Source organism: Centrocercus urophasianus, unplaced genomic scaffold (genome assembly GCF_019232065.1).
Source record: "Centrocercus urophasianus isolate 14NV4802_14NV808 unplaced genomic scaffold, USGS_Curo_1.0 seq_16, whole genome shotgun sequence".
NCBI lineage: Eukaryota > Metazoa > Chordata > Aves > Galliformes > Phasianidae > Centrocercus > Centrocercus urophasianus.
Genome location: NW_024884711.1, coordinates 4,418,016 through 4,562,194, shown reverse-complemented (window position 1 = coordinate 4,562,194; position 144,179 = coordinate 4,418,016). Strand labels below are relative to the sequence as shown.

At 40.6% G+C, this 144,179-nt stretch overlaps 5 protein-coding genes and 1 non-coding gene across 7 annotated transcripts; 2 read left to right on the top strand and 4 right to left on the bottom strand.

The window, feature by feature from the left end:
• Positions 1 to 4,385: 4,385 nt before the first annotated feature.
• CCR4 (C-C motif chemokine receptor 4) lies at positions 4,386 to 10,328 on the top strand. Its single transcript, XM_042816582.1, has 3 exons — positions 4,386 to 4,450; positions 7,112 to 7,344; positions 8,534 to 10,328. The coding sequence occupies exon 3, from the start codon at positions 8,552 to 8,554 to the stop codon at positions 9,626 to 9,628; it is 1,077 nt and encodes a 358-aa protein (XP_042672516.1). The 5' UTR covers positions 4,386 to 4,450; positions 7,112 to 7,344; positions 8,534 to 8,551; the 3' UTR covers positions 9,629 to 10,328.
• Positions 10,329 to 23,529: 13,201 nt separating this feature from the next.
• Positions 23,530 to 67,432, bottom strand: GLB1 (galactosidase beta 1). Its single transcript, XM_042816580.1, has 16 exons — positions 67,336 to 67,432; positions 55,244 to 55,413; positions 47,164 to 47,314; positions 46,821 to 46,881; positions 45,645 to 45,739; positions 44,700 to 44,880; positions 43,830 to 43,888; positions 42,863 to 42,984; positions 42,713 to 42,753; positions 41,351 to 41,463; positions 38,748 to 38,822; positions 33,878 to 33,967; positions 32,135 to 32,248; positions 31,175 to 31,306; positions 28,488 to 28,727; positions 23,530 to 24,969 (listed from the first exon to the last, which is right to left on the bottom strand). Exons 1-16 carry the CDS (start codon positions 67,387 to 67,389, stop codon positions 24,709 to 24,711), a joined length of 1,959 nt encoding a protein of 652 aa, XP_042672514.1. The 5' UTR covers positions 67,390 to 67,432; the 3' UTR covers positions 23,530 to 24,708.
• TMPPE (transmembrane protein with metallophosphoesterase domain) lies at positions 60,141 to 67,421 on the bottom strand. Its single transcript, XM_042816581.1, has 2 exons — positions 67,336 to 67,421; positions 60,141 to 64,636 (listed from the first exon to the last, which is right to left on the bottom strand). Exon 2 carries the CDS (start codon positions 64,550 to 64,552, stop codon positions 63,233 to 63,235), a length of 1,320 nt encoding a protein of 439 aa, XP_042672515.1. The 5' UTR covers positions 64,553 to 64,636; positions 67,336 to 67,421; the 3' UTR covers positions 60,141 to 63,232.
• Positions 67,433 to 67,677: 245 nt separating the features above from the next.
• On the bottom strand, positions 67,678 to 67,796 carry LOC122159789. The gene has a single exon (XR_006168629.1). It is a non-coding gene; the product is annotated as a 5S ribosomal RNA (ribosomal RNA).
• A 1,832-nt stretch (positions 67,797 to 69,628) lies between these two features.
• LOC122159777 (cartilage associated protein) lies at positions 69,629 to 92,518 on the top strand. Of its 2 annotated transcripts, none has more exons than XM_042817633.1 (7): positions 69,629 to 70,076; positions 73,551 to 73,700; positions 74,321 to 74,492; positions 77,171 to 77,299; positions 79,303 to 79,448; positions 81,041 to 81,124; positions 91,791 to 92,518. In XM_042817633.1, the coding sequence occupies exons 1-7, from the start codon at positions 69,636 to 69,638 to the stop codon at positions 91,848 to 91,850; spliced, it is 1,182 nt and encodes a 393-aa protein (XP_042673567.1). In that variant the 5' UTR covers positions 69,629 to 69,635; the 3' UTR covers positions 91,851 to 92,518. The 2 variants fall into 2 exon arrangements, with proteins under 2 accessions (XP_042673567.1, XP_042673568.1); XM_042817634.1 differs by lacking the exon at positions 91,791 to 92,518 and adding an exon at positions 82,742 to 82,809.
• An 8,825-nt stretch (positions 92,519 to 101,343) lies between these two features.
• Positions 101,344 to 143,571, bottom strand: SUSD5 (sushi domain containing 5). The gene is made up of 5 exons (XM_042817373.1): positions 143,478 to 143,571; positions 134,723 to 134,900; positions 122,072 to 122,190; positions 114,161 to 114,349; positions 101,344 to 102,626 (listed from the first exon to the last, which is right to left on the bottom strand). The coding sequence occupies exons 1-5, from the start codon at positions 143,569 to 143,571 to the stop codon at positions 101,344 to 101,346; spliced, it is 1,863 nt and encodes a 620-aa protein (XP_042673307.1).
• Positions 143,572 to 144,179: the final 608 nt, after the last annotated feature.

Sequence of the window (144,179 nt, the reverse complement as noted above, 5' to 3'; positions counted from 1 at the left end):
AGCATTAGGACTACAGATCCACTTGCTGAGATACCTGGGCAACTGAGAGAAGCTAATAAAATAAAATAAAATTTTTAAAAAGGTAATTTAATTTAGCCCACAAATGCTACATAAAAATTAAAATTAGCAGCACAAAGAAAAAGTCTGTGATGGCCACGATTGGCAGGGCTAGAGGATAATGATGAAGCCAATGAAAGAGAACAGTAGATGGCTCCATGCCTCTGATGGTGAGTCAGTTCTCCTGAGTGACAGAGACGAGCTGCTATTTCTACGGGCAATTTCCTCTGCCAGTGACTTTACCATTACAGCTCATTACAAATAATAATTGCTTGAAGCCCTGATCATAGAATCATTGGATTGCAGAATTGTTTGGTTTGGAAGGCACCTGAAAGCCCACCCAGTTCCAACTCCTGCTGTGGGCAGGGCTGCCACCCACCAGAGCAGGCTGCCATCCAACCTGGCTTTGAGAACCTCCAGGGATGGGGCACCACAGCTTCTCTGTACCAGGGCCTCACCGCCCTCTGAGTAAAGAAATTATTCTTAACATACAACCTAAACCTCTCCTCTTTTAGTTTAAAGCCATTCCCCCTTGTGCTATCATTATTAGACCTTGTAAAAAGTCAGTCTTCTTCCTGTTTATAAGCTCCTTTCAAGCACTGAAAGACTGCAGTAAGTTCTCCCCAGTCTTCTCCAGGCTGAACAAGCCCAGCTCCTTCAGTCTTTCTTCACAGGAGAGTGCTTGTGACTCATGACACATGGCTCGTGGTAGGTGGCACATGCCATGCAGCTCCCTTGTAGCTTATGGCTCAGAAGTACATCCCCTTACCCCATCAAATCTAGTTTAAAGCTCTACTCATCATTCCAACTAGATTACTTCTCAGAACATTCTTGCCTTTCCTGGTCAGCTGTCATCCAATGTCAATATGGCCACTCTTTCAAGGGTGTCTCCCAGATCATTGTACCCAAAATCCTGAGTGTGACACTATCCATGCAGCCATCCACTCAACTGATACCTTCTCCTTCCTAGGTCCCAGTTTCCAACCAGGATAGAGGAGAACAAGAACTGCGCTCCCAATCCTGTCACTGTCTTTTCAAGAGACATGAAGTCTCTTGATATTTTATTACCTTTTTTTATTGCAGCCTCATATGAATTGACTTGAAAGAGCAGGAATGGCTAGCAGTCCTGCTTTACCAGGGACAGTAGTCTCTTCGTGATACCATGAATGTGGGCTCCTGGTAGGTAGCAAATCTCTCTTAGAGAGATTGTCTTTATGTCAAACGTGCATGAGTGCCTCTCAGCAAGTAGTCCCCAGTTACTACCATTCTCCAACTTTTTTTTGGTGGCACTGGTTCTAACGTTACAGGTGCTTAGCTGGACCAGCTTAATGTGGTTTTCCTTTGCTGGATCTTGGCTGCTACCCACACATTCATTTTCTCTGTCCCCAGAGCCTTGTACGTGTTGCACAGGAGCACTCTGGGGGCAGACTCCCTGGTCTTTCATGTTACTGCAGGCTGTCTTCACAGGGTTGACATCTCAGTAGGCCTCCTGGTACAGACCAAGGACCTCTACCAAGATATTTGCTACGAGGGAAGTTGTCTGAGGAGGCTCAGGGCTGCATTTGCCTATTCAGTGGCAGGGCAGCATTACAGCCAACTAAAATTTGGCAGGGATATGCCCCCCACCAGCACCAGAGCTCCTCTCCAGTGAGTCTTTGCATTATTCCAGCCCCTTTTCTCCTCAGGGTCCTTTGTTAGGGAACAGGTTTCCTCAGATTGCAGTCAGATCATTTTTCAAAGGGAGCCCTCATTTGAATCATTAAAGATCACTACCTCTTGGTCTCTTTTTCGGTTCCTTCTTGGTCTTACTGATGACCCCTGCTCCCTAGAGCCTCCTGGAAGCTTGGGTTTAAGGATGTCATAATGCAAGGGAAGGAAAAAATACAGGCTACAACAAAGACAACACTCAACACACAAGTCAGAGTTTACAGACCAAGACAGACTCAAACAAGGCAACTGGAAGCAGTGGCATGCATCTTTTTTATACAAGACTAAAGGCCTTCTCCACAGTCACCATAGTCTCTTGCTATCCTTGTGATCACTCTCGCTTGCCTTGTAAGGCTCTCTGCCCTGAGCTTGCTTCATCATTTCTTCTGCCCATCTCAAGTGGCAAGGCAGTCTTTTCACATCACCCTCAAGGTGGCACTGTGCAATTTCACGTACTTCAAAATCATTCATGATCGAGCAGGACACCACAATCTAGCAACTAGAGTCACTGATGAACAAGCACAAAGCAGGAAAAATATGTTTGAGAGAAGTAAGAACAAAAATAGCTATGAAACCTTGCTGCAGGAAGAAACAGCAATTTCTCCCAGTTCTCTAATGTGCACATTGCTACCGAGCAAATGAAAGCTTGTGGATGTTAAATTAACCACAAAGCACACCAGAATATCTTCTAAATCACGAAGACTTAAGATAAACTCAAGTGAAAACTGATAACAGCCATCCAGACCATTTTTTTTGCTCCCATCAGTTTTATTTCTGCAGCCTGATTGGTTCCACTTCTATGAAAAGTGAAATGAGTGTTGCATAACCTGTTGATACAGCTCTCCAGTGAAGCTTTCCTCTTGTGACGTCAGAACGCCTGGATCTTACAAACATAGAAAGGTGAATATTGTAGCAACTGACAAAAGCAAGTTTTGGTTCTTAGTCTTGATCCGCTGTGAATACTTTCTTTTCTAACTAAATTAATGTTACAACTGCCATTCTGTGTCAAGCGATCAGTTGTGTAAATCTTTAGGGTAGCCTTTTGGCAAGCTTTTGAAGACTACCAAGAACTACAGTATTTGAGACTTGGAAGCAAACAAAACACAGCCTTTAATCCAGAACATCACTTTTATTTATTTATTTTTTATGTAAACTCATTACAATAAATGCTAGGCAAACTGGCCTGAGGAGATCTCTGCTGCTCCCTGCTGCCTTGGCCTTTTTTCCCTTGGAAAGACCACCTTGTAGCCAGGACATCACAGCGGCGGTTGACGGCTGAGAAATGTATGAAAAAAATTGTCTCAGGTATCAACTGCTCCTCAGACTTGGAAATGGCATAAATTTGTCATCTTCCTGTAGAAAGAGCTTGGGAACATTTGCTAGATCACTGAACAAGACAAAGAAAGCTCCTTGTAGCGTCATTTCACTTTTAACAAGAAAACAACTCATGGTTTTTTGCATCAGTGATTTTTATTTTAAGAAGAATTCAGTATACACAATGACTGTTTTGTCATGCTTAAGGTTTAAAGTTTCAGTTCTTTTTTTTTTTTTTTTTTAATGAGGAGTTCTGAAAATAGCAATGGATACAAACAGCAGAATGCAAAGGACCAGACCAGTGAAAGGAAAAGAATGATGTAGGGAATTGGAACCTTCACCTTGTTGAGCAGCCTGGTTGAGAGGGAGGTGTCCCTGCCTATAGCAGAGGGATTGGAACTAGATAATATTGAAGGTCCCTTCCAACACAAACCACTCTATGATTCTATGACTGGTAAGCACAGAAAACAGTCATGATTCTTTAAGACCTAAAATCTTTTGCATGCCAGCACAAGCAGCTGTCTTAGCTAAAAGGAATTCTTGCATTCAAAGCATTCAAGATAAACTATGAATGAAGTACCTGGGAAAAGTGTAGACGGTGGCTATTTCTAAAACTATGAAAAGAATTCACTTTCCGCTTCTAGTTCACTTGTCAGATTGCTTCAGCTTTAGTCAGGGGCATTAAGGTTGGACTATAGTGAAAATTGGCAGGCAGACACTTGCACAGCAAACAGATGACACAGGCACTCTGCTAAGGAGAAAGGCTTGGCACTACAGATAAGCAAACTGTGACTCCAATTCACTTGAACTGCAAGAGAGTGACCGGGAGAATAGGCTTTGTGAGGGGGATATCTGGTTACCAAAAAAGGTCTCTTGCTGCCTGCGTGGTGTTGCTCTGGTAGTTTGGATGAAAAGAGTGGTTTAACTTCAGTTTATCTTTAGTCACTGTCACCTGCCTCTCTCCTAAGGCCCTTCTGTACAAGGACTTCTCTGGTTTGCCTGTGTCTAATGCTGAATCACTGGTGCAGAAAAGCACCTCTCAGTGACAGCATCTAGCTCTTGGGTCAGACAGACATCTATCTCCAGTCCTTCCTCTGGTGAGATGTGCACACAGCCTGCAAGGCGGCAAGTCAAAGATGAGGCTTTCCATAAAAGGGGGGGTGGAGCTGAAATCTCTTGGCAAGAGGCAAGGTCTTCTTGGCTCGTGTTGTTCTGCTTTTAGTTTTTAATAAGTTCCGTTCTGTTGGCTTTAATGCACGCTCATATAAAGGGTTGGTTCCTCCCACTCAGACTGATCAGGTTTGGACCCCTTCTCTGTGCTGCTATGATTTATTTGGCTGGCACCACAGACCTCATACCATCTAGCAAAGAGGTAAGACCTCTTCTTTCTTTCCTCCTGCCCCTGCCAACCTCTTAGTTTTACAGCAGCATCCTCACAGAGATCCCTTCTCCCTTTCCTCCTAGCCTCGTGGCCTCCTGACACTCCCTGCCAGGTTCTCTGAAGAGGAGCAGAAAAAAAGACACCCTGACACATTATCCAGGACCTCAGAGTTCCCCTGCTATGCATTATCTCTTGCTCTCCAAGTCACGGCAGACCCTCCAATGGCAATAACTTTCATTTATTTTCTGCATCATCTCACTTGATCAGAGATTTCATGCATTTCTCCACCTTCTCTGCAGTTTTCCTTTCAGGTTCCCATAGGGATTCTTTTCATCAACAGACTAACAGGTGTCTCAGAGTTCATTTTTATCCTTTCCATTATCATGAACTGGCAGCTATTTTTTAGCTTCTTTTTCTGGAGTTCACACATCCTAAGCAGCCACAATTTCTCTGCTCTTCCTGTAGCTCCGCATTCCTGTTCCTGGAGACACGCTCTTTCTCAAAGTCTCCTCGCCAACAGCCCTTGCCATCTGCTAATATAACATGAAAAATACTGATATAGTAGGCTCCTGCAGTGCAGCTGCTGCATTACAAGATGCTGTAGTACAACCAGCCCTCCCCGCAGCCACAGAAATGTACTCTGACAAGGAGCCTGTGCTGCCCTCCTCCTGAATTGACAGACAATTCCTCCTTCCCTCCTGCCTTTACCTGAGAGACTGAGCAGAAGTATGAAAAATGCAGATAGCTAGGAAGCATTTGCTATTTTAAAGTTTTTTTTCTAAGGGAGGACTGGGCAAAAGATAATTTGCCCAACAGGCTCTTTCTTCAAGCCAGTGCCATGCTAAACTTGCAATCTGAAGGCTGCAAGCTTGATTCCTGCTGATGTGATTGAAAGATCAAAAACATATTTGAAGTGTGACGCGGTACTAATGAGAGCTGGACAGTCCTCAGAAGGTTACTGGTGATGGGAAATCAACCCTTAGCCAAGGTGGGCTGTAGGAGGTTAGAAAGGAGATTAAATTCAGTTCTGTTCACTGCTTCATCTGGAAATCCAGAAAAGTCACTACTGAAGAAATCCAAAGGCAGCAACCAGTTTGTTGGAATGGAAAATAATCACAGGGCAAGGTAGATATGCAGGCGCTCGGTGGTTTATTGAGGCTAAAGCACTGCAGCCAAAGCTAATGAATAATAACTCTGAACCTACAGAGTAAGGAGATGCACTTTTTTTTTCTTTTCCTTAAAAACAGATGCTTATATCACTGAAAAACTGAGGCTTTATGTCAGTGTTACCATGGGAAACAACACATGAAAGACTCATGCTCCCTTTCAGGGAGCAAGAGGAACAGCCTCTACTTTCTGAGAACAGGGCTGATGAAACTGGTACCACAGTGCTGCCTGCTCATCTGATAGCCACATCTTTAAAAGGCTGTTAGCACACCGAAGAGAAGACATACATGAACCTGCACCGGTGATCTCCCAGCGATAAATTTAATACTCCACAGATGCAGTTTGTGAAAGATGACTGAGCAGCTACTTTCTGTATGAGTGTTTTATTCTGGAGAACAGTAAAGCAGTAAAGCTTGTATGGAGGAAACACTTCACCCAAATGTAAGTTATTGGGCAGAGTAACAATGTCATAGGCAGATATGATGGCAGCAGATAGAATAATTGAATGTAAAGCTATGTCCAGAATAAAAACAATGTGGCATCGAAGACATCAGCTCTGCTGGGATCTATGAGTCTTTTTCCCTTCCCAGACAACTTCTGCAGCTTTCTTGTTTCTGCTTCCAACTCTGACTCTCCAGTTTCTCTTATCCAGCATCTCTTATCTTATCCAGCAAGCAGCCTTCCCTGTTGAGAAATTGCTTTTACCTTTGCTCAGTTGGCCTTTTGTGGGACACGGAGAGCAGCATTTGCAGGCTGCAAGCACAGCTGCTCTGCCAGAGGGACTCAGAACCATCCTATTTAGCCAGCACATGTCCTGTGCATTCTTCTCCTTCCCAAGACTCCCCAAAATAGAGCTGGGGGATTTATAGTGAAATTAGTTGCAATAGCTGGGCTTCCTGCCGCAATAAGAACCATAGGAAACCTCAGCTCCCCCTGCCCTTACACCGCACACACACCCTACTTCTCATTTGTATTTTGACCATTATCAGCATTTGTGTAAGATCAGCAGTAGCTTTGCTGTATATAAAACCTGCTGTGGGAGACATCAAGCAAAAAGGCACGAACTGGCATGCCTTCTTTTTTTTCCCTAGCAGAAACAAAGCAGACATTAGGAAGACCAGAGAACAATGAATAAAAAGAGATTCCCTTACACTAAGTCTAGACAGCTCTTTTCTTCTGCAGCTACATGGTATAACTTTGAGAACTGGTTATCCTACTAGAAACACCTCCACACAACCACTGAGTGCCCACCTCCTCACTGCTCACTACTCACTGCACTACAAACTCATTACTTGAGTTTGAGGTACACTTCTACAACCCATAAAAAAGAACGAAAGTTCTGCTGAACAAGAGCTCCTCAGTGGCACCTACTTTTATTAATCATTAAGATGACGCGGCTTCAACTCAGTAATCAGGCTCTCACTGGAAACTTTGTGTGGCCTTACACACTGTAAAATGCATTTTATTTCTGTTCTGCATTTAAAGGACTATCTCTCGTGAGGATCGACGAGAGAACCACTTGTGATACAATCTGCAAGGAAATACAGAGTTTCCGCCGACAGACGCAGCTACCTATTGACATCTGCTTTTTGCAGCTGCTGGCTATCACAGCGTAGGCAGCACGTCGCTGGCAGAGATACCTGGCCAGAAGCAAGCAATTCTGCTCTACCAGAACTGAGGAGCTTCTTTGCATCATTTGAAAAGAAAGAGGAGAAAAGGTAATGTTTACAAAATGTAGTGGCAGAAGCAGTTGTCTGTCATACCTGCTTACAATGTATATGACTGTAGATGCTTCTACCTTTAGTTGCTGCTTAGTCATTTTAAAAGCAATTTTCAGAAATCCTGCATAATTAGAATGATGTGTTTGTGCATTATGTGAGCATATGTTTTCAGTTTAAAATACTTGAGTAGCCATTCTGAAGGTGTATTAGAGTCAGGTATGTTTAGCTGCTGTTGTTGCATCTTTAGGCCACAGGTGCCAAATAGTTTTGTAGCCATGATTTGTAATTCAGATTATATTTGTGTACAACAGAACGGATCTGTAGCCTGGAAAGGTGTCACGACAGTGACTACGCGTGGAAGGGGACAGGTTAACGACAGTCTATGTTTGCTGCTAATCAGCAACAGTATACAGCGTGAAGACAAATAAGAGATGATATTCACTTTTCCTCTGATTCCCATTCATAAAATAAAGACAAAAGGGAAAGCCGTAACCCCAGCTTGCAAAAATTCTGATGCGTTAGGCTAAGAAATGAAGTTTGCTGTGCTGTGATAACTCACACTGACAACATATTTGCACTGCGCCCACTATGTGATCTAGTCAACTTCAAAGTAACATCACTTAAAACTCTCAGTCTATCAGAAAAGAACATACATATGAAAATGACAAATTCCTGTTATTCACTTTGCTACTACAGACAGCACTTACTGAGAACTGCTGTCACCTTTCAGTGAGCTTCATTTTATTAGGATGGTGAGATGCATTCTGTTTCTGTCTGCCTTCAGTAATGTTTGTCTGATTGGAAAGATGGGTAGCATCTCAAACTTCTATGAACAGTGGCTTCGCTTTTTACTTTACTCCACACAGAATTTCTCTCTCTCTGATTTGATATCTCTGGTCTGTATCTTTCGTTCCTGTTTGTTTTCTTCTTTGCAGCTTCAGTGGCATTCAGCATTCTTGACATGTCTGTTTGCAGTTTTGGAAGGACATGCATGCTAAGGACAGTACTTTTGCAAGCATTGCATAAGAATCCTTAATTGCATAAGAATACTTAAATACTGTTTGAGAATCTGCAAGTTAGTCATTGAGTGTTGCAGACTTCCCAACACGATTCAGGCTTGCTGAGTAACCACATGATCATCATCATGCAGAGAGTGACTGACCTTTTTATATTCTTTCATTCTCAGGAACTGGGGGAAAAAACCATGACTTTATCAAGTACGGAGTCCCTTGAAGCTGACACCTCAACCTTTTATGACTTTTATGATAATTATAATGATGCTCCACAACCTTGCAGTAAGGAAACCGTCAAGAGGTTTGCAGCCTCTTTCCTCCCTGTTCTATATACCCTGGTGTTCCTGGTTGGGCTAATAGGAAACACTCTGGTCATTGTGGTCCTCTTTAAATACAAGAGACTGAAGAGTATGACTGATGTGTACCTGTTAAACCTCGCCATCTCAGATTTGCTCTTTGTTTTATCCCTGCCGTTCTGGTCTTATTTCATGATAGACCAATGGGTTTTTGGAACTCCCTCATGTAAAATTATTTCGTGGCTCTATCTGGTTGGGTTCTACAGTGGGATATTTTTTATTATGCTTATGAGCATAGACAGATACCTGGCAATTGTTCGTGCAGTGTTTTCCTTGAAAGCAAGAACTGCCTTCCATGGCCTGATTGCCAGTCTTATTGTATGGCTGGTAGCTCTTTTAGCCTCAGCTCCAGAACTTGTATTTAGAGAATCTTTCGTTGAACAAAATTATACTACTTGCAAGCTGAGATATCCAAGTAACTACATGACATGGAAACTCTTTTACACTTTGGAAATCAATATTCTTGGGCTCCTACTCCCTTTTATAGTTATGGCATTTTGTTACTCCATGATTATTAAAACTTTACTACACTGCAGAAATGAGAAAAAGAATAAGGCCGTGAGGATGATCTTCGCTGTCATGATTGTGTTTTTCTTCTTCTGGACCCCCTACAATATCGTAATTTTACTACAACTGCTGGAAGCTACTGGAGTCATTAGAAACTGTCAAACAAGTAAGAACCTGGACTATGCATTTCAAGTAACTGAAACCCTTGGCCTTTTTCACTGTTGCCTCAATCCAGTCATCTATTTCTTCATGGGGGAAAAATTTAAGAAGTACCTGAAGATGCTCTTTAAGAACTGGCAGTTACCTGGAGTTATTTGTAAGTGGTGTGGACTCCATATCACTTACCACACCGAGTCTACAGGATCGTTCCACACACAGTCAACCGGGGACCAAGAAGCTCTGTAACGTGTTCCACACCGACTGACAAAAATAAAATGACAAAAGCAGGAACTTCAAAAAGCTCAGAAGATGCACAAGCATTTAAGCCAGCTAGTCTTTGATAATAACTTCATCTTTGATTTCTGCCTTTTAGATTTTCTGAATACTATGACAGAAGCTGTCCTAGATGTGAGATCTGGCAGTCGGACCCGTACGCTGTATCGGCTGCAATTAGAAATCACTGCTCAGATTAACAGCAGCCTTAACTCACGAGTGCTACGCTCGTTGCGTGTTTTTCACCAGCATCAAGAAATGACTGGACTCAACGGAGGGCAGAGGAGAAACAACTTGCTATCTCAAAGTGCATTTGAAAAGTATCTTTGTTTATTCAAGGAGTAGGTGGTTATTACAATATTTTTTATCCTCAGCTGATCTGTGCAGCTTTTGTTTGCTCATACATGTAGCAATCTATTAACAACAGCAGCTGCTGTTAGAAGTTTAATCTCAGGGAAGGCTACATCTTCTGCCATTAAGAAAAAAAAGGACACAGAACACACACTGTGTACAAAGATGCAAAGCCAGTGCATTATCCTGTGCTATAATCTAGCTTTGTTTTCTTTCAGGTATCCAAACTGTCTACGCATACGTATATATAGGCATTTTTGAATGATTTAATTACCATAATTCAGGATGGCAATTTTTTTTTTTTAATTAACATTGATAATGTGGTGGGTTTTTTTTGTTTTTTTTTGTTGTTGTTTTTAAATAAATCTTTTAAAAGATAATTTTTTTCCAGTATGCATTAACACATTTGAAGCATCTTTTAAAAGTATCTTTTAAAATGAGTGTTCTTTGTTCGAAAAATGCCTAACTCTGAGGCTGAATTTGTGTTTATGATATAAACATCTGGCAAGGTAAAAGAAAGCAAAGACAGATTGTATAGGGAAGGTCTGTCATAATTTAGAAACCACACAAAGAATAGTTGCATTTGATTGCAGAGCAGAAGGCAAAGAAAGATGCCACAGTAGCTGCTTGTAGATTTACACATTGTTAGTCGGGTCTGGAACAGGAAGAAAAGTCTCAAAACAACATCTAGATTTTAGCACAAAAATAATTTTTTAAAAGGCAAAAATCAGTGATGTAGTAGCAGCCAAAATAGGAGTTGGGAAATCTGCATGGAAAATATTCCTGATGGCTCTTTTTTTGCTAAATGACAACTACTCAGCAGACTGTCATCTTTCTTAGGCCATTGGTAATGAAACAACCACCCAGCATTCAAACGTGGCTACAAATAGCAGACAAAACTTAAAAATAGCAATGGGCAGGCAGTGAGAAGAAGTATTAAGGTACATATATAGTATTAAAGCATATATATATAGTAGCTCTGTTGTCATGATCACTCCAAATTAGAAATGTAAGTGGAAGCTCACCTCCACATCACATCCCTCATGATATAACAAACAGACAAAGTAAAAACCAGCACTCTTAAATGCTCAAGCACACATATATCCTCCACAACTCATTGTGGGGAATGCATTGCCATCAGCACTTTGCTGATGCAACTTTAGGCAAGGAACTGCAATAATGCAGACAATGAGAATAGCTGTGGAAGGCATTACTGCACTAAGAAGATATCTTCCTTGCTACAAAAAGTGTGTAATTCTTACTACTCGGTACAAGTCACTAAATATACGAGATATGAAAAACTGCCTCAAGGAGTGGGTTAGTCCATCTATTACCCATTTTTATAAGGAAGAGCAAGACAAATTGTAAGTATCAGGTCTAGGAAAGTCTCACGGATGCCACTGAACATAATGATATCACTGGTGAGCTGGCATGACATGTCAACCTCACAGATGTGACACAGTGGCATTGTGATCTGCTGAGCTAAACATCAGTCAAGCACCTACACTAATTTGGAAGCAATACGGTGCAATACAGTAGTTTGTTCTCCTTGGTCCCATTCTGTGACCTTCTAGTCAGTAAGATCAAGCAGGTCCTTTAGATAAACCTGAGATCTTGCTTTCCAGAATAGGGCAAAGGCTCCCTGTGCTGGACTGGCAGAAGTGAAGGTCAGCAAGCAAAAAGCAACCCATAAGAGGTTCTTGGTGATGGCAAGATACGAAAGGTCTGGAGCTCAGAGGATGCTGAGGAACAGCAGCAAGATGGCAGCAGCCCTGGGCACACACCCTGCAGTGAGGGAGGCTGTGAGCCCATTCATGTGTGGAATTATAGGGTGCACCCAGCAGCTGCCCAACGCCTCTCTAAATTGAGACAGCAAGGAGGCCTTTTTCTCACAAAACTCAGAGGTGCTCCTAGTCACTGCGAGGCTTTCTGCCCTATACCCTGTGCACGTCTGTGCTTCAGGCAGTGCCTGCTGCAGGCCAAGCTCCCCCCCAGTGAACACTGACCTCTCTTCCCACTGAGCCTTTCCCAACCCTCCCAGTAATACTCACAGCTACCTCAAAGGATGAGCCACCAGGATGGAAGCTGTGCTCTGAGTGGGCTTCCTGAATCAGCTGCTCATTATTAGCGGCAGGCTCAGGAATCCACAGCTCACCAAAGCTGGATGGTTTCCTCTTCTCTGCCACCTGGAACAAACCCTGCTCCCCCAGGCACCAAGCTGCTGTGGATAACACCACTCCTCTTTTGAAAGAGGGCTTTGAAATCCGCTGATGAGAAAGGATGAGATAATACTATTAACACAGACGAAAATAAAGCAGGGATTTTCATAATGTCAGATGATCAAAGGTATAATTTTAGCTGAAGAAGAGTTTCCCAGTGATGAATGAGGTACAGACAGACCTATTGAACTATGAAAAACAATAAATAGGTATTTGAGTGAAGCAAAGCTGACTCATTCTTAAACCCACATTTTTTACATTGAGGTTCCTTGGAAGGCCATTCAGAGCAACTGAGAGGACCCAAAGCTGCCACAGAAGTGCAGACCAGGAAAAAAAAAAAAGGCATAATGACATTAACTATAAATAATGATGAAAAGGTTTAAAAAAGTTGATAGTCCTGTTTTCACACAACACGTCAGTGCAGTCATTCCCTAAGCATAAGAATTACACACTTATCTTGGAGTGACAGACTAGTTGACCTTTAAGGGTCTCTTTCAAGTCAAATAATTCTACAATCAGCTACTCTGGAGCATGGCGTTATCCCCTTCATGCAGAGAAGGCATCATGATAGGCCACCTTCTCCCAAAGTACTCCTCTTGTTATTAGAATCAGCCTTGGAAAGAAACAGGATTCGTCTTTCTTCTTCTTCCTATTGCTGTTTGCCACTGTTCCAGCAACAGGTCTGGACACCTGGTGTGAAGGACAGTGCAATTCAAAAGGTCCTGTTGTGCTGCTCTGCTACCAGGATGCTTCCAGTGGTCAACACTCACACACTTTACTCCAGGAGCTCACAATGATTTCCTGTTTTATCTAGCATTTTAACATGACTCTAGCTCTTAACATGACTAGAGACCAGTTTCATCAGCTCCCAGCTCTTACACAAATATGTTCATTTGACTTTATTTACAATTATAAATCAAGAGTTGTTCAGTAATGTCAATCAAAATGACCATTAAAATACTCTTGAAGGTACTGCCTGCAGGGAACTCAACAAGACTCCATTACTCCAGCCATTAATAAAGTGTTTAAGTAGAAGGCTGAAAATTAATAGAAAATAGAGTTGTAGTGAGAATTCTAGCATTCGCATGGCTGACAAAAGCATTCAAAGGTGATGCAGTACTGGTCAAGTAAACTTACCGTAACACAGCAAAGATGTATGCCAGTACCACTGGCAGTCACAAAGAAGTCACTCCAGATAAAGCAGGCAGTACAAAGCGAGATGACATGAATTTGGATGCCTTCAGGAAGATTTTTTTCATGATCATTTCGCAGCAATAACCATCAGGAAAAAAAAAAAAGCAGCAAACAAAAATCTGATCTTATAGAATGTCAGAGACACCTCCTGCAGAAACGAAGCTCACAAATGGTAGTCGTCCATCTGTTGCAGACTAGCAAAATCCAAGTCTTCTTCAAACAGCTTGGTAGAGACAGGCACAGCTGCTAAATGCTGCAAATACTCTTTCCTTTGGATGTAAATATCCCTCCACATATCCCTCACATGATCAGTGCCAAAGAGAACTCTTCGCAGGCCATTGCTCAGTGTCCCAGGTCAAAGGCTTCTCATTCATTTCTGATCCTCTTTTGAACTCCCAGCAATAGCAGCATGCATGTAATACCTCTTCAGAAAACAGTAAATATCTTCTCTTATGCATCACTGGCCCCTTTACCATTATTTGTTGTTTGGTTTAAGAAAAATGAAGCAGCCTTCAGATTAGAGCTGTACCATACTTCTTCTGGTAGTCCAACCTCAGATGCCCCCACCAAGAAACTCCAAGTCAGGGTCCAGGCTGCATGAGAAAGAGCACAGGTGAAAATGAAGGACATGAAGGGTATCTGGGTGTAAATGGATGAAGAAAATGAGCTAATGCCACAGGGTTCAAGTTAGATGTTAGGAAGAGTTTCTTCTCCAAAAGAGTGTGAGGTACTGGAACAGGCTGCCCAGGGAAGCAGTGGAGTCACTGTCCCTGGAGGCATTCAAGCAACGTGTAGATGTAGCACTGAAGGACGTGGTTAGTGGGCACGGTGAGGATAGATTGGCAGCTGGACTAGATCGTTTTAGAGGTCTTTTCCAACCTTAATGATTCTATGTTCTTAACTGGATTCTATGATTCCAAGTTCTTAATTGATGTAGAAGCTGTTATCTGTCTTAAAATAGGTGAGAACAAGGGTTAATGTTTGCAAACGACTTGAAAGGAAAAAAAATAAATCGTATCCTCTGTGTAAACACAAGCCAAGTACATGACTGATCAGAGTATCATGCTGCTTTAGTTTTTCTGCTGGTGTTTTTGTTTCAGGTCATTGTGGAAGGGCTGAAGTTTCTCTGGGTTTGAGGCTGCTTCTGAGCTACAGCGTGCAGTCAGTATACAGAGCTCAGTAACAGCATGCTGCAAGCTTCTCACAGTTTCAAGTGTTGCAAAACAAACAAAAAAACCTTTTTCCTTGCTTTTGCAAGGAAAGTAAGTAATCAAGAATCTGATATGTTTCCGCAGATAAGAAACTCTCATAAAAGACACTTTCAATGCTACTAGCATCCTGTAAGACAACAAAGACGTTACCAGATTCAATTTTTCTCAAAGAGGTCAGCAGCATTTGATCGGCATTTTACAAGAAGCTCTGAGCAGCCAAATTCAGGATGAGATTTATGTACCTGGGACAGGTGACGGGAACAGCAGCTGCACAACCCTGTGTGAAAAGCATATTTGTCTCTTCTGCACTGGGGCACTCCCCCTAAGCTCCCCAGAGAAGTATCCTGGTTTGGGACAGGTAGGGGAGGAGATCCACCTCTCACTTTAGCCAGTTTCCATCACACACAAATAGAAAGTGTAGTACCACCTAGCTGTAGCACGAAAGCATCTTAATCAAAGAAAGACCACAACAGATCTTTGTGTTTACTCATAACTGGTAAACTGAAATTTGACCACAAGTAAGACCATGACCGCAGACAGAGTGACTTGTCTTTTCCGCTCCTAAAGTATGTGGGGAAGGTGCAAAGAACATGAAGAGAACAAAGAGAGAAGGATGGCTTCTCTTGCTGCTTATGCACTCCAGTTCCCTGATGCACACTTAGAAGGACTGAAGTGGAAAGAAAACAAGGCTTCAAGGACTAGTTGTGCTGTCTGTAGGTCCTGAAGATGAGCAGCACTGAGAAGTTGCACAGCAGAAGTCTACCCGTGCTTTCGGAAACCTTGTTTGCGCTTCTAGGGATCTGAAATTCAGCGCAAAGCGTGAGACAAACTTGCCATGCTACTACAGAGATGGGCCTGAAGAGCTTACAAAAGGAAAGAATAAAGAAGTTCGGATGTTGGATGTTTCTTTCTTAGCTTTGCTTCGTTGACTTACTCATACATCATTCAGGTCAGTACCTGATTCTTTGCATCAGAAATACTAGGGAACCATCAAAATCCCCCATGGGGAAGCTGGTTCCTACTTGCTCATGCTCTTGCTTTTCACATGAACGCATGTGCCACAGCCCTCCTCACCGCAGTCACACACAGGTCACAGTAAATCCATTCACCTCCTCGCCAGCTAACGCTCAAGTTCTCCCTGTGCAGTGCTCACAGAGGCAGGATGTTTGTGTTGTGACTGCACTACCTGCACGTTTTGCATACCAATGGCAGTTTCGTAAACATCTGAGCACTGGGGAGAATGGATCTGCAGTAAATGGATCTGCACTGGTGAAAGACCACCACTTTTTAATCCTACTATGCTGTCTTGATTTTGTTTCATCAAACTATTTTAGAAGAAGTGCAGCTAATTTTTCAGCATATTTGCTCCCAATTCCTATCTTCTGATGGAGGGAAACAATTTCAAAGTTCCTTATGAAACTCACGTAAAAAAAAAAACCTACAGAGCCTTGCGTGCCCTATCACAACAGGTATGCGTGAATAAAATTAAACTGATCAAACCTCAAGTTAACGTTTCTTTTTTAAAGTTGACTGTCAAATAATAAATATTTAATAAATTGTGTCGGCATCTGAGAAAGCAAGCTTAGCACGAGTTACCTACGCTTCCGAAAATTTTTTGGGGTGGGAGCTTTTTCTCCTTTTTTTTTTTTTTTTTTTTTTTTTCTTTTTCTTTTTTGAAACACAAGGAATGGTTTTGTACAGATTCAGGACAACTATCAATTGTGTCAACAACTTTTCTGTAAGGCGATTCATAAAAAGAAGCTGATTCATATTTGGTATGACTGAAGCCGTTTTCACCACAATATAACATTAAATCATATTATATGATATGAGTAAATGTAGCCTGGATTTTCTGAAGGGTACATGCCCTTACCTATGCCCAATTCATTAACAGCCATGCTAATATAAAATGCTGGCTTCCCAGATCCTGGGGAAAAAAAAAAAAGGTAAAAAGAGCTCCAGAAATGTCAAGTATTTGTACATAATTAGCTGTAGAAAAGTTGATAGCCAACAGTAATGGAATAAATAAGAAGCTTGTTACAATGTCTATGTCAGTGGTGCCTCCTAGCAAAATCTGTCATGTTTTCTAGACCTGCAGCTGCACGATCCCATAATTACTGCTTTGGCAAAAACAAAACAGTTTAAAAAAGCAGTCTGAGAAATCCCTCACAGCAAGAGTCACATCCCCCTAGTGGAGCGCAAGACAAGCTAGATGTACTTGCTCCAAAAAGAGCAGCTGCCAAGGCACCAATAGGTAGGGTAGCGGGAAGTGCTGCTTACTGGACAGCTTTCATTGTCTCCATTGTCTTAGTGTATTGAGCTGCAGAATTAAACCAGTAGCCTAACCAGGTCTGTTGCTACCTGCCAGAGTCAATATGACCAAAACAGACTACAGCACCCTTATCCTTTCCATCTCTCTGAAAAAAAAAAAAAAGAAAGAAAAAAGAAGAAAAAAAGAGCTTTTAAGGTTCTGTTTTCAGCCTTGCCATGGATGTCAGACAATTTAGATCTTATGACTGCTATACAGAAATAAAGACTGTGCCCCCTTTGTAAAACAAAGGCATTTTGCAGACGAATGCTATAGTGAAACTATTTATTACTGCAGAGACAAAAATTTGTGTGTTCACTGCTATCTGTCTTGCCTTGCACCAAGACATCAAGAACTACACACAAAATTTCACCTCCTTCCACAGAAGATAAAAACAACTTCATAAGGGATGGTTCTAAAAAAAGCATTTGGTTTTGAGCAATTTCTTCCTTAAATTTCTCTGTCAGTAGGTGGTTGCTGGCCTGAATCACTGAGGTTTGCACACAAAAACCCTACCCCTTCTTGACTTGCTTGCCCAATTTACTTCACATTTTGACATTCGCAATCCTAAGGGGGTTTCAGCAATTTGCATGAATGCACTAAAACAGGTAGCAGAATAGGAACGTTCTTTCCATGTAAAAGCAGCATCAGATTTTCACACCAAAGGACATCCAGGCTGACAACAAACAAGCCCCAAAACCAAAATATACAACAGAGCACAGACTAAAGCACTTACAAGAGGTAATACTCTTAAGTAATCTTGAATCTACTCAATGCCAGTATGTGCCACACAGTGTGAGCTTTAGGGCTTGGGGGACTTTTTGCAAACTGAGTCAAGGCAACTGAGTGAAACAGCTAAATCAGCAGTCAAAGCTGTGTCCCTTCCACTGAAAAGAGTATAAAAGTACTCAAATGCCACCTCAACTTCATAAGAAAAGAAAAAAGAGACATTACCTGAAAGTTTCAGGTGCATAAGCTTAGAGAGAAATTACTTGCTAAGCTCACCTTCAAAGAAAGTTCAGAGATAGAAATTCATCATGCTAAGTACCATTATTCCTTTATGAAAAAACACACTGCTGTTAAATCAGAAAAAAGAAGACGACAACAAGTGATGTGGGCTGAGCAATGCACACTTAATTTATGACAGAAATCCTCAGCTTCTAAGACAAAAGCATTTTTATATGCTACACGGATGGGGCAAGCCCTTGAACTGATGACACAGAGAGAGCAGAAATGGTGGGAACCCCTGAATATTCTTTCATCCACCTTGCAGGACAGATACAACATGGTTGTATTTGTGCAGACAATAATTGCTCACCAGAAAATGGAGTGAAACCAATCTAGGCACCATCGAGCCTTACTATTTTGAGATAACTGAAAATAGGTGATACGTACTGAGAATTGCATGAAAAAGCATGTTTTTTGTCTTGAATTCCCAGGGTAAAACATAAGAAAAGGTAGCAACAAGCCCCTGGGCAGTAAGCACTGTCAGAACTGAATGTTCACCACCTTAACGTTTCAGCAATTTTTTTAAATAAGGATTGGATATTTTCCCCATTCTGTACATCCAGCCAGGAGGGTTGAATCTTCACTCCAGCTCTTGTAAAATTTCCCCCTTGCAGCTTATGTAAATCTGAAAACTACAGAGCTCAGCATCACAGCCCTTCTCCGTTTCAGCAAGATGCAAGGCCACAGCCTTTGGTTGGAGGCACCAGAAAAGATGTTTTTTTCCTTTCCCCTCACAACCTGCTTGGGTTTGGAAAAAAAAAAAAAACACAAAACAAAGTAAAAACCACTACTGTCTACGTGCCATACTATCATGGTTTCCCTCTGTCTACACCAGGCTTCTTATACGCACCGTGTTTCGAAATTCTGACTATTCTTCTTTGCATCTCTGTAGTGTTTAAACATCCCTCCAAATCCTCTAGTACTGTTTGCATAGGTACAGTATAAACTGGAAACAAACTGCAATTAAGTCGGGTATGCTAGTACAATAATCTCATTTTGGTATCTTTGCACAGAATGTGTTTTTCAGAATTAAAAATAACTGCCTTTTGGGTGATTTCAGCATAGATAGATTCTACACATCTGCATTTCAATTACTAGCACTTTCTATCCGAGTTCTCTTTACTTCATAGGTGGATGATCAAGCTTACTTTTTTCCTTAGCTGCTTTTCTTTTTTTTTTTTCTTCTTCCCTTCAATAAAAGCAGTCCAAAATGTGGCTAATAAAGCATCTTCTTTTGATGTCAGCTGAAATAAGGATCTGCAGAGGCTTTCTTCAATGCCTTTGATACATTTGAGTCACGCCAAACAGATCAGAGAGGTTAGAAGTGGATAAATGAAAGAACTTCTGCAGCAGGTATCAACCAACAGCACTTCCTTTCTACTTCAACATGAGCTAATGGGCTCAGTGCTTTAAATAACGCAGTGCCCGCACATACCTATGTTTGGCTGTAGTCAAAAGACTCACACTGCTTTCAGCTTTTGAGGTAGATATTGCTCTGAATCAAAGGACAAAAAAGCAACATAGGAATGCAATGTGGCTGAAGTCACCGCTTAAACAAAATCATGCAGGAAATCATGCAAAGCTGGTATGAGTTCAATGCTAGGTTCTCAGGTTTTTCAGAGTACCGGATCTACCTGTTCATGATTAATGCAAACCACATCCTAAAACTGAGCAGAAATAAAAAAAAAAAGCTTGAAGAAAGGTATGTACAGTACACAAAGGAACTATCTGCCAAAGCCTAAAGTCTTCCAGAAAAACCAGAGAAGAAACCAGCAGTTTCTTTTTCCTCTTCTCAACAATTCTGCCAACACTTGACCTGCAGTGCTGAATGATGTGTAGCTCCCTCTACAGTCTCCACACACAACACAGCCACTCACTGTCTCCCAGGGAAAGGGCTTTGGAGAGTGCTATTTCAGAACTTCCAGTTTTTGGATAAATCTTGACCAGAGATCCAGACAGCATTCATCATGTGCATCTAAACAACATTTGTGGACCTTGGAAAATGGAACCTCTGAATGGGATTTGGACAAAAGGCATAACCAAACCAGAAGCAAAGGCATTTTTGTCCAACTTGCAAACTTATGATTGATAGGTGGTGGGATCACACTTCAGACATCTGAAGACACACTGAAGGAAATTCTTGGGATTCCTCTGAAGAAAAGACTTCCTCAGTACAAAGGGAAGAAGCAGTAAGATGCAAGGAAGAACGAAACAGGAAACATACAGCAATCATTTCTTATGAAGCACTGGAGAGATGGCCCCTACACTCTACACTAGGCATTTCTCCACATGAGGCTCAGAACTGAACTCTGGCCCGCAGCCACAGACAATACTGAAAACACTCAGCCAACAGAAATGTAAAAGCGTGAGCACTAAAGAAACCTAACTCTAAACAGACATAAAAATATACAGATAGTGCATACACTTCAATGACTATAAGGAAACCTGACAAAAAATTATTATAAATGACAAAAATGGACTGCTTCTTCCTACGTTATCTGCACCAGTATTCAAGAGATCCACTCTATTTAATGACCCCTTCTGTTGGAGAGTTTCAAACTCAATTCACAACCCCACTTCAGAGTTAACTTGCCTACTCCCCCCAAGTTTAAAAAGGCTAAGTTACAGGCATGCAGACTGTAAACACATTACCACAGTGCAATACAGTAATCTCAGCAGACTCTCTCTGCAAGTGCCTTGATATGAAGGTGTGATGAGGAGCTTTATGAGCAAGACGATGCTTCCCATTCTGACACACCATCATTACAAGTGAGCCCTACCCAAGACCCTGACTTTTTAGTGCTGCATAGGCCTGAACTTCAGGAGAGGAATCTAGTGCCTCCTCACATCCTTATTCAATCTTCTCTATGCGGCTCTGCACTTCTTTATATTTTTGTTCATCCAGTCCATCCTGGTGGCAACACAGATGAGATGACACAGAACAGCCCTCAAACCAAGCTGAAGTTAGGTTAGGATTTGTCAGCACTCTAAGATATTTGATCAGATATGGATGGATTTCCACAAAAAGTGTCAGAACACCAGTCTTAGACATTCAGCTGCTGTTCTCAGTGATTTCAGTATGTCCAAAATTACAATACAAGGAGACTTCATAGTTTGCCTTCATAGTCATCTATTTACAGAAAACTGACCAATCTCACCCAAAGAGTGTAGATTCCTTCCCCTAGTAGTCAATACTCACTGTTTTGCTTATAGGGCACCTTCTCAAACTGGATAATGCTCACCACTTCTTTCAAATTACACTGCTAAGGACAGGGTTCTTCTTCTGCAATAGCCATTTCTGAACACCTGATGCATATTTGTCAGGATGGTGGTGTTTGCTGTCCAGTAAGGTGAATTTTCTAGACTCATACTCCAGTTACCATTAAAATTGTCCAAAAATCATCCAAAGACCACAAAGGGAAGCTGAGAGGCTGTAGAAAAAATAGATCTGTCTGCAAAGGAGAACTACAAAGGGTGTGGAGGGGCTGAAGGGATGCGGACAAAGCCAAGACTCAACCCTGTGACTGTGAAATTCTGGTTAACTTCTATGTATATCGTAACTGTTATCAACATAAGGGGAAGAGTAGTCTACTCCACGTGTTATCAAAGAACACAACCATGTTGTGCACGCTGTTGACCAGTTTACATTTACCTGCTCATTCATTCATGCACAGGCAGCACCACAGTTTAAGCTTAGAAATCTCAATCCATGTCTGGCAAAATTCCTGTGCTGAGTCCTTACAGCTAAACTTTGCAGGCAGATTTCTGATAGCATAGGAATTCTGGCACATAGTCCCAGGAATCACAGAAATACTTGAGTTAGAAGGGACTTTCAAATGTCATCTAGTTCAATTCTCCTGCAATGAACAGGGACATCTGCAGCTAGATCAGGTTACTCATAGCCCCAACCAGCCTGTCCTTGAATGTTTCCAAGGATGGGGCATTCACCACATCTCTGGGCAATCTGTTCCAGTGCTACACTACTCTTACCGTAAAAAACTTTTGTGTCATATCCAATCTAAATCTTCCCGCTTTTAATTTGAAACCGTTTCCCCTTGTCCTATCACAGCAAACCCTGCTGAAGGTTCTGTCCCCTTCTTTCTTACAGCCCCTTTTTAGATACTGAAAGGCCATATAAGGCTTCCCTAGAGCCTTCTCCAGGCTGAACAGCTCCTGCTCTCTCAGCCTGTCCTCATAGAGAAGCTATTCCATCCCTTGGATAATTTTTGTGACCCTCCTCTGAAGGCACTTCAAGATTGCACACTAAAGCTAGGAAGTCTAGGATAGACCCCAGCCATGCAGTAGAAGTGGAGGCATAGGGCCCATTGCATGATATGGTTTGAGGAGAACACAAACTCATGGCATCCACAGGCACAGCTACAAATGAAGAAATAGCAAGTGGCAGAAGGCTCTACATGGTAGATATTTACTCTGAATGCCATAGAGAACTCCCTTCATGTTCTCACACAAACACCACACCATGAAGCAACCTGTTTTTTTTTTTTTGTTTTGTTTTTGTTTTTTTATAGGCAGAGCAGGATCAGGAATCAAGGCCCCAGCTTTCAGTTCCTTTCTGTAGACAACAAATCACTCCCCAGAAAGCAATTAACAGGCAGGTGCATTACTGAAGCTGTCTAGAGACCTAGTTGAAAAACACTGAGTTTATCATTTTGTTCTTGACTGCCTTATATTCAGCCAGATGAATGCTTGCAATCCTTAATGCCAATAAATAAATAAATAGTGTTTGTAATATTACACTGAGTTTTGACAAAAAGAAAAATATGAAGGATTATACTGTACTACATTTTCATGAATGCAATGGAAAAATGAAGTGATAACAAGAGCTACAGGATGAACAACTTTTCCGGTCTCTTCACAGCACTAATTGGCAGAAAAATGAAAATACTCCTTCCTTTTAAAGCACTGAACTGTTGTAGGAATTGTATCTAAGTAATACCATTAATCTGCACTCTGCACACCACAAAACCCACAACCGGTATGAAACTAATTCTGTTCCATTCCTTACTTTCAAAGCCTAGCTTCATAATAAATGGCTTGGAGAGCGTGTTCCAAGGTCTGCACGTGAATGATGCAAAGAACAAAAAATTCTGGAGTCAGCACGGAGAATGAAGTGTTTTGAGCACTGCACACAAAGCCCACAGCCATAAAACCTTACATTTGTGTAAGAATTTAAGACTCAAAGTTCTCTGGTTCTAATGAACTGGTCTGAAAGCACCTACAGCAGTCAGCCCATCGAACACATACCAGGAGTTGATAATGGAGTGGCATTCCTTTTCATTCTCTTCTCAGGCAAGGGTAGCAGTCTGCATTAGCTGCAAAGAAATAGTCATGTTTTTGCACTGACAGTCTCAGAAGACAGTAGCACCTTGGGAGATCTCACAGCTCATTACAACCACTTTCATTTGCTTTACTTTGCACAAATTTTCATGATGAAAAAAAAAACCAGACATCAACAACAACTTTTTGTTCACAGTGACTTTACAACTTCATTTCTTACACAACACTTTAAAAATCAATCTTCCACCTCCCCCCTTTTTCACTCCCAAGCAATCACAGGAAGGATTTCATCTTTAAAGAACAATTTTAATGATGTCAGACAAAAAACTAAAAGGGAACAACCTCAGGTTATGAAAATTTCAATATTTTTATCTTAATCTTCTGTTATTTAAATCTCACAAGAAGTTTTCATGATTGATAACAAAACCCTAAGAATTAAAGAGATGATTCAATCTGCTGTAGAATGTCAGCTTTTCTGACATCAACTGTATATCTTTGCAAATAACAGGCACTTACAAAGATTATCAGTTTACTGGAACAAAACAGAAGGCACGAATTAATGAATACAAGAGTTCAAATTCTCTAACTTAAAACCCTCTACTTCCAAGGTTCCAGCTTATGAAAAAGAATTGTTCCATGTCAGAAAAAAAACACAATTTCACAACTACATTCTGCAGATAAGTTAACTAGAGACTATGGTCCAACCAAAACAACCTAAATTTCACGTAAGTCCTAGTATTTGTCAACTTAATTAGAGTCTTTAGAGAGCAGAAGGGAAGCAGTCAATCAGCTTTACAGAAGGGACAGAAACACAATACGAGGTCTCTCTCCACAGTCTGCATTGCTGCTATACGGATCAGCTTGCACGAGTGCTCTCTTCCACAGTTGTTCTCACTGCTCCCATAACAAACCAATTTGCATGGAGATAAAAAAAAAAAAAAAAGGAGGCCCACTCAATGCTGGCTGTCAGCGTAGACTAAAATGATTCTGATACTAAACAGATAATTGGAAAAAAAAAAAAAAAAAAAAAAGAGTTGCAAGTATCTAGTCCATTGGCAGCACTGACTTGCCAGGCCACATGAGCAAGCAGCAGGCTTGTATGACTGTAACAGCCCTTTTGTAGGCTTCTCTCCAGTTGCAAAAGACAGTAAAAAGAAAATCATAAAAGGGTTTCTGTAATGCGAACAGCCTACAGGAGCACATTTTTAGTAGACTTTGATGCTACAGTTATCTTCTAGCTGAGCTCAGTTTCACAGTCCAAGGCAAACTGTGAAGTTACAACTTTCCTTTTTCAAGAGAATTTGTGTATTTAACTCTGACCAGCTTAAAAAAAGAGTCTTTGAAGAATTTAAAAAGCTGCCTCAGCTAGACAATGTACTGATTAACATTGACTTCAAAAAGGGGAACTGTGTTTGAAGGAAACGGGAAGCAAAGTAGGGGGAACGTAAGGAACTACTCAAATCATTATAGATGGCTCAGCCACGTGTCTCTAACAAACAGGGGGGGTGCATCAATTTCATACTGTGTGGTTGCATTAATAATAGGTTTATCTACAAATTCTATCTCACACAGCTGGATGCTGCATGGAGAATGCTCCAGCTCCAACACTGTTATGTTGTTTGGCACCGATGAAACAAGTATATTCCTTGGAACAAAAAGGGTCAACTGAGGGCCACGGGCTGGCCAGTAGCGACCGAGATTAAAGCCGTTGATCCAAATTTGCCCCTGTTCAAAGAGAAAGAAAACATGATGAAGTTTTAATAGTTTGACAATGATCAAATGACTACACTTTTTAAAACATAACATGCTTTGCATTGTAAGTGAGTTTTCTTGATCTGTCAGTTTGATAGGACACCAGGATAGAAAATCTATTCAAGAAAATGCTAGAAATAACCAAAAGAATCTAAATTCCCTGATGCTTTGCTGCTGTTTTAAAATGAAGTGGTCAGATACTGTGGTCTTTCCAGATATGACAGTCCTTAGTTGCAGATTTCTAACAACGAATTTTATAACCAGCCTCAGACCAAAGCAAGCCCTGAAAACTTCATTTGTTTGAAGCTGATTGCTGAAGAGAGAGAAAACTTGCAAAAAAATAAATCAGATTCTAATTCTTCTGTTGTCGTCCGCAAAACATAATACTACATCATCTTTGTACTCCTTTCCTTTGCATGATTTTACAAAATAAGATGTACAGCTTGCCCCAGCATGTTAAATTGCAATGTTTATTATACTTCTAATAGTTTAGCTAACTAAGGAAATTATAAAATTACAGTACAAAGGTACTGTATTTTACACTGGTTGAAACAAAATTTTTTAGGTTTTGCTAGCATTAATGTAAATTCAATGACATTGTGGTTAATTCAGCATACAAACTCTTCAAATTACTTTTTATAATAGAAGTGACCCCTAACAGTTTAAAATACTGTTCTAACATCATAAACATCCCAAACAAAAAAAAGGAAAACAAGAAAATAATGTAAAAATGAAAACAGTCTTTTATGCACCAGAAAGTGCACACACTGCAGTGAAACAAACACAGGTTTTTCCAGACGTTTTGAAACTGAAGAGATGCTAAATGTTCAGCAAAACTGCAAATGGATTCTGGAGGTGAATTGCACTGTTCATTAGAAAAGATATAAGCTGATCTGGACAAACCATCTGCTTTTATTCTTAAGTGTCCTTTTCATCATGTGTCAGACAATTCACAAAGGGTTCAGCAGCCAAGGAAGAGGATGGGAACAGATAATTTAATCTGTGTTTTCCTTTTTGCTTTAGACTGTAGAAATCTGAATGCAGATTTCTGAAATGCAGTCATGGCACTGATGTACATTGATAAAAACTACAAAATAACCTGAATCTAGGATTGCTAAAATTCAGATAATAAAAAATTACAGAAGCACTAATGTAGAATACTGAATCTTACTGTTCCAGGTGTTTTGGAGGCACTGTTCTTCTGCTTTCTTTTTTCTATTTACTAAAACAGCTTTTATGGAACTTGCAAGATACATTTTCATGGAGCTGGTATATTTGTCAATGCTGACAAATTATTTTATCTCTGTATCCATTACCACATGCCAAGAGGTTAATAAATTTTGACCTCAAACTTTTTTCCATATTTAAATCAAGTTTATCTTCGTTCATTGCTTGCTTTTGAGGTATTTTAATCTTGTCCTTTAGGATAAGGGAAGCTTTTTAAATCAAGCTTATTACTTTACTTCTACACTAGTTTCATGGTAAAATGTGACGTTAACACAAGCTACGCACCCAACGCAAAAAATGAATTTGCAAATGCACTTACTACACAGTAGTCTAACTAATAGACAGGGTGACTGTAACCCTCTTTTGGAAGGAGGAGTTTAGCATAGGAATCAGCTGCATTGGAGTTCTATGCAGCAGGTGTGCTCATACAGGTCTTGGTTTCTGATCTTAATCTTGTTTTTCCAGTAAAACCACGAACTTCGTTTCTCATTTCCAAAGTGACATTTAAAACAAGAACAGCACAGGCAAGGAGTGGCTGTCTATCTTCAGAAACAAGATTTCCTCTATCAGGGTCACCAATCACAACCCATGATACCACAGAAATGAAGAACAGTCATGACTGCAAATCCTCTTTTTTATTCAGATAAAAAAACTAATAATCATCTGACAAATCTAACCATATATCCAGTAACATGCCCCATTAGGAACACCATGCTTCCTGAAGTGAGAATTGAGGAAGTTTTGTTAAGAGAAAGGTTTTAAAAAACACCAAAGGCGAGTGAGCAACAACACAGGTCGTGACTGTTAATGCTGCATCCTTCTGGGTTACCCAGCATGTCATATTCCTTGTCTTAATATGCAAAGGTAACATACTACTAAGAACTGCATGTTTTCTTAACAAGCACTGTTTGTGTGGATTTTGAAGTACAAACACCTGTTTTTTTTTTATCCTATTAAGTGTTCCTCTCCATACCTTGCCATCAGCAATTTATGCAATGCCACTCAAGGAATTAAGACCTCCAGCAGGACTTGAGTGGAATTTAATCTCTTACAGCCTTAAGCCTTAATAGGCATTTGCTCATTGTAGAGTTATCTGCAAGTCCCCAAGATTCTGTCTTTCTTCTCCCCAAACTCAACCTTTCACCTCAATCTTATTACTCCTGGGTACCTTACTCAAAATTTTAGTCTAATCCATACAAAGCTTGAAGGATCCATCCAATAACCATATTTACATTTTGTCTGGCATCTCTTCTCTTTGACCTCTTCAGAGGGTATACCAACCACACAAAGCAGAAGTTTATGTTCAATAGATCAGATGAAAAGATTCCCACTAACACCTAAGAATTCCTGGACACATTTGCCTTTTCAAAGATAGGAAGATGGCTTGTGATTCTGTGATTACGTCACAGAATTTACTACAAAAGTTCCAGATTCCAGCTCCTGTGCAAATAACTACTTCTATTTTCTTCTGTGATTGTGCAAGATATGTACATGTACAGAAACAGGGACTGTGAGACTTCCTCATCCAAGCTCAGTGCAGGCAGCACAAAAAGCCTGCAATGAATCAGTCTTCTGCATACTGGAAAGTTTGTTAACCACTAAAATGCTGTACAGAGATCACCAGCAACTTCTCCTACTCTCCTTTAATAGCTATAAGTATGCTATACTACAAGCTATATGCTATACTATATGCTATATAGTATGCTATATAGCATACTATATGCTATACTACTAGCAATACTATAAGCTATAACATGAATGGTCTTCACCCATTTTGCATGCTGTCTCAAACATGGCACCCTGAAAACATACTCTTTTCTGTTCTAGCTATACTATATAGCTATATATAGTATATATAGTATAGCTAGCTATACTCCAACCCTGTCAGAAGTTCCTATTAATGGACACCTGCTCACAAGCTTCTTGTGGCATTGCTTTCTGACCCTTTCAGTCCAGCCACAGGTAAGCACCAGAAGACAGTGTTACTGCCTGTCTGAGTCCATACTGACAGACACTCTACCAGCAGTGCCCAATTCTCTCTACACTATGTTACTATGTACCTTTTGAGTATGTTTCCCTCCTCTTAGTGGTTTACTTACAGATTCACTCGAACCAAGGAATCCACTTCCTAGTCATTCAAATATATTTGACATATCTCACTATAACATACTCCTACCAAGCCACAGAAAGGTGGACTTTGACCTTCCATAGAAGTTTTAGTAGCTGCCTGAGTAGACTTCAAGTTTTAACAGCAAAAGTTGTACCTTTGTCCAGCCAGGAAATTTAACATAGGTGTCTTGAGGCAAGTCTGGAATCCCTCCAGGAATTGAAAGTGTACCAGTGTAGAAGGCAGGTGCTTGGTAACTCTGTGGATTGCTATCAGATCTCTTTGGGTGGCCAGGGTAGCCATGAATGAAATGGTCCACTGCTCCGTCTATATTTAGGGGATACATTTCCCATTCAACAAGAATATCTTGACCGAGAGTTAAATTTGAAACTAGACCCTAGGAGGAGAAAAAAAGAAAAAAATCAAAGACAACATAATTAGCTTCATGTTACTGAAGTTATCCAGATGCAATTATAAACAAGGAATAAAAACTTTTCTGAGTCAAAGATGGAAAGACAAATATCTGGGCTTCAACAAGTTTTAAGTTCTACTTAAGAATAAAGGGTTTAATTTATTCTCTGAGACAGTGCTGTTCCTTTTACAAAGTTTTGAGCTTTCTCTGATGCCTAGGTCTCTTTTTCAATCTTTTTTTTTTTCCCCATTAACTGAAAATATCTACTTTTCTTCAATATGAACATGATTCAATAGCACAGGACTTAATAAAAAGCAGAAAAGGGGTCATGTAGCTTAAGTATTGAGATAGCATCTAAAGATTTGGTAACATTGAGTCACTAACTCAAGATATTAACCCGCACAATGGCAGAGAAAGCAGTATTTACTTCCTACAAGCATTTTACAGCGAGCATACAGTATCACAAAATCAATGCACATGCTTCGTGACCCCGATTCAGTGAAATACTTTACGTTTACAGTCAGCTTCAAGCCCACATAGAACCTGTTTTCGTTTCCATGGAACTCTGTGCACTCTTGAAGCAGACCAGGGTAGTCACAGAATGAATGCAAAAGGCAAGGCAAAGTCACAATTTAAGAGGAGTGAAAGGAATGTGAACACACTTCTTAGTTGTGTTACATTAATGATCTCTAAAGCTGAGTTTCACTGCCAAATGAGGAATTAATTTTAAGCCAATTCTGCTACATCCATATAATCTCCTGAACAGACCCTGTATAGAAGCTGTTTTTCAGTACAACTGAAGTTCTGTTGCAAGCACTGCAAGATGAAGAGGAACAAAAAGTTTTATGAATAAAGCCACGAGTGAAAACACATTTTTTGTTGTCATGGAGGGCTGACAATATACAGCGTGTCTGTTCTGATGTCTAATACACACTGCACTGACATTACAAGCCTAGTGATCAGTATAAGCAGAGCAGGAACTTCCTTTTCTTACCTGAATAAAGTATCTGCACAGAGTTAAGTGGCAGAACTCTTCTCTACAACCCAGACTTTATCTGGCAATCGCTTGGAGTAATGCAACAAAGTTTTAGTCAAAACTTTCTAACCTGTCTCTCATCTACTTCTAGGTGTAAAGAATGGTGTGGTTTTCAAATGAGTTGAGGTGCCTAAAGGCACTCTTTCTTTGGTCAGCATAAGAATGCACACACAAGAGATCAGATAGGGACATGAATTTTCCAAGTAAAATAAAGATGTAAGTGGCAGTGAGTGTGAAAAACAAACAAACAAACAAACCCAGAAACCCCACTCTTTCTTCCTATGTTTCCTTTAACAACAAGGCCTCAACCAGCAGGACGTTTTAAAACCAGTATCTGCTTAAGATTCTTTCCCAAAAGATAGATGCCAGGTTCCACTTCAAACTCAAAAAACTGAGAAAAAGCAGCTGAACAAAATTCAGAAAAGCTACCCTATTGTCTTGAAAGTAGTCCAAGGCTTAACAAGATGGAAACCTCTTCCCCTAATGTTATTTTTGAAGCCATAGAATATCTAAAAAGGCAAAATCATTCCCCATTTTCAAAAATCAACACAATGAATACCTGCCTTAAGGTATTCTTTGCGAAGGAATCTATAGGAATAAGCAACACACATTTTCCAAAGCTACACGGACAACGTCTCCTCCTTCTGTGTGAAAGGACTGTGCTTGTAGAGGTTTATTCCCACAGTGGACATCTACTATATTCGCTTTCACTTCATCTCTGGAAAGCTGAAACCCTGGTATAAGTGTGAATTTCAGCTTAACCACAGCAGCACTGAGCACCTCCCTACTCCAGTTTCTAACACTTGATTATATTACTGTAGGTTAGCAAGGAGTACATCAATTTCCTTATCACCTGGTCCGTTACTAAATAAATCAAGACAACATTTCTGCTGCCTCTAGATGACAGCAGAACACCGGGGAAATAGCTACTCTCTTGCCACTCAGAAAAAGAGCACGGAGCCTTGAAATGACAGTCTAATTAAGCACTAATTCTCCACTCTGAAATTGCATGTCACAAGCAAAGAAAACACTCAGATACTGATAATTTAATTCAGAGATTTTTATACATCCTGAAATCTAAGTTGCTTTGCCTTGACTAGAATCTTAGAATAACGGGAGATAGACCTAGAAATTCACATCACAACACACTTGATAAGATAACCAGTCAACTAGTCACCTTTAAATCAAACCTTCTGTGCTGCTTAACCATAAACAACAGATACTTCTTTATCAATGCAAAGATGCCCATCCTCTTCACGGCAGCAAAACACAAGTGTGAGAATAGGTGATTCTGCCTGCTGGTGATCTCACAAGACTCTTCCCAATCTATGTTTTACTGTTCAACTGGAATTTGTAACAGGCCCAAAGTTTTGCACATCTTAAAATTTCTCCCTACCTTGAAGTCATTATTGAATCTTCCAAAGTTGACTCGGCCCATATTCTCTACTAAGATGTCCAGATTTGCTCCAGCATTTCCAGTTATATTTATCATTAGTGACTTGTCTCTTTCAAGGACTCCTTGCTGAACCTATATGAATTACACCAAAAAGAAGAAAACAAAAATAATTGAACAAAAAACCTCTACCATCTCTTTCTTAAATTTACATGAATAAAAGAAAGGGATGAAGGTAAGAAACAAATGAATGTTAAAATATATATATCTTTTCCTTTCCTCCTTTTACACACCAGCACACACACCCACAAACCTGGTATGTCAATATTCACATTTCAGTACATCAAATAGATGTACAAGTCGCACTGGTCACATTCATCCAACTGAAGTCATCTCTTTCAGAAGTTTAATTCAACTAAATCAATTTTCAAATTCTAGTGGCTTTTGTTGCACTCCCAAAACATTAATCCAGTAATTGAAAAAATGTTGTAAGTGTCAGAGATTAAGAGATGATTCACATCCCAGTTAAGCTTACATCAATATTTAGCTTTACTTATTCCCATTCTCACATCAGGAAAGAAGAGCTTGACATGGCAACATCAGTGAGCACACTGCAGCCAGCCATCAAATGTAAGTCTGCGTATACGTACCTGCGTGTATGTATGTATGTATACCAAAAAACTTCAAGTAAGCAGCAATTTTTCCTACTTATTTTTCACTGATGTCATGAATGTGTATCAACATTCAAGTACCTCAAAAACTGAAATAACATTTTGTAATTTCTGAAACATTACTACGAATGTTTACTACAAATCAACTATATACTTTCTTCATCTTATTAAATGATATTATTTGATAAAGTTGTTTTGGCAAGCTGAAGAAAGGAGATAAAAAGCAGATTGTGTTCATATCTTTCATGAAGGCCACTCATAATGGTAATGGAGAACAGCAAACAACGCTTACCCCATCCACAGAGACATAGGCACGATCGTGGACTCCATTTAAAGGTGAACTCAGTTGTGTTGGCTCTGTGCAGTTTTTGGGAAGCTTCGTTCTGTACAGTACAAATCCAAAATACTAAGAAAAGTAAAGGAAAGAAAAAAATCCCCAGATTAATCAGCTACACTATTCTCTAACTTCAATTGTGGTCATGCAGTAAAATATACTCTCACTGAAACAAAACAAAACATTAGCTTCAGAAAGTATTTACCAGAGATACCAGCTTCAGATTAGAGTTCACTTTGACTTTTAAGCAATGTGTGTAAATTCCAGTTTCCATTTTGAATTGTTCATCGTAAATTTACATAACTGTAAAAGATAAAAGTCTTGGCTACAAATCTATTTCCCCAATAAAACCAAACCATTAATGACTAACAGTATGATTTCTTCATTATGATCAATTAACAATAGATGAAAAATCTTTTCATAACTGACTTCATATAACAAAGAGCACTTTGTCAACCAACACATTCATCAGGTCAGTATTACCTATTTTACAAACTATCGGGAACATTTTAGAATATTTTTCACTAAGTTCTCCAGCAGTAAATAAACAAAGTCATTTGACTTTGACAACATAGTCATTTGATCTTTTTTCTCATCACAAAGTGAAACACAAATTAAAACCAGTAAAAAAGGTGTATTGTCAGCAGCCACAAAACCATTTATCTTCAAGATTTGGATTAGAAGGGAGAGTAAACATTTCCAGTTTGCTACTATTATGACATTTACCTTACATTTGTAATGGTGCCCAGAAAAATGAAAAGAAAATGTGGGAAAATATTATGCAGCTCGACTGAATGGCCTCTCAGAAGCTTTCCTAAACAGACTTCAAAGGCAGGAAGAACAGAGGATGAAATAAAGACCAACTAGATAATGCATTCTACTACTATGTACTACTTAATGAAGCTTCTCTAGCACCTCTCTAGAGTCTTGGAAAGGAAAAATTTGAACTCTCAATCCTTACTTGATTAATGCCTTAGAAAATATCCCAGGCACCTGCTGAAATGCATCTGACAGGCAATTAGCACCCATGTTCCAGTCTCTGTTAAATTCAGCACAGAAGGGAGCCATATACTGTTAATGGAAATACATCGTCACTCAGCAGCAAGGGAAAGATCTTCCACTGTGGGGGAAGATACGGAAGTCACCACAATTGATGGGGACATTGATGCAGAGACAGAGAAAAATAACAGAGGGGAGAGTGGCAGTCAGCAGAAGCTATAGCAAAACACAGTTATGTATTTTTCTTATCAGTCAGTGAGAATGCCCTGGGCAGCGAGTTGTAACACATTTCTCCTTCACCTCTTCTTCTCTTGAACAAGCATTTGGTAAAGGAAAGGACAAAAAAAATAGGTAGAAGGCTCAGAAAGAGTGTCAAATGGATTGCATTCCCCAACTCCATGGTCCCTGACCTTCATGAAAAACCAATGTTTCATCCAGCGCTCTCACTTTGACAGCAGGTGAGGAAACAAATATATATAGCATATATCTACACTCATGAAAAGAGAAAATCTTGAATGCAAAACAGTAGGACTACTGTCAAATATGGAAAGGTCTCATATCCAAGAAATCCTTTCCAACATTATTACTTCCTGTGCTGAAATAAGGTGCAATACACTGGATGTAAGAGCAGTCATACAATGGAGGGATGTTCAAATAAACTTGGCAAAATAACTGCAAAATGCCTAACAGAGGAATCCTTACCTGCTTGAGCTGAACAAAGGTTAATGGGTAAGTGCTTTTCACTGGTCCAGAAGGTGACAGCCTATCAAGAACCTCCACCACAGTGCCCACCTGCAGCAGAAAAAGAAGTAAAATTCAGCCTAAATGTAACTTGGTTTTAGAAACTTTCAGGCTGTAACTTAGTGTCACATATAAATAGGTGGACTCATTTTAATAAGCAAAAAAGTACAGGCTAGTCATGCGCTTAACTACCTTGCTGAATAAGGAAGGTACATAAGTACAATTAAATTGCCTTTTGTTCCCATCTGCAACATAAATTTGTGCTTATACAAGTTTTCTGCTCATCCACAATCCTATCTGAAAATCAACTATGAATGTGATGTTACTCAATATGTACCAGTATGCTTAATCCTTAACAAGCTCAAAAAGTCAAAAGCATTTATATGGTTCATGTAAGATCTCTGTTTCACAAGAAGTACCATCTCTGTTACAATAATTATACACAAGGCATCCCAGTACTTCCCAAATGCAGATTTGCTTTCAAATACTCAACAAAAAGAACAGTTAAAAAGAAAAATTAAAGAAGCATTTACAATAAAGAAAAAACTATCTCTACGTGCATTCACAGCAATACAAATTTCTTAAGCTAACGAAATAATGGAGATATTAAATTTTTGCACAGTATATATAAAGAAAACTGCTGAAATAATAAAATACATAGCAATATACACTGTTTGGTTTAAAATCCTTCTATACGTGACAGAAGTAATCAGGAATCATCTATGCATCCGCAAGTATTTCTTCAGTATGTAGACATAGATCTAAATGAACTTAGCTCTAACTAGGAACAAGAGAGCAAGAGGAGACCATAAGCACACAAAGGGCAACACCTTCACTACCTGAAGGTTGGGTCTTCCTCAGTAGTCCACACCTAAACACCTTTATCGAGGCAAAAGGCTGTCTGTCAAATGATGGCTTCCAAATTTCCCGTGGAAGTAGCTTTCTCCTACATTTTCACCTTAAGCACTTCACTTCAGATGACAATCAGCTTTCAAAGAGTAAAATTCCCCAAATTGTAATGCACGATCCAGTAGGCCACAGCAGATTGAACCACTGGATCTTGTACAACAGCTTTGAAGCAAGGAATGAGCATCTCTGCATAGATACTAAAAGATCATGGAATTAATGAACAAATTTACAAGCGTTAGCAGCCTAGACTACTAACAATAAAACTAAGAATGGACATAAGTGGTATTAAGTCATATGTGGTCACTTATATAGCCTACTAACAGGCAATGAGTGCTGCTTTGGACCTTCATGAACTGAGAATTAGCCTGCAGACGTGCATGTCTGATGTTCTTCTAAGCTTACACTATCAAGGCGGCTTCTGTTCCACACGTGAGTTATATGTTTGACCCATGCACTAGGTTGGTAGAAACTAACTTCTTTGCAATCTTTTATTAAGCTTATCACTCTTAAATGATGTGCACAGAACAAAAATCAAGATCTGCTTTTGCTACAGGTTCCTACTGATTACTACTTAGCTGACAATTGCTATCATAACAGAAACAGTAAATTTAAAAAAGTACCAACTTTGAACTTGGTCAAGAATTTCTAAAAGTAATGTGCACAGAAACAAACAAACAGAAAAAAACCAACCAACAGATGACTAACAAATAACAGCAACACTTTTTGATCCTCCAGAGCAAATTTTCAAAACCAAAGTGAAAGATCAAACATGAAAGAAAGAACACAGCTGCAACAGGAGTGGTATCACCTACTGGCAGCATCCTGTCTGCTGAAACTATTTGTACCCCAAATTTTGTCCCCGACTCAAACCTCTCAGATTGCCTGCTACCATATTCATAACTATTACTTAAGCTTTTCACAGCCTAAGAAGCAAGCAGAACTACAAGATCTACAAGTCTGCAGGCCACAATACTGGGGCAGGCATTTCATTGTGACCAAGCACTCCTCAGGGCCCCCTGAGTGGTGACCAGAAACTACCACCTGTTCTCAAGCCTCCAAGGCCACTAGACACACTGTGGACGGGAAGACACCTTCATTTGCATCTGCAAAGAACATTTCCCACATTCTGAGTCCGAAACTCTGCCTTCTTGCTCAAAGTTCTTGAGCCAACCTATTACTATTCTACCTAGAATCATAGAATTGCTCAGGCTGGAAAAGACCCTAAAGATCAAGTCCAACCACAATCTAACCATACTACCCCAACAACCCTCTGCTCAATCATGTCCCTGAGCACCACATCCAAACGGATTTTTAACACATTCAGAGATGGTGACTCAACCAGCTTCCTGGGGAGCCTATTCCAGTGCTTGAACCTCTGCCTGTCCTCATTCCCTACCATGAATACATTTCTCTTTTCTATCACTGCAACAAGCTCTTTCCTCATTGCTTGCTTTTCTGTCCTCTTCCATAGTAGTGGCAGCATCCTTAGGTCTATTTTTCAATAGATCCTCCCTTTCTTTTCCCTCCAGAATAACTCTTTAAAATCATTCAGTAGCTCAAAATGAACACCTGTCTGATAAGGGAACAGCAGAAGGATGGGTGAGGATGTTTTATTGTTTTATTGCTTTACAGTTAGGTTGAGTTCCCGAATGACTTTGAGCTAGCGAAACTTATGTGCAAACATCTAAGAAGTAATAGTAGCACAAGGACCTCTCCAACTAGAGGTAACGAGCTGCTGATCAAGCACTGAATTGTCCCAGAACCTCTTGTGGGAAAATTAGAGGATAACCTGGACTCTAAATTACATGAGCCTCTGTAAAGTACGCCATGCATCCACTGAAAATACTCTGGCGTCTGTTCCCTGTTTCTTTCTGCAGAAAGGTTGCAGCAGTTGGTTCATAGCAGTGGATTTGCTGCTCAGCTAACAACTAACTGCTGAACCCCAACTGCACAGTGAAGTTTTCACATACTACCTGTTCCAGCACTGTTACTGCAAATTGCTACAGCTGGGAAGACCACTATAGAATCATAAAATATCCTGAGTAGGAAGGGACCTCCAAGGATCACCCAAAGCAAAGTTAGATTATTTTCAACAATTCCTATCTGACAAGTCACCTAAATACATTCAGGTTTCTCTAGACAAGAGGCATTGAACCTTGTTACAGTAGGAGTGGACAGCTCTGGCAGGAACAGTACAACCTTCTGTGATTTGTGACTTGTTCTGTGTTGCACTCTAACTAAGCAAAGGAGTAAACAGAAGTTGAAGTAAAACAGTGAGTTTACAGAGGAAAAACAATTTTCTTACCAGAAAACAATTCTAGAGTCTTTCAGTACAGATGACAATATATGTACAGAAAATGACTGGAACCTCACACCTGATAGCTTAGAAATGCCATCTTGCTTTCTAGAACTGCTGGGTTCAGAATAAAACACACCTCCTCAAACAAGCAGGAAGTGTTGGAGGTAGAAGGGAAAAGGAACAGGGTTTCCAGTGTGATGGTCAGGTCAAAGCTGTGATACTTGAGCCAGTTTAGTCATTTGCCCTGACCACGCATCTGTAAGACAGGATTCTGGTCCTGATGCTTTGCAGCTTTCATTTCTTGGAGACAGAAAAGAGAAAATCCATTATTCCCATGAAACTAGACTGTCCTATCTGAAAGGCATAAATCATGATAAAGAGCAGAGGCAAAATCTGATTGCAAGGTTTCTGAGTGCCTGCAACCCACTACAGCAGCAGAAGTGGTGGGTGTACAGATAACAGTATAAAATTAGTCACTACCAAATGTAACCAATTCAGTGAAACCTCATATGGCAACCCTGACCTAAAAGGTCTGAAGGTACACAGAGATTGCTGAAAATGATATAAATCTGTGACAAATTCAAAAGTTGTGTCACTTTTACAAAGAACTGATTCCTGCCCACCACTTGTGTGGGATGACTCAAAAAACATCTGCAAAGCCTTATCACCACCAAATTTTCCAACACTTCAGCTGCAGCGCGTAACAGATCAGATAAACTGTGGATTGAACAGCAGCTGCCAAATTAAGCATACAAAATATACACTGAACTGTTATGAATTACAGTATTTACTACAGCAATCACAGTAATCTTCCACCTCCAAACAATTTGACTGGGAACAGCAGACTGAATAGAGACAAGTTCATACCTCTTTGTCTCTTTACTCTCTTAGACCGTATTTTACACCCAGTGCAGGAAACAAGTTATTAACCACATTTTACAAAACTGTCTCTAACCATGAAGGATGGTGCTATAAATGGAGGATGGATGGTGCCAGCTACTCATGTGCTGATCAGTCACATGTCAGTTACCAAAGAAGATACAGTCAGGTTGAGTTCCATTTGCTTTTCCTTCAGCAAGAAGTTTCTTTCATTAGTTACAGATTTTCACAGTTCTTGCAAGAAACTATACTGACCAGACTTTCTAATTCATTACAAGTGTTCCATTTTTACATTTTACAAGTACTCAAAGTATTTACCTAAAAGATACATACATACCACCTACTCCTTCGCCATCAGAGGCATCACCAACTACAGAAACATATTTCTTATGCTAGCATTTCTCTTGCTACACTACTTATACATCAGTTCTCAGACAACTAAGACTCTACTGTGCTAAGAATGTATTACTTCTAGTTTAGTAAGACTTCATACACAAATGGCATGTAGTAAAAATCATTTTTTATATTGAGATAACACATATTTATCATTTTCCAGCAAGGACATGGTTTCTAATTCCCAAGCTCTGTCCTACCCTTCCTGAAAATTTGCTTTTGAGGTTTTTCCTCCTATTTTGTATGATATCTAGAGACTGTCACGACACTTTCAAACATATTTAAAATAAAAAAAAGAAGTCAACAGCATTACAGAAAGATACACTTAGCATATTACAGATGTCAGTTTACCTTCTGCAAGCGAACCTTCCCATAGGCAAATTTGGATGTTGTTGGAGGGATAAGACCTTCTGGTAACTGGTTATACTAGGAAGAGAAGGAGGGAAAAAAAATACATGAAACTTAAATACAAACATGTCTTAACTGAATTCCTGCTTTTCATTTTACAACTTATGGAAGTAGAGCTTAAGCTGAAAGTAGTTCCACTGTGCTAGTGGATTACACTGGCACCCAGTTTCAGAGGGAGGCTTCACAAAGAAACAGTCTGATTGCAGTAAATATAGGGTTGGGTTTTTTTTTTGCAAATACTGAACTCGAGGTAACAATGTAAAAAATAAAAAAGCAAAACCCTCCAAAATGAAAAAGCAAAGTAAGAAGCTGTCACAGAATCACAGTGTTCTTGGAGCCCTCCTGTGGCTATAGCGTGCATTACCATCTCATTACCTTCTGGGCAGGTTTCTTTCACGAATACTTGTGAAAACCTCACAGCCAGTGGAAAATAACTTTGTTAGCTGCTACTAGGCTGCTGGGCAACCTCTAATCCCTAGTGGCTCACTGAGAAAAGGAGGCTGGAGAAAAACTTAGATTAGCAGGAAGCTAATATAGAAACAAACGTGGAAGTGATGGACACTCCTGAAAAGAGGTAAATCTAGACAACTGAACTAGACTCGGCCACACGCTGTAGCCCCCCCTTCTTTCTCAGCCTACAACCTTCTTACCTTCTTCCCATACCATCTCTCTCTCTTTCTTCCCATTATTTATTCCTTGCTTTATGTCCACTTTTCCTACCTATTCTTTCATTTATTCAAAGGGCATTCTCTGTTGGGATTTTAATTTGGGAGGTTTTGCACAAAATATGATTTGTTGGTCTTAACATGGTACATGCAGCATAAAACTAATGCTCAAAAGCTTTCTCTCACCAAGACAACCTATTGTTTGTTTAGTTGGTCTGACTGCTTTTTAAACAAATAGCAGTATAATTTCTAGTATCTCTATGCCAAACTCAACTAAAAACTAATTAAAACTAATTGATATCACTGTAACTGTTTTGTGTCTTCCTCTTTGTACTTGAAAATAATCAAAACAGTCTTAAAAACAAACAAAAAAATGACATTACACTAAAATCAAACAAAAACTATATTTGCCAAGAAAAGAAGAGTAGAAAATTTTAGCCCAAATGGTAAAAATACAGCCAGCAACTGAAAGAATTTTTTGACTGAAACTCTTCCCCTTTACTGCATTTAATAACTGAAACCAACTGTGTAAGACTCAAGATTAAAATAGGTTAGCCTTGTAGCACAGATAATGTTTTGAAAGCAGTTGTTAGTTATTGTCAATTTCATTTTCTTTCATCAACATCAGCCCAACCTGCACTGAGTAGACATATTATTTCAAGGTGAGAAGGCATAGTAGAGACAGAAAGCCTTCACCAAGATTCTATGGATACAGAAGAGAGAAACAAACTGCACCAAAAAAGCTGTACGATGACCTAACACATCTTAACTTGCACTGATTCGATCAAGACTACCTCACAGCACTGGAACACTACTTACATTTCTCATAGAGATCTTGCCTTGAAGAAAATAACTCAAAAACAAGAAGCTTGGGTACCTTTCTCTTGAGAAAAAGCTGTATCCAGCCTAAGATACAAAGGACTCAAAAGACTATCAAAATTATCCCATCAGTGTAAAGCTGAGCAATAATGAAGAAATGAAAGAAAACATTCCACACCAGGCCTTCTACAGGTGGGGAGATAAAGGCATGCTTTACTCTGAACATAATATAACTTCAGCAGGCCTACTCTCAACCAAAAGTGTCTCCTAAAGAATAGGAATGCTTTGACATGCAATAGGGAGAGATGAGAGTACAAGTTTCAGGATTCCCAGGGACTTTGTCTTTAAGCCTTTCCTGAATGGCCTCCAATGCAAGTCTACTCAAAATCCAGATACAGGTTCCATATTTCACTCCATGCTTCTGTTTGTAGAGATCCTAGTCACTTCAAAACATTTTTATAGCAAAGGCAAAGTTGGTCCCACCCATGATCTACAGTTTGTGGCATCTCTAAAGCAAGATGCATTCTCTTGTGTAATCATGCTCCTACTTACAAGACCCAAAAGAACAACATGAAGTACAGGAGACAGACAGACAAAGCATAGAGCTGCAGTGCTATCAGGCCAACATCAAGTGACCAGCTTGAGCCAACTGAGTGCCTGATCAACACAGCAAGGGAAAACTATTCATCTGTCTTCCATCTCTACTCCCAGACAAATGCTTCTCGTGTCCCTCTGCTCCCTTTCTGCCAGCATCCCTCTGGATCCACTGAGACAATTCAGCTTACTGATCTCAAACTGAAAGAAAACAAACCCAGCAAAAAAGCAGAGGTGCATCATCTCAGTGTCACATCTGCAACTGTAGCTCCTTTGAAAATAAGGAGAGAATCTTTGGAACAGCAGGAAAATAGAGGTGAAACTCCTTTTTCACAAGGGATTGGCCTAGTGACCTTGTTCTAACTCACTGCTTTTTCCTGCAGAAAACAGTAATCAACACAAGAGCAAGAGTATGCAGACCTGTGATATCTCAAAGAACCATTCTAAACATGTACTAGGGATACTCACCATACCAATGACCTCCCTCAAGGCAAAATATTTTTCAGTCAGATCCCCTGCTTCACTTAGTGGAGCATCATAGTCATAACTAGTGGGTTGTGACATATAAGGCATATTAGCACCTAAAAAGAAGTCAGGAAGAAACAATTAATAAAAATGGTGAAAGAGTTGTGTTTTTCTCTCCCAAGGGGATCAACTTTCAGAATTTCTCTCCAAACACAGCCCGTCTGTGTACTTTTTACTTTAGATTCAATGTAGACTTCGGTGTTTGGGATTCAGCACTGAGAATATATCCCTTATGGAGAACAACATCCTTCTGAGCTCACATTGCTGTGATAATGTCTTTAGAAATATCCTGAAGAGAAGCAAATTTATTCATGTTTCAATTGCTTCACAGCATTGAGTAAAGCAAAAGCACCCTTTGCAAAGGTGAAATACCATGTGTTTTGCAGAAAATGCTGGCAATAGCCAGAGAACTGCGAATGCAATCATCTTTTGCCATGTGAAGGCAGGCATAGCTTACATTTTTACAGAACATGTCACTAGAAGTGGGTCCATATGAACCAAATGAGGTTCAACAAGGCCAAATGCAAGATGTTGCACTTGGGCCAGGGCAATCCCAGGTATTTATACAAACTAGGGGAAAAGCTCACTGAGAGCAGCCCTGTGGAGAAGGACTCGGGGTCCTGGTAGACATGAGCCAGCAGCATGCACTTGCAGCCCAGAAGGCCAACTATATCCTGGGCTACATTAAAAAAAGAAGTGGCCAGCAGGGAGAGGGAGGTGATTGTCCCCCTCTACTCAGCTCTTGTGAGGCTCCATCTGGAGTACTGTGTCTAGCGTAAGAAGGACGTGGAGCTCTTGGAGCGGGTCTAGAGAAGGGCTACTAAGATGATCAGAGGGCTGGAGTACCTCTCCTGTGAAAAAAGATTGAGGAAACTGTGCTTGTTTAGCTTGGAGAAGAGAAGGCTCCAGGAAGACCTCATTGTGGCCTTCCAATACTTGAAGGGAGTGTATGAATAGGAGGGGAAATGGCTGCTAACATGGGGTTGATAGCAGTAAGACAAAGGGGAATGGTTTTAAACTGAGATGGTGGGGGTTAGGTTAAATATTATGAGGAAGTTTTCACACAGAGGGCGGTGAGGCATTGAAACAGCTTGCCCAAGGAGGCTGTGGATGCCCCATCCCTGAAGGCATTCAAGGCCAGGCTGGATGTGGCAGCCTAGTCTGGTGGTTGGTGAACCTGCACATAGCAGGGGGGTTGAAACTAGATGATCATAGTGGACGTTTTCAACCCAGGCCATTCTATGATTCTGTTTAACACATAAGCAGCTCCACTCTATCATAAGATTAATTTAAATAATTTCTTACCATTCCAGTAGGCAAAGTTAGTTCCACCTATAAACATGTACCTAAAACAAATCAAAACAAAAAAAAAGCCACCACTTTAATCAGGTTTTGAAGAGATGGGGGAAAAAAGAAAAATCACCCCAAATTACCCTTCACTGAAGGCACACTTACAGGTTAACATTAGCACCACGTGCCAGGATTTCATTAAGTGTTTTAGCTATAGTTTGTGAGGGTACAACAACGTGACGGTGCCCCCAGTGATCCAGCCATCCAGTATAAAACTCAGAATTAACCTGAAAGGAGGAAGGGAAAAATATGAAGAGGGTGCAAGAACAGAATGCAACACGACTTGGGTTACTAGCTGTAAGAGAGAATGAAAAAAGGTACCTTGAACCATTTTAACTATTTTTAAACTTTATAAATACAGCAGAGTATACATTTAAATCAGTCTTTTTTAGTAGGTGACTCAAAGAGACTAAACTATCTTTTCAATAATTTTGTACATGCACTTTGAAAATCATTGCTTAAGTACTAAAGAACACAGATTTCCTTAGAACCTGTCAAACTTAATGTTTCAGATAGTTGGCATAAAAATAAATGATGGAACAAATACATTCTCTGCAGAGTTTGTAGATTATATTAGATGCAATGAAAATAAATCTTCCAAACACTCAAGTAGCATCCCAAATGATTTTACAGCACAGAAGCAGTTCCCTTAAAGGGTCTTCTCTTTTGTCAAAATGGCTTCCAGTAATCTCACATCCCATTATAGGTTGTGTAGAAGCTCTAGAGTAGCTGAAAACAGGAAGCAACATTTAATCTGCCCTTTTAATGTTGCCTTTAACTTCCACCCACCCACATTCATGACTAATGCATCTAATCATACTGTTTCCGCTGCTATGTAAACATTTATCTTTATAAGGAAAAATACTGAAAATTGGTATCTCCTGGGACCAAAAGAATATCTGCAGAACACTTAATGTGGACTTGACAAACACACAGAAGCTCCTCTGTTCAGCTTTTCTGACTGACTTAGAAATGACATCTCTGTAAACATTCCTGAGAAACTGTTGTCAACTCCTCTGTTGTTAACCACTAAGATTAGGAATGATATAAGAATGTAAATTAAAAGACATACCAAAGGGCCTGTAGGTTCACTGCTCCTCTGAGCTAAGAATGCTGCTGTGACGTTTCCACCTATTAAAAGAAGATTGAGTTGCAATATCCTCAACTTATTCCAGTAAAAAAAGAAGTGAAAAAGTGCCATACCTCCTTTCCAACATCTAGTAAAAACATAAACAAGAAACTTTGGAGACTGTAGGAATGAACATGCTTCATTGTAGTGCTTAAGGTGCAGAACTTATTTAAAATGCACACATGAATTCATGCACGTATGCATGCATGCACATCTCTGTTTTTGAGGTACATCCTCTGAAAACCCAGCTCTTCTCAGGAATGACATATTGGCTCCAAAAACCCTGAGATGTGTCAGAATTACTACTCAGTCATTGGAACATATCGGCCTGGGATTGTGGTAGCAATAGGATGGAGAAGAACAGTCTTCCTGTCAGGCAGTTTGTAAAAAGGAGTTTCACTTCTGAGCAATCCTAGTGGCTTAAAACACAGGAAACAGAAATAACTACTCATGAGCAGCTCATTCTCATCATGAAAGATACATGTGAAGGAGTTCTTGATTTCAATCCATTTATAAAAAATGAATTTCTACTAGGAGTGTATGTTTGACTGTAAAGAGAATAACATACATAAAAAGTCACAAATACAAAATAAACTGGAAAGATCCATCTTTGAATTTGTTTCTTGTGCTTTAAGCCTATTTTGCCAAGTCTGTGCAGAATATGAGTGTTCACAGCCTCAACTTCCCTCTTCCATCAAATGGACACTTTCCAAACACACTGTGGTTGCTTGATCATTCTTCAGACCTGTGTCACAGCAAATTGTGGCAGTGTGCACATTTTATTTTAATTTTGGTAACAAACAGCTGTCCAACCTGGGGCAAAGTCTACTGTCGCATAAAGACCCTGAAGAGCTCCACATTTCAAATGAAACTGGCTTGCACCATCAGTTGTGAACAGCACCACCTCATCCCCAAGATGCTGGCGAAAGATCTTCAGAAGGGAACGCAGATAGTCATAGTCACAAGCAAAGTAGCTTCCATACTCATTCTCCACCTGCACAGCAAAAACAAGTCAGCAGAGCAGTAAGTAGCGAATTCCAGGTTGCATCTAAGGCCCAAAATTGGAAGTTTAAATGCAAGACTCTTCTTCCTTTGAAAGAAATGCTGAAAATACCATTTAAAATTCCAGAAACGAAGAATAACAGAAGGGAACGCTAATAGACACTCCTCACCAGCATCTCATGCTGCAGCAATCACTGCAAGGAGATTAAAATAAGCAGCTCAAAGCTTTTGCTACAGTCAAATACTAAGAAAATTGAACAAGCACTCCTACATATTTAGTAATTTAAGAGAAAATACATACCAACAATGCACAGCACTGTACCCTGAAACATTTACAGCTCAAAGCAGGTGATCAAAACAAAAAAGTCTAAATTTTGAAGCTCTTCTGGATAAGTTTGAGGCTTATTTCATACTGCTCTTGCTCCTATCTGCAGCAAATCCTCCCATCAGAAGAGTTTAGGTAACCATAACGTATTTTGGCTTGATGTGAGAATTGGCATAAACCTCAGATCTAAAAAAGCTCCATAAGCTTGCACTATTGTTTTCCATAGTTTTGGGAACAACTGTGATGGAGCACTCTGAATTTTGCAGACAGTACCTTCAGTTCTTTAGAATAAGAGACTCCAATGAATCTTCCAGCTACCTTAAACTGTTAAGAAACTTTTTTGTACCTTACTAGCCAACACTTATGGAGCATCCACAAGAACAATATATGCATCCACACTGCTTGCATTTATTTGTTTTTCTGATAGTTACCTGTACCATGATGATTGGACCTCCATTTTGATAGAGGTGAGGCTTCATCTTTGGCAAGAGGACTCCCATCCATTTCTCCACTGCTGTCAGGTAATCTGTAATGCATAAAGTGTAAATGGTTCACAACTTCTCTGCTTTTCTCTTTTTTGTTTGTTTCTTTGTTTTACTGTACGTGTAGTTTTTACCATGTAAAACAGATAGATGTAAATAAATATAAATTTCTAAATATTAAAGTATATCAGAACGCCACTTAATGAACTGACGTGTCCTTACACTCATTCAAAAAAGTCAGCTTCCACTACTGTTTACTAAATAATAAAACATGAAATACTGATGAACTTTGAAGAACACCAGAGGCTTCAATGTGTCTCACACAAGTTGTCCTAATGCATTTCAACAAGTGTTTCCATCTGTACTATTTTTTTTTTTTTTAAGTAGATAGCTTCTCTCACAACGAGCAGAACTAAAGTCAGGTACGATATGGATCTACATCTTTGTCCCCAGATCCCCTCTCTGATATCCTGTCTCACCTCGTGTCTATACATCCTGTCCAAGACATTAAGAGTGCTGCATTTAGCTCCAGAATTTCATGCACACCGATCAGCTAGGAAGAATTCCCACAATGAGTGGCCAGTTGTAAAATCAAGAGAAAGAAAGTCAAAGCTGAGAGCTACTTGCCATTTCTGTAATGATGACAATAATTTTTTTACTTGGTACCAGTTTGATGAAACTTGTCAACAGCTTTGAAACTTGTAACAGTTTTTAAATTTAACTGCAACTGATGATTGTTTAAGAAGTTCTTAACAAAAGGTTTCTGGAGCAGAGAGACAGTTAGGGTGGTTCCACTGTGACTTTTTTTTTTTTAAATTATTTCAGTCATTTTCTTAGAAAATCAACTTCTGAAAATAAAATAAACTAGCAAAAAAAAAAAAAAAAAAAAACAAAAAAACCCCCCACAAATTCTAGGGCATGCATCCACCTTAAGGACTCAGCCTGTAATTCCTGAAATGACAGAAGGTGCATGATTTTCGATCCCTCCTTGTTTGCTATATATATTTATTGAGTGCATAGTTTTTAACAGAAATATGTGAATATGAATTACCTGGAAATAACCTCAAACAGTAAGCCACCTTGTTGCTGAAGAATATTTTTGCCAGACATTTCTGATGCCCTTACCTGAATCAGAAGATCTCAGAACAATAGATTCCTTCTCCAACAGCCATGCTGGAAGACCACCCTGGGAAAAGAATTGGAACCATTTCAGTGACCACTTTCAGGAAATAAGAGGAAGTTATTCTATTATCAAAACATATACTGAACTTGTAGATTTATTTTCATATAAGCAAAACAACTATTACTTAAGTTTGCACTGTAGAAAGTCAGTCAGAATATGTTGGTTTAAATACAGTGAACCAGAAGTCTTTTTGAGGATACATCAAGTACCCTTGTCTACTCTAAGACAGAAATCCTTGCATTGTATTTACCCTACAAACAAAGTAACTGTTACAAAAGGCTGTACCATGTCCCATTCTGCACAGATGTAAGGTCCAGCTCTTAGGATCACCAGCAAGCCAGTTTCACTAGCAAGCTGCAGGAAATGCTCCAGATCTCTGTCACCAGAAAAATCATACATGCCCATCTGGGTTTCATGGTAGTTCCATGGTACATACCTATCAAGAGAGGAGATAATCTGACATTAGGAAAATAATAGAGCCCTATTTCAATGCAGTAATAAAACTGCCAAACAAGCAGATCAACGTTTGCCACACTTCTCTCCTACTTCCAGAACGTAGGAAACTGCCACCTCATCACAGAATCTCTCCCAGAAGACGAAAGAAAAAAAACAAACAATCTCTTGATTGCAGAGTAAAAAGATATTTGTTACCTACCAACTATTACAAGCACTGTTGTAGCTTACAGCCCATGCAGAACAACCACGAGTTGTCTCTTAGCCCAGCGCTAAGTGGCAGCTGTAGCAGAGGCAGACATTAAAATCAGAGACTGATACAGCCTAGATAAGGATTTGAGAGAACAGGAAAACTCGTTCTCCATGCATTTACTTTTTGCACGTAGGTTTGTGATTCCTCTAATAGAAGTGATGCTGCCGTTCCAGAGTACAAATTTGAGCAAGCGTGTAAAACCGAAACTGTGGTTAGCCAAGCAAAGAGCCTCTCCAGCAACACCTCTGTTGCTTGGGTTTGTTTTCATGTTCAGTGTTAACCTGGTAAGAACTACCCCAACAGGAAAAGAGAATGTAGAAAACATTGCTTTCAATAACAAAGAAAAAACAGGAACCCTCACATGAACACATTTATTTCAATCACCTGTGATCATACTGGAATCGGAAATACATGCAAATGAACAGATTAAAAAAAAAAAAAAGCAATATGATAATGCTTCAGAAATGGTAGTTAGTTTTATTTCCTCACAAATGCCAAACTGCAAATCTCTGTTTGAAAAGCAAAAGCTTAAAATTTGTATGCCAGGATAGAGTCCAAGCAACATATTCAACAGACAGCAAAATGCAGATTTTCCTCCCTCCGCTATATATTTGATTTCTTTGTCAATCTGACGTAACTGCTTCCAAAGTGCTCAGTTAACTCACTTGTTAGAACAAAGCACACACGTATTTGGTGAATATGTAAACCACACTAAAATACATTAATTGTTAATTTGGTTTTGTGTATTTTGCCTGTGTTTCAAGCAGAGAAGCAAGCTGTTCAGAGATGGTTAAAAATCAAAGTAGATAAAGTAAATTACTATTTAAAAAAACCAACATACCTCAAAAAGGCCAATACAGTAGAGTATCATACTGTGCTTGCTTTCCCTTTTCAATATACCTTTATCCTGATTACCACTGCAGAAATAACTTGAGTTTGCTTTAAGCACTAACAGCTGTGTTACTGTCAGAACTATTCTTCTGTATTACATATATGTGGCTCGAGATGATATCTTCCTTACAACAAAAGAAAGGGAATAGCAGGAAAGAATATTATAGAAAATAACATGCCAATTTAACTCCAAGCTTAGGAAAGGTACCAGAAAAGCTACAGCATGATTCGTGTCATGATGTGATTAAAAAAAACAAACACAACAAACTAGATTTGCCAAGAACAGATATATCTAGTTTCATTCTTTCAAAGTAACACTGGCCTAAATAGCTAGGGAAGAGAAAAAAAAAAAAAAAAAAAAGATGATGTCTCTTGACTTAGCAAGGCTTTTGGTAGTGTGATGGATGACATTCCTAGAAGCAAACAAGCAAAAAAAACAAAAACAGGTAAGTTGATATAACATTAAGAAAGAACAAAAATTAACTGAAGCATAAGAACCACGAATTCTTTGGGAAGGCAGCAGGCTATTTTGAGAAATATGTCATGTTTCTTTGTTAAGTCAAGCTATATCCAAAGCTTTTGTTGACATCTGATTGGCAAAGGTGGGGCAGGTGGAAGTCCATCAGCAATCATGTTCAAGTTTCTACATGTTCGTAATTAATCAGCAACATGGCCTGATATCAACATGAAAACTAAGAGTTATCACTTTCTTCTTCTCCCTTGCAAAGGCAAAGATAAAAATTTAGAATGAAAAGGACATATGACATTAACAGAAGAAAAAAAGGTGTGTAGGTTCTACTGTAAATTACCACATGATTACAAATCATCAGCACTGCAAAAGAGACAACTCTATCTGGGTTACATTAACAGGCATGCTTATGCAGCAATCCATTCCCTGAACAAATACCCCTGTTTGAGCTAAATAAAGATGACTTGGTATTAACTTCACTGTAAGTTTCTCATTGTCTGAAAGAGTGCTACAGAAAGACAATAATTGCTTGTAGTCCTTTCTTCTCAAGCTGCCCCATAAGCTATTCCTACTGATAAGGAAATTATAGGCTCATGTAAGAAAAGCATTCTAACTGTAATGTAGCTACACCTTGAAACCTGTTATTTATGAAAATATGCTGCTTGGAGGGTTTTAGGAACTTGTTCTGGTAATAAATCTGAACACCTAACATAGTGAGATGGAGATGAGGGTTTCACAAGATCCCTTACAGTCAGAATGGAAAAAAGTTGAAAAGTTCTTCCAGACACAATTTTATGTCCCATGCTGCCTCACATGGCTAAAAAAAAATATTAGTAAAGTTAAGAGAAAAATGTATTTGAAATGCTTTCTTATTTGAAATTCATTTCTTAAAAAATGAATGATAATATAAAAGCATCTTTGCTTTAAAAATTCTAATACACTCAAATCCATGAATTTATTTTCTACAGCTAGCAATGACTTCAAATCATTTAACTTCAAAATTATTAGCATTAGCAAAGTATGATTTCTATATGCCATTGTATAAATTGATGGTTCTTACTACGGTAAGAATAATAAACATATAAAGAAATGCCACATTCCTTTTTCAAACTTGAAGCTCATTATTTTTTCCATATTTGAATAATGAAATTTAATTTCCACTTACATACAATTTGTAAGCTTTAGCCCATAACCTTCTTTTTCTTTGAAACTTTTTTCTGCTATTTCAGAAATACATCAATAGGCAAAACAACAACAGTTCTGCCACTGCAAAACACAGTATAATTCTCTCCGTAATACTCGTGTTGTGTGTTCCCCTCCCCTCCCCCCTTTATAAAATTAAACAGCTTGTACTGCTTTCATAAGTAACAAAACAGCACTTTACACCATACTAGTTGAATTACATGAGTTTTAGAAAAAGCAAACTGTGGTTTTTTTTTTCATGGAACACTAAGTATTGGAAAAAACTTCTAAGATTATCTAATCTAACAGTCTACCCATCATCACCATGCCCACTACTCACATTGCTCAGGGCCACTTCTACACACTTACTGAACCTCCAGAGCCAATGATTCCACCACCTCCCTGGGAAGCCTATTCCAGTGCCTTACCATTCTTTTGGAGAACAAATGTTTCCTAATATCCAACCTGAGCCTCGCCTGGTGCAACTTGAGGCCATTCTCTCTAGTGATATCAGTTTCACCTGGGAGAAGAGGCTCCCCCCCTCACTCCTCCACCTGCTGCAGCCTCCTTTCAGGTGTTTGTAGAGAGCGATCAGGTCTCTTCCAAACCTCCTTTTCTCCAGACTGAACAATCCCAGCTCCCTTAGCCATTCCTCATAAAACTTGTGCTATAAACCCTTCACAGCTTCAGTGCCCTTCTCTGGACATGCTCCAAGGTCTCAATGTCCTTCTTGTAGTGAGGGGCCCAAAACTGAACACAGTACTTGAGATACAGCCTTACTGGAGCTAAGTACAAAGGGATGATCATTTACCTACTCCTGCTGGCCACACTAGTTCTGATACAAGCCAGGATGCCATTGGCCTTTCAGGACACACTGCTGGCTCATGTTCAGCTGGCTGTCAACTAGCACTCCCAGATCTTTTTCTGGCACGTGCATTTTAGGTCACTCTGCCCAAAGCCTGTAGTGTTGCCTGGGGTTGTTGCGACTGAAGTCCATGACCTGCCTGGCACTTCATCCTGTTGAACCTTTTACAGCAAGCCTCAGCCCATCAATCCAGACAATCCAGTCCTCTCTGTTGAGCCTTCCTACCCTCAAGCAACTCAATACTTCTTCCCAACTTGGTGTTATTGGCCAACATACTGAAGGCTCATTCAATCCCCTTGTCTAGATCATCAATATAGATCCATCTGGTCACCAGCTGGATTTAACTCCATTCACCACCACTCTCTGGGCCCAGCCACTCAGGCAGTTTTTCACACAGCTATGAGTACATCTGTCCAAGCCATGGGCTGCCAGTTTCTCCAAGAGAATAGTGTGGGAAAGAGTCAAAGGCCTTACTAAAATCTAGTACAGTCTAGGATACCCACAGCTTTCCTTCATCCACTAGGTGGGTCACTTGGTCATAGAATGAGATGAGGTTGGTCAAGCAGGACCTGCATTTCACTAAATTATGATGGCTAGGCCTAATCACCTGCCTGTCCCTCACATGCTGTGTGCTCACTCTCAAAACGATCTGCTTCAAGACCCTTCCCAATACTGAGGTCAGGCTGGCAGGTTAGTAGTTCCCTGGATCCTCCTTCTACAAGGATGTCTCTCCAGTTATCTGGGACTAGTCTGACCAGGACTGCCAACAAACAGCAGAAAGCGGCTTAGGAAACACTTCTGCTAGCTCCCTTAGTACCCTCTGGTAGATCCCACCTGGCCCCATAAATCTGTGATAGTCTAGGTGGAGTAGTAGGTTGCTGTTTCCTTCTGAATTACTGGGTTTTATTCTGCTCCCCATCCTAGTCTTCCAGCTCAGAAGGCTGAGAACCCTGCAGATAAGTCATCTGACTGCTAAAGACAGAAGCAAAGAGGGCACTGAGTACCTCAGCCTTTTCCTCCTGCTTGATGGTAATGTTCTGTGCTGCATCCCATGAATGACAGAGAATCTCCTTGGTTCTTCTTTTTTAATGCAAAGATATTCTAAACAGCAGTTCTTTCCTACATGGAATTTCTATAGGTGTTTTCCTTTCCTAATAAATACGTTTCTTTGAACTTTTAAGTAACTGCTAATTCTTCCACGAAATTTCTCAATTTCTACAGTCCTGTAGATGTTTAGCTCCATCTAGTGGTTAATTGTTTGTCTCCTCCATGATAAAACCTACAACTTTCAGTTCTACCCGGATGTTTGTGACTGTACCCATTTCTAGTTCACATATCATAGTTCAGTAACTGAAAACAAGGACAATTACAGTTGGGTGACTAGATGTCTCTGCAAGTAGCATGCAGAGGGGAACAGAGAGGGGGTTCCTAGGCATAATACCTCATCTTCTGGGATGTCACACCACATAATCAAATTTCATTCTGCTATTTGGAAGGGTTAGATGTCAATATTTTCAGCTTTAACATAAGGTCAGGCTTCCTACAATATTCTCAAATTATCTCATATCCTCTCATATTCTGTTACTGCTTAAAATATTCAGGTCTAGAGGAGGGCAACAAAGATGATCAGAGGGTTGAAGCACCTCTCCAATAAGACAGGCTGAAGGAGCTAGCAGGCTAAGAGAGTTGGGTTTGTTCAGACCATAGAAGAGAAGTCTCTGGGGAGACCCGATTGTGGTCTTTCAGTACCTAAATGGGCCTACAGGAGAGTTGGAGAGGCACTCCCTCTGGTGGAGGTAGGTATGGGACAAGAGCTGTTATAAACTAATAGAGGATAGATTTACATTAGATGCTGGAAATAAATTCTTCACAAAGAGGATGGATGATGAGGCAGTGGAACAGGTTGCCCAGAGAAGCTGTGGATGTCCCAGCCCCAGAAGAGTTCAAGACCAGGTAGGATGGAATAACACCAACCAGTGAAAGACTTAAAAGGTAGCTCAAACATAGGGCGCCCTATAGCCACATTCTGCCAGAACAGCTGGCAATGCCGCTGCCTATCCCAGAATGATTTCATGCAACTAGTATCTCAGTCTCTTGCTAATACTTTCACTTATCCCCAGAACAGTAAGCAGGAAAAGAAAAAGACAGAAACACAACTGAATAATAATAATTTTATTCAAAATACACAAAATCGCAGCAGAGCTATTTGGAGTAATGTGGAAATTTATAGCTTCATATCAAATAATCAAGAGCTGTACAGCTTGATTATATCTGCAAGCACAGCCAAAAAACATCTTTATTTTTTTAAGAGAGGGGTAGAGAGAAATTAGTGTCAATTAGTGTCAAGATTCATGTATTTGATTCTTATAGAATATGCAGGGCTCTGAGGTACCTCTTGTCTGTAAGATATACATTTGAGACCTATTTTCACCATAGCAGAAAAAAAAAATCCATAAGTAAGTAATGTTGGGAGAAAAATACAAATAAATTCCAAACTGTTGTACAGTGGAAAGGAGGTTGTGATAAGCCTTTTCCCCCCTGAAATTAATGATCCACTAAAAACAGCGAAGGCTGCAGCAAGTCACATTTTCTCAAGGAAACACAGCTGTATCATATCTTTTGTACCTGAACATAAACAGTCCTGAAGACCCTAACACCAAGAGGCCAGTCCTTCCTGTATACCAGAAGTATGCTTTGAATAAAGCACAGGAATAAAAGATTCCAACAAGCAAAAAAATGGGGAAAATGGAAGAGGGAAGAACCCAAAAGTACCACCCCAAACACTTGTGTTAGAGTTCATGAGAGGAGGAAGAAGAAAGCAATGAAAAAAAGCAACAGGAAAAAAAACAGAAGGAAGAAACTGCTTGAAAAAACTGGAAAAGAAGTGAGGGCACTGAAAGTGTTTGGGGGTTAGCAGTAAGATGAAAATAAATCCAAGAACTAAGGAAGTATAACATACTTTGGGTCATAGGACATAGGAGCCACTGTTAGGACCTAGGCTAATCTTCAAACCAGATGTCAGATGATATAATTTTCAGGTCTGTTTGAGAGTACCTTTATTGCAGTAAAAAATATTCACATGGGCATTTCCTGCAACTCTGTCCTGAGATTCCTGAGCAAGTGTGTTATTTAATCCAGTCATTCATTTATGTGGGAAGACAGAATGCGCTTACTTGGTTTAATCAAAATGAAGAAACAAATTCACCACATTATCACAACACAGTGAAGTTTTATGAGGAGGAAAAAAAAAAAGAAAACTACAAGTGAAAAACAAAAAAATAACAAAAAAACACCCTACCTTCTTTTCCTTCCTTGCCACCTCTCCAGCTCTTCTTCACATACCAACCCTTGCTAATCAAACTAAGTGTACAAAGTAGCCCTGAAACTCACAGAGTAAACAAGACACAGATTTTCAGAGAGAAAAAGCAGAGTGCTCCCACTGAACAAACCACCCCAAACAACAGGCTCTGTGCTGCCAAAGCCAACATTGTTCAATGGCCCACAGCAAAAAAGGAGACAGTTTTAAAGACATGCTCCAAGCCCTGTAATGGTTTAAGAAAGAAATAAAACCACGCATGGTAATTGCAACCATCACTTGAAAAGACTGTGCATATTCACTTTTCTGCCACTCCTCTTTCCTTGCCATGAAAGAGAGAGGACATGGAGTGAAGGCTTGGTAGACACAACTGACTGCTGAGTTTGTTTTTGTTGTTTTTTCTGTTTGTTTGGTGTTTTTTGTTTGTATTTTAAGTACTGCTCTTATTTCACAGCTATCTCCCTAAATTTAAACACTCCTGGTGAAATAGCCATACATATTTCTACAGCCTCTCCCTAAATTTTCAAGACTTCAGGGCAACACAATCTAAACTGTAATTAAGACTTTGCTGTCACCTCTCACCTAGCCTGCCTCTCAGCACGAGATTATGATGTCCTTTGGCAGATGACAGGATTATCTGTTTCTTAGTTGCCAAAGTTCACAGTCCAACTATTTGTTTCAGGTCACATTTGCATCCTGGATTGTGAAGCAGTAAGCACTGCTGAATAGCAAAGAAGCAGACTATTAGCTGCTATCATCCCAGACCATGATAAGGTGATCACCATGTTCCACTTTTCATTTCAAGAGATTTCTCAGCTACAACTTAAAAAAACAAACTATTTAATTTAAAAAGTAACAACGGCAACATTCCCCCATCACTACTTCTTTTGGGTCTCCCAGGACTACAAATAATTTTGAAAATCAGCAGCTACTTACGTTTGAATTGCATCCAGCCCAGCCATCTTCATCTTCAAGAGGCGGTCTTTCCAGTAATACCGGGGCACCCGGGAATAGTGAATGCTGCCAGAGATGTAACGGAAAGGGCGCCCATCCTTGACAAAGCAGTTGCAGCCATAATCAATCCCAAAAGTCCTCTGCGGTATATTCTGCGTACAAACAAAAGGAAAGCTTTAAAAGTTATACAATGTAAACTTTTTCTGCTATGAGAGACATGAAGAACAGTCCACCACTACACAAAAAGATACCACGTGTATTCTCCACTTTCAGCAATTGAGTGCACAGTGCTATCTTTACACAGTAACACATTTTGCAGTGCAAGTGATGACTAATTCGATAGGGGAGGTTTACCAATTTGTGGAGTGCCAACACACTTCACTCACTGAGGTTTTGGAAAACACAACTGATTCCCAACTCAGTGTCACACTAGAAACAAAAGCCAATTGGGAGCTTTCGAGGAACAAATACCATGCTCTAAGTGCTCCATGGCACGGGTAGAAGCAGGACTGAAAGCTTATTTAGTAGTACATGTATATTGTGCTAGATCAGTCTAAAGAATTTACATATTGATATAAATCAATGAAGATTAGTCATTTTTAGAGACAGTCCTCCTTCCAATACTTTTCCAGCTAAGCACACCTAAAACATTTACTCCACGGCAAATTTAAAAGAAGGAGGAAAATTCAGCAGAAGAATCTGCACCTCTGACACAAAAGAAACATTCTTTAACTTCAAGATCACTAGGATTACCCCTTAAGAGCCTAAATTCATTAGTACTCAAACTGCTGGGAACAACAGCAGTACTTCTTTTGTTTCAAGTAACTTGCGAAAAACAAAAAGGACAGGAAGACAGATTTTTACTAATTAAGTGCATGGCCCTATGCCTTTAAGAACCTTTAATTTTTATTTTTATAAACCCTACCATCTTGCATCTCACACTTTCATCACATATCTTTGGCAGTTCTGTCTCCAGTACCATTTCTGACCTTTCAGTACAGGTCAGTAGGGATTTATGAAGTGAAAATTAAGGTTAATAGCTGTTAATCAGTTAGTTTCCTGTGCCTATCAGAAATATGTCAGAAGTCAAACCAACATAGCCCATATATCACTGGACAATACACTTCTATAAATAAAACACACCTTTTAATAGCATAAATTCAAACCTTTTATAGGGCACTGACTTGTTTTAATCTGGAACAGGTGAACCTTGGCCTACCTCACACAAAGAACGAAGTTTAACAATTAGCAAACTGACTGAATCATAGCATCACCCAGGTTGGAAAAGACCTTAAAAATCATCAAGTCCAACCACAACCTAACCATACTACCCAAACTCTAACAACCCTGCACTAAATCACGTCCCTGAGCACCACATCCAAATGGTTTTTAAACACATGCAAGGATGGTGACTCAACCACCTCCCTGCAGAGCCCATTTCAGTGCTTAACAACCCTTTCTGTAAAGAAGTGTTTCCTGATATCCAACCTAAACTTACCCTGGTGCAACTTGAGGCCATTTTCCCTCATCCTGTCACCAGTGAGAAGAGACCAGCCCTGCACTGCTGCAATTACCTTTCAGGTATTTGAAGAGAGCAATAAGGTCTCCCCTCAGCCTCCTTTTCTCCAGACTAAACAGCCCCAGTTCCTTCAGTCTCTCTTCATAGGCCATATTCTCCAAGCCCTTCACTAGCCTTGCTGCCCTTCTTTGGACCTGCTCCAACAGCTCAATGTCCTTTCTGTACTGAGGTGCCCAAAACTGAACGCAGTACATGAGGTGAGGCCTCACCAGTGCCGAGTCCAGGGGCAGGATTCCTTCCCTAGTCCTGCTCACCACACCACTCCAGGATGCCACTGGCCTTCTTGGCCACCCAGGCACACTGCTGGCTCATATTCTGCTGACTGTCCATCAGTGCACCAAGGTCCCTTTCTGTCAGGCAGCTTTCCAGTCACTCCTCCCCAAGCCTGTAGGGCTGCCTGGGATTGTTGTGACCAAAATGCATGACCTGACGCTTGGCCCGACTGAAACTCATATAGTTTACTTTGGCACATCGATCCAGTTTATCCAGGTCCCTCTTTAGGGCCTTTCAACCTCCTGGCAGATAAACACTTCCTCCCAGTTCGGTATCATCTGCAAACTTACAGAGGGTGCACTCAATGCCCTCATCGAGAACACTGATAAAGATACTGAACAGGAGTGGCCCCAGTACCGAGCCCGGGGGAACACCACACATGACTGGCTACTAATTGGATTTAACTCCATTGACCACAACTCTTTGGGCCCAGCCACCCAGCCAGCGTTTCACCCAGCAGAGCATATGCCCATCCAAACCCTGGGCAGTCAGCTTCTCCATGAAGATGTAGTGGGGGTCAGTGTCAAAGGCTTTACTGAAGTCCAGATAGAGGCTATTGACAGCCTTACCTTCATTCGCTAAGCTGGTCACCTTGTTATAGAATGTAATCAAACAGGATCTATCATTCGTAAACCCATGCTGATTGGTCTGATCCCTTGGTTGACCTTTCATTGATCCGTGATTGGATGAAGCCAAAGCGACGAAATCTGAGAGGCAACAGAGATGCCATCATACAACTCAAGGTGTCCCCCAAGTGCACAAGAGCCAACCACTACCACACTATCACTGTATGCCCAAATGTTAAGTAGGGACCAACAGACTACAAAGTTTTGAAGAACTTTCCCATGCAACCACTTTTTTCCTGTTACCTGGTGAACAATTTCACTGTAAATCTGTACTACAGAAAAAGTGAAGTGAAAGGAATAAGTGACGTGCAATAGGCAGGTGTAAGCACAAGGGTGCAAACATCAAGACTCCTGACCAATAGCTGGACAACACTGCCAACCAAGAGTATATTCTTTATGCAACTGGGCAGAATAAAGGAGTCAGTTTAATGTGTCACAGACCAAAAGGACAGGAGTACAAATAAAGGATAGGGTACAGAGTGAAAAACAAACAAAAGAAACCACCTACATTGCTAAAATCTGGAGGAAGAAATTACTGAGTAAACCTGCCTAACCCTAGACTGTCATTAAAAGGAGCAACTCAGTGTGATAACAGAACAAACATTAGAGGACTACAGACTCCAGGCAGGAGATAACTACAGTGTGTTGCAACTGTGATAAAGTCACAGTCCTCACAGTAAGCCTGAAATAAAGTTGTAGAAAGCATCTTACATGCACACTGCATTCTGTAAACAGCAAACAAATGAAAGTGCTTGTTTCACACACAACAACAGAAAACATACAGTCCTGGGCTGGCAGGGCAAGAAGAACTGGAAGACTGAAGGGAGTGTAAAGCATCGCCCATGATGACTGCATGTGATTTCCTAAATATATACAGTGTTTTTAGTTTCACCTTCCAAATAGAACTAGCTAAGTCCTGGAAGTAAAGAAGGGTGATTCCAGCAGCTGCTGCTCCCCTATGAGAGAGAATTCTAACCCCCTTACTCACACTATCCACAACAGGGGCCTTTGGCAAAGACACTTCAGTGCTGAGACACTGCACAATGAACCCACAGCTCCATTTTCAGGGCACAGACATCTCTGGCAGCAAAAGAGGGATTTCTTAAAACAGAGAAAAGAAAGTATTCATTATGAAAGTGGTCACTGATTCAGTTACCATTTAAAGCTGCAAATGTAACTGTAAACCACCTTCTTTACGAGTACATAATATGAAAATATTATAATAAATATATGTACATGGTATGATATGGTGGAGGCAGGGGGGAAGCTTCCCTGATATTTATTCTGATTTAACTCATTTATTGCCCACTGTAAACAGACTTCCCTTCATAATCATGCAGGACTTCTCTATTGTCTGCGCACGACTCTAGCTCTTCCTTACAGCTAGTGCAGGGCTCATGACAAAAACAAATGACCATTAATTTGTCTCACTTGGTCAATATTCATGGTTGTGGATATACAGAAGAATATTCGGAATATTCTTCTGATAATATTCTGATATACAGAATAATATTCCCTGTTTGTTCATAGCAGATGGGGCAGCAAAGCTTCCACTTTGGTAAGCAAACTGACTACCAACTATTTTGGATCTTCATACCAAACCATAGTACCAGCCAGACAAAAATTCAAGCCCTCAGAGGCAATGGTATAAGGCTGCATCTTATACATTCATGTGCAAAACAGAGGAACCAGAGCATTCGTCCTTGCTTAAATCAAGTACTTAGTTTTGCAACCTTAATGCTCTTCCCATGTTTTCTAATGTGTACTTCTGTCAACTTAGGAAAAAAAACCAAATCATAGTTCTGGCACATCAATCTATCAGCCATTTAACAGATCCTAGAATCTCTCATTCTTCAAATTGATAGAACAGTGGAGGTTTTTTCCCCTCCTTATTTGGAAAAGTCAGTAACGTGAAATATAAATCCTCAGCAAACCCCTCCACATGTGACTGTCTAGCATCTCTTATAATGACCATGCAAAACCAGAATAGCTCTTCCAGGGCTTTTTCTCCATCCAACAAGTGCATGTATCAAAACTGAAAACCACAAACCACTCCTGCTGCTCGCTTGCCATGAAAACCCAGCACAACACACTCCCCAAAAAACTAAACCTAACAACTCTACTCTTTCTCTACCATTATAGTGGTTCTTTTTTCTGCCTCTCATCCCCTTCAGCACATATACCTTCATAAAAGCAGGCAATGGGCAAGCTTAACAGTGACTTTACCTTTACCACTTTCATCTATGCCTCCTTTAGCAGTGAGGATGTCAGATTTTCCAAAACTAAGTCAGATTTACAGTCAGTTGTTTTTTGCTGGCAAAAATAGAATGAGCGTGTTAAAATTCTTCAGTGTGAACTGCTACAAGAAATACCAGTACAAAATACATGGGCATTAAAGGCATTTTTCTTGCTAAGTAAATAAAGTTTTATTAAATTCCAACATTTAAAGCATTTATTATACAACAATTTACATATTTCCAAATCCACTTTCCACGGATCATATACCGTAATTAATATTATTCTGGTTTTATTCCGGCAGTGATTAACTCTGCCCCCACCCAATGCCCCAAATGAACTGGCCTACTGTAGGATGAAATACATATTCATTTAGTTAAGTTCTACAAGTCAAATACATTCCACACACACAAAAATTACCACAGAATTTAAAAAATACAAAATAAGCAGCGAAAGTTTGAGTTTGGTTTGGTTTTTTCCATTTGAAATACTGAACACAGGTCTAAATCACACACACCGAAGTCAAATTGGAACATGCATACAGAAACCCTTGAAGGGCAATTAGGGATTTCTGTCTTTGAGAAATATTAGAAAGGGTTAATTCCTCATGCTACCGAAACTAAGACTGATCTAGGATACATCCCATATGTAATTAAAATAAAAAGACTAAAATAATGGGAGTGGGCTTTGAAGTGTTTTTTGGCACATTTTAAATGGTACTTATCATCAAGTAACCAAACTTTCAGAAGCAATTAAAGCAAACCAAACAAGAACTAAATTATACTGGCAGAACTCAATGCATTTCTGAAATGATAATATGACCATATCTGCTCCTGAGAGGATACATGGAGGAGTACACACACACACAAGTTACCTGTGCACCTTGGTGACAGCAGGATTGGTGCAGACAGGTTTCTGCATGCATTCGGGCAGAACGAAGAGAGAAATAAAAAGCAGGGAAAACAAAATAAAAATCAGACTAGCAGCAACTCATTGGGAGAGCACCTAAAGACAGACCTACAAAAGCCTCCTGTTAAGGCAACCAGCAATTAGTCTTCTTAGCCCAGTAAAACTTAAGTGAAAATCTGTACACCAGGACTGCTGGTCTAGAGCGAACATCCTACATTGCAGAATCCAGAGCAGAGCTTTTAAATGAAGGCATTTAGATAAACAGGCAGAGGGTTACAGGCTATCAAGATTCTCTCTACATAAGACCATTTTACACGATGCCACTGATGGGAAAGAATCCTGAAAGACAGAGCATGGGCAGGGGGAAGTATTAAATACATGTGAAAGCTTCTGAAAACTTAAACAGATACTGTTGCATTAAGAAAAAAAACTGCAAAGTTATAGGTGCTGGGAAACAGAATGATCTGGTCCAACAAGTAGAAGATCCTAGCAGGTTGGGCGAGTTCTGCTTTCAAACTAAAAGAAGACTGATTTCCCCAGCTTCTCCATTAAGCTTCCAGTGCACAATACATTTGCTAGTGTGCCCTTAACAGTGTTTCTCAACATTCTTGTGAGTAAAAATGCAAGACTTTCACAGGGAAGAAGGGGACACAAAAGTAGGTCAGTAGTTAGCTCAGTGTTGGAGGGCTCGAGGTGATGAATGAAGTGAGACTTCAAAATTTCACATACAGAACTTCTCATATTTACAAAGCCTACGACACTCATCAAATATACCTCAGACACACCTCCCACGAAATGAAAACAACTGCTGAAGGGTAAAGCAGAAGTGTGTCTGGCTCAGGACCACACAGGAACACAGGAAAACACTGAAAACCACAGTTCTGGTCCTGCCATCCTCAGCAATGAACACTTTTGACCCATGCCACATAGGTCTGCCCAAGAGAAAGCCAAATATCAGAGAGCAGAGTGAGTGACTCCCTGTGACTATAGCCAGAGATGCCAGTCTCTGCTGCTGTGGTGTTTCACAGAGCTGCACCAAAGAGGAAGGGGAGGAAAGGAGGTTGTGCAGAAGAAAACTGGTTCATCAGCCACCATGTACTCATATTCATTTGCATCCTACCTTTCTTGTACGAGCTATGAAAACAAGACTGTTTGTATTAAGATTTTCTGATCTCTCATACATCCCCCAGAGTGATTTTAGTTTGTGTTAAGCTCGTCTAGGAAAGATGGAGAGAAAATTCCTCGTTATCCTGTAGCAGTTGGTTATTCTGCTATGTGCCTGTCAGACAACCAGGCCACTGATATGCTAATATTATCAAAGAAATGAGCTGCAGAAGCCTTTAGTCTTCTTAAAGAAGACACCACTTGCTTGAAATATTAAAACCTTACAACGTTCAAGCTTTAACTCATTGAATCTTATCTGCATATTTTTCAAATAATATTCCCATACTCTCACAAAAGAAATTAAGTATAAAAAAACAAAATACCAAAAAAACCAAAAACACTGAACAAAGAGGAAAAATGAGACAGAATACCTCAGCTTTTGACTTTATGCTTTAGAACAGAAAGCAGTGAATGCTCAAATAGCAACAGAAATGATGCCAATTAAGATATTATTTTTCATTTGCTTTTATTACCGCTGCTTTCAGAAAGTAATTACTAAATGCCCAACTATTCTGGGGAAAATGCCTGCAGAAAGACAACTACTTTCATCTTAAATATCAGTGTCCCTCAACTTCTCAAGTGGAAGAAAGCCTGAATTTCAGAAAATAAAGTTGGCATCTCCCTGCACTGGTGAGCAGTACAGACTGGTAGACCCACGGCATGCTACAGACAAAGTGGGACAAAGACAATCAAATAAAAATGAAATTGTTCCTTTCCCATAACTTTTTTTAGCATAAGACTTCTGGAATTTAGATATTCAGAGGACACTCTGTGGCCCTTCTGCAAAATACGCGTGTCATTTCTCTGCAAGAGATCAGAATTTCACCAGTCTGAGATTGGGTAAGGCGACTGCGTAACGCGTAATCAACAGAGAATCAAGAAGCAGCTGTAGGACACACAATAAACATGCACAGAACATGCATCATCTCTGTGACCGTGTTATCTTTAAATGCAGAATGTCAATAATAGTGAACTCAAAGAAGGAATTTCTTGAGTATTTTTACACACCCTCTGATTTGTTTCATAGCTGAAGATACAGTGTTTTCTCCTCAGATTTAACAGAATCTGCTTAAGTCCATCCCACTACGTTCTTATTGCTTTCCTGAAAAAGCATTTTCTTTCAGAGCAAAAAAGCCAATGTACTGACTAAAAAGGATGGCAAAAATCCATAAAATGGGAAACTCCTCAAGGAGAACGTAGAATTATCTCTGTTATTTCAGCTCTGCTGCCCAATCTCATGGGTATTCCAAAGTACATCGTCCCTGGGCTGACGTAGACAAAGGTGTTCTGCCCAACTTTGTACAAACCAACAAAGAAAGGATTCAGAAAATAAGCTCCAGCATTTAGGGGGAACATCTGCCCTCCATGAGTATGACCAGAGAGAATTAAATTTATTTCTGGTCTCTCCTGAAGGGCCCACTTTGCAGCCATCGGCTGATGAGCTAGCAGCACTATTGCATGCTCACTGCTACAACCTCTGAGAGCTTTTTTTAAATCCATGCCATGCCCTGAGTAACGTAATACATCTGCCTCAATATCATCAACACCAGCCAGGCAGAACCAGTCATCAGTGCTCTCCGGTGAAACAATCTTCACGTTCTCATTATGGAGTGGCCGAATGTTAAAAGATTTTAACAGCTCAAACCAGTTGCTAACATCTGATGTGTAGTATTCATGGTTTCCTGTGACAAAGTACGTTCCCAGAGGAGAATGAAGCTCTCCAAGAGGCTCAACAGCAGGCCGTATGATCTCTGCCTCGGAGTCAGTCAGGTCCCCAACGATCACTGTGATATCTGGTTTCAAAGCCTTAACCATGCGCACGATCATGGCAAGCTTGGTCTTCCCAACCGTAGGTCCCAGATGGATATCCGAAAGCAAGACCACTTTTAAGTTGTTCATAGTTGAGGGCAGCTTGTGAACTGGAATCTCCACTCTATTCACAGTAGGAGGCTGGGAAGCATTTAGCAGCCCAATGACAGTCAGTACAGCAGTCAGCATGACTGCCAAAACCGGCTTTGCTGCTGTTCTGCTGCTCTTACCACTGCTGTTTGCCTTAATACCTCTCCCAACAAAGAACTTGTAAGCTTGTTCTACCGAGCCTAGAGCAAAGAGGAAGAAGATAAGAATAATATAGGCCCCCAGGCAAGTGTAGGCAGCTAAAGAAAAGAAATAGGGCTCTTCTGCAACAAGAAATAGCAACGTAAAGAAACTTGAGTGAGCCAAAGCTAGAAACATGAAGACTGCTATCTTCCATGGCATGAAAAAGAAGGAGCTGGCAGCTGAAGACCTGGAAAACGTGGTGACTGTGCTTTTCCAAACATGAAGAGATCCTATCAGCATCAGCGTGTTAGCAAACAGTGCCATCTGCAGCCTCAGAAGCCAATGCCGCGTCCTGAGCTCCAGTTGTTCTGCCAGATAACTCCGTGATAACATCATGGAGAAGAAAACCACTCCTGCAGCCACTGCAGCCTTTGCCTCAAGGGGCAGTTGCTTGAAGGAGATCATCTTTGTTTCCTGTCCGTTCTGTTCTGTAGGAGTCTCCAGCAGGCAATTATGTGGTTATGAAGGGATGCCTTGGGTCAATGCAGCCTGCAACCAGGAACCAGTATCAGCCGTTTTAAAATATTACACACATTCCCTTTTTCCCAGACTGCAATAAGGGACTGTAATTCTGCACATACTACCAGGATACTGGTTCATACAGAATCACTACCATCAGGAAGGAAATTTCCTCATGCTGGATAAATAATGATCTGAAAACACTCAATCCTGACATTCTGCTTCCAAGTTCTCTTCCTGCTTCCCTCAATGATTCTTCCCCTTTTCTTTTCTTTCCTTGAACATGTTCTCTCTCCACTATGACTTCCTTACAGCACTTGGCAATAGATCACAACACTGATGTAATGACCTCTGGAAACAATCATTAAATTATTGGCAAACAATCATTATAGTATTCTACAAGCATGACTAAGCTGTTTCTGCTACTAGTGTATGCTTTTTCTGTTCTTTTTCACAAGCAGTTGGCACCATCCCAAAAGGAGGTATTACAATATATCCTTCTTAGTGAACACAAAACTCTATAAACTTATACATCAGCAGTGGGATGCCCACAGAATGGCTACGAGATGCAGCTGTGATCCTAGAATAACGGAACACTATGGATGTGGAAACATCCTTGCCTCCACTCGTGAATAAGAGCTCCCTGTATCTCTCAAACTTGGTAGGGCCAGTGAAACTCACATTGTGTTTTGTTACTCACTTCCTGCTCACTCCTGTAACATGCAGAGTTCCTAAGACTTGACACCTATTTCAGCATACCCTGGCCTAACAGGATGCAATTAAATTGAAATGGGATTTAAACATCATGTACTGTGTTCCTTTGGAAGGAGGGTACTAAGATAATACAGTTCTGCTGCCTGACTGAAAACAGCTAAGCAACCATTCTGTACAAATTCTACTGGAATTCCCCACTTTAATCTGTATTTCATCCAGAGTATATAGCGTTTCTACTACTGCATAGTTCAAGTATTTCTATTTAAAATAAATACAGTTTTATTTTAACCACAGGTGATAGGTGTTTGGATGGTCTTTTGTACTATACAATACTGACCGAGTCTGAGATATCAAAAAAACCCGATTTAAAGCCACAAAGGAACACACACTGTTTCAAAACACTTCCTGTATTTTGGTCTCTATTTAACTAGAAAAAAAGAAAGCAATCACTATCACCAAAAATACCTCAGAACTAGGGCAGAAAAACAGTCTTGTAAGATTACACAGAGAGCTAGAGACCAGATGTCTACAAACCCATGATGCTTATCTGTAGCACATACCTCCCCTAACTGAAAGGGATGTTAGCATCTCTGTTTTGACAGGTCCCTGCTATGTTTTGAAGACTAAATCAAGCTTTACAAAGACCCCTTCTTTCATTGGTTGGTCACTGAAATACAGGTTAAGAAAGAAAAAGTGCTGCAGCTCTCAATTCCTCCAGGCCTCTCAGCTGTTACAACACTGTCCTTAAAAAAATACAATGCTGTTTTACACAAATGCCTCAACAGAAGGTAAAGCTAGGGAGATAAGAAATGCCCAACTGATTCAAGTCCACAGACCTCTTAGACTCCAGGCCATATTCAGCCTGGACAACAGCAATAAGAAAGGTCTGTAGGAATAATGTAACCGTGGCCACTGCCTGCGTGCTGTTCCTCTCCTACTTCTGCAGCAGACAGAACTGTTACATTAGGGATGTACCAAGGCACACCCTCTGCCTTGTCCTTTATATACATTATTTATGAACCTGATGTATACTGTCTAACCCTTCTCGTTGGAATCTGTTTGCTTCTACAACCTCCTGTAGCAACAGATTACTAAAATTCACTGTATATTTTTATAGCATTTTATCTGCTTTAAACTAATCTACTAATCTCAGACCATTAATTTGGTGTCAGCTCCCCCTCATCCATTACCTTCACAACCTCGTAACACGCAGTCATAAACCCACCCCTCTCAGTGACCATAATTACTGTCACTGAATTCCCTTGGATAAATATGCTGCTTTTCATATAGCTTTAGCCATCTGCACGTCACTCAATTAACAAAAATTAACATAAGAGCAACATTTTGCTTCAAGCTTAAGGAGCAAGTGACAAAGCCTATCTCTCACAGCGACTGTCTGGACGAAGAATTTGCCCGGGCCTTCGTTAGGCAGCTGTGCAACCCTCCAGAGAGACACGGAGGGAGCCAGTGCCACAACGGGGCAGGACGGAACACAGCTCCCTCACACAGCACGCACACGAACAGCCAGTTTTTCCATGTGATCAGCTAACACGGTGTCAGGCAGCAGCTCCGTTTCCGCTCCCCCCCCACTCCCCTCTCCAAAGCCACTTAATGTGTAATTCCTCATAAAATGGACCTAAAGGGCGGATGGGGTAGAACCAGCCCCAACCAGGTATGCGAGAGCCCGAGAGCTGCGAAGCAGAGGGGCTGGCGGGGCGGGAAGCGGCCGCCTCACTTCCTCACATACGCGGGTGCCGCCGAAACGAAAGGCGCTGCGGGAAGGAAGGAGCCGGCCTGGCCCGCACCCCCAGCTTAAAGCACTCATTGATAGCAACTCAAAGGTCGCTGTTATTAAATAAAAAGTAACGAAGGCCGTGCACCGTCCTCCTTCCTAGGGGCAGCGTCCTCCTTTCCTAGGGGCAGCCACCTGAGGGGCCATTCACCTCCCCTCTGAGCCCGGGCACCCCGAGCGGACACGCGAGCCACCCGCTGTGCCAGGAGGCGAAAGGACTCACCGCCGCACGGAGGAGCTCCGCCAGGCCGGCCAGCGGGAGCAGCAGCCGCAGCATGACGGCAGCGAGCGGGAAGCGAAGCACTCGGCGGCGTTCGGCCTCGGCGCACGGCGCCGTCAGCTGACTGAACCCGGTCCCCGCTTGCTCCGCCCCGCGGCTTGAAGGGGCCGGACCGGGAAGGGAAGGGGCGGCCGCGAGCCGCTGCGCCTGAGTAGGGAAAGTGCGGCAGAGGGGCGCGGGCCGGCCGGAGGTGGGGGGTATTCCCAGCTGAAAAGGTGCAAAGAGAAAAGAAAATGCAGAGCCTCCGTGCGCCTTTGGAGACAGCAGCGCCAAAGCAAAAATAGAAGCCTACGACACTCGGTATTCCCAGGCAGTCTCCCATCCAAGTACTAACCGAGCCCGACCCTGCTTAGCTTCCGAGATCAGACGAGATCGGGCGTTTCCAGGGTGGTATGGCCGTAGGCACTAGAGGAGCTTCTCCAGCTGGTTTTAAGGTGCACATCGCTACGTTTCAGTGACAGGCCTATCTCCGTTCTTCCTCTGCTCTGCGGCAGCCACCCTCCCATTGCCACGTTTGCCTCCATCTTGCTCTACCCACATCTTATAAACTTCACCTGCTTTGGACAGCACAAAGAACTCTTTAAGCAGCAGTATGATAAGTGTACCTAATTTCACTTCCCTCAGCTTTCCCTTCAACACAGCTGCCAAATCCCCCAAAAGATTGTCTCTTCTCTAAACCTATTCCTATGTTTCAGCCACCCCAAACCCTCTGCAGGTTTCATGAGCATGAGTGAGCACAACATACTGTCCAGCTGAGCAGGCATCTTCTTACCACAGAATATATAAAGGCTGAAAAAGACCTCTACCACCATCTACTCCAACCATCAGCCCATCATCACCATGACTGATAGCTGTATCCCTCCGTGCCACATCCACATGGTTCTTCTACATCTCCAGGGACGGTGACTCCACCACTTCCCTGGGCAGCCTGTCCCACCACCTCACCAACACTTCCAAGAAGAAAAGTTTCCTCATATCCAACCTCAACCTCCCCTGGCACAACCTGATGCCATTCCTTCCCCTCCTATCACTGCTACCTGGGAGAACAGGTTGACCCCTACTTCACCACAACCTGCTTCCAGGTGGTTGTAGAGATCAAACAGGTCCCCCCTGAGCCTTCTCATCTCCAGACTGAACAATCCCTGTTCCATCACCTGCTCCCTGAAAGACTTGTGCTCCAGACCCTTCATAACATTGTTGCCCTTCTGTGTACCTGCTCCAGGGCCTCAATGTTCTTCTTGCAGTGAGGGGCCCCAGACTGAACACTCACCAGGGCTGAGTACAGGGGACAATCACCTTCCTGGACCCACTGGTCACACTTTTGATATAAGCCAGGATGCCATTGGTCTTTCTGGCCTCCTGGTACACTGCTGGCTCATGTTCAGCTGGCTGCCAACTAACACCCCCAGATCCTTTCCTTCTGTGCAGCATCCAGCCGCTTTGCACCTACTCCATCTTCATGTCACTTTCCCCACGCTCACACCTCCTGGAACACCTGCAAGCACACACAAGCTCTATCGGGCCCAGGGATGTGCCCCAGTGCCTGAGGGCTTGAGGAAGACCCTGTTGCTCTAACTGGGCAAAAAGGCCACGCTGCCTACACCCACCTTCACCTGTCCCAGCCTGCATTCCTGCACAGAAGCACTAGCATTAGTGTACTGTGATGCTGCTGGCACCAAATGGAGATGGCCTTACATCTGTTAGCACCATGCAGCCAATTTCCATGTTGTGTATGGATGACAGGGAGACGATAGAGAGGAGAGGGACAAGAGGGAATGGCCTTAAGTTGCACCAGGGGAGGTTTGCATTGGATATGAGGAAAAAATAATTCTCTGAAAGAGCAGTGAGGCGCTGGGACAGGCTGCCTAAGGAAATGAATGGAGTCACTGTCCTTAAAGGTGTTCAAGAAACATGTGGATGTGGCACTCAAGGACACAGTGGTGGTGGTGGCCTGACGCTTGGACTCGAAGATCTTAGCAGTCATTTCCAATCTTCACGATTCTGAGAAAAATAGAAAAGTCCTCAGGCCTTCAGAACGCGCAGATTCCAAACAGCTTCCCATCCGTGCGCCAACCGGCCCCAGCCCTGCTTAGCTTCCGAGACCGGGCTGTTCCTCCCTCCCACACGCGGTCCCGCCCGGCCGCGCAGCCCCCCGCCCCCGGCCCGCCCCACCCGGCCCCGTCGCTGCGCTCCGTCTCTCCCCGCCGAGGCGACGTGGTGCCGGCCGGGCCCGAAGCGCAACGATGTGGCGGGCGCTGCTGGCGGCGCTTGTGGCGACGGCGGTCGCGCAGTTCGAGCGGTACAGCTTCCGTAGCTTCCCGCGGGACGAGCTGATGCCGCTGGAATCCGCCTACCGCTACGGCCTGGACCAGTACAGCACGGAGAACTGGCCCGAGAGCGTCAGCTACCTGGAGGTGAGCGTGCGGCTGTACCGCCTGCTGCGCGACAGCGAGGCCTTCTGCCACCACAACTGCAGCTCCGCCGTGCCGCCCGCCGCCCCGCCGCCCGCCGATGGGGAGCTGGCCGAGCTGCGCCTGCTGGCCGGGGTGCTGCGGCGGGCGCAGTGCCTGCGGCGCTGCAAGCAGGGGCTGCCCGCCTTCCGCCAGGCCCAGCCCGGCCGCGAGCTGCTCGAAGAGTTCCAGCGCCGCGAGCCCTACAAGTACCTGCAGTTCGCCTACTTCAAGGTGAGGCCCGGCCCTGCGCCGCCCCGGCTTCCTCTCCGCCTTCACACCTGCCTCGTGCCACCGCTGTCACACGCCTGCGTGTCCACGTAGCGCTGCCCAGCTCCTTCCTCCCCACTCATCCTGCGCAGCCCTGCTTTAACCTCCGGTTCTCATCAAGACGAGCTATTGGACTGCCTCCTTATCCCAGTGCCATGCTGTTCCTACCCCCAGCTATCCAGTCTTCCCACCTGCATTACTTTCTTATGACTTAGTTTAAAACCTACCTCAGACCTTTTCAGTCTCCACTGTGCTATTGTGAGCACTCATTTCTGCTTCCTGTCCTCCAGCATGTCCAGGTTTCTCGCTCAGTCCCTGCTAGTCCCATTCTTGCAGTCACAGCAGCCCCCAGCATGTAGCTTGCACAGTGTCTGCGCTGCTTTGGCATTGTTACATCCAAAGGAAGGCATAAAGCAAAACTGTTGAAGGGTCGGAAGCACAAATCTTATGAAGAATGGCTGAGGAAACTGGAATTGTTCAGTCTGGAGATGAGGAGGCTCGGGAGAACTGTGTGATCTCTACAACCACCTGAAAGCAGGTTGTGGTGAAGTGGGGGTCAACTTCCTCCAGGTAACAGTGATAAGATGGGAGGGAATGGTGTCAGGTTGTTCCAGGGGAGGTTGAAGTTGGATATGAGGAAACTTTTCTTCTTGGAAGTGTTGGTGAGGTGGTGGGACAGGCCCAGGGAAGTGGTGGAGTCACCGTCCCTGGAGATGTAGAAGAACCGTGTGGATGTGGCACTGAGGGATGTGGTTATCAGTCGTAGTGATGATGGGCTGATGGTTGGACTAGATGATGGTTGAGGTCTTTCCCAACCTTAATGATTCTATAGATTTTATAGAAGTGGCTGCTGGAGTGTCGCACTAATGCCAGTCCTGGAATATTATTTGCCTTTTGCTCTTGGGCCAACCAGGACTGTGAGCACCACTTCCACCACATTCATTCTTGTTTCTCTAGCTTCTTGTCATCCTCCTGGATGACAAGATCCACCAGGATCTATTTCACTATTCTATTTCTATTTTCCCACTCCACATTTTCATTTTTTGTTCTCTAAACCAGGGCCCTCATTCCATTCCCTCAAATTTGCTGTCACTTGCATTCCAAATAAATGCAGTATCTGTGAGGAAAGAAAACAAGCTGACCTCTTTTGTTTAGACGGATTGCCATTTCTTTTAGGGATTTGGTCCTGGTGTAGCCCAGTATTCATTATATGAGATTGTGTGCTTGTGCATTCCTTCTGCGACCTTTGCTTAAAACATACACATCTTTGTAACTGTTGCTATGTCATATTTGTAGGAATGTCTTTCCCATATGGAAATTTGAAATTATTTTCACAAGTTATATAAACCAAAGCAGGGAAACAGTCTCACAGAACACCAGTGATCAGTATCCATACACACGTAGTATCACACGATGAGCAGCATCACACCAGCCTAGTTCTGAGCATTTGAAGCTACCCCAAAGGCTGTACAGAAGAACTTACCTTAGTATGCTTTAGTTTCTTCATATGGAAAGTAGAAGGTACCAGATGAGACATTTCTTTTGAATGGCAGGCACTGCTAACTCTCAAAGCCGTATACCAAAATGACACCACCACAAATGTTTCCATTTATTGTCTTTCTTTATTTGTTCCCCCTGTAGTACATACAAACGTGGCTATGATTGCACCACATCAGGAACGGTCATGGAGCAAAAAACAATTCCTATATACTGTTTCTGACATGTGAATGATTTGAATATGAGTGTGCCTTTAAGCTGTTTTCCAGCCCCATTTGCAGTAGGTTTGTGAACAGCAGTTTGGTGTATCTCTGATCAGTGCTGTCATTTATATTGCCTTTGTTTTTATACTGTAGTCCAGCTTTGAGCTTTCATCACTCACTTGGAGAGCTCTGAATGGGCCTTCTAAAAATACAAACTGCTGCCTGCAGAGGACTTTTTCTTGGCTGGTGGTTTTCTGAAGAAGGGTGTGTCGCTTTTTTCCTTCTTCCATAATATCACATATAATACAGAAATAAGGCATAAAGAAACACTCTATGGATTTTTTTTTTTTTTTTTTTTTTTTTTTTTTGAGTGAGCACGTATTTATTCAGGTGGGTTCAGGAGTGAAATTTTGCCACGTCTTAGATGATCCTGGGAGCACATGTTCCTGTGCTGCTTTTGCTCCTCTGGAGGGAGCTGCCTGGTAGCCACTGAGTTTACATAGGAATGTGTTTCTACACGGCTTTCTTTTTTCCCCCTCACTCACTTTCTTTTTTTAGCATGAAAGTTACAATCAAGAGTAAATCATGTACCAAGCGAAAATGGGAGATTGGCAAGCTTCCCAGCAAATAGGGTTAAAGCATTAAGCATGGGAGAACTCGGGCATTTGGTGAAAGTGCTTTCCCCGCGCATTCAGCAGCATGTGGGCTGGCTAGAAGTGCATAGTTTGGGGACAGCAGGAAATGCAGCTGGCGTGATCCCATTGCATTGGTACTTACGCAGCACAGCAGTGAGCGCTCATCTTAGGGTCAGAGCATTTCTTCTGGTGTGACAGTCTCTCAGGTTTCCTCTGAAATGAAAAGCTGCCTTTTACGGATGCAAATGGATGAGTGTGTATGCATACATGCTTGTAATTCTTGCTCATGGTTTTATATATACACTGCCATAAGCCATTTCAGATGTTTAATGGAACTCAGTAGCACCTATGCTGGATGGACTGATCTGGATCTCAGCTTACAAGAGAGAAGTGCTTAACATTTCACTAGTACTTAGGCTTTTGCTTCCACTGTCACTCTCTATATAAATGTGTATATGATATGTATTTGGAAAGTTATGCTTACATAAAATATTAAAAATACACATACAAATGTAGATGTAAATATGTATATGAGTAATGTATACTTCTGATACAGGGGTTAAATTTAGTTTAAAATCCAGTATAAAAAAAAAATCATGTAGTACATTAGAACAGTTATTGAACAAGTACCTGCTGTTTAACTTCATAACAGCACCAGGATGGTATATTATCATAGCAATGTCTCGCATGCTGCTAGACAAATAGGCTACATAAACACCACAGAGAGGAGGTAAGTGATGATTCCATACTTGAGCATCAGTAATTGCTGTGTGATTAATCCTACACATAAGTAACAAAATAATTTTATGCATCGTTAGCTTTATGAGCAGAGAAGTGAGAAGGGCAGAAGTGTTCTTTTAACTTACAATCATTTATACTATTTGCAACAATAACAGCCTTTAAAAAAAAAAATAAAAATAAAATGAAGTGTTCATAGCGGTGCAGCTAGTAGTAAGCTGAGAAGTATTGTATCAGCTTCACTGTACCACTGTCTCTGCTGAGAATGTGTTTTTAGCACTGGTAAGCTTGCAAATACAGATCCTGCAGGAATCTTATTTTTTTTTCTCCCCCTCCCCCCCTTCTCCCCCTATTTTCATGTTTAGGCTAATAACCTTCCAAAAGCTATTGCAGCAGCTCACACGTTTCTTCTGAAGCATCCAGATGATGAAATGATGCAAAGAAATATGGCCTACTATAAGAGCATACCTGATGCTGAGGAGCACATTAAAGACTTGGAGACAAAGCCTTATGAGGTGTGTTTATTCCCAGTTCAGTCTTTTGGAACCATTCCATTACTGCATGAGATTTGAAGATGTAATTTACTTACACGTTCTCAGCTCCTACCTCTCCTTTTTTTATCTTGTTAGATACTTCAGACATCTCTGTTCCTCTTTTTTAATGCCTGCAATAATTCTTACATCATTTGCTTTTCACTGTTCCATAAGTCACAGCAAATGATGTGGAGTGGCATATTTGAAAGCTACTATGTGCAGATAGCTAATGGAATTAAGCAAGTACATGGAGTTACTCAAATGCTGCGAGTGCTGCAGAGGTACAGCTTAAAATTGTGGGGTTTTTTTTGTTTGTTTTGTTTTTTTTTTGATGTTAAGACTGCTGAAAATCACCATCTCAAAACATGCTCTTTGGAATCACACTTTTTTCCAGCAGGCTTTTCCAGTTTGTCTAAAATGGAGCTACATACTCAACTATGTAGGAAATATCTGATAAAATCTGTTCATCATCTGTTTCATGTTAATAGGATAACAGCTTATCTAGTAATTCAGAAATGCTGAGATACCATTTACTGTATTTGAACTTACACACAGCTTTCCACAGGTCACTTACTGGTAGTTCATTCCTGCCGATTTTTCAGAATCTCTTTGTCAGGGCTGTGAGAGCATACAATGGTGACAACTGGAGAACATCCATCTCAGATATGGAACTGGCTCTTCCTGATTTCTTCAAAGCCTACGATGACTGTATAGCAGCCTGTGAAGGCTCCCGAGAGATTAAAGATTTTAAAGACTTCTATCTCTCCATTGCAGGTGAGTACTTAGGAAACAGTCAAGAAAGAAGTCCTGAAAGTATATTCAGTTTCATCTATAGGATCAGCTACCTAAGTCCTCCTTCCTTAGTTTGCAATGGAAGCTGCTCATGGTGCCCCCTGTTTAGTTTGGGCCAATATTAGGTTATTAGATTCACTGAAAAGTGTTTGAATTGTGTTTTACTTTTCTGCTTAGTAATATAAGTGAGTGTTGTCAGAAAATTGAAACAGAGTTCTTACATTAACTTGGAAATCAAGAGTGTCAGGATAACACACACATGTAAGTAACACCTGTTCCAGCCAGCTAGCAACTGCTAAGCACACAGACCTCTTGACCATAATTTCAATATCAATTTGTCTCTGATGCTCAGCGATTAGTCTTCAAAATCTGCTTTGTGGTTTGTGTACCACTGCTGTAACATTTACGAAAAAAGTGTGCATCAAGTTTGTTAGTTATTTTTTATCTTTCCTTCAGTAAAAGGAAAGTTCTCTAGCAAATGAGATTTCCTAAGAGCATAGCTTAAAAAAAATATTGCTTTTTAATGAGAAAGCAGTGCCTCCTCTTCTAAGTGTCAGAATACCACATGCATATTTCCCGTGCACTTCTGTAATGAAAGAAGGCATTTCTCCAGTGCACTGAGCTGAGTGCTACTGACAGCGTATGTGTGAAGAATGCCTGCATGCTTTGTAAAGAAATTTAAAGAAAGGGCAGCTCCGTGATAGCTCATAGTAGTGAATATCTACCTGTACTGCTAATATGGAATAGCTACTACTTCCTCAAGCGTTACTTCAGCAAAGGTGGCAAGTGCCTAGAAAAGTAGATAAGGAGTGGAGGGAAATGAATAAACAGTTTATAATCAATGAATATACAGATGTTACAATTATGAAATATAAGAGAGTTTGGATAAGCAGGTTATTACACCAAAGAAAGAATAGATAGAGTGCTTACCCTTGTCCTGGGCTCACTGTAAAGCTCCAAAGGAGGGATCTCCAGAAGAGATCCTTCCCACCAGCAGTCAGCTCTTAAATGGGTCTGGGAGAGGTGCAGCCAGGCTCCAGCCCTTCCATCACACAGCTGAATTGCCTTCACCTGTGCTCCCATGGCTGACTCAGTGCTTGCCTCAGGTGGTCATCAGAGGTTCTTCAGGCCGTGATTCAGCAGTTCCCATACAACACTAAACCATGAAACACCCCCCGTGGTTTGGATCACCTCCAAACCACTGTAAAGGATGTCTGTATATTTGTCAGTGCTCATTTATGATTAGCACTTACTGTCAATGCTCTTCCTCCATGGAAGGAAGGAAAAGACTGTTCCAGCAATAGTGGTGAGACAGAAAGGTAGAAGTACTGCATGATGTGGGCAGTTTCAAATACTGTATGTATGTTCTGAAAATGGAATTCTTTGATGGAAGGCTTTCTTGGAAGATATTTTCTTGAATCACAGAATCACAGAATCGTAGGGGTTGGAAGGGACCTCCAGAGATCATCGAGTCCAACCCCCCTGCCAAAGCAGATTCCCTACACCAGGTTGCACAAGTAGGTGTTGTCCAAGCAGGTCTTGAACATCTCCAGAGAAGGAAACTCCACAACCCCCCTTGGGCAGCCTGTTCCAGTGCTCCATCACCCTCACCATAAAGAAGTTCTTGTGCGCATCTGTGCAGAACTTCCTATGCTGCAGTTTGTGGCTGTTTCCCCTTGTTCTGTCTCCACACACTGCTGAAAACAATTCGGCCTCACCACCCTGCCCCCCACACCTTAGATATTTATAGACCTGGATGAGGTCCCCTCTCAGTCTTCTTTTCTCGAGGCTGAACAGACCCAGTTCACTCAGCCTTTCCTCATAGGAGAGATGCTCCAGGCCCTTCACCGTCTTTATGGCCCTCCTCTGGACTCTTCCCAAGAGATCCCTGTCTTTTTTGTACTGGGGAGCCCAGAACTGGCCACAGTACTCCAGATGAGGCTTACAAGGGCAGAGTAAATGGAGAAGATCACCTCCCTCGACCTGCTGGCCACGCTCTTTTAAAGGCCATTGGCCTTTTTTGGCCACAAGGGCACACTGCTGGCTCATGACCAGATATTGAAGATAAAATCACTTCTAGCCCCACCCCATCGTACCTAATTTTTCAAACTGAGAAGGCATGTAACCTTAAACCTTTCTGGATTAAAGTTTTTCTGTAGTGTGCAGCATGTCCATGTCTTTTAGAACATCCAAACATCTGGCATGAAATGCAGCCATCTCTAGAGGTTTATTTTGCAATCACCTGGTGTCTTTCTCTGTGATACCACTGTACTAAGGCAGACCTTAATTATGCAGTAATTCAGTGTAATTACAAAGGCTTTCAGAAATACCATTGCTCATTTCATAGTTTGCTAATAACACTGTACTCCACAATGCTTTGTATAAAACCTAGCACCACAGACTGCCTGTAGGTGTCAGTGAAACCTAACTGCTCAGTTCTCTGGAATTGTAGTTTTGGTATCCTTGAAATGCTGATCCTACTGATTTTACCAGAAGGGCTGAATGCCAGCACTGGAGATGTACTTCAGTAATTCCAGGCAGCAAGCTTCAGATGCACAAGACTTAAACATTATAAGGCCAAATTTTGATGGGTAGCTACTGGGAAGGGTTGTAACAGTGTGTTCTACTTATATCCCGTGTTGCTGTTTTCTTCCTTCTAGATCATTATATTGAAGTCCTTGCATGCAAAGTGCAGTGTGAAAGTAATCTGACACCCATTATAGGAGGCTTTGTTGTTGAGAAATTTGTGGCCACCATGTACCATTACTTACAGTTTGCGTATTATAAATGTAAGTAGTGATTTAGTGGACTTACATAACGTTGGGATGATGTGGGAGAGGTTCCATTCCTTGTCTTTTTATGGTTTGGAAATAAATAGTGATCTCCATAATCTGCATTTTTGCCTGTGCTGGGGCTGTAAGTCTGAGATGCTCCATATCATTTTCTCAGTATATAACTGTAGACATGGGAGATGAGCATGTTGGATCCCTGGATCATAAAATTGTTCAGGATAAAGTGAATTTCCAAACATAGAAGTTGAATTCTGCCCAGGAAATCCGTTTGTTTTAAGATATTTTTGCTTGTGACTGATCTCTACTTGAGTGCTGGAAAGTTGTGACAGTTACAGAGCAAGTGTGATCTGACATATCACCACCCCTCATTCTGTACCTGCTGCCAGCACAATTTACTTGCACTTTTCAGAATTTCATATAAACATTAAATGTTCACCATATGTATTTTATGATAAAATATGTAATACACCAGCTCTTACACCTTTATGAAGCAATTCATAATATGACATCTTAGGGTAAATAGTGTCAGCCACTTCCTATACACTAGAATGCATGCAGTGGCACTGATGGATTCTATACACGTATGTAGAAATAAAAAAGAGGTGACCAAGCTTTTGGACCCACGTGGTTAAGCAGCTGAACTTCTAACAAGAACTTTATTCTTAAATTTCTTACTTATTCATTAAGAGAGAATCATAGAATCATAGAATCACTCAGTTTGGAAAAGACCTTAAAGGTCATCAAGTCCAACCACAACCTAACCATACCACCCAAACTCTAACAACCCTGCACTAAATCACGTCCCTGAGCACCACATCCAGATGGTTTTTAAACACATGCAAGAATGGTGACTCAACCATCTCCCTACGGAGCCCATTCCAGTGCTTAACAACCCTTTCTGTAAAGAAGTTTTTCCTGATATTCAACCTAAACTTACCCTGGTGCAACTTGAGGCCATTTCCCCTCATCCTGTCACCAGTGAGAAGAGACCAGCCCTGCTCTCGCTGTAAACACCTTTCAGATATTGGAAGAGAGCAATAAGGTCTCCCCTCAGCCTCCTTTTCCCCAGACTGAACAGACCCAGTTCCTTCAGTAAGAAAGATTGTGACCTCAAGGTAACACACTTAACAAAGCTGTACCTACTGAATGAATACTAAATTCTCAATTTATTATTCAGAATTTCTGCCAGAGACAAACCTGCAGAGTATTTCATACCATTCTCCTTTTCCTAGTGGATTCTCATAGTCTCATTAGAATAGAGCACATGAGGCTCCATGCATTTTAAAGAAAGAGAGGACCACATAGCAAACAGAAATGATAGTGTTCTGGTGCTCAGTGCTTATTCATTTTGATAAGTACATCATTCAATGAATTTTGTGGTTTTTTGGGGAACTTCCTGCATTGCTAAGAACATATTTAGCCCTTAGTGCTGCTCTTCCCGGCTCCAACACCAAGGGAAAGGCACAGCCAAGCCATTAATGACTTTTGCGTGTTTTTATGCCTAAAAATATTGACTCTTCCATCTTTGTCAATCCAAGTAAAATGAAGTGGATTTTTAAAAATTTGTTTATTTGTTTCTTTAAGAAGTCCCACAGTACGCATCTCCAAGCTGTGGGTTGATGCCTCACTGGTTCTGTAGCTGGGAGAGACATTTGGTTAGGATTATCTTAGAAAACCACCATGAGAAAATAATGCCATAGGAAAACTATCTTCTGTGTTAATGGTAAGTTATCCCCATTTTCCCTACAAAGAAGAAGGTAGTTCTTAGGGAAGCCAAGTAATTTGGATTGCTCTCGTTATTGACTCCTGTAGCCATAAGCTTTTGTCAGGTAAATCTCCATTTCTGAATCATGACCTTACCTGTTTCATAACATAAAAATAGCATATTCTGCTTTGGAAACCTTTTTTTTTAATGTATGTTTAACGCAGATGGTGGAAAGGTGGCAATATGTTTTTGGTTATTTACCTCGTGTGGGTTTGTTTCTCTGTCTATTAATTAGTGAATGACATGAAGAATGCAGCCTCTTGTGCTGCTAGTTACCTTCTCTTTGACCAGAAAGATGAAGTAATGAAACAGAACATGGTCTATTATCAATACCACAAAGACAAATGGGGACTTCAAGAAGAGGATTTTCAGCCCAGATCAGTAAGTGAATTTAGTGCCTTTTCTTTTTCTTAGGGCATGACTTTCCCATGTAAGAGTCATTTAAGTTATCCAAGCTGCATCAACAGCAGGCATCCTTTAGGCTGATGATCAAGTCGTTCTTCCCGAGTTGCTTGTTCAGACACCTGAGTCACTGAGGCCAGTGCTGGCCCAAAGGCACCCCTCAGTTCTTAGTGTGGCATTAAGCTCATATATCTGTGCATTGCTTAGGTGACTTGCTTTATCTGTAGCAACACTGCAGAGCAATTCATATGTATACCTTATAAGTTATAATAATTTGGTAATGAATGTAATAATTAATGAAATAATTTGATAATGCTTTCCTTCCTCTTAGGCCAGCCAACTCAAGTAAAAAATACCACTCCGTGTGTTAAGCATTTTTTGTTTGTGGGCAGCTGTCAGGTTATGTGCAACACAGCTTATTCTCATGCTGGAAACCAAGGCTGTGCTGCAGGACTAGCAGAAACAGAATACAGAGAAAATGCATTTGGTTCTTTCAGGCAGCAGCTGTGAGTCTGAGTTCACGCAGGAAAGAGACCATTCTTTTGCTGCTGTTGTTGGGAACAAAACTGTGCTTTGTAACCATACTGGAGACAATATTTGACGTTGGTGGGAGTGAGGGGTAGCAGCAGTTTAAAACTGCAGACCACAAACAGATTTGGCGTCCATGTGCAGAAAGGACAGAACAAGGGCCCTACACAGTAACTGTGAATGTTTCATTGATAACTTCTCAGGAGCTGGGGCTACAGATAATTTAATTTTTAAATATTAAATATCAAATGTATACAGCTGTATTTTCTTGTACTTTGATCTGTCTTGCTATGAAAAGAAGTTGCTTGCTGTCCTAATCACTTGCCCCAAAAACCATAATGTCTCAGGTTTATTTTCACAAAGTGGTACCAGAGTGACAGCAGCATTTAACTCTGAGCTTCAGATGTCCTTGTGGAAGGGAAAATCTCCTGTTTTCCTCCCTGAAAAGAATTAAATGGAATAGTCAAATTATATTACTGGTGGTATTCACAGTTCTGAGAGTGGCAGCTACCCTGTGCTGTCCAGGCAAACACCCAGGGAACTGAGGGACAGGTAGGTAGATGACCATACAGAACTTCCCACTCCCAGACAGGCTGGGCTGGTGAGTCATTACAATGCAAAATACCTCAGTGTCTCTTTTTCCCAGAACTGCCTGCCGCCTTATGCCAGCGCATAAGGAGATGGAAGCTTTCTCATATCCAAAGCCCACTGGAATGCAGGCGCAGGCTGCTTGCTGCTTGGCTCTGGCAGTCTCATTCCTTATCCTCAGACTCGCCAATGCTTTGAAACATGAGAAATAGGAGAGTGCTTTGTTCTTCTCACACCGGTGGAGCTTACGCTTAGTAGGATCCGCAGAAGACATTGGATATGCTGTATGCTGTTCTGCTGTTTCCTTTCTCAAACATTTTAAATCCTCTGAGACCTGCCTTCTGCTAAATCTGGGTCTAGCTTCACTTGAATAGTTCTAGATGACATGTGATGACACTCCTCCGTCTTACTACCTTCAGGTAACATAGAAATTTAATATATTTTTTTTTCTGTAGGATGCAGTTAGATATCACAACATAACCACACTCCAGTTGGAAATGTATGAATTTGCAAAGGAACATCTAATGGATGATGATGAGGTGAGTTTTCTAGACAGAAAATCGTGATTTGAAAAAGCCAAACCCGAATAACAGTAATTACATTAAAATAAGTAATTAGAAATCCAGGCTTTCTGTACTATAGAGAAGTTGTTCTGGTAAGTGTGACCAATTTATCATAATTTTTTCTTTTGTGAATGAATACAGGAAACAAACCCAAAGAGCAGTAGACCACTCACATCACATTTTAAAGCAAGGGTAATTATAATGCACTCAGCCCCCAAAAGGAAATTAATTTTGCAAGCTGTAACACCAGGGGGCAGAGAAGTTGTATGTGTATTTAAACCAAACATTTTTCTTTTTCTTTCTGAAACATTGTTTAAGGTATATTTTAAAATTCTCATGATTTTGTCCAGAAGTCCCTACCTGAACTATCATTTTATCACAGGGACGTCCTGTTACCCCTTATTTTCTTTTTCACTGTAACATTTTGGTTACCCAGTCTTGCATCTGAAATGGTTGGAATTCATGGCCCAGTAACATATAGTGACTAATATTAGGCTTGAAACTTGTAAAGTGGTTTTCTTGTGTGGAAAAGGTAGTTAAACTGTTGAAAGATCATTTCTTTGTCTCCATCAGTTCAAGCATGTCATGAATTTGAGTTGCATCTTGTTTTGTTTTCAGTACCTTTCATTTTAATGTTTAAAAAATGTTTAAATGATTAAATACTTCGTTGCTGGCATTGTCAAAGCAGTGTGTTCAGTCATGGCACGGGGCAGTATACTTGTGAACAATGCTACAGTGTTTTTTAGTTACAATCAGAAAGAAAAGAAACAGTTTATGTTATAAAATTTTATCATGTTTTCACTTTTTATTTTATCCAGCACATAGGTAGAGATAATATTTCATAGGGGAGAAGTAATAATATGTCTATACTGCCTTCAGTATGCTGGTGACCTGAAAACAACTCTTTATGTAAAATTCCATTACAAGGTTATGAGATGATAGGAAGACTGCTAAGTCTTTCCATTATAATAAATGTCTCTGAAGGACAGTTTAATATTCTCATTATATGGTTAAGCTTAGATGAGAACTAGTCTATATGGGTTTCCAGTCAGGGTGTGTAAATTCTTGTGTGCTTTTTTATATTCCCTTGTTGTTTTGGGCAAACACTCTGCTGTGTTCATAATGTTTTCTTATGGTAGACATAAACTTCATTTGTAATTTTTTCCTTCTTTCACATCTGCTGCTCCAAAACAAAGGGATGAGTAATTAAGGAAGGAGGAATGCGGTCTATTTTGAAGACTTTCCCTGTATGTTGTTAGAAGAGGGAATTATAAACACAGTCTTCAATCTCAAGCTATTAATACAAGGAAAAAAAAAAAGTTTGTTGGCTTTGGTTCCTGTAGTCCATTTCACGAGTGCAATAATAAATGACCTTGCAGTCTACAGAAGGGCTGTACGGTGGAAACGTCAGTTAAACATCTGGGGAAGTGTCAAGGAAGTGTCATTATCTGGGCTACATTTGGGCTAAACAAACAGAATTAGCGGGCCTGGCCGTGCCACCTACATCCTTACCTCACACTCTTCATATTAGAAAAATTATCGTTTTCATTTCCTGGAGAAAAGCTGAAGGGCTTCTGTGCTCTCCCTTAACAGGACCGAAGAACCTAGGAGAGATGGAGGCTGTCCATGCCTCTGGCTTGGCTCTGGATTTTGGTAGTGAACTCATAAATCCCTGGCTACCAAAGCTTCTTCTTGGCTGCAGGAGCCTTCCAGGGAGTCCAGACAGAGCAGGAATAGCACAGAGATAAAATCGCTACCTTGTAGTTTTTGCTGCATGGGCAGGGCACGGTAGTATAAATGGAATATTTTTTAATATTTCTACTGGCACAGATAGAAAAGTTTATTCCATGGGAATGCGGAAAACTGATGAAAAACTCAGATAAAGTGTTACAGTAAAAGCTTTATTCAAAATTGTCAAGGAGGGAGGCAACATCTTCTAGTGGACGCAGTTCTTTCAAACCACTTGATCCATAGACTGTGCCTTTTGTGAGTTTCTGTGCTCCATCTTTGCTGTCTGTGGGCTCTGTGTTGCTGCTGGGCCAACAAACCTGTAAAATAATCAAAGGAAAAAAAACGTTCTCTTTCTTTGAGTGAAGCTAGAGGATCTCTTTATGTATGTCCTTATTCTTAAATGGAGAGTCTTACTTTATTCAAACTTAACAGTGCCCCTATATTTCAGATCATCCATGGGTCTTTTTAAATCCCATTAGCAAAGCAAGCGAGAACTTGTGGCTTCTTCCAGTAATACATTGCAGTAATGACAGAGGCTGGAACACATAGTAATGATTTTTGCATATGATGCTACAAGAAACACTGTCCTGTTCGTGTTACTTTATTAATGTTTTTCCACAAGGAAATGAAAAACTTTAGTTCAAACATTTAACACAATAGAGGTGACAGAGAATATTAGCACCAACAAATAATTTTTTCTTAAAAGTAATTATTAAATATCCTTAAAGAGTTTCCACAGCGAAGCTAACAGAGCATTACACGGTGTTGTCATCTTAGTTGCCTGTAGATAATCAAGCTTCTTGATTTCTGCTCAGCTGTGTAACACATAAAAGCTCTAATAGTTTTAACTCCCAGTTCTGCACAGATGTAAATAACAAAATGAGCCATTAAGAGCCAGATATTCAGCTAGTGCAGATATAACTTCAACATTACACTAATTACAGGAGACAAGTTTCTGGCGCATAGATTCAGTGTTCTTGAGGACTTGGTTTTTTTTTTTTCAGGGATAGCTACTTACCTATTCAAAATTACATAGGAACCACAAATATTTGGCTAAGATGATCCAATAGTGTCATTTTTCTTTCAGTACATAATCAGTAGGTGAAAAATTGTTGGCAGCCCTGGTCCATTTGTTGTGGTTTTTTTCTTTCTTTCTTTTTGGCATCCTGCTCTTCTTCATTGTTGATCGTGTGCCCTTCCACCTGTACAACAGCTGAGACTTAGATGTTTCATGCCTAGATATGATGCAGAGGAGTGTGAGTGCTGAACTAATGAGTGGTGGAAAGACATGGAATAGCATCAAGGCAGGAGTGCCCAGTAGACTACTGGTTGCAAATTATAACCTGAATTCAGCCTATTTTTCTGTTCAGAAATCACTGACAACATAATTTTGCTTTATTAACTCACATTTTATATATTTTCAAATGATTTATACAAGTGTGCTCATAACAGCAAGTTGTAAATGTGGATGTGTAAACCCTGCCCTGACCTCAGACCTACACAGCTACAACAGCATGGCTCTACTGATAAAAGCTGGTGGCAGCTGTTTAAGAGAGAAGTTGTAGTTAACTGAGGTTGTTATGGACCCTGTTCAATATCAGTTTTTAAAGAAAAAAAGAGATTATTTTTCATCACTGTTTTCTATTGGAGATCCTGCCTCTCTTCAGAAGTGTCTTTTCCCTCTTGCTGTTTTACCACTGAAATTACACTGCAGTCTAAGTAATTTCTCCTTCCATTTAAATCAGCTACAATGGGAAGCTCATTAGGGCTTAAGTGGCAGGATTAGATAAGAAATTGAGAAGAACTTTTACCTGCACCAATTTGCTTAAGGCTCTGTGTACAAAAGAAAGTGGCAAAAAGAGCATAAGCCGAGTTTAGAAACAAAGCCACTAGAAGACTTTTGTTTTCAGTGCAGCGGGAGCAGTGTTTTCTAGTTGCTTTGAAATTGAATTGACTCATGTTTTATAGGCATAACAAAAATGTTAAGAGGAAAGCACGCTTATTAGATTACTGTAAAATATTGTAATCACTGCAGTGTACTGCAGTCTCCCACAATATATCGGGAGAGAACAATTTATGTTCAGAATATGCAATAAAAAATGAAATGGAAAAATATTTGAAAGAAGCAGTTAACACAGACATAGGGAATAATTAAATTCTTTTAAAATTTAAAAAAAAAAATCACTAAAAGCATATGACAGTGGGTCAAACTGTTGACTGAGCATCTGAAATATAAACAAGTGAAGGGCCAAATTATTTTTCTGAGGAAATAATTGAGGGGTTTTTTTCCCTGCTAGAATGCAAGGAATGTCAAGTCTGGCCTTTAGTGCTCATAGAGAACCTGGAAAGTGGTTACACTGAACTCTCATGTTTTAACTGAAGGTTAGATCAAGGAACTTTTTCGTGATTGAAGGCTGAATAAAGCTTTCAGGCACCACGGCTGAGCCACTTATTGACACATGCATTACTGTTATCCTGAAATAATGCTCCATCCAAAATATCAAGAGCTGGTTGGCTACATGCAATGAGTTTACAGCATCCCTCAGGCCTGCAAAGCACATCTTCCACAGTCAACCATATCAAAGCTTTGTCTTTCCTCTTGCAAAATAGTTATTTGTCCTTGAAGACTTAAGAAAAAAGGACAAAATCTGCTGGTCTTTGTGAATTTAACAGTGTTGCTGTTCTCATTAATTACTCAAATTAGTTAGGGAGTTTGAGGATACTTACTCCTAACTTTCAGGGCAGCCCCTGGCCTCTTGTCACAGAGAAACTTTCCTGCTACTGTAACATAGACACCTACACCTGATACATAAGAGAATCAAATTCGTTAGTCTCACTAACAAGTTTTCAGTAATTACTCTTTTTCCAACTTTTGCCAAATCCAATTTATTTTTTTTTTTGGCTGGGAAAGACACTCGGGGGATGTTTTGTCAGATAAGTATTTTCCTTTTAGGTCACAGATTATAAGGAAACAGAGATCTAGGCAATTCTTTCTCCGCATATTGTCTCTTCAGTCTCAGTTTCTGAGATTGGTGAGAATAAAGGCTTTTGCTTTCTCGTCCACTGATACCAGTCAGGCATGAGTTTATGTCCATAACAGTATTTTTCTGTAGATCTGAACTCATTCTAGGAAGCCATTATGTTAATATTCTGTTACTTCCCTAGGGAACAGGCTATTGCACTGCACTACATATGGAATCCCTATACAAAATGCCATCAGCTAATCTGCAAGGAAAGTGTGGGTTGTCACATGAAAGCTGTTTTTCCCAGAACTTTTCCAGTCCACACTGAGGACAGGAAAGATTGTATTTAGAGGCAAGGGCCTATGAATGATTAATATTTGCTATGCAGGAGGCAGTGCTAACTTAGTCTTGGCAACCAAGGGCCAAGCATCTGGGCCTGTCAGTGAGCAGTACAGACACTGCTACCACAACTGGTTGCTTCTATTTTTAAATGCAGCTGGCAAAAGAAAAGTTGGTGCTTGACCACCAGTCTCAACTGGGCTGTAACTGAGCCACGTATTGGGAGCTTTTCCTCTTTGCTGTTTATTTTAATAGCTGGCAAGTAATCTCCAAGATACAGATGGTTCTTCTAAAAGGTTGTATTTTTTGTGTGTGAGTGCAGCACTTAATATTGCCTAAGAAAGGGTCAGTAACAACCCCTGGCCCAAATGCATGCCTTGGTGTTGGACACTCAGCTTGTGGTAGAGAGGAGGTCTGCATTTTTCCTCCTTTTTAGGACTCACTTTTTCAAATGCTCTAGCTTTTCTTAGAATAGCTAGTGTGCCGGTCTTGGTAGCCTGGCTTAGCTTGTATAGCATTAACCAAGAATTCTTGTTTAAAACTATTATTTATTATTATCCACCTATTCATTTACCCACTGTAAGACCTTGAATTACTATAGTGCAAAATTTGTTCTTTCTGTTTGAGCCTCTGTCCAGTTGTTTCTCTAAGCCAGGGGCACTCAATCTGCATATCTAACAGCTAACTGGAAGCTCCAGTTGATCAGCTTGTCTGATTCTTCCTACCACTCGCACCTGCCTGGGAACATTCCCCTGCTGCTACTCAGTATCCTCCCATATTTCAGGCTATACCTTTCCATCTTTTCCCATGCATTCCTCTTGTCATTCCCACTTTGCTGATAGACCCTGGTTGGAGAGAAGGAGGAGGTTTGTCATACAGTTTGGTAGCTCATGGAGTGCTGACAGTCGCACCCCCACAGCAGATACTTCTGGCCATCAGATCAAAACTGGAGGCAGGGACTGGATGAAGGGACAACTCACAGTAAAGGTGTGCTTCTCAGGAGTGGACTAAGCAGTCTGCATGTGTGATCTCCAGTGGTAAACTGCCTAATGATCAGCTAAGTACTTATCAGCAGCAAAATCTGTCCTTCCCCACACTCAATCAGAATTCACATATTGACCTACTAGCTACCAGCCAGACAGCTACATCACGCTGTATCATCACATCAATCAAGGGCAGAACCTTGATTTGCATCAGCACTGTCTAAGCAGTACGTTTACATAACCTGCATTAGAGCTGGATGGCTGGTGTTCCCTGTAGTAGTTGTCAGCAGGAAAAATTACAGTTTTGCAGCCATCTTCACACGTAGAATTTGTTGTGATTGTTATTTACGTAGGTAGGAAGTGACACTGTGACACTGAATGCTTAAATCATACCAGAGAATCATTTTCTGATTCCAGGTCTGAAAGCTAAGGTGAAGTTAACAGGTACAAGTACCCAGGAGGCTTTTCTTAGAGCCATAGAATCACGAATGGCTTGGGTTGGAAGGGACCTCAAGGACCATCAGGTTCCAACCCCTCTGCTACAGGCAGCACTGCTGCCTTTCTGCTGCAGCACTGCCAACCTCTACATCAAGTACTAGCTCAGATTGCCCAGGTCCCCACCTAGCCTGGCATTAAACACCTCCAGCCATGAGCATCCACAATCTCTCTAGGCAACCTGTTCCAGCACCTGACTATTCTCTCAGCAGAGAACTCCCCCCTGACATCTAATCTAGATCTCCCTTCCTTTAGTTTAACACCGTTCCCCTTTGTGCTATCACTATTCACCCTTGTAAAAAGTTGATCTCCTTCATGTGTTATGAGATCTCTTTAAATATTGCAATGAGTTCTCCCTATAGCCTTCTCTCATCCAGGCTGAGCAAGCCCAGTTCCTTCAGCCTGTCTTCATAGGGGAGATGCTGCAGTCCTTGGATCATCTTCATGGCCCTGGCCCTGCTCTGGACCCTCTCCTAAAGCTCCACATCCTTCCTGTGTAGGGGGCCCCAAACCTGGATGCAGTATTCCAGATGGGGCTTCACAAGGGCAGAATAGAAGGAGACAGTCATCTCCCACACCTGCTGGCCTCCCCTCTTCTGATGGAACCTGGGATACCATTGAGGTTTTCTCCTGGAATTAACATCTAGGAAGTATTTACTGACATCAGACATGCAAAATGTTTGATGCAGCGTCAAGGGAGCGCTAACAGAGCAAAAACAGTGATAAATCTGGTCGTAGCTGTTAGCGTGACAAGGTGATAAACTCTTCTGATGAAGTATTATCACCTTTCACCAGGATGCCAACTACAGTATGCTCAATGTCTGGATGTTTTACATTCTTACTGTGAAGTGCAGGCAAAAATATTTCAACTACACCTTTTGTCTTTAACTGTGATAGCGATCATTCATCTTTTTAAAACTAATCAACAGGCAATTATTAAATTGCATTACAGCATATTTTCTGGATGCTTATTGCTTAAGCAACTATTTTCACCTTCTAGCTATGTTTCAAATTCTTTTACTCCTCAGAAATTCTCATTAGACAGAAAGGACTTATCACACCCACTTTTAAAGATGACTTTCATACTCCGGAGATTTCAGGCAAGTTTATTTCAAATACTGTTGTGTAGCTTTTCTTTTTTTAAACATCCTTTCACATTTAAAACTTTGGGCTCTTGCAAGTTTCTTGGTTTGAAAACATGCCTGAAGAAAAAAAAAAATTAGATGTCTGGATAGAATCATAGAATGGTTTGGGTTAGAAAAAACCTTAAAGACCATCTAGTTCTGACTCCTCTCCAACTAGAATGGGCTGCCCAAAGCCCCATCCAGTGTGGCCTTGAACATCTGCAGGGATGCAACATCAACAGCTTCTCTGACAGCCCATGCCAGTGCCTCACCACTCTCTGAGTTAAGAATTTATTTCTTATGTCTAATCTAAACCTACTCTTTAATTTAAAACTGTTTCCCCTTGTCTCACCATTACACACCCCGTTAAAGAGTCTCCTGTTTCTTGGAGATTCCCTTTATACACTGAAAGACTGCAGTAAGGTCTCCACAGAGCCTTCTCTTGCATGATACAAGCTCCTGTGTCTTCTGGAATATCCCACCTTACAGATGAAGGTGACAGTATCTCAAATTGAATTACGTTCACATTTGACTGAGTGACTAAAGTCACAGTATGGACATCCCAGTGTCTTTCTTATACTTTATTCTAGATCATACAGCCCGATGCTTACTCCCTTCACCCTGTCTCTCAGGCTTTTTGAGAGTTGTCTTTGCAGGTAGACTGAACAAAGAATTCATTTTCAGTATCTGTTATTCTTTTATTAAATGGTGATTCTGAGGTGTAAGAGAATCAGTCCAAATTAGATTTGAGAGCCCTGTAAGGAGATAAGTGCATTCCTAATCTGGTAACTCAGTTTATAGTTAGTGGGGACTGCATCTCTGTAGTCCTTCAAGACATGTTTATGCCTGCTATTTTAGAAGTTGTGCTAGAAAACTTGTCCTTAAGTCCTCTGAACCTTTGTTTCAAAGGCTTACATAGCGACTGTTGGACCATGTGGCTATTTTCTTCATATGCATTTGTGAAGCAGTGTTAAGTTCCTCATGTGATTGGGCTCCTTAGGCAATCCAAATACTTCTAACAAAAGAAAACGTGCAGAAATGTTGAATTCCTGTTTTCCAGTAGCCAGACTTCCTGCAATCAGGAAGACAAGCAGAGAATATGAGAGTTCTGGCATTTTTTCTTGTGTTTTTGTTGAACTGGAAATTTAGATGTTTTGAATAAATTCAAAGCAAAATAAATTGCCATCCTTCAGGACTTTCTAAAACCACCACTGTTGAGAAAACTCAACAGTCTTTTAAGATGGAACTGTGAAATAGGGAACAAAAGCAGCAGTTACTTACGCTGGCTTTCCTCTCATTTCTTTTTGTTGTTGTTTGTTTGCTTGGTTCTTATTTCTCTCCTTGCTGGTCACGTCTGAAAAATGTGCTGTTAGTATTTTTAACCACCACGTCCATAATGCAATTGCTCTGTAGTCAAAATACAGAATTTCTCTATTTCTTCCTGTTATTTTCACTGTCCTCAAACAGAATGCTCTTTCCTTATCACAAAGCAGTTAACTTTTGAGTCTGAAACTGCACGTATCTGGAAGGTGCTGTTCTACCTTCCAAGATAGAAACGTGCTTAAAATTTAATTAAGGTTACAAATTACTGTTTGCAGCCTTCATTAACCAGACTCCAAAACCTGGTAGACAAAGACTTAGACTTGAGTGGTGAAGGGGGTATGAAAGTGAGCAATCCAACAAGGCTGACTTTCTTTCAACACAACTGTTTTAAATTCTGATTTTTTTTTTAATCTGAGAGTAAGGACTGATCAGACATCTTAATTTTTTTTCCCTATCAGAAAGTTGCTACTTGTTCTGGAAAAAGGCTAAATTACATATTGTAACCTTTTTAAAACACAGAGGATTATGTCAAGAAAGGACGGACTGGATTTTTAAGCCATAATTTAAATTACAACATTTTAACACAGCACTGTAGTTACTAGAATAAAAGATTGGAAATTCAAAGCTGACCATTTGTGTCTCTCTTACAGCACAGTATTGCAGTTGTATCAAAAAGTGAAAATATGTACAAGCTGAGACATCAGTGTGCCTGAACTGTGCATGGAGGGGAAATAGGAAAACACTGCTATTTCTGAGGGTGCAGGCAGATGAGCTGCTACAGTCAGTTTTGTGCAGTCTGAGGTGCTGCTGCATGTTCACAGTCAGCTCTTTCAGCCAGTGCTCAAGGTGTGACCTTGGGCTACGAGATGTAGCTCAGTTACTGTAGCTTGGATGGCAAGGCAGTAAACTCCAGCTGAGGGGACAGTATCCTCAAAGGTACTTTGGCTAACCCCAGGAAGACAAGTCTGTGGTATGTGACTGTGCCAAGAGTTTAAAGAAAGTAAGTTTGATTGTTACGTTGTGTTGGTACAGCGTACGAGAAGGTTGGAAGTTATAAGTACAATATTATGGAACTGAATTTAAAAGCAGTTTATTGTTTCTAATATGGAAAACATTCTAGTATCTGTGGTTCTCTGTGTTTTTGCTGCTCTGAAGTAAAATGTGAATGTTCACAGGTGAAAAATGGAGAAAGTGTATTTTGAAGGGCATACCAAAGAACATTAACTGCTGAAGGAGAGAGATGCAAAGTCATAATTAATGGTTTACAAAACACTTTCTCTTTGAATTTTGAAGCTCCAATTTTTTATGGCATTTCAACATTTTTTTCTAATTCCTATTTCTTTAATCCTTCAAATTCCTAATTTAACAGGTGCTTTAAACATTTATATGTCTACTTCCTAAATGTGAGGATTTCGTTGTCTATTTAAATACCTGAAAAAGTACAAGATTTAATGTGGAGTGTAGCATTTTCTTCTTTTAAGGTCTGTATGTCCTTGCAAGTAAGTGAATGTGTGGTTTACCTGTATGGGCCATTTATTTGCATTTTATAGGCTTGTTGTGCTAGTACATCAAAGTGTTAAAAAACAGTTTATGTGGCACTAGTTATTACAGTTTGTTTTAATGGTAAACACTACTCATTTTGGAGTACACAGTTAACCTATTTCTTAATTTTAATCTTTTCTAGGGTGAAGTGGTGGAATTCCTTGATGAGTTGTTAGAAATGGAAGAAAAGAATGAATCCTGATGAGTGAAATCACCATGAAGTATTCTGTGAAAGTGAACGCTCACTATTGTGCCTTATTATTGTTTTTGGTCACTCGTAGTTCCAGATAGATATACCTCAAAACTGTTCCTTTACTCTCCAAAACACATCACATCTACCCCTCAGATATCACCTCCGTGCTGCACTGGCTCTTTCATGAGCATGGGTCTTCACTGTGCCTTTACAGAATTGGTGCTTATGAGTTTTCCTCCCAAGCTTTCTTTTCTTTACACAAACACGACAAAACTGACAATTCTTATTTTCTGGATTGACACTAAGATTCCTTGTTCCAGTGCTGTGCCATATGCTTTAACAGTGCAGATAAATTTGGAAGACCTTCTGTCATATCACGAACCAGGGATGACATAACAGTTCTTCTACACTTTCTAAGCTATGTAATTGTATTATTTATATATGACTGTGATGATTAAATAAAGTGACACTGAATCCCAGTGCATCTCACAGATGTTCAGGTAACAAACAAGGACTTTAAACAGCTTGAAAGGATTAATGAAGCACAACTGGTGAGCTTCGAAAAACTGCTTTAAGAATTCTATAAACATTTTTGATCTTTCTTAAAACTGAATGAAATTCCACATGAAAGTAAGGTCACTTAGAATTGAACAATAAATAATTCCTACTTCCTACCAGTCTTTCTGTTGAAACAAATTGTGGTTCCTGTGCAAGGTGGGGCCAATCTTGTGTAATGTACTTTTAAGCTATGTATTTAGAATCCTCTTTCAAAGAGTGTTTGCATGGATTTTTGTTTATTCTGCTGGGACTGTTTTTCATTCAAAAATAAGTACAGGTGGAGACTGAGTCAATTTTAGGTGTATTCCTGACATTTTTATTAACTAAATGATAGTACTCTGCAGAAGTACTTTTATGCCCCAGAGAAATGTTGAAGATGAATAGTGAGTTAGTGCACGAGAGTACTGAAGAACAGAAATCTCACTGACCTCAAAGGATCCATGATTTTATCCTTTACATTAACCTTATTTTTAATTAAGTCCTACAAGTTGTTTCAACCTACTTTACATCAAGGGGAGGTGGACATTCATTGCCTTTATGGCTAAATCCAAATTCAGTTGAATGAACACGAATTGCCAGAAGAGCACCTGCTTTATGTTTTTGAAAAGGTAAGCATGAACTGTCTTGCTGAGTTGTTGCTTCTGTAGCTTACACATGGTGTGTAAGCATAGTGTCTGCTGTGCTGAGCACTTACAGAGAGCAAGAAGGAGAATCCACAGGATGAGGTTAAGGCATCCTCTAGCCTGTGACAGCAGTAATAGAATCATAAAATGCTTTGGATTGGAAGGGATTATAAAGACCATCTAATTTCAATCTCCCTGTTATGGCTGGGGAAACATTCCACTAGATCAGGTTGCCCAAATCCAGTGTGGCCTTGAACACCTCCAGAGAAGGGCATAAATGACTCATGCTGAATATCTATTAAGGCTCTTTTAAACTTCAGGAAATTTGCCTAGCTTCACATGCAGCTTGTCTTACCATTTACAGAGGAAGTATCTGATTTTCTTGTTACATCATTTGTTATTGTTTTATATAATTATTTAACTGCTTTTAAAATTTAAAAGCAATTAACTGTAAAGCACCACTTGAAATCTAGGTGTTATAATACCCTGCTGGGGTAACTTCTCCAATCTGTTGCTCAAATCACAGATTACCCCAATCTACAAGGATCACCAAATCCAACCCCTGGTTCCACCCAAAATCCAAACCCACTGTCAATCAGTGCTGCCCAAACCCCCTGAGCTCTGGCACCTGGGGCTGTGCCCACTGCCCTGGGCAGCCCATCCCATGCCCCCTGGTGCAGAACCTTTCCCCAACACCACAGCCACATAATAACTGCAAACAAGGTGCCAAGCAATCCTCCGGAATGTTGTTGAACTAAGGAAAACCGAGGCAGTTGTGTTGTGTTTCTGATGACAGCTTGCTGTGCCTATGCTGACACGGTACCAGGTGACCCCAATGCGCCCCTTTTTTTCTGGGTGCCTCTGGGTGTTTTGCTTTCATGCCTTGTACAGATGCAAGAGCTAACTGTGATTACTAAGCTGTCCAATAGACTAAAAGAGGGAAGGTGTCTGTTCTCAGCTGCTTCACAGCTCCTTTCCTCCCTTTGGCTCCTGCTTTTTCAGAGGGTCACTGGGCAGACTAAAACTTAAGAGAACTGGTTGTCAATTCTTTCCCTCTAGACCCTTCACCATCTTTGTAGCCGTCTTCTGAATGATCTTTAACTGTTTTACATCTTTCTTACATTGCAGTGCACAGAACTGCACACAGTGCTCAAAGTGAGGCCTCGCCACTGCAGAGCAGAAATTCCTCAAGTTTCCTTGTTTGAGAAGCATAAACCTTCCAGAAGAAAGATTACTGCTCTAGAGGCCTCTTTTGTCTTTCTGCTTTCCAACCTGTATGGAACAGCTCCAGATTTCCTTCTTGGGAACTGTACTACTCAATTTAAAATCATATGGCCACATAGCTTCATCTTTGACACACTAGCTTTGCAGCTGCCCTTACTCTAGAGGATACGGAGCTGGTCAGGGCACAAATATCCATCTATATTGATTTTTTTTTTTTTTTTTAATAATGTTTTTTTAATTTTTTTCTTATTTACCAAACTGACTTCAGTAGCTCTGCTCTGACTCTTTGTGTGGTCTCAAAAGTCTAGGGCACGTCAGTGTTGTACTGTAGTACTTTCAGGTACCACAGTGCAATACTGAAGTATCCTAAAAACTTTAAAGAAGAGAACCTGTATTTTACATTGCTAGACTGCAGGGTCTGAGATCTCCCATGACTATGTACATTTATGGAAATAGCATGTTTTCAGAAAGCTTCTGAACCAATTTTGATGAAATGAGGGGAATATGCAACAGCAGGTCTGTGCATAATCAAAGAACATACAGATACTATAATTAAGAAAGATACAGGAAAGTGAAGCTAAGTAAGACTATTGCTACAGGACAATAATAAACAGAAAATACTTACCTATGTTGTAGGCTCACAATATTGCCCACAAGGAACGATCCCCAGGAAGAGACCCTTCCCTACTGGCAGTCAGCTCTCAAATGGGTCTAGGAGAGGCGCAGCCAGGCTCCACTCCTTCCATCACACAGCTGAATTGCCTTCACCTGTGCTCCATGGCTGACTCAGTGCTCGCCTCAGGTGGTCAATCAGAGGCTCAGGCTGTGATTCAGCAGTTCCCATACAGTCTGAGATTACAGGATAGTTACAAGATCCCTTTGCTTTGCTGGGCAGTTCCTGTTAAGCAACTCCTTTCCCCTCTCCAACACTGACCGACAGTAACTGTTTAACATTAAAAAAAATATGCATCATGCATGGTAAATTATTGTAATATTTTTGTTCTAACAGTAAAGCACTGAGCACTAGAGTTAACCTGTTCAGTGATTCATTTGCCTGCAATGGTTTACACTGGGGATACATTTAGTGCCTATGAGCCCTAGCTTTTCCTTTTTGTCAAACCATTATTTAACCATTGCAAGTCCCTCAGGTATTATCAATTTTCTTGTAAGCTTGTGACTGTTTTTAGGGCTTCCTTAGATGATCTCTTTTCATGTTCAGTCATTTCCTCAGCTCTCAAGCTTACAGCTGAAATCCCTTGCCGTTCAGCATTCTCAGGTGGGAATATCATGGTTTACTAAAACGTCCATGAGGTGATGATTTATTTTTCTTAAATCTGCATGAGGTCTGATATACTTTACCATTCTGTTCAACCTGAGGAGGCAACTACTATTCTAGCAGCCTTCAAAAAGGGCACTTTTTCACATTGTTTGAGTGTCTGTGGATTTTTTTCTGGCTTTCTTAATTTCCACTCCATATGGTCCCAAGCCAGTTCAATCTTAATAAGTACAAGTAGCTCTCAAACTCTTGTCCTTTTCTAATGAGAAATATCTCCTCTTCCAGTTATTCAGTATTTATTGTGGCTTTTTTCAGCATTCTCAGGTTCTTTCAACTGACTTTTCTCTCACTGCTGCTATTGTTAAATGCCAACATTTACATGTGACTGCAATAAACTAGTGTCTTTTCCTCCACTTTTCTGATCCTGCCAGCTCTTCTTGGGAGGCCGAGGGAACACGGTTCTTTCCTCTCTTCTGCCACCCCAAATTCTTGCCGTTATGAGTTTTGCTGTTACTGCTGCCTCCAATGTTAGCAGCCTCTGCTGTTAATATTCCATCACCTGTTCTTATCTTGACAAGGTCTATGATATGACACTGGAGCCATCATTCTGTTGAAGCAATCATCTTTTTGTGTCTGGATGCAGCTCTGCTACCACGCGCCTGGTGATTCATATCAACTTCAGCAGTAGTGTTGCTTGTTGTGGAGCAGTAGCCTTACTCTTTTTGAGAATTTCTCACATCTGTGATAACAAAGTTAGCTGTTTCTATAGCTGCTCTTAGTCTTCGATCCTCCTTTGCTGCCCACAATCAAGTCTGTAATAACTTTGCCATGTATTGAGCATGTGATCATGTAATTCAGACACTGTCTGAATTATAGGTGACTGGTGGATGAAGTGCATCTAGTGGCAGACGGCCAGCACAGGAGCCTGTACACAGTCCTGTACTTTGTCTTCTGGATCCTGACTAGTTCATCATCATAAATGTCAGTATTAAAATGAAAAACATCAGTAGTGATTTTACTCAAGTCTAGCTCAGTTGTGTTCCCAGAAGACAGCATCACAGACTCCGTACTCGCTGCGTCTTGGTGACTCCCAATAACCAGCATCAAATAACAAAATACCTTTGGGATGTTCAATTTTGATAAATTCCACAGGAAGTCAAATACCATGCAGGGCTCTTTCATTCACTGTAATCATTCTGAGCAGAACTTCATTAATTCTGTTGACAGTGCATGTGCCAAAAGAGAATTCAAATTGCTCCATTTTCCAGAGCTTTACCACTTCAGAATACTAAAAGATAAACTTAAAAGTTAGTTGGATGCTGTCCTCAGTTCAAGTGAAAAACCCATCTTATCCAACCAAGGATTTACCTTCTTTTCCCACACGTACCAGAATAAGTTCTAGATCACATAAAGGTTTGTCTCTAAAAAACAATCTATTCCTCTGAAAATCAATTAGCATGCCCTGCTTTACAAAGGTTTTTCTCAATGCTGCAATACAATTCTCTTGCAGTACATATCTATCCTATCCCACGCATTCTTTACTGCTAATTATTGGTCTGTACGGACAGTGAAGACAGACTAAGAAAATTTTCGTTTTCTAAAGAGTCTTCCTTAAAAATGGTTTAAATAGCATGCAAATTTTACAGCTCTGAAAACGAAGTTGTGATTAGACAAAGATTTGTTGGATTATAAAAGTACAAGTGTTTATTATGGCTGGTACTGAGAATAAACAGTTGCCTGCATATGCCAGCTACTATGGAAATATGTTTTTAAGTTCTAATGTGAGCTGTAAACCAAAGCTACTTCAGTTAAAAAAAAATCAATACTTAAACTGTGGGGAGAAGTAGTTGGTGCCAGAGAAAACATTCCCATTTAATAATGTTTGAACATAGAGCTGTGATGCAGTTTGTAGCAAGGCAGCGAGAAAAACCCACAACTAATCCTTCATTGCAGCTGTCTGAACTTTTGGTTGTCTGCCATACTTTAAACAGCAACTTCTTTTTTCTGGTGACTCAAGACTTGAATGACCCAGTGTGGAGAGTTTAAGCTATACAAAAAATAAAGAAGTTGAGTAAGAAATAGCCAAAGTGAGTTGGGTTGCACACCCCAGCAAACCAACGTTTTGTATCTTAAGTCCTCTTCAGTGCTTTGGAAAAAAAATATCAGAATAAATAGATAGCCATTTATTTATTTATTTTTGGCAAGGAAACATTCCGTGGTTTAGACACCCATCTCTCCTCCCGCCTCTCTTCTCTCTCCTTGCAGTGCTGATGATATATGGAAACTGAATTCTGCGGAGAATTCTGCGCCTTTTTAAGTTTATAAACACTAACTTTTCGGTTGGTAGAAAAAAACCTAAGTTCTCTTTGATTATATTTAACTTTTTCTTCCCTTTCATGTAGCTTTTGGGCAGACCTTTTAAGTAGCATGAAGTAACAAATATGGTCTTTTACTGATGACTTCTGCAAAGTAATGGAACTTCGTTACTTGCAGATGGAAATACCGGAGTCCGAGCGGCAGCATTATGTGACTGCTAACTTTACAGAGAAAAATGGGGCTTTCTGCCTTTATCCCTTTCTTATTAGCACTCATCTAAAAAGGCATTAAACATTTGCGTATCGTCCTGAGCTGGTGACAACCCTGCAGTCTGATATGTCTTACAACTACCAAAACATTTCTTGCTATGACTAATTTTTAAGATGGCCATTCACGGCTATATGCGATGATATTCACAGCTAGTATTGCGATGTACAGCCAGTAATTTGTAGTGTTAAGATAGAAAAAACTGAATCATTTTCACTGGAGAAAAAAAATCAATCTGTGCTGTCTTTATGCCTGCGGCAGCAAATCCTCAACACAGTAACTTTTGAAGTACAATATGCAATAAACCATATCTCATCACCTAGCTGGCAAATGCAGTCACAACCACGGAGTAAAGGAAAGGGTTTCAATAATTTGCGATTCCGATGTTTCTGCATAAAGGGGAGCAAACATCTGTTGGTTTCAAGGGCTCGAACCCCAGAATTCTGCCTGAGAAAGGTAGAAAATGATAGCTGTAATGCCTGCGAGTTGACAGACAGCATGTTGTAACGTGGCTTCCCTACAAGAGGATAATACATGCTGTTCATCATAGGACAACACATCGATCCCCTGATGAGCAGGTATCTTCAGAAAAATCACACCTGGTATTTCCCCCTGTGATTCTTCCCTTCCTAACCCCAACCAACACCCAGCACTTTTAGCTCTAACCACCCGTACAGGGCAATTCACCCCTGTATTTTGGCATTACCATCTTCTCATTCTGAATTTACCATGCCATATTGTTTGGTTTTTTTTCCCATCCCTTCTGTCACTGCTAAGCCAAGTTACACACACAGAAATCTAATGTATCATTCATGGACTGTTCATCCCTCTTTTTGTTCATTTTCCCAAACTCCATGCATCACTGCGGTCAAATAAAAACTGTGACCACAAGCAGATGCTGCTGGACAGGAGTAGATGCTTTTCTGAGTAGAACTGAATGCTTTTCAGCTGATTTTTTAATATCAGAATGTCTTGTACAAGAATGACCCAAGAGACAGACTTTCCTTCAGAAACACGTGGGTAAACTGGATGATTCACACAAGAACACACACAGCCATTTTCCTTCCCTTTTCTGTAACTTGACTTTTATTTAAATACCTCCAAAGCTCTATGTTAATGTGCACTTTTTTCTGGTTCATGAACAACAAGTGATTTCTGTGCCTCAAATCATATCCCTGTGCAGTTTATGGTCATAATTATATTTTGAGTCTCATTTTTACAGTCCAGTTCCTGAGCCAAACACTACTGACTTTTCATTTTGAGTGATGCTTCATAGAACTGCAACACATACTTGTACCATTCAGTTAAACAATATTTTAATGGATGCTCCTGTGTTTATTTTTCAGCACATTTCCACAAGATTACACAAGGTACATTTTAGTCAAATTAAGTCTCCATAAAGTTCCTTAGTGCTAAATCCATTGTTTTTTAAAAACACTGCTGCATAAAAAAATAGTTTACAACAGAAATTCTAGGTTATTTCGTATTCTAGAATGCATTAAAAGCACAGTCATGCATATGTCAGAGAACACAGTATTTACAAATCTGTACAGTGTCTGCTCTTCTTTCTTTACTCTGGCTTTTGCCAGGCCATTAGATTCTTACCACTCTGAGGTTCAATTCTCCAAGATGCCTTCTATCTGTTCTTTTAAAAAAACCTTTGTTTTCCTTACCAGCATTGGGAACGATGGCTGTATTTGTGACAGGCCAAGTGCTGCACTCCATTTCACAAAGTCTACCTTCCATGGAGTTAGGGATGGTTATCAGCGCGACTCAGAACAGATCATGAACCTGAATGAACTCTGCCAAGTCACCTTTCCTTACTCCAGTACTTTGCTGAGTTCAACTTCTTGAGCATCTTGGCTGGGGTTGTGCAGGACAGCCGTGGATGCATCACTTAAGACTTGGAGGTTATTCACACTTGCTAGACTTCACATTCAGAAAGGTAAGGAAGTACTTCATAGTAGACACTATTAGAACTATTCTGAGGGATTCTAGAAAACATATTCCTCTTCTTCCACGGTCATTTTCAAAACCATTTGAAATGGAACATGCTTTTGAAAAGACCTCTGCATTTGTATACTACCATCCAGTTTAAAATGCAAAAACTTGACTCTTATCAACTGGATGTAATTTCTCCCTTCCCTAAGTTCATTTTCCCTTTAAGCAGCATTCCATATGAATACCCATCTCCCATGCCAGCCTTTGTCCCCTCCAGACACCTTTTCAGCTGATGAAAAAGCAGAATGGTGAAAATCAGTCATTGCACAGAGTTCATAGGGCAGAAACATGAGACGTGGCTTCGACTGCCAGTGGTACTGCTGGCTTTGAATTGAAATTCAGTATCTTGGTCAGTCACCACCATGTTCAGAAAAGTGACCGACTTCAGGTTGGTTCCCCTGCAAAGTGCTTCATCACCATCTGCTCTGTAATACAACATTATTCATTGTAACATCTGAAATCAGTGCTCCGAGTCCTCTTCAGCTGATACTAAAGGAAGAACGGCCCATACAGTATTCTCTGAATTCCAGGGAGGCATCATCATTTCTATAAAAAGATTAGTATAAGAATGGCACTTCTTCACTAAGGCTAAAAGAGCACCTTCCATAGAAATACCTTAATGGTTTTTGGCTTGTTAAATTCGTATCATTGAAGAAAAGTACCTTAGTAATCACTGCAATACTATCCATTAAAGTACGGTAGCAAATAGTTTTGCTTTTTAAGACACGTCAGGCAATAATTTGTTATGGTGGTTTATCCTGACCAGCTTGGCCAGGTTCTCAAAAAAGGAACAATCGCCAGATGTGCAGTTACTCCAAAAACATCCTTTTCCCCTCCTCCCTTCTCTGTTCCACTGAGAGTAGTCCAAGAAGGCCCGACCAGCCCTGCCATTAGATTACAATCAGGTAGCATGGAAATTAATCAATTAATTTATTATTAATAGGAGCAAAATGTAAAAGCAGAACAAACTGTAGATGTCCTAGCAAGCACACTGTGTCCTGCTGATGACTCCAAAAGATCTTTTGATAAAAACATACAGATTCTTTAGTTCTGAATGGTCAGATATGCTAAACTGCAATTTCAAACAGATGAAATCTCATCTGTCTTCTGTGTTCTTTTAGCATTTTGTCTTCTTCTGGTTTCTGCACTGCTGGATTTTAGTATCCATGAGTCATGTGATCCTTCTAGCATCAATACCTTCTGCTGATATCTAGCTTTTCTCCCAGAAGACCCTTGGTTAGACTTTCTGCATTTCAATATGTTGGTGGTGGTAGTGGTGGTAGCAGTGATGCCGGGGCTGACACCTTCCATTCAGTTTATAGACAGAATTTTTCTGCTGCCGTTTTTTGAAAAGCCACACAGCCAGCACAGCTGCAGCCAATAACAAGCACAGGAGAATCACAATTACCGCTATGACAGCGCCTTTACTTGACTTGGGGCAATCCTCTCCCTCACAAGGTTCAGAAGTGGGGACTGGCTTTTCTCCAAGGCCCTGGGTGAGATTTTCTTGCTCATCTAACTCTGGGGATGATGTGCCAGTAAGGCTATCTGGAGCTGGTGCAGTGGTTGCTACTTGTGCTGGGTAGGCTGTTGTTCCCCTTTCTTCTTCCTCAGGAGTATGATCGAAGGGGCTGGCCATCGCAGAGGTTTCAGACATGGAAGTTCTTAGGCTGGTTACATCCAACAGCAGTGTTGTACCGGGCTCCTGAGTCACAGTTTCCACAGCTGTAGTTGGGTGGTCCCATGCAGCATCATCATAACCTCTGCTCACACTTAAGTCCTCCAGACCACTCACTGATGTAAGAGGTACTGACGTCTCTTTGACCCTCTCATCATCTATGCTCGTTGTTGCTGCCACAATCTGTGTTAAACCTTCCTCTGGAGCAGGGCTACCATTGCCCAATTTCCTGACTTCAACGTGATTTGGTCGGTCAGTCGTGAGGATAATGTCTTCCTCTGTTCCCATCGATCCATCAACTTTATCCCCCTCCTCTTCATCATCCTCTACCACTTCTTGTGTTACTGGATAGCCATCTAACCATGACTCATCAGTAATAGGAACTGTATCTATCCCTTCCTTTGTATCATTAGCTGTGAGAATGGGCCCAATGGGGAAATCTTCACTGTCATAGAACATTTTGGCACTGGGTTCATCATACACTGTCTTGACTCCGATGTGATTATCACCCTCAGAAAACTGTGCTTTAGTGGAATCGTCTGTCTCTTTCTCTGATTCAGGCTCACTGAAAGCCTCTGATGGAAACCAAAACAAGTTTTTTTGGCTTAGGAGAGAAACGGGGGATTCAGTTGGTGCCCTGCTTCCTTTTTCAGAAGTATCTACGTCCTGAGTAACCCCATTAGTATTTCCAGTTCTTCCTTCCTCTGAATTTTTACTGAAAGAAAGCTGTTCTTGTTCCTGCTCCATTTCCTCTTTGCCATTGGCATGTTCATTCTCAGCAACAGGTATCGATCTGTCATCAGGAAAATTATCTTCATAGTCAATATGTGCCTCAGTTTCATCTAGAAAAGTTAAAAATAAAGAAGCCAACATTTAATTTTCCCAAAAATCTGCTGGACTTATTTGTTACAATAGACAAGAAGAAAGATGCAGCAAGGTATGATTTTCAGACAGTGTTTTTAATTCAGTTTTGTTGCTTATTTGAAAAGGGATGCTCCACCATAAACTTGATGGTCAAGATAATCTTTTAAAGAAAACAGAAGAGGTGTCAGTGCTAACTGCTCACGTCTTATCTTTCCAGATTTAAAAAAAAATACATAAAATCAAAGTAACTTACAGTTTTTGGGACCTTCTTAAAGATAAAAATGCGTAAGTTTCACAGCAACTTCATCCCTTTTGAACCAGAAGGATTATACTCAGTTCCTTGCATTCAATTTTTTAATTTATTTAGTATTTTTCTGAAATGACTTTGGTGCTGTGGTGAGAGGATACCTGGAGCCAAGGGAACTGAGTGGTAGCTTTCATCCCATAGGAGCTCTTCAGAGCTGCCTGGGGAAATAATACCCTCACCGAAGCTGACACTGCATTCTGCTTGTCCTCATCTGAAAAAAAGCAAGCTTGCACCCTCAGCTGCAAGGGTAGAGAAGTCTGGCTCCAATCCTTCAAGCCTAATTGCTCGATATCTAGATAATACCATCTGCTTCTACTATTTTAGTAATGCGAATATTACAAAATAAAATAGAATACGAAGAGCAAGAAGAAAACCAGCAGAGCGCTACAGAGGGGTGGATTCATCACAAAGTTGGAGTCTGATTTAGAAATATTCCCCAGGCCTCGTCAGACCTACCGCTCACAGCAAAATAGCCTTAACTCAGAGCATGAAACCGTGTTTGAATTTGAATGAAATAATGTATTGTAATTTATACTCTTCTAAAGCCTTAGCCCAATGAAAAATTTTCCAAGCTAGACAGGGTGGTTGATTTTCAGCTCGCACAAGTTTTACTCCATAGAAAGCTGATGTAATTGTGAAGATTTATGCTGGCATTAAAAGTCCTAGAAAATAGTGCCTTGGGATATGGAAAATAAAACAAAATGATTCAGGGTGAGAATTTTTCTTTTTAAGAGAGTGTTTAGTCTTTTGTGAAGACAGTGAAGCAATAAACCTGGCATGACATGGGAAACAAGAAATTAATAGGAGAAGCTGTATTACAAATCAGTGCATTCATAAAGCCTTATCTTTTTTGCCTTTTTACACTCAACCAACTTTGAATCACATTTTCGTCTGGGGCCCACCTCAATTTCCGAATGAGTCACATTCTCCTTGGAGACTCCTTCCCAGACTTCTGGCAGAGCCATATTTGGTCTACTCTTAAGAAAGATTAGAAATATTGTCAAACCAGTCTGACCAAAACCACTTAGCGGTGATACAGCTCACACCAGCTTACTTTTTGCCAGAACAGCTTAAGCCAGGTGCCAGAACAGAATGAGTATTAGCAAAAGGTATTTTTCTTGGAATAGCATCTGGGACTACCATAAAGTGAAGTGGTTATGCTGAGGAAAATAAAATGTGTGACACAGCCTGCAGAGAGTTAATACCTATGTAAAATTTACCATGGAGGAGAAGTGGATCGCACACAAAGGTGCCTGAATTCAGCCTGCAACAAAACACAATGGGACCAGCAATAGGTCTCTCTCCCTTCTGGTCCTGGTCTCCTCATCTGCTTGAATAGCCCTATAGATCCTCTCCAAAGCAGGAAAAAACTTCCCATGTGTGAGAAAGACAGCTTAACAGACTGGGATTCCTGCTCTCAGAGTGGAAAGTTCCCTGGTAGGAATCTTGCTTTTTGAATTCACCCCAGCCCTCCTTCCAATACTATTTCAGACCTTAGTGAATGACTGGAGGGTACTTCTGAATACCAAAGCATTTACCTTCATTTTCATGAAGCTCTGTGTGGGCCATTGCAGCGTAACATTTATAACCAGTCTTACTTTGCTCCCTTGTCTCGCTCCCAAGAATTTTTCCTACCTGGCGCTCTCTTTGCATGGAAACAGAGCCCCACACCATTTTATCCTCTTAGCATTCAGACCCCTGCTAGAACCTGGTGTCTACTATGCTTGTTTTGCTAAAATCCGGAGTTCCTCAGGACAGCCTATAGCTGCCTACTGGATATACATGAACTGTAACATCACTACGTGATAACTCACCATTTACCAAGTCTACTGCTCACCACACCGATCTGCCTTGACCTGTATGTTATCTTTACATCTGACCATTTTCACCTCTCATTTATTTTTCAGACTAGAGTAATCCAGCAGAGGACAAAGTTGATTTTTACGTTACGGTATTCTAGTGCATGCACATACATCCGTGAACAAAGATTATATTCACTTGTTTGTTTCTTCCAAAACTATTCTTTGGTCAGCAAAATGCATGTGAAGCTAGCATGCATCTTACTGACCAGTGTGGACCATTGGTCAATGATTAACGACTGTAGTAATCCAGAGCTATGTATACAAAGCTCCAGCCCTCCACTGTCTCTCTCTCCTGTGAGATACTTTCAGTTCTCCAGAAGAAAGTCCTGTGGAGACACATCAGGAAAGAGCTTGTGTGCCTAGAGAAACACGAGTTCTGCATCTATCAGAACATATTATGAGTTTGTTGAACCATCAATCACGCTCCCAAACCTGCTGTCTTTTGGCCTCATCCTGTATGTATAGAAATGAATCGGTGCTTTCTTAATGCTCAGCTGAGGAAAGAAAAAGCCCATTGTAGTCTAAAGAGAGCCTGAGATTGGAGTTCATTATGCACTGCTTGTCACTGCATAAGGGAGTCTTGTTCTTTTTGACAATCAGATTGTGGCCCAAGCTGCAAAGCTGCTATAATGTATTTTCATATGCAGTCTCCTCTATTTGTACAGTTTACAGCAAAGACTATCAACATAACTAATGTTAGCTTACGGGATGTCAGAATGAAAGCAACTATTGAGCTCCCTAACCATCAAAGGAAATACAGACCCCTTGCTCTGAAGCTTTGATTTATGTGATCCTGAATCGACTTACACAGTAATAATAGTCTATTCTTTATCCTGGGTCTCAGACCTTCAAGTAGGGCTTGGACTTCGCATTTTGTGAGCTTGTGTTACCATGACAATCTTTTAAGTCAGCCGTGAGCGCGATTTTCCAGATTGCACAACTTTTACACTTTTCGTTGCTCACCTCCTCAGCACTTCCTAGGGCTTTCTAGTTCTCTGAATTTCAGCCTCAGAACTGAAGAGCACCAACTACAGTAGATTCAGCTCCACCTCTTAACCAAATAGTTGTAACCTTTATTTACATGCATTTTAAAGACAGCTAGCAACTGATTTAAAAGTGTTTGCACCTTCCTGGCCAGGCAGATTTGGTTTTAAGAGGAGCCAACACTGAAATTAATTAGCTGGAGACAAATCTGTCTATATATGGTTACTGTTAGATCCTGCCCCTACCATCATCCTCTGGCAGACTGAAGGATCAGTGAGTTTTGCTTCACTGTCTGAGGGATTACTGAGGCTGAAATGAACATTTTCCAGTAACAGATGCTGAAATGGCATACTCCCAGAGATGTGAAGCTCAATTAAAAGGTAAAATCCTTTTAATTTAGCCTCATCCTTTCTGGTAAGCATCCAGTCTCAAAAAGCTTTCATCTACTTCAACTTCAATCCTAATGTGAAAACAGTGACCAAACACTGAGACAGGCAAAAACAAAGAGTCTCATTTTCCACACTCTAGGATCAGTTTAATTTTTCTTCTAGATAGCATATTGGCATCCGAGCTCTATTTTGAGTGTTGCTATTTTGGACAACCATGAAGCGCCCTGCATATTTCAAGGAAGTATTTTTGGAGCACAGGAAATTGAAACTTGATTCTATGTAGACCATCACCATAAACATTTCTACTTATAAATACATCTTTATTCTAGGAATCTCAGAGTAGTTGCAGCAAATATTAACACGCTGGCATCTGTCTTTAGGAGTGAGAAAGGAAAGAGCTTTTACATGCATTTGCCTAAGATCTTTCAGGTTTGTGAGCTATGGCATCCTGAAGAATTACCCATTTGACTTGGATCAGGCTCAGGTGCATGAATACTCTTCTGTCAAATTAGCCAGAGCACACTAGATGCTGAATTGATGCTGCCTTTTTCACTTGCAGCAGCTATAAGAGGGAGGATGATTTTCAGTCTGGCAGAAAACCTGCTAGCATAAATACACAACTCACCATATTTTTTAAAACTAACTTAGTTTGGCAGAATTGTTTCTTGTCAGATCGATACTTTGCATTAATCTAACACAAGTGCTAAGTGACAGACCTGAAAAGAGAACCAAAGTTTGCCATAGCAATCCTTTTGACAGGCCTTGGGTGTATTTCTTTGCTTATTTTGCTCGCCTGTCACAGCTGTCCCTTCCCACTTAAAAATAAATAAAGCATTCAGAAAAAAGATGAAAAGCTACCATATGTGTTTTCACCCTTCCCACTGAAAAAAAGAGAATTAAATGATGGCAGCGAGTCATGCTCATGCACCACATTAATGTGAATCAATACCTCTCTTGAAAATTCAGAAAGCATTTGAAGTAATGAGAGCAGGCAAAAAAGTCTGGGGGCTGCAGATGAAGCGTCAGCAGTGTTCAAAGTCACCTGAACCCTTGCTGTGCTGAAATCAGGAGCGTGTCCTCCGTGTGGAAAAACTAGACAAGCATTGAGAGTGCAAGGAGAGCACCAACGGAGTGATACTGCAGAGGCTTCTCAGATACGCAGAAGATAGGACCTCTGTTGTTTCAAGCTTTTAAGTAGGAAAAAAACAAAGCTGTCAAGGGAAAAGGATAAATGAATTGGGTCCTTCCTATCCAATTTGAGGGCAGAGATCACAGAATTGCAAGGGTTGGATGGGACCTCCAGAGATGAGCATGATCTCCCAGTCTTCCAATCTGCTTTCACTTTTAGGAAGCAAATTTTGAAGGGTGTTTATCCAACCTTATGCAACACAGCCCAGACTCTCCTCAAAACATCAGTATTAACACTGTTGACATTGAACAAATGCTTCACTTCTGAGAAGGGGGGAAAGGATGCAATTTAGCAACTGGCAGCAGTGTGCTCCCACATCCCAGAATGCCAACTGTATCCTGGGCTGCATCAGAAAAAAGTGACCAGGAGGGACAGCATTGTCCCCTCTGCTCTGCCCTTGTGAGGCCCCACCTGGAGTACTGTGCCCAGGTTTGGGCATCCAGCACAGGAATGGCATGAAGCTGCTGGAGCGGGTTCAGAGGAGGATCAGGAAGATGATCAGAGGGCTGGAGCATCTCTCATACAAAGACAGGCTGAGGAAACTGGGCTTGTAACTTTCCAATATTTAAAGGAAGACTAGAAAAGGAAGGAAATAAACTTTTTACACAGGTAGATAGCTATAGGACAAGGGGGAATGGTTTTAAACTAAAGGAAGGGGAAAATTTTCAGTAGGAGGTACAGCTGCTCAGAGAAGCTGTGGTGCCCCATCTCTAAAGGTGCTCAAGGCTTGGTTGGATGGGGTCCTAGGCAGCCTGAGGTGGACGGTCGCAGCCCCGTCCATGGCACAAGGGTTGGAACTACATCATCTTTGAGGTCCTTTCCAAACCATTCTGTAACTCTGTGAACAGTCAGCTTGGTTTCAGTGCCTGCAGGGCAGCCAGATCATGGCACATAGTGTCTGCTTTCAGACTTCACCACAATGCTAATCTTCAGGTTATATTTTTGTGAAACAAATATGTTTTCTCCACAGAAATTAAAAAAAAAAAATAAACTGCAAAAACACATTTCTCTGTCCTCTGCTTAAGGTTGCTTTGTTGGGTTCAATACCCCTGTGTTTGCAGCTAGAACACAGCATCTTTTCATGATGAGAAATTACAGGAAACACCACTATGCAGAACCACTTTAATTTAAAAAAATATCCTGATTAAAACTTGTACCCTCATATGTGAATGTACATTGAAGCCATTTGTGATACATTCTACCCTCAATTTTGATCATACCTTATCCTATGCAGAGTCCACTTACTGTAACTTCTAAATGAAACCCATAGCCAAACTTGCCAAAATATTTTGGAATAAGTGGGCATTAATGCATAATACATTTTTTTTCCCCTGTTAGTTGATGGATTTGATAACTGAACAGTTATATATCTCCATTGTGAGCTAGGATAGACCATTTCTATTCCAACTGCTTGAAAACAGAGAGGAGAGATGATCATAAAGGTGCTTCTATGAGCAGCTTTACACACTATTTAGCTTTTTGCATAATCAATGAATATTCAGATGCTATGATTATGAAAAAAAAAAAACAAAAAAACAACCAAGAGAGTTTCACAAAGCAAGCTATTATACCAAAAAGAGAATAGATAGAGTGCTTACCTGTATCCTAGGCTCACTGTACAACTCCAAAGAAGGGACCTCCAGAAAGAGATCCTTCCCTACTGGCAGTCAGCTCTTAAATGGGTCTAGGAGAGGTGCAGCCAGGCTTCACCCCTTCCTGCAGCACAGCTGAATTGCCTTCACCTGTGCTCCTATGGCTGACGCAGTGCTCGCCTCAGGTGGTCAATCAGAGGCTCAGGCTGTGATCCAGCAGTTCCCATATAGCTGCTGGTAAGGTGATAGGTTCTTAGATCTGAATCTGCTCTGGTTGTACAACTGGGAACAAAGAGCTGGCCCAATGCTTTTACACTAACGGAGGAAAAATAAAATAAGTGCTGTTTAGACAGGTATTCATCTTGGAAAGCTGTGCATAATGATGTGGGAGTCACCAGCAAGAGCGTTATTACACAGCCATAACACCTCTAAATCTCAAGGCACTTTATGAAGCCCGATAATTATCATCAGTGTTTCACAAATGTGCTGGATGAAGCAGCAGAGAATAGCATGGTGACTTTCCCATCGTCCCATTATCACAAAATCTAAGAGTAGGACTGACTTCTTTTAATACGCTGATGGCCATTTTGCCCCTGTGATTGCATCTGCGCTAAGCATCAGGGCCACCTCCCTCTTCCAGCTGTTCACCCAGAGAATGCTCAGCATCAGGGAACTGTATCATCTTACCAACCTCTAAGCACAGCACTTAGATGTTCATTAAGTTCCTCTGCGATCATCTTTCCTCTGTTGTGAGCCGGTGAGAACAGAAACAGTGCCGTCTGCCAGCAGGGACATAAATTCTCCCTTAAGTCCAGTTATTAGCCTTCATGATAGAGGAGTTATTTGCTTGCCTCCAAGCACTCAGAAATTGCTGTGTCTGCTGTCTCCTGGAGTACTTACATAATAATTATTCTCCTCTCTGCTATGACCCCAAAAATATCTGTCAACTGTAAATCAGGCCTCTTTTAATTAAATTCCAATTTTTTTTGTTCTTTTTGACTGAATTCTTACTTTTTTATTTTTAATAATGAACTCTAGCATCAATAAAACACACTTCAGTCTTCTTGTGAAGCTTCCTTTCTTCAAGAATTGTGACTGGGAGGGTTGAATACGTAATTAATAATGATCCTCTGAACACATATTTTCTACCCCAGATCCTCAAAGTGTTTTAAAAACATTAATCAAAGGCATCCCCTCAGCATGAAATCTACATTTAAATCATTTTAAAAATCATAATCCTCAATGTAACATCTGCTCCCAAGTTCCAGTGTCGATGTTTGTGATTTTACAGCCACACTTTCCTATTTCTTTTAAAAATATTTTTCTCTCCCCTGCGGCTGTGTGAAAGGCTGAGGCAAAACAGGGGAAATAGACTATTTATCCAGGGAAAACAGTGAAACACACACAACTTAAATGGCCTGATTCTTTCCCATCCTTACTCTGGTGTAGAACAGTTTTATTTCTACATCTGACAAAACCATCATTTTCATAGTGAAGGAAAAAGAAATGTTTGTTGCAGATTGTGAGAAATTCAGATCCACTGGGTTATCAGATGTAGATTCCCTTCTTCCCTTCTCTACCTGCATGCTCCCCAGCATCCCCTGCAGTATTTCACTTCATCATACAAACTGCTGTTAGCAGTAACAGTTCTGGAAGCTGAAGTAGTCCAGAAAGATGTCAGAAATGTTTTTGGTACCTCTGCACTAGTTGGATGGGTCTGAATATCTGGTTCCTTGCTGCACAGACACAACTCACTGCCACTCAGAGAGAACTTTCCTCCTGACTGTTTCCACCTGGTTGTGTATATTCGTGAGTAAGAACAATTCCTTGCAAGAACACGGGCATTAAGGAACACGTCAGCACTGAAATGGGTGTGCTGGCTCCAGCCTATTAGATCACTTCATTCCAATATCCAAGGAAACTGTCCACTCCGCCTGCTCAGTTGTAGAACAGCTGCCCATTCTTTCATTAAAAAGGGATCTCTATGATGTCCACAAATGTAATCTTTAAGATGTGATGATATCCTCTACAAAAATAAGAATAAAAATATCTATAAGGTTATCAGACTAGCGTTCTAAAACACTGGAGCAATTCTGAACTTTATGCGTGGAATGGAATAATACAAGAAAGAGAATGAGAAAGTAAAATCCTGATTGCATCCAGATGTGAATTCACAGTAGTATTTCTTTTATCATTTCACAAAGGGAAACTTCAAAGTTTGTTGCAGAACCTAAGTAATGTACAAGAACTGCTCCAAAATTAATGCCTCCTACTTCGCTGTGTTGGTCCGTTACATCAGAGGCAGTTGCTGGCGGGATAGCAGGAGAGGTAGAACCTTCCCACCAATGTCCCGTTACGTTTTGTTGCCATTCATCACATGGTAGCAGAAGGGAAGTCTAACAAAATGGCATCTGATATGGCAGTGCATCTGAAGAAAAGGTGTGCCATTGAATTTTTCCATGTGGAAAAAAATGGTGCCCAGTGACATTCATTGACACTTGCTGAACATTTACAGAGACCAAACAGTGGATGTGAGACAGTGAAGCAGTGGGTGATGTGTTTCAGGGGTGGCAAGAAGGACAAGACGTATTCTGGATGGCCGTGCACAGCAGTCACACCTCCAAGTGAGGAGCACCTTGGTCACCTCATCCAATAAACCAGCAGATTATGAACAGGAAACTGTTTACAGAGCTGAATACCAGTTTCAATCTTTTGGAAACTACAGTTACAACGTTGCAATATCACAAAGTTTACCAGTTCACAAATGCTCACCCAGGAGCAGAAAGCACACTGTATGCAAGTTTGTTGAGACCTACTGAACCAAAATGAGGCTGAAAATGACAGTTCTCTGTTTCACATCATAGTGGTGATGAGATATGGTGTCACTACACAACCCAGAGTCAAAATGGTAGTACATGGAATTCCAAGCGAATTCCCCATCAAAGAAAAAGTTCAAGACAGCCCTTGAATAAAGTGATGTGCAACTGTCTTTTGGAACAGGGAAGGGGTGATCCCTCTGGATTTCCTGGAACCCAGACAAACCATCCGCTCTGACCACTGCATCATGATCAAGCTGAAGGCTTGACCTTTCAGAACTGAGCCAAAGAAGAAGACAACCTTCCTCTTGCAACACAATACTGCCAGGTCCCACGTGAGTTTGAAGACGATGAAGCACACTGCCAATCCTGGCTGGACTGTCCTACCATGCCCACTGCATAGTCTGGATTTGGTGCCTTCTGACTTCCATCTATTTGGGCCGACGAATGATGGACTTCATGGATAACGTTCTCCTAAAACATCATCACCACCATCACAGCAGCTGTGAAATAGTGGGTCACCTCCACTGGTGCAGATTTTTGAGAGTGTGGCATGCAAGCTCTTGTTCATTGCTGATGAAAATGCATACCTCATGGTGGTGACTACATTGAAAAATAGTGTAGCTGAGAATTTGTTCTATCAAATGGTGCTATTGTGTTCTTTGTATCTGTTGTAGTTTCCGTGGATTAAATAGGAGACATTACTTTCAGAGTGACCTATGTATAGAGAAATGTTTTTGAACATTTCTGAACGTCCAGTATTGTAATTTCCTAGAGCCTTTTTCAGTTGTGGTTTTCTTTTCTGATTTGATTTTATGAAAGTCCTATTCCTTGAGTCAAGCTATTTGATAATCTGTTTTCACTGCTTTTAAGGGAGTAAATATCTGGGTAGCCACTGATCTGCTTTCAGAGAAATATCCTGAAAGCATGGTTTATCATAAAAATTGTGTACTTTTTAATAAGGCAAATTAAAATTAAAACTTTTTTTAACCTTTTCATCTTGCTGCCCAAGTCTAACTCAAATTGTATTTCTGTGGGTTACTGCCACTCTGTCACAGTGTTCTTCTGTGTCATGGCCATTTCTCTTAATACATCTTTAATTTTCCTAACAGCAAAATGAAATGCTATTTATGATATATGCAAGTCTGAAAGTTCAAGAGCGCTACAACAACCACTAGGGAAGGACTAGTTAAAGATTGGCTTCCCATCAGCCAGCGGACAAAGAGTGGAATTTAAAAGAGAGACAACCACCATACTGTCCATTTGCATCCCAAATGAAAGCAAAGAACACCTGAAGGACAGACAGGTCAATTCAACCTAGCAATGAGAAGGCACAAAATCAAAATGTTATAAAACCCACCCATATACTATCAGGAATTTTAAAAATGTGAACAGATGTTTTTGCAGACGGAGCAAGTTTCCCTGTCTGCACATCCCACAGCAGCTGGAGCTGCAGACACTCCAGCACCTTCACCATGGTTAAGAAGCCCAGACAGCCTGAGCTGGGGGCTTGGATGCTGGTATCCATCTTATGGCATGAGCTGCAAGTACAAAGTGGGGAAATATTGAGTATGGGTCTGCATACACTCTTGAAAAGTATTGACCCCCATCTCCACAAGGCATTTTCTCATTTCTGGAAGGAAGATCTTTTCTCTGGGACCTCAGCATGTATCACTGTAAGAAGATATAAGCCTAGTGACCAGCTGATAAAGCCACAGGCTGCCTCAGCATGTCTATGGTAAGGAAAGATGTTATTTGTGTGCAGGCCATGCTTAGTGTCTTCCTACAGAAAGATAGCAGCTTTTCTCTGTGCTTACTTTGGTTCCCAAAAGCAAGAACAAACACCGAATTTTGATTTCAATAGCCTGGTCTGTAGCAACTCTGTGGCTTCCTATGAAAATAAACATAGCAAAAGACATACAAAACCTGCATTGTGTATTCCATCTGGTAAACAATGTCTTTGGCTCACTGACACCGACTGGGCATGACTCCTCTCAAACTACACCGAAAGAAATACCTCTGGTATTTGTTGTAACATTAGCAGTAATGCCTTTCCTTGAGTAAACAAAGCAAGTACACTGAAAAATTACAAACTTCATCCAGGATCAGAACGAATGCACACAAGATCATGAAGAAGATCAAAATCATACAGAATTCCAGAAAGGGTCTGATGCTGCTATTGAATACGTGGACGAAGATTCTTCCCAAAGGCTTGTTTCCAGTGACTAAAAACAACATTCAATAGTAAAGAAAAAGGCTATTGTGGGAAATATAAGGAAGATGGTGTGGAAGGCCCTAAGATAAGACTTGAATCCCTGACATGGGTTCAGCAGATACAGCAAGGACAAAAATGGTTCTTTGTGCCAGGCCTACCTTTGACACAGGCTTGCACCTGCCCATACCACTCCCCACAGCTGTCGCAGAGCAGCGTGAACGCCGTCTCCTTGTTGCCCATGATGTATCCCTGGGCACAGACGTACAGCAGCTCATCCCCCATTTCAAAGCCGGTGTGGCCATGCAGGATGGTGTGAGGGAAGGATGGAGGGTCTCCACACGGCTTGTCTGCAAGGAGAAAAGAAACAAGGTTGTAGAGATCTCTCAGTGGTCTTTAAATCCAGTGCTGAGCACGTGGCCAAAATAGCAACCTGAGGACAAACCTACAAAAACCAATAAATCTCATCTGATTCACACTCCTGCACTCCTTTATTACTGTTTCCAATTGTAAATTGAAATTGCAATGGGGATGGTATATACTGGGCTATGACTGCCATGCAGTAACTGCGACAGATGTTACTCATGTGCAACACTGACACATCTAGAGGGGCTTTGCTTCCTATCAGTCAGCCCAGATGGTAAGGCTTCACTGCCTGCTTCTGCAGGGGCTTGGGTAGGCTGGGACTGGAAAGCAAATGCCTGGACAGAGTAACTTCTGCAATTGCTCAAGACTGGTACTTTAATATCCATTAGATGGAGAAGTGACCGAGTCCCTGTCACAGGAAGGAAATGCCCAGAAGGACAAATCTTCTAGACACGCTCTAAATCAAAAGTTTGTCCTCAGAGACTCATTTCCCTGTAAGAGACTACTAACTTGTAATAAATGGTTACTTGTGCTCTTCAACTTAACAAAGCCCAGGGATGACTTAGCTTTGCTCTCAGTGAGCTAAATTTATCACATATAAAATCTGATTTTATTTAATAACATTTCTGCCAACAGCACCAAAAAGCAGGAAGTAAAAATTATGGCAAATGGTATAAAAATGGTTTTCAGCTTTTTGTTCTACATATTAGAAGCACATGTAGGGAGTAAACAGACCACTGTCAACACCAGCACAGACCAAATTTTAATTCTCTTTTTAGGTTTGAACTGTCTCAACTACTGCTAATAGTGTGAGTTGAGGTCTTCCAGAGAACTGATAGGCACTGCAGTTTCTCTTCACTCAAAAGTCTTTGCCATGACCCCTTTTTTCCCAGACTTTTTACCATCTCTTTTGCAATACACATCTCCTGCTTACAAAAAAAAATAAAATAAAATTAAAGAGCAAACAACAACAACCCTCCAGTGCAAAAAACCTGGTCTTATGAAGAAACCCAATAGACAAAGTCTGCAGTGTTGGAAAAAATAAATTTTTATAATATTTTTCAAATCTGGGACTTTTTCCATTGATTCTAGAACACTTATTGACAGTAGAAGAAAAAACCCCAAGTACTCCATTTGCCAAAATAACTGAAGATTCAGAAATCTGCTTTTGTCCTGATACAGAGCAGCAAAAATAAAGACTAGTAGGCAAAAGCTCAGGAATCTTGATAATTATACAGGATATGGGAAATCTAGGGTTGGGTCAATGTCCTAGTATTGATCTCTCCTGTACCCTGTTTGCTTGGATACAAAAAGCTAACTATTTAGTTGGCTATGAAAAGGTTATGTTCCATGAAAAGACTTTTGTTTGGAAGGTGAAAACATGACCTCCAAGACTATGCTCCTTAAAAAGGAAAATGTTTTCAGAGAACACCTCTGCTGCTTTACTGAAGCCTGCTTTTGGGACAGCATCTACATTGCATAGTTGTCGTCCTAACAACAACAAATGAACAACACTTCCATTGATACCACTTCATATTCACAGTTTTGAACGAGCAATAGTTTTGACTGAAAAGAAAACACGCTTTTTTCAATCCAAATTCTGCACAAGCTCAGACTGTCTTGCTAGAGAGCAAGCCTCACCAGCACCGTGGGCATCCTGCAGGATCCCCATTGAGTTCCGGAGTCCCCACCACCTACATGCTTCATGTAAATAAATGCTTATGTAGAAATACGATGTGTTTACGTTAGCCGTTATTTACCTCATAATGCAATGATAAATATCCACGCTCTGTGAAAGTTCTTTTCAGTCAGGGTCTCAGAAATTGATGGCTAACCACATCTCCGCTGGGTATTCTGAACAACATCTGCCACTAATTTAAGGGACACACTACTGAAGTCAGAGCTTTGAAGTCTATTCTCCGCACCGTACACACACATATACTGTCTAACACCTTCAGAAGTTAGTGGGAGTTATGCACACACACACAGACAGAAAAAACAAGCTCTTGAGGCTACACAAAGCTCAGTTTATGCACAGTCTTCTGGAGGTTTGGCATCTGAGGAAGTGAGGAGTAGTTAGCAGCTAATGCGCTTCCTGTGAGCCAGTAGGATGAATAGAGATTGATGTGGATGAAAGGAGTAAAAAATATTTTACTGCCTCATAGGAAGGCTACAGACCCCTGCATTTCATGTACTTTATTTATGCAGTCACTTTCATCTGTACAAATGGGAACTGTGTATCTGCTCTGAGGGAAGTATTGGTCCCAAGGCTGTAAGGGACAAATACATGTCAGAGAGTATTCTTATCTACAAAGCCTTGCTTGTCTGTTATTTGGTCAAAGGAAGCAGAAAAATAACACACTGACTAAATACATTTACCTTATGTCAAATACACTTAAAAAGCACGTTATAATCTTCCAGGAAAGAAAGCAAGCTGAAGGGAGCCTTACTGTACAATCCAGCAATAGATGTGATCACAGCGAAGAATGAGCTCCTGAAAGAGAGATCAGGCTGACGTGTAAATGGAAAGAAAAGGAGAAGTTCATGATATCCCTGGATGAAATGGTGTATGGAACTTTTGAATGTCTCATATGAGATGTTGGAAGGTAGTGTCTTTGCTGCAGAGCATACTGTGTGACAGAGCAGCCAGGACTAAGGGGCAGCCACTATCCTGCAGATATACACCAGTTCCTACATTCACGTGGCTGTGATCCTCTCATGTAAGAAGTATGGAAATTTTCGGAGCTGCATCTTACAGATCTTCACCCTTCTGCAGTCTCAGTTGCTATGACAATTCCTTCTCAGCTCTTCATGAAACCTGCTTGTTCTGCTACAAGCACAGGAGATGCTGGCCTAGCAGCCCATCAGACTGAGCCACATCTGGGGACATGCTTCAGGTTTTTGTTTGCAGCCTGTGTGCCAGGAGGTGGCAAATCATGGATCTGTTTGGAAGAACAGCCTGTGCTCAGTGCTGGCATTTGGGCTGGGAGAGAGGAGGGAGATCAAGGCCACAAAGCGTGGCTGGCAGCAGCTTGTCATCTGGAGGAACAGCAGCGGTCTGTGTTAGTGTGTCTACAGAGGTTGCCTGGAGTACTGACTGTAGTAGATGAGGATTGGGCTCCTCCTGTGCTGTGGGAGTGCTCTCCATTCGGAGCATTGCTTTTTGTCTCCTCTGTCCTCTCAGTAACCACTGACTATGTTGGTGCTTGCTAAAAGATGAGCCCAGTGCATGTTTCCAATTACAAAAAGCCTGATGTGCCCTATTATATCCCCTCAACACTCCTGCCACATGTAGAAGACCTCATTCTCCCCCCACTTGTGCAAGATTACATTTTCAAACCTGGAAATCCTGAGTCCATTCCCAGGTTTCACGATCCTCACAGATACATGGAAATGTGCAAGTATATGGAAGAAGCTCCTGTCAGCAGTAAAAAACTGTCTCCAGGAGTGACAATCCCCAGCACAGTCAATGTATATGACTGGAATTCAGAACAGAGGCAACATCTAACAATTGAACAGGAATTAGTGGCGCAGCAAGAGTGTGACTATTCAGCACAGATATATTCACCAGGGCTAGTGATGATTCTGGTGATGAACATCTCAAGAGACTAAGCAGCTATTTTTTTACAAGGGATACAAGGGATTTAATTCACTTCTCATTAACTGATTTAGCAGATTCTGTCTTGATTGACCTTAGGGAATTATGGCCCCTCTGAAGAGGAACTTTAATGTCAAAACATGTGTGGGAAGGAGCTTGTGGCAGATGACTTCTGGCATTCAACATGAGACACTTCAAGGAAATAACATCCCTCTTCACTAGTCCAGAAACGTTTTCTCAATTTAAACTACAAGTAACTCATCAGTTTGTAAAGATTTTTAGTGACGCTTTGATATAATACTGTCTAGAGAAAGGACAGCCAATTGGGAAAAGGAAAAAAAAAATCAACTCAAAATAGATGCAGACTTCTGCTTTCACGCCACCTGGCAGAGCTGCAAATCTACTGAAATCTGATTATCTACAATGGCTACTTTACCAGTGCACCATGCTCTGAAAGCTGACACGAAACATCCTCTTTGACATAAAACATTCCCTTTCACAACCGTCCAATTCAGCAGAGTTTTTCTAAAGAGACCACTGGAATTCATAGGATGTCATCTTGTCATTAAGAAATTGGAAAACACAACTCTTAGAGCTCAGCGCTGTGAAAGATGAGTGTGGATGTTTGTTTTTCTTCTTGATTGCAGAGACACTGAAATCTATGGAATTTTTCATCTTGGATAAAAATACTGAGTGCAAATAAAGTACAAAAATCAAACATAGCCAATGTGAGTGCCGCTCATAAGCTACTGATGTTAGGATGTCAATACCTCTTTCATCAGATAGGGCTAGTAAAGACTAACTTCATTTATTGGTTTAAATGACATCACCAGGTAGCTGGAAATTCACTGTCAGCTATATGCAAAGCTCTGGAAAAGAAAGCTGTAGCAATAAAGTAAAAAGAAAAAAACTCATATCCATAGGAAATCATGATAAATTAGAAGAAATGGCTTAAATACAAACCAAATAGTAGTTTGATTGCATGTTTCTTTTTTTTTAATTCTTACTGCTGAAAAAGGCAAGCTGAAATATGTACATCAGCCATCAACTTTTGATGGGTATCTGGAGCCAGCAGTCCTGTTTAACAAAGTTTGATTTGCATTTATGCTGTAAGTACTACAATTTGTGGCCTGTTTACTTTTTCTATGATGGCAGAAAATCAAAGCCTTACAGAACAGAGGACTTACTTGTTCCCTATAAATACCAGTTGTCACCGAAAGAAAGAACCAGTAAAACTTGGAAAGGATGAACAAAGAGATCATTCCTTTGTTGCATTAACAAAAAAAAAAGCAACAAGAAAGATCATCACGATGATTATATACAATTAAAATTGAATGATATGCTTTCCTGAAAAAAAAAAAAAAGTGCTAGTAAAAAATTCAGTCTAGTGTTTTTCTGTTGTTTTCTTTCTTTTATACTTACAGGTGTTTGCTTGTGAGCTTTGAGAACGAATGCACGCTCTGTGGGCCAGGTTTGATTTGCATGTTCAGACTTCATTTTTAGAAGAGGCACTCTACCATGTTTTTAGGTAATTTTTTGCTCTTGGAGTTGAGAGAAAAACTTGCTGATCTCAGAGATTGCAAACGAGTATAGAACTGTCTTCCTAGCTAATGGCTGCATGAAACACTTGTTTCTGAGGAACTGAGGAGACAGGCAATTTCTCTTCATTATGAAAACTACAGCTATCCTCACAGTAAACACAACAGCTACATTCTTCCCTGCAAAACATAACTCCTAGTATCAAAGGTTGCTGTGATTCTTTATTGTGCACACAGCCAAATTTGTTCCAAAAGCATTAAGAAGTTGTATCTGTCTCCTCAAAATTTTTATGTGCAAAAGCCTGATCCCGTAAACATATGACCACTGCTCCAACTGTTGGGGCACACCGAGGTATATGCTTTGGCAATTCAGCTGAACTCAATCATGGACTAAATGATAACTGACTAAAGATTCAGTGTAAATCAAGGCCTAAGAAGGCAATTTTGCAATGACTTGTAGTTGTTTCATGGTGGTTTGAGATGCCCTTTGCATAGCTATAAGGTCAGAAAATAGGGTTGTTAAGAGTCATGATGGATGTCACTTCTGAAGACGGGAAGGCTGATCTGACTGTTCCCTCCACCTGCCCTCAACCAGCCCCTCTGTCTGAGCCTTCAGCTGACTTCAGTCAGCTTGGACAAAGAGGGAGAGTTGTTGAGTTTCTGCTCAGCTTGGTAAGATGAGTTTCAAAGAGGAAAGACGCAAATCCAGGCATCTTTTCTATTGGCATTTACACAAAGTAGTGTTCAGCTCTTAACCTTTCCCACAGGCAATGCTTTCTGGCTATCAGAGCTGAGTGCAGGTGGGTGAACCAGGTAGTGCCCATGGCTGTGGTTGTGATGGGAGGCTTGCTATTGCTATTTCTTATTGGATAATTACTTCCTAAAACTGAAAGCGGCATCCTCAGGCGTATGATGTTCTTTTGTCATTCAACTACTTCATGCTGTCCTGTATGTTAGTACACATTACAACTGTGAGTGATGGCTGTTTTCTTTCTGGACATTGATCTGTTCACATCAGCTATAGATTGGGTCTTCCACACACAGCTTCACTTATGACTTCTTTCTCAAACATCAACTCTGCATACTGATCTTTTTGTGTGTGCGTATAGTCAAAGAAGAGGGAGCCTTACTGTCATCTGGAAACATTTCTGTATTTAAGTAACATTTGATGAGTATGTTGGCACGATCATCCCATTCTGTCACTAGGGAAACTCCCTGCCTTGAACAAAATACTTGCGAACAAGTCTCTTTTTAGCAAATGATCTGATTCTTCCCCCGAGTTTTAGCTGTGCAGCGTCTGGGTATTAAGTAGGACTTCTTTCCAACAAACACAATCAGATTCCACTCTTATTTTCACCACCTCCCCTTTACTGCCAGCAGCAAACAAACACAAAATGCAAGCACAGTTCCTTCCCCATGCGTAAGGGCAGAAGCAGCAGGTGGAGAAGGATAGGGGAGCACAGGATACAATGGGACAGTGGTGCTCACAGCATGACTTCAGCCTGCCACAGCTGCCTGACCCTTTGCAATTATTTTCTCTTTGGGTGGATACTGACAAAAGAGAGATTTGAAGGAAGACAATGAGATAGTTTTGCAGATGTTTACAGGGAGCTGCTCTTATATGTGAGAAAGCACAAAGGTGCTTGTGTGACAGCATTAACAACTGGGTGACAAAGCTGGCACTGCTTGTAGCAGCACGGAGCCTGAAGCTCATAGCACGGTGGTTATCTGAGAGGGTGGCCAGTCAAACTCTGCAATGCTTGAACGACAAGGTGTAAATCACCTCTGCCACATTTCACTTCAATCATATCTTCATTCTCTCTGCTGACACTCTTAGTTTAGATGTCCTCACTGTATCATGAGCTTAGCATTTCTCAGTAAAGGCCATCTGCTTTCCTTGAAAAGAAACGCAAAACTTCACTGCAGACACCAATAATTTCCTTACACAATTCTGTCTAGCAGCAACAGTTTATGTTTTGCCCTTGGACTCTGTTTTCCCTTGTGCATTCCAGCATCTGAATCCCAAATTTTAAGCACCAAGTTAAACTGGAAATAATTTGGCTTTCAGAATCACACCCATGGTCCAGACTACAATTGTTAACAAAATAACAAACAAACAAAAAGAAAATGGAGGCAATGAAGATATTTGCACACAAGTACTGTATATAGACAGATAGGCAACAACAGTGTTTTGTGGCTGGAAGCCAGGTTTCCAAATTACATTTAGTTACAGTGCTGAGTGTGGGAGATACTTTGGGTATATCAGATAAGTTGGTGCCAGATATATCCTTTTCCATAAAGAGTGTTCTTTGAACTCCAGAATGGCCTCTTTCAGATCAGCAGTGCTCTTTGAACTTGCTAAACTGTAGCAAAGACAAATGGTAATGCAATTTATTCCCTGCAACCAATGTCTTTGTAGCAGTTTGTTCTCCCAGCAGGAGATTACTGTACAGATTTATTCCTTAATATCCCCATTTTGCCTCTCAGCAGTAGAAAAATTGAAGGCAAAACTTCTAATGTTTCAAGACAGTGATTACTGTGCATTATTTCAATAGTATATCAGTGCTGACCTTCATCCTTTACACAAAAAGCATCATATTGGTCATTCACAAAGGGATCGGTTTCAATTTTAACATCAATGGCTTTCACGCTCTGTTGTTTGCTGCCCGTCTTTCTGCATATTATTGTCCTAAAATAAAGAAGAAGAAGAAAAAAAATAATCAGAAATCTTCTGATTCTTAGTTTAATTGTTTAAGAGTTGGCACATAAGGCATTAGTATGGGAAGACGTACGAAAAAAGCCAAGGGAGAATTAGAAGTAATTAAAAAAATGCTCTCTGTAGATCAGTCCAAGGCATAGGAAGCAATAAAGGATGCTTATCATATATTCTGTAATGCTTCTAAATATAAGACCAAGTCCCAGTGTATTTAAATCCATGTTCTGCACTTGTATTTCAGTGATACAAATTCTCACCAATGATACCTGGATAAAAAATGAGTGAAAGTCTCAAGACTTGGTCTGAAAGATTATAAATCACTAGTAATAAACTTATGCTTGCTGCATAAGTTCCAGGTTGTTTTATCTTATTTGTTATTTTAATCTGCTGCACAGCTGTGACTGAAAGCATTTTTACCTGTTTCACTTTCTTCATTTTGAAAACAGAAACAGCAATATTTAGTCCCATACTGAGCTGTAGCACCCAGTTCTGGTGGACTAGGGATGGCGTAGATGCATAGCCAAGACACTCTGCTGCCAACACAAAAAGTAACTGGCAGGAACTGACAAGACAGGAATGCTGCATTCTCTAATTTCAAATCACGCTTCTCTTACAGGTTAAACTCTCTTAAATTGTCGTTACATTGCAGCCTAAGAAAACTCATCTTGAGTTCTCGGGAATAAGCTGGCTGTTTGGTTCATTGGTAGGCTGGATAGTTGGTTTCACAGTTTTTCCACTTCTTTGTTTAAAATCCATTTCTTCTGGTTTGGTACTCAGCAGTACTTAATCCATCCTGTTGCCTTTTTATAGGCTTGAACAAAGGTTAAAAAATTGTATTTAGTTTTACAAGTCTGTAGATGCTGAACATAGAGGAGGAGATTATTAATTATCTCTTCTTTCAGCTGTGTTGGCTGCTTAAAACTTACTAATAAAAGACAGTTTGTTAGAGAAGACACTGCTCTTATTGTTACACTGAAGGTTAGAAAGGCTGGGAAAGTGAATTCAGCCCCAATTTTTGCAGCTGGATATTAATGGTGTGGGTTTTATATTTTACAGACAGCAGGTCTGTAGAAGCGTTGCATGGTCAGCTCCTCTAGTGAAAGCAAGACCAAAATGTTTTCCACAAAGCAATCTTTCCAGTGGAGGAAATCTATCATTTCGTATTGCGCAATGGTCAAACTAGCTTTGCCAGCAGTCCCACACTCATTCTGGATAATAAAATAAATGTTGACTAACTGCCCATTTACTGAATGTGGAAAAGCTCTAGTAGAAAGCCAGTATTTGATCCCATACTTAAATACTGCATAACAATTGATTTACACAAGTGGACTAAATTACAGTTGTGCAGACCATCTTAATTCCAGCATATGTTGGCTCTTGAGCTGTTAGACAGGCAACTTTAATGTGCTTTAATGCAAACAAACAAAAGCAACATGAAAAAAGCCATATGGTACCGGTCACGCATAAGTACCAGAATGGTTCCTACCACACTTCTGCTCTGAAAAACAACATGATGTAATCCCCTACTAAAAGCTGCTCTGTAATTTCAAAGCAAGCATGTTTCTTTTATAAGGAAAGCACCTCCCGACTTTTTGTGGGTCACTTGAAGACTATATTGCCTACAGGAGTTTAAAATTGAGTTCTCTTAGAATTTAATGTCATTCTTTAAGATCTGACTCCTTCAAGAGTGCCGCCGAGCACCTAGACAAACTCGTCTGTCCAAGTGGGTTTAGATGACTTGGACAATCAGTCTGTTAATTGCAAATTTTTGTATGTGTTCACATATTGTCCCAGTAGGTCTTTCAAGGCATAAGTGAATGAAACTGACCTTAATCTTTCCAATGGTTACTTACTCTCCTGTCTTCTGACCTTGTTTATGCCTTGCAACGCTGAATAGACAGATAATGAAGTATCTTTGAAAATCTGGATCTTTTGCTTGTAAGACTTAAGACTTTGCTTGTACTTAAGACTTCAACCCTTTTAAACAACAGCAACAAATAAATAGTTGTTTTTATGTTACCTGCAACCCTGTCTGCTAAAATCAGGTGATATTTCTTCGCATGTTCAAGCATGGAATAAAATTTCTGAGATTTAGGATCCAACTTTAAAAATCCTTCTTAAACATTCTGATTTTGAATTTCAATCTCTAGCAGTTGTATTTTGCTTCTGCCCAAAGCACCATAATTTCTGTATCATTCCTTCAACAGGCTAAGAAGTTTTCTGTGAGTGACACACCCTTATTATATTCGTATCATCACCAAACCAGGGTATTTGATTCACATTTAAGACCACGTGTTCAAAGAGCATGATCTTCTTTTTTTCCAAGTATTGCACAGCAAATTACAAGTTTGTAGGCAATAAAAATGGAACACAATAAGTGGCTAATTGATTTTAAAGCATTTCTTTGATATCCAAGTACATGAAGATGTTTCTTAAGTATGGTTTCAACATTACATATTAAAAAAAGACTTTAAATGACGTCAAGATCTCCTAATGCAGTTCTCACTGTGTGTCTTTTTCTACATGAAGCTTTAAAATTGCTCTTCCTATACTTTTTTTTTTCTACAACAGAGCAGACCTTGGCTAATCCGCCATTTAGAAATTTAATTTGGATTTTGTCATATTAAAACTGATCTGATTGAAATAGAAAACACTCTAACGTAATTACTCCAAGAGGAAAGAAAACATGCCCTGTAGACATAGGAAAAAAATAAAAGAGGAAAACAAAATCTATTTAATGTCTCCTATTGCTCCTTCTCTGTCAGTAGTTTCCTACCAAAGCTCAATCTTGCAGGCTTTGAACATCTTCCATAAGCTGTTATTACCACTGCTAAAAGGAGCTTCAGTAGCGCTCAGCATTTCTCAGCAGCAGCTCTAATGATTAGACCTGCAATGCCTTTGGCACTGAAACTGTGTCTTTGCAGTCAGTAGGACTGCAGGCACAACTAAAAATATGCAATAATAGCCTCTTTTCTCAGAGTTCTTGAGGGCAGGTATGTTTCTCCAAATCTGTAAAATGCTGTAATCATAGATGAAAGATGTAGGTACACTGTTGTCTCAGCTCTCACAAGTAGGTTTTGATGCTTTTAACTTTGTCAATCGCTTTCATTTGATGACTGGAAAATGGCAAGCACGTTCTCAGTTCAGAATTCAACATATGTTGACATTTGCTTAGCAGCAGCATTGCCATACTGCAATAAGAAACCAATAAATAGCTATTATTCCTATCTACAGCCATCTCTTGTAGTTCCAGCACCCTGGTGAGAAGTTGTGGAAATGCAGATTCTAGTTGATTCTTTATCATTTTGAATTGTTGCAGTGCTGCATCATGCATCATGGTTGAGAGAATGCCACAAAGCTTATATTTTTTTGTAGGAAGGCATCCAAAGCACCCAGACATTTAGAAGAATATAGTCATGTAGGGAATTTTAATTCTATTTATTGCTACTTTCATGGAGTAATTGAACATAAACTTCTACAAAATTGCTCATTCCTCACCTTTCTTGGATGTGTTATAATCTGCTACTTATAGCAGTGTAATGCATGATTTTGTACCTCATTTTAAAAAAAAAAGTGATTTCATTTTTTCTTCTATGGAAATTCTTATGAAAGTAACATTTCAGACGTGCTTGGAAGAAACTTATTGAGTTCAGAATGCAAATCATCCATAATAGTCTTCTATGTTAGATATATATCTACCTGAAATACTCATGCATCTCCAAAAAACTATTATTGCACTGCTGTGAACTCTGAAAAACTCTCACAATGACAGCATAAAAATCAGCCACACATGTATGCTGTAAGTATCATACACTGTCAGGAAGATAAATATCCAGACACAGTATTAGCATCTTACTTTTTTCATGGTTGTGGTGTTCTCAAAAGGTTTCCTAGCTTGATTCTATTTTTTGATCTTAAAAAATTGAAAGAAATTGTTTTGCCTTACACAATAATTTTATGAGAAATCATTCCTAAGATTTGCTTTTACCTTATCTTGCAAGTTTAAATGAGGACTGAAAATCAAGGCTGCTTTGAAGATTAAAAGAGTCCCATGTTTTACAGTTAAGAGCAATTATGGTCACCATCTTCATATAAAGGCACTGAACTCTTACTTCAGCAACAACCATCACATGAGAGTTTACCTGTAGGGCATCATTGGACAAAAGATTTCACCTGTGTTGACAACAGCCTCTGCTGTATGATGGAAAGCAGAAGGGCACCTGATGGTGTTTCCTTTTGGTATCTTGACAAGTAGAGCCAAAATCTAATGAGGTTCTCCTCAATCTACCACTACTACCACTTAGCCTAGATAGACAATCTGCTTCATGGTGCCTCTCCCCCTCTCAAGCAAGAGCGCAAGAGAAACGACGGGGACTGCGCACTGTTTTGGACCCAGCTTATTTATTTCTGGGCAATTCATCCACGTAAGAACAATTTGTTGTGCTTGCTCAGTATCCACCCTGAAGGTAAGACCAGAGGATGGTGAAGGTAATTCAGATACTGCATTTAGCATATGTGTATGAGAGGAGAAAGTTTAACATTTAGCACAAAGTGGGAACCAGATTTTCTTTAAGTATTCCACTTGCATTTGCGCTGGTTACACACTTTTCTAATCCATCTACTGAACAGTGAGCTATTGGTATATTTTGCATTATTACCAGTTCCTCTGCTCAGGGAAGGAAATAGCAGAAGAGGCTGATTTGAATACTGTTTATTCCACTATATGACATAATATGCTATTATCTAATAAACATCTAATTAAGAAACTGTATTTTACATAAATAATAAATTATGGCTATACTAGTGTACACTGGTACTTCTGCTTTCTAATATTATTGCATAGCAATTTCATAATACTCGAAAAATTTTCAGTAAACCTAAGTTCATATAGATGGAGTTAATGGCTGAGATTATACAACACAGCTTGATCAATTCCAGCATCAATGCAAAAAAACAGTAGGTGGAACCAGGGTGTTTTATAGTCACAATGCTGTCTGCCAACTGATAGCAAGTTATCTCGTCGGTAAATTAGCTGGATTGAGTTAGGAGGATCTTAAGGCATTTCTTCATGGAAGTGCAAGCTTGAATATGAGTATATTCTACTCAGTAGCCATCATCAGTGATGTGGAAGTAGAGGCACTGTGAAAGTTCATAACATAATTAACTATAACAAGACTTTCTCTAATTAGTAAGTTTAAAACTTCATCGCTATCCTTAGTCAAGATAAATCGTTAACATCCTGTGCTAATTTTTTTCATGGATCAGTTTTACCACTTGTGTTTCATTAACTAGGTGAGAGAAAAAAAAAATAAAAAAAAAAATCAGTAGTCTGGAAGCCAAACTGGAGAATTTTTATTCTTAGTCTTTCCCTTCTGTAGTTTGGGAAACTGCAAATTATAAAGCTGGCTCTGATGAGGAATAAAATACAAATGACATGTTCATGATTACTGAAGGGAAGAAAATTTCCATGAAAAGTCATGAAGGGGAGCACAGGTGGGCTTTGGAAAGTCCATTGACTGGGAACTATAGAGGCTAATTTTGGCTGGATGTGACCCAAAGAAAGCAGCTGCTAAGTGTGACATGAAGACATTCCAACAGCAATACTGCCACTGGAAATGTCAAAAGGAGGTCTTACCGAGGCAGAACCAATATCCTTTAAATTCTTAAAAATATATCCCAAAATGCACTCTTTTGTGCTTAAAATTGTATGTATGACTACTGAAATAGTAAGGCCTCTGTTCATTAAATAAATATGGCCCATTCATGCAGATTTTTCATACTGTAGCCTAGTATGAAAGATTTTATATAGCCATTTTACTATAATGTCACTATGTACATATAATTTGAGCATTTTCAGTGTACATAGAGGAGATCTGGATTGCTTCCTGTCCTCGACTAGTTCGTTGGGTGCTCACAGACATAGCAAGTGTCACTAGGCAGTTGGTTTTACCCAGTTCAACTGTACGTGTTCCATGAATGAACCACTCCACAGTGTTCATAACAAATGATATTAATTAGTTACCAAAAGGTTTTAAAATGTTTATTAAATGCTGTTAATTTGCAAAGAAACTCGATGAAAGACCAGAAGCTTTCAGATGGGATTGGATAATAGAGAGATTGTGGGGAAAAAAACAATATGTGAAGGTGAAGTTCTTCTGAAAAATTGAGTATCAATCTCATTAGACCTAGCTGGCAAGTTAAAATCTTGGTATTAGTCACTGTTGTAGATTTGCTAAGATTAAGTGCATCTCCAAGTCTGAACTCATCTCTTCTGAGCTTGGATGTCAAGAATCACACTGCAGTATCGCAGGTGCCGTCTCACTCATGCCTCGTTCAAGTCTTTCAGCACTGCCCTGCATCTCCTGGAAGAGGTGCTGAACGTCTTTCAGGAGTGCATTTCTAAGTCCCCTTAGTCTCAGAACCAGATTTTGCATTTTTAATTGGACCATATGCTGTCACCTATGTCTGGATTATCTCTTGAAGGGAGTTAATTGGCCCATGTCATACAGGCATGCAGGAGAAAATTCATATGCATTCTCTCATCAGGCAGTAGAGCACAGCCTTAAAATAAAACAGGGAGCTTGGCAAACTGACATGTTATTAGGACTGCTCCTCTGCAGATAAGTAAGCAGATCTGTTACATTATACACACCTGGACAGATTTCATAGGGCCAACAAATCCAAGGGTCTCCATACATGGATAAGAAGACTGGCAAGAGCTAGAGATTTATTCCTATTTCATTCCTTGGATATTGCTTTTCAATTTCCCAGGAAACAAGCTGTTATTACCCTACTGCCAGGTGCTGGGCAAGTCTCGCATTGTAGGCAGAAAAGGGAGAAGACTGCCCTGTGAAATGCTAATTTTGCATCTTGTTATTATAGTTCCCACTGGCGTTATCTGCACCAAGGGCTCCGTTGTGTTAGACACTGTAGAAACATTCAAGAGGAGTCAATGCAAAACCTGAAGAGCTAACAAAGGAAGGAAAAACAGAGATGAAGTAATTTTCCTAGCAGTAAACATCTGGTCTGTGGTCAGCCAAGAAAAGAACCTCAGTCTTCTGACTCCCACTGCAAGGCTTATTCTAGCTGGCTGTGTTTGCTCACTCCAGAGTTATCTATCCCCTCTGAGACAAATCCTCCAGGGACTGGGTAGGAACCAGCCTAGGGCAAGTTCATTCAAAGAAACACGTTGAGTGTCCTGCAGGACAGCTATTACAGAACAGAGAGTCTATGCAGAGCTTTCAGGTAATAGGTTATAGTTGGACTACATGCATTCATTCTTTCATAGAAAAACAAGGAGCAACAGAGGGAATAGGACAGCTCCATCTTCTCAGGCCTGCAAAAGTGCAGGAAACGAGTGAATGTGCTATGAATATCTTAATACAAGTTGCTGACACTTTTACTTACAGCAAAAAAAATCAGTAGCTGCTTTCTAATATCCTGTGCACAATTAGTAGGGCTGATCGTAAGAAAAACTATCATGCTTACTTTCCAGATTAAAAAACAAAACAGAAATGAACATTTGAGAGAACACACTGCACTGCCCAGTGCTGCAGGACTAGGCACAGTTTTCAGAAGATAGCTGTATAATCAATGAATATAAAGATGTTATAATTATAAAAAAAAAGAAAGAAACCAAGAGAGTTTGGCAAAGCAGATTATAATAACAAAAAAAGAATAGATAAGAGTGCTTACCCTTGTCCTGGGCTCATTGCAAAACTCCAAGGACAGATCTAGAGAAGAGATCCTTCCCCACTGGCAGTCAGCTCTCAAATGGGTCTAGGAGAGGTGCAGCCAGGCTCCACTCCTTCCATCACACAGCTGAATTGCTTTCACCTGTGCTCCATGGCTGACTCAGTGCTCGCCTCAGGTGGTCAATCAGAGGCTCAGGCCGTGATTCGCCAGCTCCCATACAATAGCAGTAAAAGCTTTTCAAAGAACTCTACAACCTTTTTTTGTTGTTGTTTATATTCTGGTTTTACTGACTCACTCGTCTGACATGCAAATAAGTCATAAGAGTGTCATTTTAATATTAATAGCCATTAGGGCTCATTCTAATCTGACAAATGAAACCTGCCTAAACAGCATTTCGTTTCCTGCACTCTAACAATGTGTAATACTTCACAAGTTACACATTTCAAGGCTGACTTCTAAATGACTTACTTCTGGGCTGCTGGAAGAACGTACCACTTGTCCTCTGGACCGTACCTATTCATCAGTGGATCTTATCTAAAAGTTTTCATGTCCCTGAACCTGCCAGCAACTTGCCTGTGTGAACAGCCCCAAGCTCTGAATTGGGTTGTTCTGAACAATTGAAAGTGGAATACAAAAACATAACCTTATGCCTGTGGAAGACGTTCTGTCCCAGGCTGCTCAAACCACAATGCCAATGAGCTTATTGTGTCATTGGATTTACTGGCAGAGAACAGTTTGTTTAAGCCATTTCCATCACAAGTCAGTTAAGGCAATTTGTATTTGTCAAAACCTGCTGCTTAGGCTAACTCAGACTACAGAGCAGAAAATGGGTTAGAGAACTCCAATGAGCAGCTCCATTAGCAGAATGATATCTATTTCCCCTGGCATCACTCTTTACAAAATGATGCCTTTTAACACCTAACACCCTGAGAGCAAGTAGTATAAACACACTGACTGATTCAGAAACGCACCTCAGACATTAAAGGAGGAACTTCCACAGGCTTACAGGCCCTCATTTGGATGTAAAAATGATAATAAGGGCACAACAGCAAAGAGCGATGAGTATAATTCAAAAAGATCAAAGAACAGCCACCAGGTATGAACTGGCTGTCACCAGCTTATGTAAGACCCAGAAAACTCACCAAGAGGTGAAAATGTCCTTACATGCTTATATGCAGTTTTAAGTCTATGTTGTGGAAGGAGGACTGAAGCACATCATAAAATCTGCAGCTCCACCAATGCCTTCACTCCTATTACTTGTCTGTGCTTGCTTCTGTTGCCAGCATTTAATCCATTTTTCCTCAGAGGAAGGATTAAGATATTTTTCAGGCATAAAAAAAACCAAAACATAATAATAATAATAAAATTCTTCCTGAAATTAGGAACTACTTTTATCATGTTCCCATGTTCCCCCTTATTCATCTCCTTTCTGATGCACACGATCCAAGAGGATATGGGAGAATACAGGACTAAAGCTCTGGGATCTTCCACGGATTCCAACCAGTTTCTGGGTGGGATCCAAGGTATTAGTTCTAATTTCTAAAGACCTAAATAGTTTTGGACTAGTAAACGTGGGTGGCGACTTCCTCCTCCGGGCCATGCCATCACATTTGAAGATGTGAAGCTCCATCAAGATAAATAACACAAGAAGTACCCAGTGAGGAATCCTATGTTTTGGAAATAATTTTGTCTACTTCTGTGATCATCTGGATCTGCAGGGAAGCCCGTTTTGCCCCCTCCTCGTTAAATCATTTGAGGAGAGCGTGGACTGAAGTGTTCATATTCACAGTTTATCCTTGATCCTTGCTGGTACTTTTCATTTATTAAAGAAATGCCCAAAATACTGAATAGGTTCCTCTAGAAATATTTTTTAAAGCAAATAACTGACAAGTACACGTGTTGAGCCCTCCCTCAATAGCTTTTCCACACCTTTAATCATTCTTAAGCTTTTTTTTTTAGCCTGTCTTAGGCTTTTTTTTTTTTTTTTTTTTTAAGATGGAGTAACAGGAACTCTAAAGGAGTTACTCCAAAGCCTCCTGTTACACAGACCTATATATGAGTGTATAAATATATACACATGTATGAATTTTTCATTACATCCAGCCCATCCCATAAACACTCTAAAAACTTAGTTCTGTCTTTTTCGACAGTGGTTTTCTTTGTTCCCTCCACAGTGATTTCCTCATATCTTTCCTGGACTGATAGACCACACACTATTGGTGTGTGAAATATTTTCAAGCAGACTGCATACTCATTCCCAAGTATATTGTTATTGAACTTCATTTGTCATCATTTTATTCATTAATCCAAATCCCTCTGAAAAAAAATCTTCATATTATGCACAGGCTTCTTCAACTTCAATAGCTTTGTCCCATTTACATACTTTGCACTTGGCTGCCCATTTCTTCTGCCAGAGCTGCCTTAACTAACAGTGAAACCAGTATAGTCTTCTCAGACACTGCACTTTCCCTGAGTGTATTAAGAACTCACTTCAATGAAGCAAGCAATGCAGGTTCTGGAGCTTGCCCAGCCATAAGTAAGAGTCCCAGAAAAGAAAAAGAAGTTCATCTTACAGGAGCTCCAAAGAACTACTCTCTGGTGAGTACCTACAGAAATCTCCATACATGGCGTGTGCACAGCAACAGTTTGTGCATGTGCCCCTGTTAATGTCCTTTCTGATGAATAGTTTACAGAATTTACCAGATGAATGGAGTACGGGAAGATGGAAGAGATAAAAAGCCTCCTTCCTCTCCATTAGTATGATACCTAAGTAACCACTCACCATCAGAACATAGCTAGTGTAATCCTTGAACGTGACTTTCCATCTTTTCCAAAGAAAAGAAAGAAACAAGAAGATGGACTGAAATATAGGAAGAAAATATCAAGGATTTATTAAGTACACTAGGTAGTACAAACCCATTAGTACTGCCAAGTTCTTTTGTAAGCATGACTTTGAAGGATTTGGAAGAGGACAAAGAAGTAGGGAGATGTAGAGCAAGCTCATTCTAACAAGAAAGGCACAGCAGAAAACAGCCCAGCTGATGCTTGATGAATTAACAGGCTGCTCAGGGAGGTGATGGAGTCACCATTTCAAGAACTGTGTGGATGCGGCATTGAGAGACATGGTTAGCGACCACTGTGATGAGGGGCTGATGGTTGGACAAGATGATCTTCACGGTCTTTTCCAACCTTAATGATTCTATGAGTCTATGTTGTGTGCATTCCCACATCACCATAATGTGACTCATACAACAATACCATCACTGTATCCAATGCCATCACTGTATCCAATTTTCATTTTGAAGATATTGAGGGATAGATCCACAACTGGTCTACTCATAGTCATAGCTCCAGAGCTTATATTAAAGAACTGAGGAACTCTCAGACAAATCAGTGGTACTACCCAGATAAAAAAGGTGTGCTTCCTTCTCCCACCCTTCAGCACTCTTTGCTTCCATAATAGAGAGGTGATATGAAAGGACTTGTACAACAACTTTTCCTTGCATTTCTTAGACACAGTTTTTCTGGCTCTTCAGCCTACATGACATATCAGCAACTGGGGCAGGAAGAAAAATTTTTAGTGTTTAGATCACTATCTTTTATATTGAGATATTTCTTGATCTTTTTAAATGTCTAAAGGTACATAAAAATAAATCTTCCAGAAAAAAAATCTTTTCCACCTGGAAAATAAAGGATCACCTGAACAAGTTGCTTTTGCTCGAAGTTGTTTAAATATCATTTTCAATTGTTGCTATTTCTGTCCTTTGGAAGTTCCGTTCTACTACTGAAAATACATGAACACCAATGTGTGCTTATAGGGTAACTGGTAACTCTCACAAAATCCAATAGTATGCTAAAGTTTGGGAAACTGGAAATAATGTCTTGATATATATATATATGTTATACTGAATTCTCTGTGATTTGGTCTCTTTATCTATCAAATATAAAGTCTCTTCACCTGTGGCATGCTGTAAAGGCTTTCATTTTGGAAGAGATGGGGAAGTTGAGTTGTATGTTCTTGACACAGCTCAGCACTGTAGGGTAACAGGAATGAGTCAGCTTGGGTTCTGGAAGCCCTTAACACCATGCGGAAGGAGCATGCATCAGCCAGGATGGAGCACCATGGTGGTACAGCTGTGCTGCTGCTGGTACACAGCTAGCACAACTGACGACACATCCTCAAAATCGTAACTTCACTGAAAGTCATTTAGAATTCTTCAGTATTCATAGCAGAAGAGAAACATCACTGTGCTGAATTCACCCTGCTTCTTTTCCTCCTTACTTCTTGTAGTGCCGTTTATTTGAGAGACAAATCTCAGCCCACTGCCATTTGGAGTCACCTGTGTTACCTCCATTAATATAGTTCAGTATGTCCAGTAACAACATCAGCCCTCTGGTGAGCTTTCTCACCCAACTCCCTAGCAGGTTTTCCTTACCATATCTAGGTACACCTGCTTGAATATGCCTATCATATTCTTAGACAGCAATAAATAACTGAGACAGAGACCCAATTTCTATGAGAATCTCAGCAAACTGAGCACGTACCTACAGTCAGTGGGAGCACTGATGTTGATAACTCAGTATTATGTCCATAGGCTGCAAGCTCCTTCAGGGCTCATTGCCCCACTGTGGGGCAGAACTGTGACAACTCAGTAAGAAAAAGGAAGAGGAAACTCTGGACAGGATGACATGTATACCACAGTGCTTGAACTGCGGCCAGTGTTTTTCAGTAGTAAACTTAATCTAAGAGGAAAAATGTCTTTACAGCAGTCATTTATATGTCTCAGGAAGGTTACACTGTTGTTCTTACCCAGCTGTGCCATCAGCCAGCCATCCCGTGGTGCAGCCAATGAAGGAACAGTCCAGGACAGCCCTTTTCAGCTCTTCTGCGGTTGCTAAGCGAGCACTCAGGTCAACACAAGCTTTCTCAGCTTCAGCTAGATCCAGACCCTGAGAGTTGTTCTTGGACTCAAGTGCAAACACTTTCCCTGCAGCACCAAGAAAGATCAGGTCACTCATCGTGGCATGGTACTCAATATATGTTCCATAAAAATATTGCAGATTATCACCAAATAAAGTCTTGTTCTTACTAAGTTCAAACCAGTGAGCAACCTGTTTCTTAGAATTAATTAGCTAGCAACACCGTAAAGACTTTCACTGCAGTTTTTCTTTTACTTACATTAATCAAGACAAATACAAACACAGCTGAGTACCTGTTCATTCCTAGTCTACACAAAAGCTTACCATCCTTCTACAGGTCTCTGCTTAGGATGTGGAAAGAGAAAGCACTGACACTCTCTTACATGCACTTAAGTAGTCAAAGTCAGAACGCCTGCTGTTGGATATAACATTGGAATTCATTACCAAGCATATTGTAACTAGAGTTATAAAACTACCTGTATACAGCAAGAACAGATCTACATCCCAGTATTGTAAATCACTCTTCCACATCAGAGATTTATACTCAGTCTCTAGAATAAAAATTCTGTGGAAATGTGCGCCTAAATGCTGCTGCAAAGCCACTTTGTTTTCATATCTTTCTGGAAAGACAGAGGGGATTTCTTCCTTAATAGAAGACTTCTTGAATGAGCACGAGGACAAATTCAGCACAACAATTGCTGGAGTTATTTTTATTTTCAGTTCAGTTTATTTTAATTTATTTAACATTGTGAAAGATGTTAAGGGTGAACATTAGAGATTCCTGCAACTGGGAAAAGGGCAATTGGGGTTTTGGCAATAAAGCTTGAGAAGTTATTGGGTTGTGGAATAAACACATTTGCCAGATGTCACCAGAAAAAGAAACACAGGAGACCATTCACAATGCTGGCATTTGAATTGCCATAAGTGTCTTCTTTCTGAAGGTAAAATCCCTCAGAATATCTTCTAAATTTTCAAGTATAAATTTAGATTGCTTGCAGGCACAGGAAGACATCTTTTGAATGTCTGTAAACATTTATGGCTTATTTAAAAATCAGATTAGTGGCAGTGGTTACAAGAAAGCGTAACTTCCAGCACATACTGACAGCTCATTAGGTAGCTAGCTTCACACTCACACCATATACTGACCAGTATCTGTAATCCTTCAGATTGCTCTAAGCTGATTGTATACAAAGAGACACCTCCACCCACATATCACTTTAACGAATTAATAAATCTGAATCTAATCCTACATACAGCCACTGATACAGGATAAGTCTGCGCCTAACAGCTCTCTGTTCTCTCTAGTGCAGAATTTAAACTAATGAAGGAACAATCATTACATTAAAATATACAAAATTTCTATCATGTAAATATGTAATTTGTGTTTACACTAACAAGCATAGATGGGTCCTGATAAAGAGCTGTTTTGGTGGTCATTCTAGATATGCACAGCAAGGAGTTCACGCGATAGACAGAAAGCAACTAAATAAACAGGACAAGCAATAACGATAAGGAAAGGGAATCCACAGTAACCAGAGTGATTTTCTCAGGCAGCAAGTTGACCTAGGAGTGTGTATAATTAATGAATATAATGACGTTAGAATTACAAAATAAACAAGAGAGTTTGACAAAGCAGATTATAGTAACAAAAAGAAAATAGACAGAAAGCTTACCTGTATCCTAGGCTCACTGCAAAACTCCAGAGTAGGGATCTCTAGAAAAGACCCATTCCTAGTGGCAGTCAGCTCTTAAATGGGTCTAGGAGAGGTGCAGCCAGGCTCCACCCCTTCCAATTTTTTCCCAATTGCCTTTACCTGTGCTCCCAAGGCTAACTCATTGCTCGCTTCAATCAGAGGTTCAGGCTATGATTCAGCAGTTCCCATATAGAGTGCAACCCAGAAGCACTGATCAGTGTCCTAACCACTAGACTAAACAATATAATGAATTATGACTAGAATTAGGGAGTACACACAGACCGGTGAAAAAAGCAAGCCTCTTCACTCCTGAGAACAAAAACCTCAGGATTCTTTGCCAATGCCCCAAATTTTGTTGTTTCCAAAGCCATGAACAGCCACAGTGAAGAATGCATGGAGTTGGGAGAAGCAATATAAGCAGAATGACTTTAAATTGCCATTCCTTAGTTGTGGAACATCTTACTTTTATAAAGATTTTAAAGCATTTTATTTAGGAGGCTAAACTTGAAAGAAAAATCTTTAAGGACTGAGTTCTGTGAAAAAATAATTAGAAGAAATAAAGTTCATCATTTCGCCTATGTACCAGTAGATGCCCATTATGTTTTTCCAGGTGTTTTACAGTTGTTAATGTAAATTAACTTCTTGCTAGAAAGTATGAAAGTGCTGGACTTCTGGGATATCCAAAATATGTAGGCAAATAGATTTTAGGGTAAGCTAGGAAAGTCTTACTGGTCAGGAAAATTATAGTGAACTGCTTCATAGGAAATTCTGGTCAGCCAGAAGGGGGTGAAAATGGCTGTCCATCTTACCAGAATGACCTGTGAATCTTCTCCAGAACTCCAGAAGTTCTATGGCTATCTGCCCAGATTTTAACATGTGCTTTATGTCTTGCTTTGTTGTTGTCTTTTTTTTAATTTATAAGTAGTAGCAAGCTGCACCTGGTACCTTACCAATGAAACATTTGGATCCCCAGTATTCTGCCAAGTGTCACTTTACAAAGGGGCATTTAGAAGGAAAAAAATAAGTAGGAGACATATTAGAACAGCAACAGGGAAAAGCCCTTAAATAAATAAGACTGCAGCAGTGCACCTTACAGTGCTGTGACTGACTGGCTTGAAACATTCTTGTACTGATTATTTTCACTTTCAGTCACACAAGTGGTCTGATTTTGAAGCTGTGCACCTAAGGGCAAGATATTTGTAAACCTTTTGTTGTTGCTTTTTACAGTGAAAAATGAAGAAAAAAATCCCTGCCTCACATACTTGGTGATACACAGTCAGTTTTACTATATGGGTTGTGAAATATTGAAATGGTATCACCCCTCTGTTCAACACACTATGACAGCGTAGAGTAGTTGAAACCAGTTTTCTCTCTGAGATAATCTCAAGAGATGCATTATCACCCTGTTTTAAATACAAGGCTGCTGTATTTCCATAATGAACAGCATGCAAGGATCATGTCTTTTTGTATATTTGCACGAATACCTTTGGTTGTGCAACAGCCAGCACGTCTGAGCTCCCTCCCTATGCTCTTCCTTCATTTCTGTAGCCTGTAGCATTTCTGCTTCCCATAGTGGAATGATGAGACAGGTGGTCTGGAAATCTGTTACCAAAACTCTACATACTTTTCTGAAGATTTCAGACAAAGCCAGTCTCTATTTCAAGTTCAAGCTAGGAATCCATGGGAAGTAGCCTTTCTCAGAATACTTAATACATAATTTGAGTTTTACAGTTTCAGATTGAAAAATGTCTTCATCGTAGAGATTTTTCAGGTTTCCCTTTGAAACTAGTGAAAAAGTTCTAACTTCACTGCTAAGACATAAATGATAAGACATAATTCTTCCTGTAGTTAATTAACAGCTAAACTTGCAGTTCTCGATAAAAATTCACGCTTGAAATTTCTTTAATAACTGCAGTATATTATATGTATAGCCTCTGCTATCATCATTACAGAACTGTAATTCTATTTTGATAAATAGATAATTTTTTTTTTATTACTTATTGTTTGGCTCTAAAATTTTGTCAACAAGCAATAGCTGAGGACAGTTTTTATTAAAGAGTACTCCAGTACAGTATGATTGAGAACATAACCATAGATCTCAAGCCCTCTAGGATTCATTTTTATCACCTTGTTTGAATTTCTACATAACTAGACTGTAGATTTCCCCCTGCAGTTCCAACACTGACTCCAAAAATTCATGGTTGAACTGGAGCATGTCTTTTCAAAAGGCATCCAGTCATGATTCAGTGACTCCAAGTAATGGAGAATTTACAGCACGCTTTATAGTAAACTGTTCCAATGGTTCATTACTCTCACTCCGCCTTATTTCCAGTTTCAAATTTTGCTAAACTCAGCTTCTAACAACTGAACCTTATTATGCTTTAGAGACTGAAGAGCTGTCTATAATCAGATACAGAAAAGCACAGAAAGGGACACTTCAGAAGACTTCCAGCTCCATTCCTTCTTATTTGTAGGAATCCCAGTGGAATTAACAGAAGACAGAGTTAGATAATTTATTCTAATACATTAACAAACAGAAGTTCTTTTGAGGTATACAGGCACTGTTCAAAGCCTACTGAAGTTCAAATTCTTCCATGTCCTCCGGAGGACTTGCACCATGCTTGAAGGAACCAAATAGACTTTAAAACAGAAGGGTCTCTCACAAATAATATAAAATGAAGTACTTAAAAAGGCATGTCTATTGTGCTGATAGGATGATGTTTTACTAGCTCAAATGGTAGAATCTCATCACTTTTAACGAAATAAATGTGGTAAAAGATGTATATATTTCACCGCTGATTTATTTTTACTTAAATGCTGAAGTCTTCAAATCGAGGTAAAGGAGAGTGGAGGAAGAGAAGTTCAACTCTGTACTTCAAAAGCAATTTCATTTCCATTTCTATGGCTATGTGTAACAATGGCCTTGATTGTAATAGCAAGGGTGGGAGATTCAGTAAAACTGTACAATTACAGAGAGAGATCTGGGTAATTACCAGAATGTTCATGAATGTAGAGTTTATTTCTATGAGAAAATAAAATGAATGATGTCTTATTTAGTTCAAACTGCTTAAAATATTGCATCATCAGAAAAGTAGAAAAATTTGGAGGTCACTTCAGAGTTCCTCCTCAGCTAAGCTCACGTTGAACTTAAATTTTAATGTTAGTAAAGGCTTTAGGGTCAAATATTTGCAATTGTTTATGGATTTGCTTTTGCAACATACAAACATATTAGCTGGTTTGCAAGTAGGACCGGAATTGCTTACACACCTGCTACTCAAACACAGCTGTATAGATTCAGCAGAAGAGAAGAAGCATAATTTCTTTTCTTTTCCTTTGGCTTTCTTTAGAGCCTTTTCATCAAGAAAGACCATAGTAGGATTTTTCCCTCTTAAAATTTTTCAGGAGTTTTACTGCAGATCTAAAACTGCTCCTTATCTCTGCTATCCACGTAATTCTTTTTTGTTTGGGTTTTTTTTTTCTTTTTTCTTTTTTCAGGATAGGTACTTAATTTGATTCATTTTTTCTTATTTACTGAAACATACTTGATAGCTAGTTCTGCCCACTGACTTCTGCTTAACAGCAATCCTATAGGGAAGAAAATCTTAATTATTACCAGCGTAAGACTTCTTTCCCTATAGGACTGGAGTACTGTATCTAGCCTGCATATGTAGCAAAAGGGCAGCTGTGTGAGCACCAAAGTGGTATCAGTCTGCTCCAATACACCAAGAAATATTAGCATATCAGTAAAATTCTACTTTCAGATTTGTCTGCTTCTAGGGCAGCAGTACGGTCAGATCCTCACTTAATTGTCCCTAGCCTTCTGGATTCATAATCTTTCACCTGCAACCTCTGCAGTCACGGTGTGTGCTCACTACCAAATGACTCGCTGATCTCTGGAGCTTCCTTCCAACCCCTGTGATACTGTGATTGCCTTGGCCAATTGGTTTTGTACGTACCCCAAAACTGAGCCAACAGAACACCACTGCTTTGAAATAATTTCTCAAGTGTTACAAATAGAGCGTTTCTCAAATCAGGTTTGTATTGGTAAGGTAGATTAACTGCCATAATTCTCTGCCACACACTTTTTCTCAGGGCAAGTTATCTGCAGAAAATTATGGCTCATATCTATTTACATTTTAATAGTAGTGACAAAAGGAGGAGTCAAGAAAAGCAAAGGTGACTCCTGTACACCACACATGAAGCCAGATTCTTTTCTCCTATCCCAGAACAAAGATATTCCAAAAAGTTTCCATTTGCAGTGGGTTATTTAAGAACTGCTACAATCACAAGAACATAATTAAAACCTTTATCTTCGTAAAGGTGAAGTTTAAAGTTGGTTCCAGCTGAGAAAAAGTTACACCGCAGTGCTGTTTGACTGTGTGGTTCCCATTCACAAACCTGGAACCTACCAGTGCTAGCTGTGGCTGAGCAACTCCTGAAGGCTGAGCTGTGTTTATTGACTCCTTTCCATAACCTATCTCACTCAGCAGTAACTGTGCTGGCAGTAGTAGCGCTACCCTGCTGCACACTTACACCAGAGTAAGTCTGAGCAGAAATAGGCCCTGAGGAGACCCTTATCTGCCCGACCCTGATCTCCACAGCTATGAACAAGCATATTTCCACTGTAGAAAAAGCAAATTGCAAAGCGAAACAAAGCTATCTTTTGTTTAGGTGTTTATCTTTGTCTTTCTGGAGTCTATCCGCTCTACAGCAATACATGTTGCAGTAAATATTAGTCAAAAGAGATCAATTAAGCTTCAAGGCTTTACACTTTCACCAGACCCCAAGGGTCTCCACTTTTACTGCCTGCTCTTTGTCATTATTTGTGTGTGAGATAATAAAGTGAAAGTCTTCCTTTGGGAAATATATTCCAAGCAGTTTTGGGGAGTTGCCTGTAACAGGGGCCAGTCTGGATTTCATTGGGTTTTTACAAGGTGGAGTCAAAATCCCTTCAGCACTCTGCAAAACGTTTAGTTCCTTTAGTACCCAATACATACACACGTCACCCAGAACCATCCTTCGTCACTAAATGACATTTGCATATAACAGAGAATGGCACAGTGGTATTTTTACCTAAAATTTCCACAACTGAGAAACTGGTTTCCTGTTGGATCGGGCTCAAATGCGCTATGTAAGGGAGCATTACTGCTGTTCGTTACTCTCAGATCTTCTTAAATACGAAAACTTGTGTGTAGCCGTAAATTTTTAAGTTCAAATCAAATGTTTTCTTCTGCATATTTAGCCAGATGGTTTGCAGGACAGTGTTACAATTGTTTGCTGTAGTACTAATAGCAGGAGAACACGCTGAGGAGCACGTTGGTAGAGGACTTACTCGTTTTCAGCAACGACTTTTAGAAGTTAAATAAAAATCAGAACAGCGGTGTTATAATAACGGTTGGCAATTATAAAGTACTTCACATATCCCGCCCTTTAATTCTTAAAGTGCTTTACCACATGTAAAGTAGATTTGACAGACTGTTGAAAGTCAATTAAAATCTGTCATGAACTTTGCCTCGAAATGGTCTCCAGCATTTTCCCCTTTCTCTTTGAGAGGATATCTATGTCTTCAATCCTACAGAAACAAAACAAACTGGGAGGTGTTCCTGAAAAGGGAATTTTTCAGACAAAGCACTCTTAGCAAAGGCAAATTAATTATTCCCGTCCTGATGCCTTTTGCAAGTCATGTGGAGAGCCTTCATCCGTAGTGATGCTTTTTTTCCTCATTTGAGAGGGATTTTGCTGTGGAAGGAGGACTTCCTAAAATCAGAACTGCAGTTTTCCTTCTGCAATACAGTGGGGTCATCTTATACATTTCTTTCACTTTACTCTTACTCCGCTTTTCTTTGAATTTACAAGACAAGGTTCTGGTGTATAAATGCATACCAAGTGGTAGCAGTGAGCAGAAGGATTGTCCCCTTTCCTTTGCCATATTTCGTGGCCAAATGACAGAAATTTCAGCCGAGGTGGAAAAATGCTCCGAGAACAAGCAGAGGTTTTTATTGCCCTATAATGTTAAGGAACTGTTCTCCAGCACAATACAGCAAACAACAGTGGTAAAGGATTACTGTACTGACAAAATATATATATCCTGAGATCAGGCATAAATCTATTGCAGCTGCAAAATGAAAAAACAAAACAAAACAAAACCATGGCCATTCAGCACTGCTCTCCCAGGAAAAGAAACACTTGCTTTAAAAATTAATGATGTTATCACCAAGGCAAGTTGGCCATCATCGGGGGGCTTAATTATTCAAATGGGAACGGGCTACTTGCAAAGGATGCTGCCATTCGGGATTACCGTCAGCGAGTGTCTTGCAGAGTAAGCAGCCGGTGGTGATTCAGCCCAGTTTGTGCTCCGATCGAATCCCTCAGTGGTGCAGAGCAGGTGAAGCCCTCGCAGGAGGGTCAGCTGCTGTCCTGAGCGTGCTGTACCGGATCAAAAATGCTGTGAGCAGAAGCCTTCAGCTTCTCGACTCCCCTTCCTCAGTACCTGCCCGTGTAAGCTGATGTTCGGTGACATCTGAGCTGGGCAGATGTGGAAGTCGTTCAGAGAAATGGTATTTTTAATTATACATAAAATAATTAAAAAAATAATAATAATGGAGAGAGAGCTGCTGCTTCTTATTTGTGTTCTGGCTTTGTTCTGTTATCCTTACTTCCCCTGGAAAAGGTCACTATCCTGTTGTTCTGTTGTAATAAAACAATCTGAGCCTTCTGGGATCTTATTTCCGTTCCTTGCTTCACCCCAGGATATTTGCAAAGTCTCAGAAAGCTCTGAATCACACGTTTCCTAACCCATACTGGGGCATGTATTTAAGTTTCTTATTAAAAAAGAAAGGTTGGTTGTTGTTTTTCTTTTTTTTTTTCTTGTTGTATTTTTCAATAACCCATTTCAACACAGAGCTCTTCTTCTAGCCCCAGCAACCCAGCCCGAACAGAGTGGAGACTCACCATCAGCCCGAACCGAGATGATCTGGAGGATGAAGAAGACGGGTCCCACACCCCGGGCAAAGGTGAGAGATGATCTCCGGGAGCTCAAAGCCATCGCCCTGCCGCGAAGCCCCCCGATGCAGGAGGTGGTGCGGAGGTTTTCCTCTCCCTCCTTCGCAGCACGGGCTGCGGTGATGGTTTCAAGGAGCCGCTTTCTCTCGGCGGGATCCTGAGTGTTGGGTCTGTGCTGAAGGCGGGAGGGGTGGAAAAAGAAAGGGAGAGGGAGGGAGAGTGGAATCTGTCGCTTGGCGGGTGTGAAGGGGAGGGGAGGTGGGGGGAGATGTCCGGCCAGCTGGGGCTGGAGAGAGGCTTTGCCCAGCCCAATCGGCAGGGCAGCGAGCAGCGAGAGCCGGTGCGAAAAGTCACATTGCCCTGTCAGTAAATAGCGAGCGGTGCGAGAAATGCAGACACCGGGAGGGAGGGAAGGGGGGATGAGGCAAGAAACGAACAGGAGAAATCACTGGCTGAGGGGAGAAGGGCAGCTGCATAGCTGGCGCTGGGAAGGGATGAGTTTGTGGAAGGAGCTATGCATCCCACGGGGATGGGATGGTGAGTGGGGAGTGCTTTCCCTCTGTGGGGTGAAAGCAGCCAGTGTTGCATAGGGTCGCAGGTCAGCATCTGCCACAGCAAGAGTGACAGTCTGCAGGTGAGAGCAGAGGAAAG

Excerpts from the sequence above, each read along its gene's own strand:
- CCR4 (XM_042816582.1), top strand. The coding sequence starts at position 8,552 with ATGACTTTATCAAGTACGGAGTCCCTTGAAGCTGACACCTCAACCTTT.
- TMPPE (XM_042816581.1), bottom strand. The coding sequence starts at position 64,552 with ATGATCTCCTTCAAGCAACTGCCCCTTGAGGCAAAGGCTGCAGTGGCT.
- GLB1 (XM_042816580.1), bottom strand. The coding sequence starts at position 67,389 with ATGCTGCGGCTGCTGCTCCCGCTGGCCGGCCTGGCGGAGCTCCTCCGT. Across the intron at positions 55,414-67,335 it reads CGGAGCTCCTCCGTGCGGCG|AATATACCGCAGAGGACTTT; the intron begins GTGAGTCCTTTC and ends GTTTGTACGCAG. Across the intron at positions 42,985-43,829 it reads GTGAACCTACAGGCCCTTTG|GTTAATTCTGAGTTTTATAC; the intron begins GTATGTCTTTTA and ends TCCTCCTTTCAG.
- LOC122159777 (XM_042817633.1), top strand. The coding sequence starts at position 69,636 with ATGTGGCGGGCGCTGCTGGCGGCGCTTGTGGCGACGGCGGTCGCGCAG. Across the intron at positions 70,077-73,550 it reads TGCAGTTCGCCTACTTCAAG|GCTAATAACCTTCCAAAAGC; the intron begins GTGAGGCCCGGC and ends TTTCATGTTTAG. Across the intron at positions 79,449-81,040 it reads AGGATTTTCAGCCCAGATCA|GATGCAGTTAGATATCACAA; the intron begins GTAAGTGAATTT and ends TTTTTTCTGTAG.
- SUSD5 (XM_042817373.1), bottom strand. The coding sequence starts at position 143,571 with ATGGCTTTGAGCTCCCGGAGATCATCTCTCACCTTTGCCCGGGGTGTG. Across the intron at positions 134,901-143,477 it reads CATCTCGGTTCGGGCTGATG|GGAAAGTGTTTGCACTTGAG; the intron begins GTGAGTCTCCAC and ends TTGGTGCTGCAG. Across the intron at positions 102,627-114,160 it reads GGTGCAAGCCTGTGTCAAAG|ATGAAACTGAGGCACATATT; the intron begins GTAGGCCTGGCA and ends TAACTTTTCTAG.